The following is a 144,179-nucleotide window of genomic DNA, read 5'->3' on the forward strand; positions in this document are numbered from 1 at the left end:
CCTCGTATCCATTTCATGCTTTCCTCTTATGCACCTGTGATCTCTGTTGAGAAAGCTTACCATGAGCAGCTCTCTGTACCGGAAATCACAAACTCAGTGTTTGAACCTGCAAGCATGATGGCTAAGTGTGATCCTAGACATGGAAAGTATATGGCCTGTTGCTTGATGTTCCGTGGAGATGTCGTTCCTAAAGATGTCAATGCTGCTGTTGCCACTATCAAAACCAAGCGCACCGTGCAATTTGTTGATTGGTAAGGAACCTAATAGTAGATGTGGCAAAATGGTCGGTTGGGTGGGTTGCATAACAAATCAAAGCGCTTTTTGTCAAATACTTCTTTGTTACTTTTGATAAATTATTAGCCTGTCAAATATGATTGCAAAATTTATATTCTTTCAACAGAACTTTAGGCTTTGAATAAACCAATATGGGAGGCTGTGAGCATAAAATATACAATTGGGTGACTTCCAACCCATTCAACCATTTGACTGGTTTCATATAAACTTTTATTCTGACCCTATGTAGATGCAAATATAATGTGAATCTGCCCAATTAAAACCTAAATGGCCAAATCAGTCAAAAATGGTTCGCTCTAATCTTTAATTAGTCACATCTAGATTATAGTATAAACTTATAAATTTGAGTGACTGGTTTTTTGTTAACAATAATCTTGTTTTGTATGAACGTCAAAACAAACCTATAGTATTAAGAATGAGCAGTTTTAGACGAAGTGTTCACATAAATGCAAAAAGAAACACAGTATTCCATAATTTATGTCCAAAATATAGCAACTCTGGAGAAGAAGATGTTTCTTTTAACAAAGATGATGGTTTGAAAATTTAATCACTTGAAAGAATTTGATTTATGGTGATTTTTTTGGTCTAATAACAGGTGCCCGACTGGTTTCAAGTGCGGTATTAATTATCAAGCACCAACAGTTGTACCGGGGGGAGATCTTGCAAAGGTTCAGCGAGCCGTATGCATGATCAGCAACAACACAGCAGTTGCTGAGGTGTTTTCCCGCATTGACCATAAGTTTGACCTCATGTATTCAAAGAGGGCATTTGTTCATTGGTATGTGGGTGAGGGAATGGAGGAAGGTGAGTTCTCGGAAGCCCGTGAAGATCTTGCAGCTTTGGAAAAAGATTATGAAGAAGTTGGTGCCGAAGGAGTTGAGGATGAAGGCGAGGATGAGGAGTACTGAAGTGGTTATTCGTTTTGAACTATAGAGGTGTTGTTTTGTGAAAATAACGAATTGTTTTCTGTTTATGCTTCTCTTTTCTGATAAACTCTGTGTGCTTATATTCTTCTTTGTTGGGCAAGTGACCTACTGATTTGCAAGAAAGTTTTTCTTTTGGGTAGCAATGCATATATTATCATTGCAATAGTTAGTTTTATGTTTTGAATTCTGATATGCATCGCTCCAAGCGTCCTTTTAATTTACCGCCGTGAATGGTTATGAGTGAGGTAAAAATAAAAAATAAATAAATAAAAAAATTTGAACACTGCAGAATTACGTTACAAGAACACACAGCAAATGTTGTTATTTGCAAAGTAATTTTGCTGGTCTGTCCTGAAATGAGGTTTTAAGTAGGCTGAAAAGGGTATGAATTTTCCTTGGCAACTGGCTCCAATCTTTAACATATAGAACTATTTTTCTATTTTTACTCTAATACCCATGTCTATCTTCGAATGTATGTGTCGAAAGCCATTCATGGAAATCCATATATAATCCATCCAAATCTTTAGTCTACTCAGTTATCATTCACAGTTTCACACCAAGAGGTTCTCGTTTTATCATCTACGTTACAAGTTGGACTTATGGCTTTTCTTAGTCCCCAACTCCCTATTCTTTGAGACATTCCATTTTACATCTGCCCTTCATGATTTAGACATTCACCTTCGTCGACATATTCTAGCATTCTTCAGTCTTCACTACTTTTGTAATATATTTTTTTTAACAGCGAGTTAGTAGTTAATAGTTAGCATTGGAGACACCACAGTAATATCCAATTAGGCAGTATGCGGAATTCGAATCACGTATGTCTGGGATGAAACCCAAGACTCTCGAAAATCCGCTAATAACCCAATCTTGCAACTGTCAAAAGTGAGATTCGAACCCTGTTGGATTTTCCAATGTCATTTGGATTAACCTTATTGTCAAATGTCAAGCAGCAGAACTCTTGCCCTATCAAAATTTTTAATTTGGTTGACCAATCTGTATAAAGTTTGAAAAGTTTGACTACTTATAATTGTATGTATTTCAATTTTGACAATTTCAATAATCTCAAAATATAATTTAGGATGTTCAACGTTTGAGCATGTCGGATGTCGCTTTGCTATTACTTCAATTTCATTACCCATTTGATTGACCATAAAACTTGTACCAAATTATAATCATTAGTATTTTATTCTGATTACTAGTTATTAAAGACATTAAAAAGAAACCAAATGAAAATTCCAGAAGCATATGCTTACCCCATCCTCTTATCAATTGCAATTGTTAATCAGACTATATAAATCATAAGTGGAGATAGACTAAGATCCTGTCAAAAAAATTGATAAGCGGAGAGAATGAAAAATATAAATAAAAAATTTATACCCATAGTGAAACCCTACAGATTTTGCACTCGCAAATATTAGCTTGACCTACTAAGTTGTTTTGCAACTTGAGAGCATTCTAATCTAGTGGAAATTGTATGGAAAGGGTATGAAAATGAGAGGATTTGTGGCTTTCATATGCTTATTTTGTTGGTTTTCTATTAAAATTTTCACAATATAACTTGAAATTTATGGTGGCTATGATGGGTAAACAGAAAGAACGTAGATAATTATTAGAATAATACAAATTAATATCATCAAAGAAAGTCAAAATCATAAACGAGGTTTTGTAATGGAAGAACAAAAACTAGGTCAAAGTGTCAAACATTCACTAACTAGTCAAATCTATCTAGCGAATGTACTTGAGGCAAAACCACAAAACTTATGAAAGCTTACGTCCATATGAATTTAAGAATTTTGTCTCACTCACATTATTTTTAAAAGATTGTAAAAGACAACTAAATTTATTCCCGTATCAAATACACACACGTCTTCTTTGCTTCTTTTGTTTGAATTAGGATCGGGCCGGTCCGTTCATTGGACGGGTAGTCTTAATATATATAAATCTTATAATAATTGTGAAACAAAAGTATATCACCAATATCACAACTTAATGAATACGAAATCTACAAAAAGTAACATATAAAAATTAACTTTATATAAATATAGATTTCATTTTACCTTTTTTTTTTTCAACTTTAGTTAAATAAAAAGAGAAACAAAAAGTGTATGACCAATATCACAACTTAATCAATACGAAAGCTAAAGAAAAACATATGAAAATTAACTCCATATAAATATTGACTTCAGTTACCCCTTTTTTTCAACTTTAGTTTAATAAAAAGAGAAACAAAAAGTGTAGAGTATATAATTTAAAATATACATACATGCACAACACAGAGCCGTAGATCATGTTTAACATGTGTTTGCTTAAGATTTTCAAAATGAATTAATGTGGTCTTATTTTTTGTTATTGAAGAAAAGTCATAATGAACCTATAATGGACAACAAATTAAATTAAAAGAGATAATAATAACAATAACATAAGAATTCAATGTTAAATAATAATAATAACAATAACATAAGAATTCAATGTTAAATAATAATAATAATGATTAAATATGAACAAACTATATAAATTAAAAAACCTTTTCGGTAGTCGATAGTAGCTTTTTTTTTGCCGTAAAGTTTTTCTTATGGTTGAAAATATGTAAGTGTTTTTTCTATGTCGGCCATTTTCTATTTAATAATTATTAAAAAAATAGAGGATTAATAAGGAAGAAGTATTAGGCTAAAGAAAGGGGATTAAGGGTGCCAAATGTACCCCAACCCCCTCTTTTAATTATTATAGATTAGTCTTAATGCCCGTACGATGTACGAATTATATAATCTATGATGATGTTGGTATACATATATGGGGAATTAAGAATATGTGGTTGTTAAATACTTAAGTTTGCATATAGATCCCTTCACATATTATATGAAACTTCATAAATTTTTTAATATATTTGTTTAATTGGATGTTTAAAACCCTAACATATATATTATCATGTAAGATAGTTATATTTCGTATTGATATATTAGTGGTTAACATTATTAATTTTTTATAAATTATATATAGAAACTTAATATAATAATAATTAAATATATAATGATATATATATATATATATAAATATATATAATCTAAATATTAGTATTTAATTACAGTTAGGTAATTATTAATTAGAAATCTTTTTTATATACATATAAAGTGATACATATCGTGCATGGAATGCGCCAAATGTCGATCAAAAACCTTTTTTATATTAAAATTAAAAAGTTGTATTTTATTACAGTTAGGTAGTTATGAATTAGAAATCTTTTTTAATAACACCAAAAGTGACACATGTCGTGCAAAGAATACGTCAAGTATCGATAAAAAAAATATGCAATCCTGTTTTAGTATATTGGTAGATAGGTAAGATAAAACAATTATTAAAGTAAAACATATAAAATTGGGTTTTTTTTCCAATGAAAATCATCGTGCATTATGAAATTCACCATACAAAAATATATATACTTGTGCTTCGTGAATCTTTATGCATCAATTTTATCATGATCAAAGGGTCAATATCTTGTTTTATTTGTTATATTTTAATACTTGTTTTACAATAACCAACCTCTACAAATATAAGTCCACATATAACTTTAATGTTTATAAAAGAAAAGTAAAGTTTATTTTAACAATAACAACTAATATTTAAGATAAATATCAGATGTAATAAATATTAAACAAAAGTTTAAATAGTCAGAGTTGTTCAAGCTTTCTCAATCTATGTTAGGGGTCTTGGGTTTGACTCCATTTTCCTACCACTTTATTTTTTCTTTTTGGACTTTTAAGTTTTACATTTTAATCCCTAAAAGATTTAATTTTGCTCCTTTTTTATAGTATTAGTTTGAAACAATTCACCTTTTTTGCATTTGTATTTTACATTTTGTTATGTTTTTTATTTTTGGTTTTGTTTTATTACAATTTTTTTTTAACTTTTTGATTTATTCTAATTTTAAAGTTCTCTTTTGTAACGTTTTTTTATTTGTATTTTTTGTAATTTTTTTCTTTGTATAAATTTTGTTGTAATATTTTCAGTTTTACTTATGTATTTTTTTAGTACTATTTTTTCTATTTGAAAACTTTGAGAGTAAATATAAACATGATGGTGTGGTTATGGTATTGCCCTTAAAAATGAAAACAGACAACCTCGCTTTCTTTTAATATTGTGTATTACGAAACTATAAATATGAGAGTGACACATTTACGATGTTGTGTTTGTGTAATGTATTTAAAAAAGAAAATGAATAAAAACGATAATTACAGTCCCGCACCGTGGGACATGCGAACTACCTAGTTAATAATATGTTGGAAAATATAGATACTAAGATACAACATATTTGAATAATGATTGTTAGAGATTTTTACTTATAATTAGATTAACAATGACATCATCAATATTGAATTTCAAGAATTGAAGAACTGTGATTGGTCAATAATGATTAGGTCACTTGTCATACTAAATGCATGGTTTGTGTGATTTAAGGGTTTGTCCATCCTTTTATTTTTGACATATTTTATAACACATTAACCTCTGTTATAATAAGTTTATAAAAACATTTAAAAGGATGAAATGCTTAGATTTTAAGTCAAAATAAAAATTCATTTCAATAACAACTATTGAAAAAAAAAAAGAAAATCCTCACCTCTGGAAGGATTATAAGTAGTGAAAACAATTCTATAAAATTTGACATAGCAATGATATATTATAAAATTTTAACATAGGTCTACCGATATCAAAGGTTTCGAATAAGTAAGCATTATTTTTTTTGGAATTGCTAATATAATCTTAAGCATTTAGTTGACAAAGATTTTACACAAATTGGGATGATTAATAAAGAAGATACCCTCTTAATAGAAAGTGACTGAACGTGCTAATCTATATCGTCAACGTGGAAACAACGGCCTTTTATAAATTATATGACGCGTAAGTAAAACCTTCTTTGAATTGTTCAACCTACTTAATTATTACGACTATCAATAAGTTTTTGTTTTTTAAGATACGAATTATTTGTTAATAACTTAATATTGGGTAGCTAGCACATATTGTATTAATCGGGTCGGTGTTAGAGAACTCACTCACCGAATAGACACTTTATTAGAACTCTCCGATGGTAAACTCCTACGAGTATTACTTAGAGATCTGGATGATAAAACTCACTTTGATCCGCGATCGCCCTCTAAACGATCAAAATAAGTGGAAATTAATTATTTGTGGCTACTCCCAGATATACTTAAAGTAAGACTCGAACTTGAGACCTTTTGTGAGAAAACAAACCTTCTTACTACTAAACCATTTGATGTTAGTTACGACTATCAAACTAACAGATAATTATGAGACATTCAGATTTCACTTATAAAATCACGGGTTTAAACATCAGCTAAGATTTCATGTGGTTTTTTAGGATTTTGGAGTTGCATGGTTTATTAGGGCTACCCAACAGTGTCTAAATTCATTGGTGTATGAGGTCGTTTTCGGTCATTGGGTTACTTGAGATAGCTGGATTTTATTAATTTACCATTGAAACATAAAGAAATTAAATTATAATTTGTATTTTATTAAGGACAACTTTCAATATTGTCAATAAAACATCATATACATTAATTTGTATAGAGGCTTTTAAAAAAAAGTTAAAAAAATGATATTTCACTAATAAAATTGTTTTATATAATTTAACAATGTAAAGAAAGTGAGAGAACAAAAGCGAAAAATGATGTGGTAGTGTGTATGAATTGTGCTTTAATAATACGAGTAAAATATCTGAGAAATTTTTAAAAAATGACTGTATTATTGATCACGGTTGTATTGTGGGTAAATACTTCGGGAATTACTTGCCATTATTAAATTATATATATTTGCTTTACTTAATGTTTTTTTTCTGTGTCATACGAGTATTATGTCATAATCATATCTATAATATACTAGTAACTAAAAGAGGAGGTTAGGTTACACTTGACACCCCTAATTCCCATCTTTTAGCCTAATATTCCCTTCTTATTAATTCTCTATTTTTTAATATTTATTTAATAAAAAATGACTGACCTTTAATAAAAAAATCTTTATTATTATTATTATTATCTATATATATACCACCTAGAAAAAACCCTCACATATTCTTAACCCTAAAAAAAACCTACGACAAAAAAAAGCTACAATCGACTACGAAAAAGGTTTTTTTATTTATATACTTTGTTTATATTTAATCATTATTATTGTTTAACATTGAATTTTTATGTTATTGTTATTATTATCTCTTTTAATTTAGTTTGTTGTCCATTATAAGTTCATTATGACTTATTCTTCAACAATAAAAAATAAGACCAGATTAGTTCATCTTGAAGATCTTAAGTCAACACATCTTAACCATTATTTACGACGTGTATGGACTGTTAGTGGAACAACCCAAAGAAAATCAAAACGTTCTACATGGTCTTTGTTGATGAATTGGTATGTAATTTTCAAATTATATACTCTACACTTTTTGTTTATCTTCTTATTTAACTAAAGTTGGAAAAAAAAGATGAACTGGAATTAATATTTATATGGAGTTAATTTTCATATATTTTTTCTTTAGCTTTCTTATTGATTAAGTTGTGATATTGGGCATACACTTTTTGTTTCTCTTTTTATTTAACTAAAGTTAAAAAAAAAAGTAAACTGAAATCAATATTTATATGGAGTTAATTCGCATATGTTTCTTATTTAGCTTTCATATTTAGTAGTTGTTATATTGGTCATACATTTTTTGTTTCATAATTATTATAAGATTTATATATCTTGGACTACCCGTCAAATGGACGGGCCTGAATATAGTCATATTAATATATTAAATCGTAGATATATATTCTACAGTCTATATATAGATACAAATCTAGATATAGTCATATAGATATAGATTATGTAATCAAATACAAAACAAATTTGTTACCAAAGGCATCGTATTGTATGGTTCGTGCGAAGTTTCAACACATTAAATTAAATAAAGCCAATCACTATCACGACACGAATGCATAATGTTGCCCATTTGACTAATAAAAATTCAAACTTAAAGACCATACAGAGCAGCCCACCAATCAATCAATATATTTATATTTATACAGTGTATTCAAACATATCTAATTCATTCCATGATCACCATTGTTTCGTTTCATTTCATTTTGTAGAAAAACAAACACAAAACAAAAAAAAACATTACATTCTTAAAATGGGAATTTGCGTTGGAAAACCTGCCAATGTTGCTCATGCTTCTTCCTCTCAATTTCTTGGTACTTTTTGTTGTTCTGTTTTCTTTTCTTCTTTTGTTTTTAAGTTATTAGTAATTTTCCCTTTTAACGGGACGAGAAATATTAGTTGTTAGTAGTTAATTTTTCCCGATAGTAATTAAACCGGGTGGACCTCTAGAGAGCCAAAGTCTCTCACCTCCCTAGTTATTATTAAATATGTTTTGGCATGATCACAACCAACCTCACCGGCGTTTTTGGTGTGGCATCATTTCTTGGACAGTGTTGTGCCGGTGTGGTTTGTCAAAGTGGAAATAACCACGCTCAGAAAGTGGAGATGTGATTGTTTTATGACATATCAGTATGGTCCATAACTTGTGGTCCAGTTTAGTACCTATACAACAACTTTATCTAGTGTAGTTAGTATGATTGTTACAACCACTATTAGTATTAGCTTTGAATAGATTTTATGTTATTGAATTTAATCATTACGATCTTAAATGCATATATTCAAAATTATATGAGAATTATGTAACTTGAGAGCTAACATTTTGGGAATTGATAAAGATACCAAACCGTTCATTCTAGATTTATATAGTTTGTTATAATTACATTATGGTAATTATGGTAGATATATAAAGAAGTGTGATTCCCTAAAGTATGTTCTTGATCACTTTTAATTTTGTTACTAATAACGTGTACCGTAATTCTTGCAGAGGATATGCTTAATAACAAGCGGAAATTAGATTCAAAAGCCACAAAGAACCAAACAAAAACAGTTAGTTTCAACAAAGTTCCAAAAGCTCAAAAAGATGATCATCAGCCTGTTCCAGCTAACATGAAAGCTTTTAGTTTGACTGATCTCAAGACCGCCACAAAGAACTTCCGCCCAGATAGTCTTCTGGGTGAAGGCGGTTTTGGTCAAGTGTTTAAAGGATGGATTGATGAGACCACCTTTGCTCCAGCCAAACCTGGCACTGGGCTAGTGGTGGCTGTCAAAGTACTTAAGGCCGAAAGCAGCCAAGGTCACAGGGAATGGCTTGTAAGTGACACGGTTTCTTTTTTCTCGTTGACCTTTTGAACCGCCGGATTTGACTTTTAGTTGAGTACCCATTCTCTAAGGCAGCAAACATAAAAAAATAAATTTGCAAGAACGGGCCGATTTTTATCAAATTGGGAGACTTTAGATGGTTTACAAACCATTTTTGCCTTATTTGCAATTTCTCAATAACGATGGCTTGTCTGGTTCAAGTCAGTTTATGCTGATTAATATTAGTCATTTGTTCATGAAAAATTGTCTTTTCATTTGCAGACTGAGCTTGATTTCATGGGGAGGCTTCGTCATAAAAATCTTGTCAAACTGATAGGCTATTGCTCAGAATGTGAAAACCGGGTTCTAGTCTATGAATTCATGCCTAAAGGATGCTTGGAAAATCATTTGTTTAGAAGTGAGTACTACTCTCTACTCAAATACTTTCTACTTACTCGTGTACTCATTCTCATTTTCTGGGCCCAAACGAGATGGTACCCACCAAACGATAAACAAAGAATGCAGAAAACTTTCAAAAATGAGGTTCATTGATAATCTTACAAGGTTTTGTTTGCAGAAGGTGTTCAACCTATGCCATGGGTCATAAGGATGCGTATTGCCATTGATGTAGCGGAGGGGATATCTTTCTTGCATAGTCAAGAACCTAGTATCATCTATCGGGATTTGAAGGCTTCTAATATTCTGCTAGATTCAGTATGTGAACGTTGTTTGAAGGTTGTTGTTATTTAACTATTATCTTTCCAGGTCCCTTATCTTAACAGTGATTTTGTGCTGAATTATATAGGATTATAATGCAAAACTTTCAGACTTTGGTTTAGCAAGGACCGGTCCTGTAGGAGATAACACACACGTTTCAACCAGGGTTGTCGGGACCAATGGCTATGCTGCACCAGAATATGTTGCAACAGGTTGGGCTTTTTGATACATTGAATATGAGTCTCCTCGGAATTACATTTATAAATGATAGTTTATCACTTTCGAATGTTTGGTTAGAGATATTTTAGTTCTAAGTATCTTATAATTACGTCTGCAAACAGTCCCTGTAAATAACCTTCTGTATACTATCCAGGGCACTTGACTCCAAAGAATGACGTGTACAGCTTCGGGGTGGTCTTACTAGAACTCCTATCTGGAAGACGGGCCATAGCCGATGAAAGAGAAGGTGGGGTTGAAGAGACATTAGTAGACTGGGTGAAGCCATTTCTAAGTGATACCAAACGCGTTTTAAGAATCATGGACTCACGGCTTGGTGGTCAGTACCCGAAGAAGGGTGCACAGGCCATGGCTGCACTCGCATCAAAGTGTCTCCATAAAGATCATAGGTTCAGGCCAGTCATGGCTGATGTTCTTGCTACTTTAAAAGAAATCCATAATGCTCCGAGAGACACTTCGAGGATTTCACCCATTCGGGAGCAACAAAAAATAGGGAGATGAGTGTATACAAACTTGAGATTGAATATATAAAATTTTAGTACTCCATTTTACTATGTGATGTACAAACTTCAGATAGAATGTTACAAACTTAAGATAGACTGCAGATATATAATAAGGTCTACTTTGGCTGTATTGTATGTGATTCTTTAATCTTTATGCACAGATGTGCATCTTTGAATAAGTTAACTACAAATGATTGTAGATAGTCATTGTCACATATCACACAAGTTCCTTGGGTTGATCACTGCATATAATGTAAATAGACTCAAGACGCTCTTGAAGGACAGCTAAACATGCATCCGACCCTGCATCCAAATACCAATACGTAAGAGAAAAGTAACGGGTCAAGTCAAGCCATAGACAATGCATACCACCATTGCAATTTCCCTTTGTATCCTCCTATTTATTCCTTTTTTTCAGATCCACTTCAAGAATGCCATGCACACTTCGAATACAAGAAAAGTTGAACTCCATTGAGTCCATATATTGGTATCAAATATTTATTGAAGTTCTATTAACAAGAAATATACACTCAAATGGGTAAACAAAGTAGGTTTTCTATGTTCAAGCTAATCGAGGAGGTCGAGTTATTGACTCAAATGTAGTATCTGACTTGAGTGAACCTTTTGAATCTCTTTTCTAGCCATCGCTAGATGATTCAATTTTTTTTGATAATATAACTCAAATTTGACTTTGGAGAAGAAACAAATCATCTGACAACAAACTAGGTAATCTACCCATACTCAGCTGGGGATCTCGACATGTTAACGAAACTATAACTTCTGTTTGACGATAGTTATGAAAGTGCATCGTTGATTAAACTGCCCACATTATATAATCTAGTGAACAACATCAACTTTAATTTCAAACAAAATTGTATCCTCGCAATGTACAAAAAATTAATGCTACAGTTGAATTGAAAAAAATTATTACTCGTGTTATTTTCTTAAAAGTTATAAGATACAAATTATAATAAATTATAAACTGTTCATTAAATAAAGTAATCTTATACTGAAAAAATTGATAATGCTACATTTGTAATAAATAAATCAAACAAGGTTTACTAAGTGACATAAACATAAACAATAATATATCAAAAGATAAGCAATTAAAAGAAAAATTAAACTACATTTAATGGATTGGCCAACGGTATCTTTTAAAGCCACTATATGGGTCTCGGAGGGAGTTTTCCTAAAGTCTCGGGTTCGAGTTTGGGTTTTTCAATGTTTTAAATATCGGTATATACCGGCCGGTATTACCGGTATTTGAGTCTACTCCGGTATTTTAATCCCGGTATTTTTCCGGTATTAATTTTCACTATTTCATAACGGCCGGTATTTCCGGTATTCCAGTTATTATCATTCCGGTATTTTAATTTTTTTTTTTTGAAATTTTTATAAATATTTTTTTATGATATTTTAATGTTAGTTTTTGATATTTGTGAACTTTAAACCTTATATTTTGTTATGAAATACCTATTTGGTATTATTTTTTAGTAAATTATAATTGTTTTTTTTTACTATTTTCATTAAATTGAAACAAATTTTGTAGAATAATAATAAGATAAACTAAAATAGTCGTACTGGCCGGTATTTCCGATAATACTGGAAATTTTTTTCACACCAGTATGATTAAAATAACGGTTTTTAAAATATTGGTTTTTTATCTCAAAGTATTTTTCATGGGGAAGGAAATGAAGGTCCATCGAATCATTTGTTAAGTTACAACATGTCTACAACTAACTTTAAAAAAAAAAAAAAAAAAAAAAATCCGTTTGTAAAGTTTGTTGGCAGATTTTTCTAAAAAAAGTTGTTGTAAAAGGAAAGGTTAATAAAAAAATAAAAAATTTTAATCGATTTAAATAGGCTCCGCATTGCTGTCTTTGATATACCCGGAAATCCGGTTAATCGAAAAACCCTTGTCTTAAATTCATCTGAAGTGAAAGTGATAAAAACTCTCAATTCATCGATTTCCAAAATACAGACCACCAACTCATCATGGTTAGTTTGGGTTTCTCTTTTTCTCTTCTAATTTTATTTTTATATAATGTTTATAATGCTTTTATCTGTTTGTATTTTTTTTTTTAGTTGGTGAAATTAAGTTAAAAGTAACTCCCTCCTCCACGAGTTTTGGGTCCCAATACCGTCTTCGACGTTCAACGGTGTATGGGGAGGTTGATAGCCTTACCCCTACGGCCCTACCAAAGATAGAGAGACTGCTTCCAGGTTCTACCACAGGTAGAAAAGGACATTCAGCCTTGCTGGGCATGAGGATCGAACCCATGACCTCTGTTTCCAGAGGCATGAGCTCCAACCGCTGATCCAACCCAATTGGTTATAGTTGGTGAAATTAAGTTATGGTTTAATAATCTGTTTGTTGGTATCTAAAAAAGCTTTAGCAAAGTTCAGGACATTTAATTAGATATTACATACATTTGCGATTGAAAGATGTTGTTCATTTGTATATGACAGAAATTAGCTTGTGAAATCGTGTTAGTGATGCAACATTATCTGCTTAATATTAGCTGCATAGTGATTATTGAGACTCATAACACAAGTCACTCGGTAACCCTAATTGTGTGTCGTCACTCTTGTAAGATAAAGTATGTACTGTTACATCCGGTTGATACGATTCTATGGTCATTTTTGGATTTTGGGTTTCAATATGGTAAAAATCACAATCTTTAAGACACGATAGTTAGTTACATAGTCTTTGAAAGGGTAAATTGTATCTGCATTAGAGGATGTTTCACTTGGAAAAATTCAATACAATGTAATAATAGTTGGAAGTGGAAATTACGGGAATACGGTTGATTTCATATTCCAACAATCTATAATTCTGGCTTATTGTGTCTTATTGCTAGAATGACAGAACCGATTCAGGGGCTGTCTAGTAAAGCATCCAAGTTTCAATCAGACAAAGATATAATTAGCAGCATGCCAGAGAATGTGATTACTAATATCATGGATCGGTTGGAGATAGAAGAAGCGGTGAGGACTAGCATTTTGTCGAGAGGCTGGAGGTTAAAGTGGACGTTGCTCACCCGGATCGTATTTAATTCTGATTTCTTTGAGCGTCTATCAGATTCTAATCATGAGACTTATTACGGGAGGATTATAATAAGTAGGCTTCTTCTTCAGCTTAAAGGTGCATTGACTAAGTTTTTCCTCAATGTAACGGAGGAAAGTTACTACGAAGATATTAATAGTTGGGTTATGTTCTTGTCGACAAAAGGAATTGAAGACTTCACTCTTCAAAGTTGGCACGGTATACCACTTAAGTTACCTACCCATTTTTTCTCTTGTCTGAAGTTGAAACGTGTGGAACTTACTAACTGTTGTATCCGTCCCATTCCGGGTTTTAGTGGTTTTCCAAATCTATTGAGCTTAAGTTTGTATTCAGTGACCTTTGAAAGCTACCAATGTGGGGAGTTTCTCACTTGGAGTCCGTTACTTGAAGTTCTGGTAATTTCAGAGGACAGTATTACTGGGGTAGTGCAACATGTTGAGCTTGCAAAACTTGAAAATCTCAAAGTGTTATGTTTGCCATTATGTAAGCTTGACAGTATGGGGATGATCACAAGTTCAAGCATATTTCAACTTATGGGGGATTTCTCTAAACTTCAGGAGCTTACTCTAGTTTTTACGGACTGCAAGGTAGAGTTGAATTCCAAAGTTCGTTTACAATATATCGCACTAAAACTATGAATTCTCAACTATAACAGTGGCTTTCTGTATGCCACTATTTTCTTTCATAGATGTTGGCAGGAATTGAAGCTAGAAACAATGCCCGAACCTTCTTACCGTGTCTTAAGGTTCTTGATTTATGCCACATAGATTTTAGCTCTAGCATTATGGTATCATGCGCTATTGAATTGATTTGTGGATCATCAAAATTGCACACACTTAGGATCACGGTAAGTGGAGAAATTTATGGTATTGTATTGATGAATTGATCATCCATCTTAAAATCCCCTAGTTGGGTAAGTGAACACTTCTACATTTTGCAGGCTGCACAAAAGATGGATGTGGTCCCACCGCCTGCGTTTTGTTCTTCAGAGGTAGACTACAGCAGAATGGGGCAACTACAGCTTCGAGACGTGACATTTTATTACATCGGAGGTTGGAGCAATGAATCATGTCTGATAGAGTCTTTACTTTCATCTTCTCCCTTCCTAAAGAATGTGTGGATTCTTGCAAACAGATCATCCCGCGGGTCCAGTTATAACCATAAGGAGGTGATGTTTGGTATACAGCTGTTGAAGTTCCACCGAGCCTCCCCCTTGGCAGAAGTAGAACTCGAATGGGTTTAGGCCTTTAGGGCCGGCAATACTCCAGGTCCACCAAACTTGAAACCCGACCGAATTGCCAAACTTATTTTCACTTGAATTAGGATTTAGGAAACATGTGATGATTAGGAGATGAGTGTATAGACTACAGATACATAATAAGGTCTACTTTGGTTGTATTATAGTATATGATTCTTTAATCTTTATGCACAGAGGTGCATCTTTTAAGCAGTTGGTGCATCTTTTAAGCAGTTAACTACAAGCAATTGTTGATAGTCATTGTCACAATGACACAAGTTCCTCGGTTAATCACTGCATATAATGTAAATGGACTCGAGACGCTCTTGAAGGACATCTGAAATTCTGAACTACATGCTTCTGACCTTGCATATGTACAGACCCTGTAAAGGAAAGCTAATGGGTCAAGCCATATACAAGCCATATAAATACTCAAATGGGTGGACAAAGTAGGTTTCAATGTTCAAGGTAATCAAGGTGGTCGAGCCTTTAACTCAAATGTAACACCAGACTCACCGTTTTGAATCTCTTTTATGGTCATTGCTAGATGATAAAAATTTTGACGATATAACTCAAATTTGATAACGAACTATCTGACAACAAAGTAGGTAGTCTACCCGCACTCCACTAATAAAAAATGAACATAGTGTAATTAAGTAGACTTCATACAAATTATAAGTTTTGTTTATGATAGTTACAAACGTACATTATTAATGAATACTAGCTAATTAAACCCGGGTTCAACCCGGGTGGGGTTTTTGAAGTTAAATCGGTTCTGACTCAGACATTTTCCGTTCAGATCAATATTAAAAGAAAAAAGTTGAAAAATTCAAAATTTAAAAAAAAAACGTAAAAGGTTTAATGTTAATGTTGATGACTATTCATTTATCATTGTATATATGTTTTAAAAATTATTTATATGAGGATAGACTAATGGATGAAAGTTTAAGATACTAAAGGAAGTAAACATGTTTAAGGTAAAAAAAAAAGCAATAAGAAAATAAAAATACAAAGATTATGATGTCATATCTATTTAAATATTGTATTAGCAAAATATGAGGGTTTGTCATGTTATTCTTTTTCTAAAAATAGTTTTTGAAAACAATTTTGTTTTATTAATATAAGAGATTTACATTAACCATTTACATCAATAATATACACCATTTGACGTCTCATCTACCACCAATAATCGTTCTACCACCACATCGTCGTCACCACAACCACTGCCATATTACGCGGATAACGTGATAGTACATATAAAAAGATTGTACAGATTCTGTTTAAGTAAGACTAATTGTAATTATCAGTACAAAAATGTGGTACTGGTCCCGGTCCCAAATAAGGCGGGATCGGGACGGTACCGGGAATCTCGTAGTTCGCGGGATTTTCTCGGTCCCAATCCCGAAAACCATCAAATTTCAATACCGGTCCCGATCCCACTTGAGACTCGGTACCACTTCCCGTTACCGGGATCAGACGGTACCGGGACGAAACTCGGAACTTAGGATTTTCGGCTCATCCCTAAAAGTCATACAGCTTTATATGGTAACTGGTAAGTCCATACTCCATAGGATATTACTGGCAATATCCGGTAACAGGTCACGAATCATTTCCATATTTTATTGGATGGAAAACGGATAAATCCCGGAAAATTGCTCTTAGGTAAACGCCTTTTGCTTTTTCACCCTTTTCCCTTTTTGTATTGTATTTATACATTAACCCAGTCATTTTAGCTAAAAGTTTTACATCGTACTATATTACAATCGTGTGAGAAAAATTCTTAAATGAAACTTGCAAACCAAATTAAACATATCATTAAATAGCTAATCAACCCGGGTTAACTGATAAACGCTTTACAAATAAACCGAATGATACCCGGATAACTATAAAATATATTGTCATATTAAAAATTATTATGTAAAAAATGAAACTAAACGGAAACAATAATATTGTAGTTGTGGACACACGTTAAAACACATTCGGTTGGCAAAAACAAAAACAAAAACGTTATCTAGAAAGAAAAAAAAAGCACCATAGTTTTTAGTCTATTATAACGAAAAAAATAAGGTGATTAAAACTTAGATAATAATGTGGACATTTAATAAACATCTATATTAATGGTACATATTTAAAAAAAGTATGATGATGTCATTTTTAAAAAATCTTAATCAACCCAGATGCAATCCGGGAAGATGCAAATATATTTCATTATAATAAATACAAAAATAAAATTTGTTGTAAGAGGCAGACATTGATCTTAACATTATCAAATATTGAATTCAATCATGAACAAAATATCGTAACTATAAATTTGTAATTAATAAAAATTGTTATAGGTGTTGATATTAATTAGACTATACAAGCTTTAAAGTATAATAATATTAGCATCATCATCACTATGTAATAATAATATAGCTTACAACCTATAAAAACAAAACATAATTTACGTATTTATAATCATAAACTCAATACACCAGCGAGGTAAACTAATAGACATGTAGTTATGCATTTTAATATCAAAATAAATTGTTACTTGGAGATAGATATATAGAAGATATCCTTAATTTTAATTTATAAATATTTTATCAAGATTTAAGTGGAAATTCTAAACTATGATGACTAAATAAAGAAAATGCTAAATTAGAATAATTATATTTTTGTAATGTGACATCATCTTTAATTATATAAAACTAGTTTATTGTCCCGTGTAATACGCGAGATAACGTAGTTAATTAGTGACAAGTTATCGTTTCACAATATCATACATTGACAACTACAAAAAGAAAATGTTGAAAATAGATTAATTAGTATTATGATGCCAAAGATGTAAATTAATTACTATATTGCTGTAATGAGTTAATATGCATATAAGCAAATTTTCATTGAAAACTATCGCATTTACGATCAAAGTTAATGTATGTTTGTATAAAAAATTAGTAACACTTTAAATTATTGTATCAAGTGATAGTTTGAAATTCAATATAAATAGATTTGTTTAGCGGAATATAAATAAGAGCTCTATATGGATTTGACTTCTCTTTTATTAGTGTAACTATATTAGTCATTTTTTACAATTTTCACGTAGTTTAATGTTTATATAAATACACACATCAATAAAATTTAACAAAACAAAAGTAGTTAGCATTTGAACTACGTATGTATGGGATGAAACCCAATAATATCGAAAACCCTCTTAATTATCCACTCCTACAAATTTCGAAAGTGTAATTTATACTCTGATGGATTTCCCAAAGGTTTAAGATCTTGCCAATTGTTCACCTTTTGAAAGTTTACTTTTTGTGTTTATTGTTAACCTTTTGAATTTTTAAAATTAGTTTTCCATTAATATATTAAGAGTTTCGGATTATGTATTTATAGTTATTTTTAGAATTTTTCAAAGTATTTTTGTAAAATCATGGTTGAATTTTGTTATTAATATTAGTAATATTTGAAACAAATATTGGGTTTATGTAAGAAATTTAAAAAAACTAAAATATTTAGGAAATTAAAATCTTAAACTTTTAATATTTACTTTAATTAACATCACTTATGTAAAAGCAAATTATAATACAATAATCAAGATTTGAAAGTTCATAATATAATCTTATAAGAGACTCTAAATTTCAACATTTAAATTTATTAAGAAAAACATATAATAAATAACTTATTAAAAGGTGTCAAGTAATAAGTTTTTCAATTTGATAGGATTTACAACATAAGCAAATGTTGATTAAGTGAAATAAAATATCTCAATTGGTTAATAGTTATTTAAGAAAATTGTATTTTTGTATATATAAAAGTTAAATATATATTTTTCCGCATATTACGCGAGATAATATAAATACACGAGATAAACATAATAAGTTTTAAGAATAACATAATTATTAATTATAGATAAAACATGTTAAAATACAATTGTATTGTTATTTAAAGTTTTATTTGCATTAAATATGGCTAGTAAGATATATAAATTTTTGTATAATGACAATGTAATGTTAAATACATCTAATACTGGTGAAGATAGTAATATTCAAAATTGCTCTTTAGTGTAGTTGGTTTTATAATATGGTTGTTATATATTTGTATAATGACGATATAAAAGTAAATATAAACAAAACACTTTATTTACTATTATGATTAAATTTCAAACCACCTCATTTAGGCGGGTTGGTCACCATGACATAATTGAGAGTCTGTTATCTTGAGGGACGCATATTCAATTCTTGCCATGGATAAAACTGATAAGTATAGTTAATCATCGATGCAAAAAAACTCAACATTGAGGTTTCGTAGGTACCAATTTGGTACACGGGATCAAAGGGTTCTCAACGATCTACCCTATGTTATATCTATGTTGCCATGTATGATCTTTATCATCAATTTTGATCATAATCATTAATTATAATCCTAATCATTAATATTTAATTTTCCATTTTCTATATAGGTACAAAGATTATATACATGATACTACTTTTTTTTTTATTAATTCACTGATAGTTATCTTTTATCAAATAAGATTGTTTATTATATTATGTTTATTAATTTTTTTGAAAAGTATTTATTATATTATATTTAATAATTATATATCATGAGAAAGATTTTTATGATTTATAAATATTTATGTTTCATTAGTCTTCCTTTTATATATACTTGGCGTATATCATATATTTATAAAATATAATTTAATTGTTTCTATCAGTTGTAATCTGACAGTTCTTTATATTACCATAACTATGAATAATAATGTAACTATCAATTATTGTTTTTATATTTATGTTATCAATTATCTCGTACAACGTACGAGTTTAATCTAGTATCTAATATATATAGTGAATGACATGTTTTTTTTTAATTAATAAATTAATAGTTATCTATATTGGTTAAATAGTAATCAGATAATGTAAAAGACTTTAATGTATATAATATAACTGTAAACAATTTGATAACTTAATAGTACAGTTACAATATGAACTCATACATGCATGAATATATATATATATATATATGTGGGAAAAGTGAGTATGAAGTTGTCCCCATATATATATATATATGTATATATATATATTAGTTTATTATGTTTACACATTACACTGGCCGATCAATCTGTGGTTTCCTACGTATATATATACTTTATTAAATTAAATATACAATATTTAATTATTTAAAATACAAGGACTAATATTATGTTTTCTTAATATTAGTGATTGAATATTAATGGTGGAAAGTGTAAATTAGTGATGGAAAACAAAAAAATGTAAATTATTTAAATTAGATGGACTAATGTTGTGTTTACTTAATATAAAATTTGGTAATAGTATTATTATTTAGATCTAAGGGTTGTAATCAAAAGTTGGAACTCATCTAACAGTCCTTGTTTCTCCATAAAAGAATTTAGGACCTTCTTATATATATATTGGTAGATGTAGGGAAGAATTAGAATATGACACATAAGATTTTTTTTTCTAGAAACAATCTTCCTTTATTAATAATAGAGAAGATACCCACTTTATGTTAATTGGTGGATGAACCTTCCCGTCAATGTCTCATATTCCAGTGAAACGCCAGCATCAACAATCCTATCACGTTACTTTGTTTCGGAAATTCATGTTTGAGTATACATTGCATTATCATTACCTAACTCCTTCCAGTTTTTGGACTAAACTCTTTGCTAACTAAAAAACTTATGATCCGAACCCGAAAACTACAAACTGATTAATATTAGACTATCAAAACTATCAGTCGCAGTAATCAGCACATAGACAAGACAATCATGTAGAGATGCAAGGAACATTAAAAACACTAATGATTTATAGAGAACTAATGTAATGATCTTTTCATTCGAATAAATTGATTCTAACAAAGCAAGCTTAACCAAGTAACCATCTTTCTAATCATCAAATAATTCTTGATACATTTGCATTCCATTAACCACATTAACCTATACTCAGATACCATTAAATTGAACCCGATGGCAGCAGCAATTCATTCGATTGAATTGATTGGTTACCTTATCTTCGATTAAAATAAATATGTTTAGTTAATTTATTTCTCTACAATCATTAATTAATTAATATTATCTATATCTATACTCCCTATATAAACAAACTACCCTCTCTCAAATTAAACACTCTACCTTTAAAATCCCTATTTTACTCTTTTAATTTACACTACCACCAAACTCTTTATTCCTAAATCTATATCTATATCTATACTATATTAATAAACAAACTAACCTTAATTTTCAACACATTTCTAACTCACAAACTAAATTTATCCAATATATTCTTAACATATTTTACACCCATATTTTTCCAAACTATCTATCTCATTTATTAATTAATTTAAATATTTTCACCTAATATCTCTATTATATTTCTAATATATATCTCTTAACCATAAAATAACTATATTATTATTTACATCTATTACTTTAAGATTAATAATCACATCGTTAACACCACCGCCACTAGCACCGCCCGTTGCCGCCACCGCCGCATTGCGCGGATACCCGTCTCGTATTTGTCAAAAGTATATACTATTACTCAATAAAAAGCCAAAAAAAAAAAAAAAAAAAACAAATTAACCGGGTCTTGACTAGTTGGTTTGGGTCTTAATCCATATAAGTTCATTTTTTTTTATAGGAAACGGATCTTTCTTTTCCACCGGTTCTTCAAAGCTCTGAATCCCCACTTTCCCCGATATTGATTCTCCCTCTAGCATCGGTTCCGCATCGCGGATCTAATATTCAGCGCATGATCTAGACTATTAGTATTAACCATGTTCACGCTAGAGAACCCCCGTTCTAGTAGAAGAAAAGCCCCCTAATGGTTCGTCAAAAACTACGATAATATATTAAGGAAAAACCTTGCACTCTAATACCTAAAACAAAGTCTCCCCAAATCTAAATCCTCATAGAGAGACTTCCTTACCGTTAGATGTTAACCCAATTGTATATAAGCTCATAACTAAATACCAAACTTTATAAGTGTGTTGTTTTGTTTATATCCATGTATATACTCATCGGTTTAAAATTATTTTGATATGTATTAAAATTATACTTTATCTATATCTATATTATATAGTACAAGCATTTCACCATCATTCATCTTTTTAAAAATATCATGATCTAGTTAAACTACCTATTTTCTTTATAACTAATTACAACATAACTATATTATCGTTATTTACATCAATGACTTTTACGTTAATAATTACACCACTAACGTCATTGTCGCCGTCACTACCGCCGCAACCACCACCCACACTACCTCCGTCAGGACCGCCACTACCACCCGTCACCGACAACTTATAAAAACTTATCTCTAAAACAACTTATAAGCTCATTAGCTAACCCTTTTTTTTAAAAAGCAAATTAGGCTCCGGTTTCTTGGATTTGAATATACCCGAAAGGGCAAAAACTCGGTTACTGAAAAACCCTTGTATTCAAATTCAACCGGAAAGCCTTAGCTCACACAATGTTATAAACCAACTAACCAAACTTCTCTCCATTAATGTCTCTAAATCACGATTTATGCTTTCATCTAGTTTTATTTGAAGAAAATATCAAAATATAATCACCAATCATATACGTCTCTGAAGTGAAAGTGAAAAAAACTCTCTCATCCATTTTCTTTTTTTCTTCCAGAAAGCAGACCACCAACTCATCAGGGTTAGTTTGGGTGCTTTCTTTCTTTCCTTTATTCCTTTGCTTTTTTTTTTTCTTTTACATTCATATAATGTATTACATTTATGTTATATGGGGCAGTTGCTTTTATCTGAATAGTGATACTCCAAACACAAGTCACTCGATAACCCAAATTGTGTATCGTCACCCTTGTAAGACAAATTCTGAATGCGGTTGAGACGATTCTAGGGTCCTTTTTGGATTTTGGGCAATAATATGGTAGAAATATGATGGTTGCATAACACATGAGAAGGTAAATTGTATTGAAAGGGAAGAACTAAAAATAGGTAGTTGTTTTAGATAATGAGTATTAGTTATATAAAATATTTCCTTACAAAATAGAACACTAAATAAAAATTTTCATGAGACCCTAAAACGCTGCAATTACCTCGCCAGTTCCATTTTTAAGAATCTACATTTGCATTAGAGGATGGAATAATACAATGTAATGATAGATGGAAGTGGAAATTAGAGGAATACTGTTGATTTCATATTCCAACCATTTATAACTCTTGCTTATCACTATCTTGTTGTTAGAATAATGGAAGAACCGATTCGGGGGACGTCTAGTAAAGCATCCAAATTTGCATCAGACAAAGATATAATTAGCAGCATGCCAGAGAATGTGATTACTAATATTATGGATCGGTTGGAGATAGAAGAAGCGGTGAGCACCGGCATTTTGTCGAGAGACTGGAGGTTAAAGTGGACCTTGCTCACCCGGCTCGTATTTGATTCTGATTTCTTTGAGCGTCTATCATATTTTAATGATGAGGCTTGTTACGGGAGGATAATAATAAGTAGGCTTCTTCTTCATCTTAAAGGTTCATTAACTAAGTTTGTCCTTGATGTAAGTGATGAAAGTTACTTTGAAGATATTAGTAGTTGGGTTATGTTCTTGTCGAGAAACGGAATTGAGGAATTCATTCTTGGAAATCTGCACACGATACCACTTAAGTTACCTACCCATTTTTTCTCTTTTATGAAGTTGAAACATTTGGAACTTTATAATTGTTGTATATGTCCCATGCCTGGTTTTAGTGGTTTTCCAAATCTGTTGAGCTTAACTCTGTCTGCTGTTAGCTTTGAAAGCTACCAATGTGGGGAGTTTCTCACTCGGAGTCCGTTACTTGAAGTTCTGATAATTTCTCATGACAGTCTTACTGGGGTAATGCAACATGTTGAGCTTGCAAAACTTGAAAATCTCAAAGTGTTACGTTTTTCATTATGTAAGCTGGAAAGTATGGGGACGATCACAAGATCAAACATAGTTCACCTTGTGGGGGAGTTCTCTAAACTTCAGGAGCTCGCTCTAGATTTTTTGGGCTGCAAGGTAAAGTTGAAATTTATAATTCATTTACAAAATATCTCAGTACGGCTATGAATTCGCAACTATAACTGTGGCTTTGTGTTTACTTATAGTTATTTTTTATAGTTATTGGCAGGAACTGAAGCTAGAAAGAATGTCCAAACCACCCTGCCCTGCCTTAAGGCTCTTAACTTATGGAACATAGATTTTAGCTCTGGTATTATGGTATCATGCGCTATCGAATTGATTTGTGGCTCCTCAAAGTTGTATACACTTGAGATCTCGGTAAGTGGAAGGAATGTATGGTATTCTATTGATTAATTGATCATCCATCTTAAAGTCCCATAGTTGTGCATATGAATACTACTGCATTTTGCAGGCCGCACGCAAGAAGGCTGTGGTCCCACCGCCTGCATTTTGTTCCTCGGAGGTAGACTACAGCACAATGGGGCAACTACAGCTTCGAGAAGTGACGTTAGAATATATTGGATGTTTGGAGAATGAAGCATGTTTGATAAAGTCTTTGCTTTCATCTTCTCCCTTCTTAAAGGATATGTGGATTCATGCCAAGAGATTATCCCATGGGCCCAGTTATAACCATGAGGAGATGATGTTTGGTATAGAGCTGTTGAAGTCCCCCCGAGCCTCCCCCTTGGCCGAAATAGACCTCACTTGGTTACAGTAGGGTCGGCAATACTCTACCCAACCCGATACCCGACTGAATTGCCCAAACTTATTTTCATTTGAATAAGGACGCCTGTGGTGATTTGGATCATTAATTTTCCATTTTGAACTTAAAACATTTATTCCTAATACTCTCTGTAAGTATTTATTTATTAATTTGTCATTTTGAACTTCAAACTTTTATGCCTAAAACTCTCTCCAAGTGCTCAGTTTTCCATCTTGGGATGTCATGTTAACGTCACCATTTTTCCTGTTAGTTGTTTAAATGAGCCGAAAAGAAGACACAAAAGGACCCGAATACACTACAACCGAAATGAGATTAAACCTTAAATGATACCAGTGAATATAAACATCTTGAAGCGAAAATGTCGACAATTGGATAAACATACTCTAAATAAATGAGAGTTTTTTTATTATAGAAATAAAAATGTATATATACATATAAGAAAAAATTAATGGGAGTTTTTTTTATATACTTAACCAATATATGAACTGTAAAGGAAAAGTAACAACTACTAACAAATCCATGCGACCAAATTGCAAGCAATTGTTAAAAGATGGCATCAACTCATCAAGAAAAAGAAAAAAAAAAAGAGTATATAGGAAAAAAATAAAGGAGAGTAAAAGATAAAATCATAAAAGAGTTAACTTCATGGATTGTCCATGTGGTTTAGCCAAAAAAAAGACGTTTCACTTTCAACTTTATGGTATAATATCGACATGGGGTGATCTTTTATAGGATGAGAAGGTTCTTTTTATGTCTTTTATTTTAGCGGTCGTCAAATGATCTCCGTATTCTCCCTCACGTGACCATCATTTGATGGCCTTTAAAACAAATAACTGAGTTAAAACCTTATCCTCATATAAAAGATTACCCATGTCAATATCAAACTATAAAAACAATACGTGATTGATTAGATTTACTACGCAATCTGTGAAATTAACTCATCATAAAATGAGACATTATTTGGGATGGAAAATCTACTCTAGTACATATGTGGGAGCCATTAAATTCACTTGTTTAAGTGGTGATTAGCATTGGGATGGAAAAACTACTCTACTACATATGTGGGAGCCATTAAATTCACTTGTTTAAGTGGTGATTAACATTTCTTACGCAATATTAGTAAGTAGTAAGGATCAATGTTTTAAAAACCGGTTTTTTAATCATACCGGTGTGGAAAAAATTTCCGGTATTATCGGATTTACCGGAAATACGGGTCGGTACGGTGATTTTAGCTTATTTTATTATTATTCTACAAAATTTGTTACAATTTAACAAAGATAGTCAAAAAATAATTATAATTCACTCAAAAATAAAGATATTTTATAACAAAACATAAGGTTTAAAGTTCACAAATAACAAAAACTAACATTAAAGTATCATAAAAAATATTTTAAAAAAAAACTAAATTAAAATACCGGAAATACCGGAAAATACTGGGAGTACCGGAAATACCAGCCGGTATGAAATAGTTAAAATACCCGAAAAATACCGGGATTAAAATACCGGAGCACCCTCAAATGCCGGTAATACCGGCCGGTATATACCGGTATTTAAAACATTGGTAAGGATCGCTTGACTATTATGATAATATTTTTTTAGAACTTTATATTTGAACATGAACCCTCATATTTGACAATTATGTTAATTTTTCCTTCATCAAAATCTAATTACATCGATAACTTACACTATTTGCAGCCGCGACCATCACCTTCAATCACCACGACTATGACCGTTGTTGTCACCACCACCAATTGCCGCTGCCACCATCGCTGCCGCTACTGTTGTGCGCTCGCATGACTCGCCACCAACACTGCCGCCATTACATCGCCGCCACCACCACCAACCGTCATCATCGTCGTACGCCGTCACCGCTACTATCGTGGTACCGCCACATCGTGCGAGTACCCTTCTAGTATATTATACAACAAATATTAATACATTGATTTGTGAGGGTTCTATCCATAAACTTAGTTATCAAACAACTTTATATTAGTTAGTTTAAATAAATATTAGATGTTAAATATCTTTTTCTACAAAAATGGTAATATATATTAAAAGATGATAACTTGATGGTATCATCATCTAAGTTAGATGATGTTTCACTGACAAATCATAAAATTGAGGGTGAGTTTTTTGATATATGTAAAAAGTTACGTTATGTTAACATTATGTAGCATTTTCTTGTATTAAAATAATGTTTAATGTAGAATAATTTTTTATATTTGTTAGTTTGATTTAATATTAAATATTGTTTTTTATAAAAATGGTAATTCGTTTTTTGTGTGCAAAAGTTTATTCAAGATTAAAGATAAAACTCTTTCCAGTTATAAAAGTTTCCAAAAATGAACTTTTTTAGTTTCTACTTAAAAAACAAAAAATCTTTTTTTGAGACGACGTGGCAAAGTTATGACTGTGTGGCTCCAAAGTGTTTGAACTTGACAGAATGTTCAACTAAAACACACACACACACACACAAAAAGGCGTATGAATGGCAAACAGCAGTCCTTCCACACTGGGCTTTCCCAAACTCTATTCCCAAACAAGATTTACCAAAAAGATTCCAACTTTACAATTGGGTCTTCCAAGAAAAACATGGGTTCCTTTTAATGTTTCAAAAAAACAAAGCATAATAACAAGAAGAAATATAAAATTATCAATTTCATCATGTTTGGTTGATAGTACTTCTAGAAGTGTTGAAGCAGTTAGCCCCAAAGTTAAGGTGGAAACATGGTATTGTCTTATTTCATTTCTTAAAGTTTTGTTGGTACTATTGATGATTATATATTGTAAGTTTAATTTGTTATGTGTCTCTAAGCAGTATGTTTAGACCGTCTATATCTCGCCTCCCCATACCGTGTCTACTACGGGATTGGACATTGTTGTTGTTGTCATAGTTTCCTATGTGTTTGTATCAATGAATTTGATATTGTTTGGTCAAATTTGAAATGTTTAGAAGTGAGTGTTTGTGGTGATGTTTTTTTTTTTTATAAAAAAAATACTAATTTAGGTCTCAAATACATAATATTTCAGAAGTTGAGCTTAATTAGAAGTTTCTATAAGATAAGCCAATTTTTGAGGGGGAAAAAGGGTTAAAAGAGTATGGCACACAAACATTTCAACTTTACCAAATTTCTCGTTTCGGGTATAGTCAATTTGAGGTATTCTGATGTTTCTTTACAGTAAGAAAGGGACTTGAATAATGTCTTAGATTAACTCGTTTTCCCCTTAATGTGGTTATTCCTTAAAGAAATGATAAGCACATAGTATGGGTCATTTGCTGCAGAACATTACTAAAAGAAGTTGTTCTTGTTTGTGTTGTAGTGTGTGGAACTGGAAAGGCTATTCTATTCGGTATCAGTATGCTGGGAGCAGTGGCCCTGCATTGGTCTTGGTTCATGGTTTCGGAGCAAACAGGTCCACCATCATTCATATTTTGCTTCTCGTCAACTGTATGATATAGGTATTAACTGCATTATAATACAAATCAAATCTTGTGCTAATGGCCTATATATAGTTCACAGTCTTTGTATTTCCACATTTCTTTTCTTGATTATATTGAATGTCAAATCATCAATATTTTAAGTTACTTTTTATAAATGTCCTGATAATAGTTTGTTAACTTCGGTAGTTTGGTATTTATGTATTTTGTCTTCTATGGAATGTTGCATAATGCATCTTTGAGCTGTTTTTTTCTTCAAATACTTTCTAAACTTCAACTTGCTATTTTCACAGTGACCATTGGAGGAAAAACATTCCAGTTCTTGCAGAATCACATAGGGTATACTCAATTGATCTTATTGGTTATGGTTACTCTGATAAACCAAATCCTCGTGAGCTTGGAGATGCTCCTTTCTATACATTTGAGACATGGGGCTCTCAGTTAAATGACTTTTGTACAAACATAGTAAAAGATGAAGCGTTCTTTGTCTGCAATTCAATTGGAGGTAGCCATCATTTGTTAGTATGAAATATATATACATCGTTAATCATAAATTAACATGCCAAGGCCTTATTTAGAGGGTGGTTGGCCTTGCGTCATGAAACTGATTATCCATTTTAACAACTTATGATTATCTGATATTCTGATTACTCCGACTTCTACTCCTATTTAATAAGGTGGTCTAAGATGTTTACAAAATTGTCATTTTATATCAAGAGGGCTTAAACATCTGATTATTACAACTCTATGCAGAAAAATCACACCCAAAAGCTCTTTAATATGGCCTGTCTTATGATAGCTGATTAATATGGGGTTGCATTAATTACAACTTTATCATATGCCAATGGGGTTGGTGGCTCATTGGCAAGGTCTTTGACCTTGGGAAAATTCACCTGGATTCGAGTCCCACTTCTCACATTTGTGAGAGTAGATTATTTGCGGGGTTTTCGGAAGTCCCAGGTTGCATCCTAGGCATTTGTGTAGTGTAGGAGTAGGAATAAAGTAGATTGCCCTTCAAAAAAATAAAATAAAGCATATCATGTGCCATGTGTAGGACTTGTTGGTCTTCAGGCAGCAGTGATGGATCCAAGCATCTGTAAGGGGATAGTACTTTTAAACATCTCTCTCCGTATGCTTCATATAACAAAACAACCATGGTTTGGGAGACCCTTGATCAGATCTTTTCAGAACTTATTGAGGTAAATGTCAAATTAAGTCTTAAACTTTCTAGTTGATTATATTGAAGTTATGAATCTTATGCTCCTTTGTATCAGGAATACCCCTGTGGGAAAATTCTTCTTCCAAACCGTTGCCACACCAGAGTCAGTTAGAAATATTCTTTGCCAGGTAATACTGAATACATACACTAGGCATAATAACTTCCACAAGAACATATGCAATTAAGTGCATAACTTTATGCAGTGTTACCATGACACTTCCCAAGTGACGGAAGAACTAGTTGACTCAATTCTCCGCCCTGGGCTTGAGCCTGGTGCTGCTGATGTGTTTCTTGAGTTTATCTGTTATTCCGATGGACCTCTTCCGGAAGAACTACTGCCTCAAGTAAAGGTTGAATATTTTTTACCCTTATTGTAAAAATGTTTCTCCTGCCCCTACCCACCCCTTGAGGAACTGTGATAGTTTCAGGCCCCTTCTTTGTGATTTAACTTGCTGTGATTTATGGGATTCAAGATTTGTAATTGAAAGGAAAAATTACGGAAGAAAAATGTGGGGAAAAGACTTACAGTTTCATTAAACTATTGAGGCTATAAATAGCCCTTTCAACTTACAACGTGGAATAACTGACAATACTAAAACTGCTACTTTACTCCTAATTACCTGGTCAAACAATGACCACATTAGTCCTACGTGCATAAGCAAAACCATACTAAAATAACTTGCAAATTAACTGCCTAGATAAACTGGAATTTCAAACTAGAGTCATACTAATTAAAATGTCACTTTGACTTGTTGACCCGAAATCAAAATTAACCCAACAAACTGATGATATCTTTGATGTTTGTGCAGTGTCCTGTGCTGGTAGTATGGGGTGACAAAGATCCTTGGGAACCCATTGAACTTGGAAGAGCTTATGGAAATTTTGACTCTGTTGAAGATTTTGTTGCCCTCCCTGATGTTGGTCATTGCCCTCAGGTAACACTCCAACTATTATTTTAAAGGCAGATGGGATAGGGGAGAATAATAGTATTCATGACTAGTCTTAAACTTAGACATGACTGTTCCTTAAAAGTGCGGTTTCATTTTTTTAAAAAGTTCTGCAAACACTAAAAGTTGAAGGCTAAATGAAGTCAAATTTACTGTCTAAGATAGGACATAATTTGCATAAACTGAATAGAATGAAACCAAAGTTCTTAAAATTTCGAAAACCCCTAAAAATAAGAGCTTAAATGATAGAAATTTGGCTCGTCCTGGCCAAAATGTAAGTTTTTTTTAGCCTCATGCCTCACATCAACATATTAATTGTATGGGTCAGTCAGTTGGGCTATCGTCTATTTACTTATATTTTTGGGAATTTCGATAGGAATCATATCAGTTTGTAGTCTTGTTTCTAGCATGTCTTGTACATTAGGTTGACGAAGTGATTTGATCTTTCAGACAATCAAAGAATTTTTTGACTTTTAATTGCATAGAAACCGTTCATCTTAAGATAATGCAAAATGAAGAGAAAAAATTTCCTGGGGGCTCGAGCTGGTCCTTGGTGGAGGTCAATAGGGTTCACAGGGCCACATGGTCTGGTTTCCCGACGACATTAAACTTTTTTGTGTAGAAAACGGCTAATTTGAATGTACAGTTTATCCAATTCATAGCAATTTTTTGGCCCTTATTATGTGAATGATAGTTAGCTTGATATAGAAATCCAAATACTGTTTTTTTTAGTGATAGGACTATAGGAGTGTTGTTGAATAGATGTGACACTTGTCGTTAGTCATGTGAACACAATAACAATCACAATATTCTAATGATCTCTCATTTCCTTGCAGGATGAAGCGCCACATTTGGTGAACCCATTAGTCGAGTCTTTTGTAGCACGTCATGCGACAATGAAAAGCTAACTTTCGGTATATACCACTTAAGTTATATATGCAATGACAACCGAAGAGAAATACATAATTATTGTTTCTCTGAAATGGAGCACAAAATCCTATCATAAAAGACACATTTTGTACCCCCAAAGCGCTACTTTCTGTACTCATCAAACATAATAGAATATTGTAATCGTTGTGAATTGCTTGTCCATAATAGAAGAACATACAGGTGATATTGTCAATAAAGAACCCTTATCGGCTTAGCTTGATCAAAGCATTGCATCAGATATAACAGATCCCAACCAAGACTTTCCACAGGGGTTCCCCTGGCCTCAACAAATGACTACAATGATGTACCAACTTCTGGGAACCTTGGCACTCAGACAACTAGCGCCTCCAGAACCATAGATTCGTTACCACCTGAACACTAACTCACTGGTTCTAAACAGATCCACGGTTCTGATCCCACCAACTCCTGCAATGAACCTCGGATCACAAGAAAAGATCTACGTGGGCCCACAGTTGACGCTGTCAATGCTCCCATGCCCTCGATAGGATTTCATAAATCCGGAGCCAACAAGACCTCAACTTCGACAAATCCCCACCTGAGTCATCAATTATGATTTAACCAGTTGTACGACTGATTCACCTGGTCCATTTTTCATAACCCGTTTATGCGCTATTTGCCGATCTCCATGAGACAAGAAAGAATTAATTTTGTCAAATACTACATTCGAACCGATCCACATTAACCTATGAAAATTACCATAATGTTCTTTGAATTGAAGCACAAAACCTTACCAAAAAATACACTTTAATTTGTTGCATCCTCAAAATAAGTGTGAGTTAATCGTTATGAACTGTTTCCTAAGGTCCAGAATAGATATAGATATAAGAACATATAAGTAGTGATTTATGTAGAATTCTTATACATTGTTGGTTATTGAATATCTGGATCATGTGACGGTACAACGTTATTTTGACCACATATATATTTTGGCTAAGCTATTGCTTAGATGATCACATTTCATATAAACAAGAAAATGCAACTATAAAAGCTGCCGATAAATATGTACTAATCAAGCTCTCTTTCGAAAAACAATAAGTGATGCAAACACGTCATGATGAATCCACATTTTTAGTTGAACAAACACACATAGAAAATGGTGATGTAAATGGCCTAATGGATGTATCAAAATCTAGACTAATATGTCATCATATCAAAAGAAACACCATTCGCCTTTAATACTACCAGTTAACAAACAATAATAGGCATAGACATCCTCAAAACTATATTCCAATCGCAACTTCTTCTTCAAGGACGACATGGATACTGAATCGAAAGATACATGTACTCGCGAAATTTTTTCTTTGAGAAGGATTCAATCAGTTGGATTGAATATATATGTATGCAATGTAAATGCAAGTTATATTTGTTGAAGAAATAAAAGAGGGTGGAAGTTGGGGTTTGTCCCACATTGGCTGTTGAAGGAAAGCAAGGAGAGTGCTGGAGGTTATAAAACCAAAGGAGAGGAGGACATGAAAAGGCACGGAGCCACGCAATGAGCACAAAGCGAACTATTCTTTCGCCTTTTACTAAAGAATACCGTGTGCTCGTTGTTTAAAGTGGCATACGCTTATTTTTGGAGAGCCTTTTCTTTGTTAAAGGCTCCTACCATTTCTCAGTTTTAAGTTTTTTGCTTTGAAAAATTATTTTAAATCTTTTCTTCTTTATTTTGAGAATCTGGCTAATTCCATTTCTTAGTTTTTGAGGTCTATTTTAAATCTTTTGTTTTTTTTTTTTGTAGAATCTTTATATTAAACCTTTAATTTTATTGACAACAGTGACTGTTTGATATTTTGGCTAGGCTACTATCTATATACGACATATTGGACCAATTAATGATTGTATAATCTCATATAGTGGGCTCAAGTACGGCCTGTTAAATATTTTGACTTTTGAGAATTTAAGTCTTCAAGTCTCACTAGTTTTAACCCTTTTTTTCGTGAATTTTCATTCAATTTTGGTTGGTCCAAAATTATTTTATTTTTTACTTCATGTTTTAAGGGTTAAATCTTACAATCAAACTGATGAAAAGAACCAACAGGCTGAGCTATGAAATACATGTTTATATTCGTTAACTAGAGAGTTAAACAAGCAAGGTTGTAACTTGTCGTCTTCAATCGAACCAAGATGCTTTCATAACCAGATTGACCTTCATATGAAGCAATCCAACTCTTGCCATCATTCAAATTGTTTGGGAGCCAAAAAGATTTCATTAGATTTTGATGACCAAAGTTGTAATATAAGATTGTTTAATCAAGTATAAATCAAAAAGACTTGTCTTGTACTCTTATTATGTGATTAATGCATCTAAAGCTAGATTTAATTCTATATAAATAAGCTAAATCGGTTTGTTTAAGGTGTTATCATTCTTGACCATTTCCTTAGAAAAGCAAATGAAGTTTACAATAATTCTAAAGTTCCAAATCCAAGATATTAGTTTAAGATTACAAAGGATTTACTTTATGTCATTAAATAACTGTTAGGACTTGGTAAATGTTAATTTGTAGCCAAAAAACAACACACAGAAAAACAATGACATATGAGTCATGTTGGGCAAAGATTATCTTGAATTGGTCATCAGTCTACTTATGGCAATACAAACCATATAAATAAATTGCACATATAAAGGAAAAAGTAAGAGAGATAAAATGTTGATTCTGGATTAGAGGATCTTCTCATGGTGGATTTTCTTCTAGTAGAGATAATCGGATGAGCTAGTAACGTGTCAATAATCTCAATTTGCCATTAAAATTAGAGTTAAAATGTTGATTCATAAACAGACATTGTCACACACTTTCATATTATATAATAACTACTAGAAGAGAAATGGGTCACAGCAAATATTAGAAACTGTATTTACATGCTCTCTAACACACGGTTTCCAAATGTAAATGAGACCTTCATTTCATATATATAATTTTTAATGATCAGTTGGAACATTGACTTGTCATAGAGTCAACCCATAAGCAAAACATAACCAATTTCCACGAATATATCATGCAAGTCTAATGTAATTACTTGTTTCTTGAAATCTTAGTACAAGTTATCATGTAACCGTTATTGTAACCTATCCTAAGAAGGAACTAACAGCTGGTTTGGGCAAAGTACAACCATACTTGCATATAGTCCAACATGAATTGGCTACTTGTGCAAATCGTGTATGCAATCTACACTTTTAACTTATTAATAAATAATAAGACAAACCCATGTATCAAAAACAAAAAAAAAGACCACAAAAATTGAATCTTTTTCCATCCAATGGTAAAAAAAGAGTATATTCAATAATACTCTTGTAAATTTACAACTTCTTATCAAACTTATAACTTATATCTATACAAAACTATATACATGATATCAACATATGAACATTACAAAGAATGCAAAAAATTACCTATGGTTAATTTACTATGAACACTACTATACAGTAACAAACTAATCTGAAATTTCACCTGATGTAACTAGATTAATCGATCCAGTATTCAAAGGGGACGATTGTGTTCTATAAGGGCGACTGTTTTTTCTATCGAACGACTTTTTGCTTCTTGGAGACAAATTCTCTTGTTCTAACGCCTGTGATTGTAGCTCTGTTGGATAGTCTCTCAAACAACCAATTCGAGGTCCTGCCCCTGTGCTCCATTTGCACGAAAGCTGCCTTCCTAATTGAAAAGACTTTGTTTCTTTATGTGAATCGATTCTTTGAAAGATAGATTCTTTAGAAACTGTTTCTTCCATGTCTGGTTCATGTTCGTCGTCTGAGTAACTATCTTCTGATGAGTGATTTTGGGCCATAAAACTCACAATCAAATCGTTGTTTTTTGGTATTTCAACACTTAACCTTCTGGTAAAACTGTTGGGTAGTCTCGGCTTCTTTTGTTCCTCAATGGTTTTCTCTGAGGTATCTTCTTCTTCGGATGAGTGAGTTCTTACACAAACAAGACTATCTTGTTCGCCAGTATAGTCTTTATCGTCATCATCAATAGAATCCATCTGAGATTATAGCAAGGATGTGAGAATCGAATCTTCATTATTCAAAACAGAACAGAAAGAACTGATTCAGGTATCGGTTTTTACCTTTACATCAGAAGTATCCACATCATTTTCATCAAGGAATGAAATGAAATCTTGAAAATTCTCTTGGGTAGGAAGATAGTGACCGCTGTGAGGCCAGACAGCCTGCGGCAAAAAACAAGACTTATTTACATATCTAATACGTTTTTATAGCAAAATTAAAAAAAAAAAAAAAAAAAAATGATACAAAAAAAAAGAAAAGAAAATATACCTTAAGAACACCTTTCTCAGCAATAATTCTTCCTGCAGCCAAAGTGGCTCCTCCTGACAAAAAACTTGAATGTTGAAATGAACCTTTCTTCTTGACCCCAACATATAAAGTCTTGGTTGTACTTAGAACAAATATCCACTTTGCCCCTTTTGTCTGACCCGTGGTATCGATGAACTCTCCAGTTTGTTTGTACAAAAGCTTCCCATTTTCCATCGCTACTTCATACGCTTTTCTCTCCATCTACATAAGAAAACAGAACACAAATCTTGGTAAGATTTCTTTTTCTGGATTAAATCACAAAAGTACCTTTAAGACAAAAGGAGAAATATGTACCGGGCCAAGATATCTGATGCATTGTTGTTGTAGTTTTGTTCTAGAACACTTTTCAACAAGATTCACTTCTTTGCCTTCTCCTATATCCAACCTGCATTTTCAAATACAAAAGGTTCAGTTTATAAAGATTACAAATATAACCATCTCATAAAGTTCAAGCTTTGTGATATGTTACTTACCAGTAAAAGAAGGGTTCTTTGCTTTCAGAGTGCAGCCATTTCAAGTAATAGAATTGAAGATTGTGGCCATAACGATGTCTTGGATCGATCTGCATCCATAAACGATGAAAAATTAAGAAAAAAAATCCGAATGTGCATAAATTGAGTAAAGAATTAAGAAGAAATGTCTTTTTTTTCACTTACTGCCTCAAGCCAGTGCTGCAAAGCAAGCTTTTGGGCTTTGCAGTTTTTCGACAATCCTTTTCCAACCTGCAAAATTCAAGAAAAACTTCATAAGCAATTTAATTCAACATATTAATTTGTTCATATTGAATTCTTATGGGTATCACTTTTGAATGTACCTTTGCAGCTCTTGTTCTTGCTCTGGCCCAACGTGATATAGCGGATTCATGTTTATTGATATCGAAGAACGATATAGAACTCCTTTTGAGTTCTGCAGACTCTAACACCTTCCACCTAAAATACACATAGAAACTGCATTAGCAAAATTAGAGATAACAGAATTGCTATATTAAAAGTAATTGAACAAGTTTAAGTACTAACCAGCTTTGTTCAATCGAAACTGCACAATCTGCTAGCTTTCTTCGTGTACGAAAACTTTTATACACTTTTTGCAACTTTATGGCGGCCTCATCTTTGGGGCTACCCAAATCAGTAGACAATTCCAATCTTGGAGATTCGGGGTAACTTTCGTTCTTTTTGGTCAAAGATTCTTGAACCAAATTTTCTTGTGGACACACATACTTCATTAAACTTTCGGAATTATCTTGCCTCTTGAAACTAATTGATCTGACCAACTTTTTAGCTTCATTTTCTTGTAGGAAACTAAGAGATGCCAAACTAGTTCCCAAATCTGCACAGTCAGCGAATAGGCACGAAATCGATAAACCCATGCAAGGTTAGAATCAATCTTGATCAATAGCTTATGAATGTTGATCTTCCTGTTACAAAAATCCATTAGTTTAGAATTTTTGATTAGATGAACAACAAAAAACTATAAGATATATCAAAAAGACATCTTTTTTAATTTATTTTATTGTGACAACTAGCTAGTAAGCCAACAAACACATACAATATGGTTTGTTAAAATGAGCTGTGATATGACATTAGAATTTGAACTACCAAAACTCATTTTTCATATACACTTAAAATAAAAGAAATGAGACATACATTCACATAAATCATTAATAACAATATTAAACAATTCCAAGCAAACCCATGTAGCATATAACAAAATAAGGAGAACCCATGAAGCTTTTTAGCAGTTACTAAACATATATGGAAAGAAGAACCTTGCTCACTAGACCATTTCATAGGCATAAACCAAATAGTGTCAAAAACACGTCAACAACAACAATGCTCAATCCCAAGATAAACAGGATTAAAAGGTGGTGAGATGTAAACAGTTAAAAACATAAATAAATTATGAAAGGAAACAAGATAATTAGGAAAATGAGAGAATGTTAACCTTATGAAGAGATATATAGCTAGCTAGGTGGATGTTTGAAGATTGATGAACTTTTGAATTTGAATTTGAATGGTGGTGTGGTTCATCAATAATGCTTTTGTAATGAAATTTAGATGAAATTATGGGATTATATGAAAATAGAGGAATTTGGTGTGGTATGGTGTGGTTGGCTAGTGTGATGGGAGTTACACACATATATAGGAATGAAATATTACGTAGTTTCTTTGTATATATGCGTGTGAAAGGGGGATTGGGGTTGGCACGTGGATGGACTTTTGAAGTATCAATTCTTTTCCTATAATTTGGTTTCATTATGTTCTTTTCTTCTATTTCTCATTTAATTAATCAAATTTCAAATGCTAATATCAATTAAGTAGGCTTTTTACTTGGTACAAATTGTTATAAATTATTGTTTGAACATAAAGTTAAAATATATGAATGAGAAACAAAAAAAATAAAACAAGAGAATTTAACATGGTTATTTCCAGTCATCAGATCGGTTTAATCCATAAACATGAATCAGTAATAATTTTTATTTTTTTTAATGAATATTAATGCCATATCAAAGTATTGGCCAGAGATAACAAATTGTATTTTAGACGAAATACGTTTTGTTAACCATATAAAAAGAAAAAGACGAAGAGGCAATGCAAATATGCAATGCCTATATATGTTGTTGGAAGATGTCAAAGTAAAGGTGAGTCAATATTGTCCAAGTAGTTTGCAAATTAAAGGGGCCACTTAATTAGGTTGACTGGTTCGACTTATCGCCACTGCTTATGTCATTACTGATTTCCATAACCCCCAAGGTGTGTAGTGTGTACTTTTCAATGCCTTTTTTAGCTTAACTCCCAAGCTTAATTTTGGTAGTTATTCAATATCTATACTTTTTAATTATGAAACTATGTAAACTGTCTTTATCGAATTATTAAATTATATACTTAAAATAACTGCAAATCGAGAAAAGGAAAACTTAATGTAAAAAGCTAGGCACAAAGTTTAAAATTTTTGACAAAAATGATGCGTTTATTGATATTGGTATGTAAAATGGTGTATATAAAAATTGTGTTGTCAAAATAGAGAACTTGTATATTGATAAACTAGTTAATCAACCCGGTTTCAACCCGGGTTAACTGATAGACGTTTTGCAAATAAACCGAATGATACCCGGTAGCTTTACAATATGTTGTCGAAAAACAAAAAAAATGGAAACAAAAGTTGTATAGTCGTGGACACACGTTAAAACACATTTGGTTCGCAAAAAAAAAGTTATCGGGAAAAAAAAACATACCATAGTTTCTGCCTATTGTACGAAAAAATAAGGTGATTAAAATCTTAAATAATAATTTGGACATTTAATAAAAATCTATATTAATGATGCATATTTGAAAAAAAAATATATTAAAAAAATATATTTTGAATTTTAAATAGAAAAATATGATGATGTCATAATTAAATTAAGGGGATTTATGGTAATACAAATTTTAAAAAATCTTATGTCATCACAATCTTTCTTTATTAATATAATAGATGCGGAGGATTTTGGAATTTTATCTTGAACCACAATAGGCAAATGTTATTTGGGGGGTCAAATTATGTAATTGGAGGTACAAATAAGGCACTTTGTCAAATGGGATCCAATAAATATGGCATGCGACTATGCGAGTATTTGATAAATTATTAGATTTGATGGGACACGAAACCGCATTTGAAGAATGCGTTTTGGGGTTATCTTCACTAGCATCCAACAAAAGAAAAACGATGTGAAGAAAGAACCTCATATATCAAATGATGTTTGAGCAGATAATCCAAAACAATTTCGAACCGGTTCCTTAGTCTCATACCACATTGAAACTCACTTTCTGCAAACCATTACAAAATCAGTAACATTTTGTCAAATAAATTTCATATGAAGTCACAAATAAAACTTAATTTGGTACAGTGAGTATGGGATTGAGTTTTGAACCCACCACCCTGATGGGTTTGTATTTTATAGTATGTAATAGATAGATTTTAGTGATATTTAAAATACGCATATTGTATTAAATTTTATTTTAACTAATATTATTTGAATTTAATATATCGTTAAAACAATTTAGGTGAATTAAAGTTAATAATTATAAAGATTTTTTAAATAGAAATTCTAATATAAAGTTAATCTAAATTAACAAATTGTAGATAAATTTTATTCATTTGAACGGCAAACTAAACTACTACTTTCAAACTACACGTATGACTAGATAATCCCTAATAATTCAAGGTACCCTATAAATTATAAGAAGTGGGACTTAAACCATCTCATCAAACTCTTTATTTTTATTTTTATTCTAGTTTTTATTGGTTGACGACTATCAAACAAACTTATGTGTCAAATTTTATACCTATGTACACCAAGTCGCCCACATCTTTATCTTTATACGGTACGATAACTCGATAAGCAATGCTAAGTTACAAAATGAATTTTTTTTATCACTTGAAATATGTTTAGAAACTTCATATGCAAATTCTTAATTTTACGTTTATAATCAATTGCCCATTTTAAAATATTTAAGTAAAGGTCAAAGTGTCAGATCTAGACAAAGAAAGTGCATAATATACTAATTACTAAACAAGAGTATCGCATTTTTATTTAAACTAAACCTATACTTGCATAATGCGTCAAATTCGGAGTTTTCTAACATTTTAAGATTAAGAAACTCAGATCTTTATAATAAATAAAAAACAATTGTCTTTTAAAAGTATTTTTAGAAAAAATTATGATATGACAAGTCTTTAATTTTACTTAAAAGTTCTTTATTTTAATTATGATGTCATAAATAATTTACAAAATTTTTAATTAAAAATATCTTACTAAATGCTTATTTAAAGTTCTTAATCTTTTATTGCAAACAAAGAAATTTATTTTATATTGTATAATATCTTTTTATGTTTTGTTAATACAATGCATACTTTAATTTACAAATTATTGTGTTATTCAATTCACTATCTTCAAATTGACTTAAAATATATTAATAAAAAAATTACATGAATATTTTTTTCAATGTATAAAATATAATATTACAAATTTACAACGTAACTACTACACCTTGTGGTTGGGTCCGGTCGGGTAGTGATATAAGTGCTGACGTGCAATTTCTTGTTGACCCCCAATATATGTATTTTTACTGAGCTTATTTTAATATTATTGGTTCTATATTTTATGAAAGCACTATTCCATGTATAATTATTCTTCGTTTAATTCAATTAAATTTAATAGGCAAATGACAGGACTAACTTCTGAGGTGAACACAAAAATGAGAAAGCTAGAAAAATATGATATTTTAATTCAACTTGCAATCATAAAAATTTAAAACGGATGAAATGATAAAAAATTGTTCAAAACATATGAAATGATAAAAAAAAAAAAAATTACCATGCAATCATATTTGGTTAAAACTGATGAAATGTTAAAAATTCGTGTGATACTAAAGTAATGTTTCGAGTCATTTTTTGTTCTCTAACTATATCTTTTGTGTTATATAGGACAAACTTCGTATAACAGACCCATTGACTTGTATGTTACCCGCGTTTCACTTAGATTCTCTTGTAGAGCAAGTTTTGGGCAAACCAGATGTAGGAACTTGTCAAAGAAGTTGTATTTGTAAAGTTTGTTACCTTTTCTCTACTACTCGTACTAGAGAATGATTGAAAGTGATTGAAAGTGATTGAAAGTGATATTATCTTCCTCTCAAATCATTCCATTTATGGGGAGAAATTTTTTTAACCAAAATCAACTAAAAAATCATTCCATTTTTTTTCATTTCATTTCCTTTCCATCCTTAAATTAAACTCAAAAACACAATTGATTTTGTAATCATTTGCTTTCTTTTCTTTTCATTGTATAATAGAACTCAAGAAGACAGTGTAAGTGTGTTCATTGACTTACACATATTTTCAATAATATATATTTATTTGGACTTTGATATAAAGTTGTTACCTTTTGTGACTAAGGATGCTGATGTCAACACGTACTCTTATTCTCTTAATTGATGTTTAAAACTAATATTGATATTAATACTAGTATCATTTTTATAGAAATTGTGTCGAAACTACTATGCTTACATAATTTTTTAAAACTTATGCACCTATACTTATGGGTAGTCATTAACGTGCATGAAATAGTTGTACTTTTATAATAGGTGTAATTTTTTTTAATTAATAAGAAACCTAAACTTTCATACAAATTATTGTATGTGATTTCTCATTTCCGCTTTTGGAATTGCGCCATTACATCAACACTAGTGTTGTTACACCATAAAATCATAACAAGTATCAATATGTTTTTAACAATTCAACATAAATTTAGATTGAATATTTTTTTTTCTTTTAAATTTTACTCGTAATATACTAAAGGGGAACAAGTGTATAGTTCGGAAATGTGAAAACTTTCAATACACCACAATAACATTCAATTGGACAATATTCACCATGCATGCCTGAGATGAAACTCATAATTTCCGCCCCCTAATAATCCACTCCTAGCTACAAATGTAATAAGTGGGATTCGAAAATTGGGGAAAGGTTTAAGACATTATCAATGGGCACCAACCCATTAACTTAAAGATCAAATATTGATCATAACTCATTTGCAAAGCTGAAAGTCTTTTTCAACCTTAACAGAACTGAAAGCTATCTCTTTACTTTAAGATAAAGTAATGTTGCGTTTGAATATGGTGGTGCCATATGACAAAAAATTGTCCCTCCAAAGAATATTTCATTCCCCGTACTCTAGAAATAAAAACACACATAGTTTTAAAATCAAAATCAAAATAGCTAAAAATTTAAAAAATAATAAATCAAAATAGTTTTTATTAAAACTACATCACCAATCAATTTCATTAGTAAACACAACAAATTAGTAATCGCCGAGAACCCATTAATATGAGTCATAGTATTATTACATGTAATATCCTTATCATAAATTTTGAATTATTTATAATAAATACTAGATTGGAGTCCGCGCAATGCAGCGACGATGATGGTGTAGCTATTAATGTACAAGTAATTGTTAACAATTGATATAGAAAAATAGAAGAATTATTATTATTAGATATAAGATAATAAGGTTTTGAATAGCTTTTAAAGAACACATATTGATATAGGACTATATTGTTGTAAATTGGTTGTGTTATTCAAGTTGTGCTTATTACAAACGAACTCGATGTCCTTATTTATACAGGAACGAGCATGGTACCCGCGCAATGTGGCGGTGGTGGGGAAGACAATCTGGTGGTGGCGTTGATAGGGTTTTACTTTGCTAGAGACAAAAATGGTTGAAGGGCATAGTTGGTATATTACGTGAGAGGGTGCTTAGCAAGGAAGATTATTTAAGGGCATTTTTGTCTTATCAGGTTCTTAATTAAGTTAAAGGAGGAATCCAGTTTGCTTTATAAGGTATTATAGATAATGAAAGCTATTTTTGAAATGGTGATTAATTTTGATCTTGACCGTTGATTTTAACTGTTTAAGATGAAGGGTAAAATTAAAGAGGAGGAGGAAACAATTTATTTTATAGGGGAGTATACCAAAAAAATAACTTACTTAGAAAAAGTGAAAAACGAAAAAAAAAATTCTCAAATGAAAAGTGAAAAACTTTGCATAGTTGCATAGCATATTTTCTCACCAAACAATCAAACAAAACAAACCCAAATGCTCGGCCACCGTCACCGCCGCCGTAACTATATTCCGTCTTCTCACTCGTCAGAAGAAGAAAGCAGTGAGCAGGAGGAAGAGGAAGAAGAAGAAGAGGAGGAAATGATGAAATGCGTGTCGTGTAAAGAAGAATACAAGTCAGAAGATGCGGGAACTTGCAGGGAATGTTACGAAGAAGCAAGTGAAACTGAAGAAGAATTGAAACGTGAAATTGAAGAACTTAAATCCAAAGTCAATTTCCTTAGGTTTTGGGGCTCACCTAATCATAATAATTATAATAATAATAGATCTGCACCAGTATTCACCGACGTCGTTTTGGTCGCTGTTGATGCTGATTCCGGTAAACCCGTTGCTAATTCTGTTCCGGTCCCTGCTAATAAGTCTGTTTTGGTCAGTCTTTCTATTTTCTCTATATATGTTTTTATCTGTTTTGGTTATTATGAGGTTGAATGCGATATATAGAATTATAGATACATGTTAGTTACGGTTTGATTGATGGAGCTGATATTACGGCCAATGATTACGTTCTATATGTAGGCGGTAGGCCGCCATGGAGATGTTTAAAATTGCCTAAACCACAGAACCTAGTTAGGGTTTATTTACGTACTGTTTTAGTTTAGTTGGATTATGAGGTTAGTTAGGGTTTGACGGAGCCGATAATATGATAAGGTTCTATATGTTACTACTAGGCCATCGGCTTGGAGATGGTTGAAAATGTGAAAATACCGAAACCTAGAATTGGAGTGACACTCCCGGTTTAGTTATGCTGCTTTTGTTACCGGTTAAAACATAGGATTGGAAGGGTCGTTGTCAGTCGGATTTGATCAGTTTTCACTACTGGTTTATAGTTAATTGCGTTTGTTTTATATAACTATTGAGTGCTTCACTAGCTTAAATAGCATGTGTTTTTTGAATAAGGAGCACTTCTATCGTTGATTCAAATAGTAGTTTCTTCTTTTCGTTTTTAATTAATGCATATTATTCTTTCATCTGCCCTTACGATACAATTGTGGATTCTTTGTTAAGTCCAAAATGTTGTGGATCATGGTTACAATCATTTTTTTCATGCACAACTCTACAAGCTTTTGTTTCTTTCTTATGACTTAATGTCTCCATATCGTAACTATGAGTTTTTCCTCAATTACGTCTCCTCTATTCTTTGTCTAAACTCTCGACTGGAGTTCACTTATGGATGAGTCTGTTTCACAAAGCTGTTAGTTTATAGATGAGTCGGTATCATTCTGAAATGTCAACTTTGCTATCTTTTAAAGTTTTACGCACTTATATTTCTGACACTTGTGTACCAAAATTGTTTTATCCTTTTATATCTAGACACAAGTCTCTCAAATATGTTTTTTCCAAGACGATGTACCTTTTTTCTCTCGTGTCCCTTTCTCTAATAATATACACCATCTACATTCTGTCTTTGGAGATTTCTCTACACCCTCAACATCCAACTCTAACTCCTTGAAGCATTCTGATTTCTGACTGACACCTACTCCATCTAAGTCTGAGCAACCTCCATTGCCAGGTCGCCGCCGCATGCTACTAAAATCTTCATTGGCTTAACTTTCTACACTCAAAAATAGGTTTCTTTGACTACCCCCAGAACAACTGGGTCATGATTTGATGCCTACTTTGCACGTTTCTTCAATTCAACTATCCCTCCCTGGGCTCGATAACAGTCATTTGCGATTAGTGTTTGTGTTATAAGTGGCACCAGTTTTCAGCTACAAAACTTCTCGATAAATTTGCCACATTTACCTTCGGTTGTCGCAGGTTTTGCTGGACCAGTGAAGATTTTTCGCCACTTATCCTTCTCTAATTCTATCTCTGCCATTTCGGATTTCAGATGCTCTTTTAGAGATTGGATCCATGCATTGATGTGGTGTTGAAACAACAAGAAATTGTGATGATTTTTTGTTTGTGCAAAATGTTCCATCATTATGGTGACACACTTATTCGTTTCAGATTGCATTTGGCACATTGTATCTGTCAGACCATGACCTTGAGTACGACATTCTGCACCCCTTCTTCCAAATCTGTTGTTGCCATGTACAATTTTTATATGAATCAGGCTGGATTCTCATTGGATTAGATGTTAAACAAAGAAAATCACAGCAATATTTTCTGCAATTCTAGTTGTTGGGATCTCTTAATGGTTGAAGCCTCTAATTAATTTGTTCTTGCATAATATTCTAATTTTAAGACTATGTGAATCGTCTGCTTGACCCAAACTGTCCAACCCTTCCGTTTTTGCCACTACTACTATTTACTTCTGTTATATTGCATCTACTTGTGTTTTTGCACAACTTTCACCATGTTGCTTACAGAAATTTTCTCGTATTTATGTTCGTGTCTTTGACATGCTCTTGCGGCTCTGTTATATGATAGATTGATAGAACTATTTTCAACTCTATGAAGTTACTATCCAGTAGGATATAACAACTCATGGCCATAGCCTAGGCAAATGTTTCTATAGTCTACTTATTGTTCTATCCTGTTACTCAAAGGTGGTAATGTCAACCCATATACTTATGAATAAGGGAGTTTTGGAATATGTTTACCCCCTTTTGGCTCAAATAAACGTGAAAACCATAGAATAACATTAGGCTGTTATTAAACAATCAAACATAACAAACCAAAATGCTCGGACACCACCCCGCCCCCGTTCCGGCGTTATCTGACTCATCCGAAGAAAGCAGTGAGGAGGAGGAGGAGGAAGAAGAAGAAGAAGAGGAGGAGGAAATGATGAAATGCGTGTTGTGTAAAGAAGAATATGAGACAGAAGATGCTGGAACTTGCAGGGAATGTTATGAAGAAGCAAGTGAACTGAAGAAGAATTGAAACGTGAAATTGAAGAACTTAAATCTAAAGTCAATTTCCTTAGGTTTTGGGACCCACCTAATCATAATAATTATAATAATAATAATAGATCTTCCCCTGTATTCACCAACGTCGTTTTGGTCGCTATTGATGTTGATTCCGGTAAACCCGTCACTAATTCTGTTCCGGTCCCTGCTAATAAATTTGTTTTGGTTAGTCTTTCTATTTTCTCTATATAAGTTTTTTTATTTACTTATATTTTAGTTTAGTTGGATTATTATAAGGTTGAATGTGATATATAGAATTATAGATACATGTTAGTTGGGGTTTGATGTAGCCGATAATACGGCTGATGATAACGTTCTGTATGTATGGAGATGGTTGGAAATGCCGAAACCTAGTTAGGGGTTAATTTACGTACTAATTTATGTTAGTTGGATTATGAGGTTAGTTATGTTAGGGTTCGATGGAGACGATAATATGGCCAATGATAAGCTTTTATATGTTACCACTAGGCAACTGGCTTGGAGATGGTTGAAAATGTGAAATTCCTAAACCTAGAATTGGACTGACACTCCCGGTTTAGCTATGCTGCTTTTGTTATCGGTTAAAACATAGGATTGGAAGGGTCGTTGGTTGGATTTGATCAGTTTTCGCTACTGGGTTATAATTAATTTCTTGTAGTTTTATATACAGTATGTATTGAGGCTACTATTGAGTGTTTTCTAGCTTAAAAGTATGTGTTTTTTGAATAAGGGGCACTTTTCTCGTTGATTCAGAGTGGGTGCATGAATCATACATAGCGAATAAGATCATACACTAGTTTCTTCTTTTCATTTTTAATTAATGTATTTTATCTTTTCATCTGCCCTTACGATGCCATCATGGATTCTTTGTCAAGTCTAAAATGTTGTGGATCATGGTACATTCATTTATCTTTCATGCACAGCTCTACAAGCTTTTGTTTCTTTCTTATGACTCAATGTCTCCATATAGTAACTCTGAAGGTTTGTCCTCAATTTAGCTTACGCCTCCTCTATTCTTTGTCTTTAAGTTCACTTATGGACGAGTCTATTTCACAAGTATCATTCCTTGAAATGTTGACTTTACTATCTATTATGCACTTATTTTTCTAAGACTTGTGTGCCAAAGTTGTTTTATCTATTGCTAGAGACAAGTCTCTCTAGTGTCTATCTATTGGGTACTCTTACTTTTAGAAGGATATATATATATATATATACTTATATATATATATTATCCTTTTATACTTGGTTGTTTTGTTCTCTTCCAATCTGTTTTTTTCCAAGACGATATTATACCTTTTTCTCTAACGTCCCCTTCTCTAATAATATACACCATCCACTTTCTGTCTTGGAGATTTCTTTACACCCTCAACATTCAACTTTAACTTGAAGCATTTTGTTTTCTGATTCTTTGGCACCTACTCCATCTATGTCAGAGTAATCTCCATTGCCAGGTCACCATATGCTATTAAAAATTCATTGGCTTAACTTTCTACACACAAAAAAAAGATTTCTTTGACTACCCTCAGAACAATGGGGTTAAGATTTCAAGCCTACTGTGCATGTTTCTTCCATTCAACTATCTTTCCCTGTGCTCGATAACAGTCATTTGTGATTAGTTTTTTTGTTATGAGTGGCACCAGTTTTCAACTACAAAGCTTCTCGATTTGCCACCTTTATCTTTGGTTGTCGCTGGTTTTGCTGGACCAATGATGACTTTTTGCCACTTATTCCTTTCTAATCTTATCCCTGCCATTACAGATTTTAGATGCTCTTTTAGAGATTGGATCCATGCATTGATGTGCTGTTGAACCAACAAAAGTTGCGATGCTTCTTCTTTGCAAAATGTTCCATTATTACGGTGACACAATTATTTCATTTCATATTGCATTTCACACTGCATTTGTCAGACATTGACCTTGTGTATGACATTCTGCACTCCTTCCAAATCTGTTGTTACCATGTACAATTTTTGTATGAAACAGAGCTGGATTCTGATTGGATTATTTGTCAAACAAAGAAATCACAACGATATATACTGCAATTCGAGTAGTTGGGATCTCTTAATGATCGAACCTCTATTTTAATTGGTCCTTCATAAAATCCTAATTTTAAGACTAGTTGATTTGTCTGCTTCACCCAACCTGCCTAACCCTTCCGTTTCTGCCACTTATACTTGTCACTTCTGTTATATTCGATCTACATGTCCTTAACATGCTCCTGCGGCTATGTTACATGATAAATTGATAGAAGTCTAGAACTATATTTAAATCTATGAAGTTACTATGCAGTAGGATATAACAACTCAAGGCAGAGCCTGGGCAAATGTTTATATAATCTAGCTATTGTTCTACCCTGTTACTCAAAGGTGGTTATCCCAAACCATTTACTTATGATGAGCAATTTTTGGAGTATCTTTAGCTCTTGTTTGGCTCAAATAAACGTGAAAGTTAAAAATGAAATCGGCCATACAGGTTAAAGAAAATGCACAACCTCCTCACTTTGTTTAAAAAATTTAGAAGTTGGACAAAAGATAATTAGTATTTTATAGTATTTGCGATCATATTCCACACAAAAAAGTGGTTGCTCAACTTGACCTGTCCCGTTGCAACTCATCAAACAACTCTGACCAAATGTGTAACCTCAAAGTAAATAAACTATGGAAGTCGGTGAATCTTTCACAGTTGTAAGTGCTTTGCCAGTCCTAAGCATGTTTGTAAACTATGTTTGACTTTTGTTTTTATTACAAGGTCTATGTTTTGCTTCCTATATGAAATTTATCGTATCTGTTTTCTACTTCTATCAAGTGTGTCAGTTCTTGTATGTTTTTTTTAATGAACAGGCAAGCCGTTCACCAGTGTTCAGAGCCATGCTTGAAACTGAAATGGAAGAAAGCCTAAGTGGCACCATCAAACTTAGTGATGTATCATACGATGCCCTTCGTGCCTTTGTCAACTATTTATATACAGCTGAAGCATTTCTTGATGATGAAATGGCTTGCAATCTGTTAATTTTAGCTGATAAATATGAAGTGAGGCATTTAAAGACTTACTGTGAGAAGTTCTTGATTTCAAAGCTCAATTGGGAAAGTTCACTTATAAGCTATTCATTTGCGCATCAGCATAATGCAAAAAGCTTGCTTGATGCTGCATTATCATTAATTTTGGACAATATGGATAAGCTAAGTAAGCGTGAAGAATATCAAGAGCTTGTAGAGAAAGATCCTCGACTTCTTGTGGAAATTTATGAAGCTTACTTGTCTAAACAAGTTAACACTGCCGCTGCTTCTAGCCATGATGTTAAGGTAATTAAAAGCCGAGAATTGAAATCACCATAGCTAATTGTCTTCATCAAGATTGTTAAATATACACAAAAGTAGGGGGTCAAACTGTGAATGGCATGTGTGACTTGAGAATTACTAGAGTCTAGTCTACAATATAGTGGGTCCAAACAGACTTGTTGACTTGCTTCTATGTTATCCGTGTATTACTCAGATCTCTTGTAGAGCAAGTTTTGGGAAAACTAAATGTAGGAACTTGTCAAACAAGTTGTGTTTGTGAATTTTGTTACCTTTTCTTTTCTCTACTACAATATCGTGTGTTCATTGACTTAAGATTGCTCATGTCAACAGGTATTCTTATTTTGATGTTTATTACACAAATCTCACTTTTTATAAATTGTAGAAGCTACTATGTTTATTATATAAACTTTGTAGAAGTTTACTATGTTTGTTATTTAGAGATCAAAGATAAGAAACCTGAATTTCTATAATATTTTGGTAGATTTTCACCACAATAGTGGAAGCAAATCAAGAAAATGAAAGTATTGGGCTGGAAAAGTATTACCTTTATATCAACGTGCCAATGTGTGACAATAGACCATCAACAATAGTATAACTTGTCTAAGCAAAAGAATGCATCATCACTGAATATTCATGATCACAAAAGAGTCGTGTATATTATGCCCTATGGCAGCAAACCGCAAAAAATTAGAATTGAAAAAAAAAAGTGGTAATTGATATCATAAAAATGTGTTGAAGTGAAAAAAATTTTGTAATTCGATATCATGAAAATATGTTGAAGGGGGAATAGAAGTGTGTTATTCGCAAATGTGAAAGCTTCGGAGATGCAAATTATTTTCAAAAAAAATAAAATTAGGTGGTTTAAAAATCAAAATGGGACGAGGTATGAAGGAATGAAGCCATGGAGGGCATCTTCATTAGTTCATTATACATATATCTACCCCACACCTGGACCACTGGACGGTATGGTCTGTGCGGTCACTTAGTGAGACACCACACCGGGTGACATATCAAGACCAGTGTGGTGGTATTTGTGAAATGATTAACGTTCCAGTTTGTGTGTTCGTATAACATTTGTATAATCATTGGCTTAACTTTCTACACACAAAACTAGATTTCTTTGACTAGCCCCAGAACAACGGGGTCATGGTTTGATGCCTACTGTGGATGTTTCTTCCATTCAACTATCCCTCCCTGGGCTCGATAACAGTCATTTGCAATTAGTGTTTGTGTTATGAGTGGCACCAGTTTTCAGCTACAAAACTTCTAGATAAATTTGCTACATTTACCTTCGGTTGTCGCAGGTTTTGCTAGACCAGTGAAGACTTTTTGCCCCTTATCCTTCTTAATTCTATCTCTGCCATTGCGGATTTCAGATGCTCTTTTAGAGATTGGATCCATCATTCATGCATTGATGTGGTATTGAAACAAGAAATCGCGAAGCTTTTTTTGGCAAAATGTTCCATCATTATGGTGACACACTTATCTGTTTCAGATTGCATTTGGCACATTGTATCGGTCAGACCATGACCTTCAGTATGACATTCTGCACCCCTTCTTCCAAATCTGTTGTTGCCATGTATAATTCTTATATGAATCAGGGCTGGATTCTTAAAGGATTAGATGTTAAACAAAGAAAGTCACAACAAATTTCCTGCAATTCTAGTAGTTGGGATTTCTTAATGGTTGAAACTTCTAAATTAATTTGTCCTTGCATAAAATCCTAATTTTAAGACTATGTGATTTGTCTACTTCACCCAAACTGTCCAACCCTTCCGTTTTTGCCACTTCTACTGGTCACTTCTATTATATTGCATCTACCTGTGTTTTTGCACAACTTTCACCATGTTGCTTTCAGAAAGTTATCGTATTTATCTTCGTGTCTTTGACATGCTCTGTTACATGATAGATTGATAGAACTATTTTCAACTCTATGAAGTTACTATCCAGTAGGATATAACAACTCATGGCCGTAGCCTAGGCAAATGTTTCTATAGTCTACTTATTGTTGTATCCTGTTACTCAAAGATGGTAATGTCAACCCATATAAATAAGGGAGTTTTGGAGTATGTTTAGCCCTTTTTTTGGCTCAAATAAACGTGAAAATTACAAATGAAATTGGTCATACAGGTTGAGAGTTGCCTGAAGTGAAATTATCAAATCTGTTTTCTACTTCTATCGAGTGTGTCAGCTCTTATGTATACATATCTGTTTTAATGAACAGGAGAGCCGGTCCACCAGTGTTCAGAGCCATGCTAGAAACTGAAATGGAAGAAAGCCTAGGTGGCACCATTAAACTTAGTGATGTATCATACAATGCCCTTCGTGCCTTTGTCAACTATCTATACACAGCTGAGGCATTTCTTGATGATGAAATGGCTTGCAATATGTTGAGTTTAGCTGATAAATATGAAGTGAGGCATCAAAAGACTTACTGTGAGAAGTTCTTGATTTCAAAGCTCAATTGGGAAAGTTCACTTATAAGCTACTCATTTGCACATCAGCATAATGCAAAAAGCTTGCTTGATGCTGCATATCATTTTTAACTTTGGACAATATTGATAAGCTAAGTAAGCGTGAAGAATATCAAGAGCTTGTAGAGAAAGATCCTCGACTTCTTGTGGGAATTTATGAAGCTTACTTGTCTAAACAAGTCAACACTGCTGCTGCTGCTGCTGCTGCTGCTGCTAAGGTAATAAAAAGCTGAGAATTAAAATCACCATAGCTAATTGTCTCCATCAAGATTGTTAAATATACACTAATACACAAAGTAGGGGATCAAACTGTGAATGGCATGTGTGACTCGAGAATTATTAGAGTCTAGCCTAGTCTACAATATAGTGGGTCCAAACAAACCTGTTGACTTGCTTCTATGTTACCTGTGTATTATCTCTTGTAGAGCAAGTTTTGGGAAAACTAAATGTAGGAACTTTTCAAACTTGTGTTTGTGAATTTTGTTACCTTTCTTTTCTCTACTACATATCTTTGAGTGTGTTCATTGACTTACACATATCTAAATATTACTCGTATATATTTATTTTATTTTGACTTAAATATAAATTTGTAACATATGAAATTACCCAATATAAATTGTAACTTTTGAATACCTGAATCTTCCTTTCGTGACTTAGGATTGCTCATGTCAACGCGTATTCTTATTTTGATATTTAATACACACATCTCACTTTTTATGAACTGTGTACAGGCTACTATGTTTATTTTTTAGAGAACAAAGATAAGAAACCTGAAATTTCATAAATCTTTGTTGGATTTACACAATTACACACCACAAGATTGGAAGCAAATCAAGAAAATGAATTTGTTGGGTTGAAACCTTTATATATCAACGTGCTGATGCGTGACAAAATAGACCAACAACAATATTGTCTAAGCAAACAATGCAAGACACCGAATGTTCATGAGAACATTAATTACCACACCGTTTTTAACATAAATTGCATGCCACTTTGTTTCAACATGAGTACATGACTGTAAATCCAGATTGAAAAAAAGAAAAAATTGTAATTTGATATCTTGATTTCATATAAATATACTGAAGGGAACACAAGTGTGTTGTTCATAAACGTGAAAGTTTCGGAGTTGCAATTTTTTTTGAATACATTAGGTGGGTTTAGAATCAAAATGGGCTGAGGACCCGAGGTACGAAGGAATCCCTAATCATGGATGAAGCCATGGAGGCAATCTTCATTATACATATATCCACCCACACCTGAATGGTATGGTCTGTGTGGTCTCTTAGTGAGACGCCACACCTGGTGACATATCAAGACCAGTCACCAATGTCGTGGTATTGGCGAATTGATAAACGTTCCACCTAGAAAAAATATGTTTGTTTGGTTTATAGAATTATAGTATACAACTGACATTACCATGCTGCCTAATACAGAGGCATATCTTAGGCACATAGGGTTTATAATTATGACTTGATGCATGCTTGCATAGTTGCATTCATAGAGTATATAGAAGAATAAAAATTCCAAAATGAAATTGATTTCATGGTCAACAATTCTAACTGAGGCAGTGAGGCGTATGGGTTTAAGTTCTCCAGACGGTTCATCTCAGATCATTGCTAACTGTATGCAAGGTTTGTGTATAGGACACTGACCTAAAGATTATTACATGACAATATGAAAGCAAGATAGAGAACTCCACAAACCTAGACTTGACGCCGCAGACCACGATATTACATAAATTTTATTCAATGTGCAGGTTTAGTGTGTTTATATACACGCGTATTGACATAGATACATGTACATGTTACATTGAATCATCAGACTCGTCAGTATCACTTCTCTCGGGCTCTGCAGCATTTGTTCCAGCCTCTGAAACACCAGGTTTTGCAGCGGGTGCTGGTGCTGGTGCTGAATTTGTCTTGTCATTGCGAGCACTCTCATCACCACCTTCCTCTTGCCCAGCCATTTCCTTATGTAAAACTTTATGTCAAGGAATATAGGAGGATCCAACAGTATAGAATTTGAAGCGCCATTAATATATAAAACTGGGAATCTAAGAGAACAATTAGTCATTCTAGTTTGTGAAAATACCGTTCATAACGTGAATCAATGATCAACACAAACAGACAACTCTTATTTCTCAAACAAACTATCGTGAATGAAAAGTGGGAAGTTTCGAGATTACGGTTACAGGAATTCTTAAGTCCTGTTTCTACTTGATTCATCATGTCAGGACTCAAAACAAGGTATCTGTCAAGCACTCAAGCCTTTTTGGAACTTTACCAATAAGGCTTTGGCCTAAGCCATACACCTGTACCAAGGGTCCTCGGCCGAAGGTTGCGGGCTCAAGTCCCATGAGGGACATAGGTAAATACTGAATAGGTAGTAGACATTCTTATGCTAGTGTTCTCCTATCAAGGAAAAATCTTTAACTCGAGAAAAACTGATTACAGAATGTGATTGACCAGCTATTTAACACTCTTTTTTCTTGAACAAAAAAGTCCTAATCTATTACACACCAAATATTCTAAACTACTCATAAGCCTAGGATTGAGCCTCCACTCTAAGAGCATAAGCCTCTACCACTCTTAAAGTTAGGATCGAACCAAGCTATTTGACACACTCTTAAACTTGAGGACGAATTTCTGGCATTGTTCTGAACGAAACAAAACGGCAGTGGGATCGTTTTAGACGAGTTTGGGACCGGTAGTACCCGGTACTGGTATAAATGTGGTACTACTGACCTAATACAGAAAATGGTTTCATCAACACATTCTCTCTCTGGTTTCACCAACACGTTATCTTTCTAATGGTTGCCTTATAAACATAGAAATAAATACTCCTTTTAACTTGACAATATATAGTAAGGTGGCGGCAGCCAACTACTTAACGCTGGATAGTTAAAAGGACCAAGGCCGCCACAGATCTAACACAACTGACAAATTTCCCAGATCGAGTGCATCAAAACACACGTAGAAAAGCTTCAGATGTGGTGTTGGCTATACTATATTTGAGGAAAAGCTTCTAGTTAAGTAAACCGCAGTTTAATTCCTAACAAAGACCAAGAGATGTTTCACTAAAACGCATTTTAGCAGCTTGCAACATGTGGAAAATTAACTAAACTTGCCAGCAGGGAAGGATATCAAAATTTTCAGCTGTTCGGCCATTCATGATGTTCAGCAGATCTTTCTCAACTCGCCGGACAAGTTCAGGCTGCATAGGATATCAATATTACTATCAGTTAGCTATCCTCTTTCGACATAAAACCAATCACAAAATGGGAACGCACAACACGTCAACATGTAGAAAATTTAGAGGTAGCAAAATGGGTCGGGCGAGATACAGGTCAAAGGGGTTCCTGTAAAAACAGGCATAAAGTTTATGAGTTGAAATGGGTCAGGTTGAGTTGACCTGAGATGCTTTTTGTACAAAGTTTTAACCTTCATTTTTTTGATACATAGTGTGTCAAAGACGATGACAAAACTTAGAGTATATTTCAACTTAAAATTTTTTTACGATGACTTAAATTGTTTTAATTTTTTGCAACTCGTTTGAGCGGTCACTTTTCGCTTTACCCATTTAAACCTTCAAAGATGTGACAGAACCCAAATCAATGGTTCAGATCGACGCCTCTAGATCGAACTCAAACAAAAAACAGTTATGGATGAAGGGAAATCATACATTTAGATCAGGTTCCCTCCTAAATCTTCGTCTCCGAGCATCTCTCATTGGTGGGGTAAGACCATGGCGATAATCCACCACATCTGGAGCAGGATCACCCTCATCTCTGACCATAATCATCTGTCACAATATACTTGTGTTACTGGACTGAAATAAACCAACCATGTTTGCTTGAAACAAGCATAAGAAACACAGCCTACTTGGCCAACGTCTGCAGTTTTGATCAGAACACTGTCATCATAAGTCTTATAAGATTCCACGATGCAAGGAAGGTCCAAGAGAGACGCAGAAAAATGGTCATCACCTATTGCGAATGTGCCACTCCTCCCATCATCTGCATTAGCGAAAACAAATAGCAGAATTTATGTTCAAAGCACTTAACAGAGAAACATTCAGCAATGAAATGTGAAAAAAAAAAAAAAAAAAAAAGCCATAACTCAAAATTTTATGATTATATAAACAAGCGATTCTTCTCTCACGTACCTCATATTAACTGAATGTAAGTGGTTAGTTAACAACTCAAAGATAAAAGACTAACTTCAAAATCTTTTACTTCGACATGATGTATCTGATTATGTGAGTGGTGAGATCACTCACATATATCTATTGAGTAGATGAAGGAACAACACAATGAGAGATAAACACATGTTGATCTCACCACTCACATATATCTATTGTATCGCAGATACAAATAATTGACACTGAAATGAGCAAAACAAGATTAAAATGAACTCAGGAATAAAATTACAACAAAGCATAAGTTATACTTATATCTTACCAGAGAAAGACAAATCAAGTGACTTGTCGTCCGATGTGCTCTCATCTAAAAGACGATTTATACGCTCTGCGACAGACGGTGGCACTCTCAGTATGAACTGTTCCTCCATTTTTTTCGACAACTGTCACGAAAGATTTGTACACTTAACAACGTAAACTTTTTCTCAAGTAAATAAAGCGAAACCCCGGTCTTTCTTATTGCAGAGTACTATTTATAATGACGAAATGATTTATATAGCGTTAAGTGCATCAAAATGTATCAAACTAATCACAATATGCTATTATATGTATCCGACTTTCAAAACAATTTTTCAAATTTTTGCAAATTTTTTTATTATATTTTACAAGTTATATGAGGTAACAAAATACATACAATAAAATAGCAAGCTGAATACTTTATGTGTGGTGACTTGATAAAAGGAATATATTTGAATTCAAATAGAAGGTTATGTGAAATTAAGTGAAAATTAACAGAAAATAATAATGATAATAATAAGGATATTACCTAGTTTGATGATGAATTGATGATCGTGGTGAGTATACAAAGTAGATTAAATTTTCGAGAATTTATGGAACCCTGACCTGCAATTGTGTAAGGAATTTTGGGGGATGTTTGAAATAGACAGGATCCGATATAACCCGGACCGACATTCGTGGATATTCTTTATTTTCCAAAAACGACAACTTTGTCAACTATCCGACCTTCCATTCTTCCAAGTATATGAACTTTGACTAGCGATTTAAAAAAAAAAAAAAATGAAGCCAAAAGATATGTTAACTCTAATGATAAAAATGTTTAGTTGTTGGATGTCCAAAGTCTCGTGAACTTTCATTACTTGAGATTGAAATATGTTACGGAAGTGATGTCTGTACCACAAATTTTGATATATCTACAGCAAGTATGCATTATTGACTTATACAGTCGGTTATAAAATTTGTATATTGTGATAGATGAATCAAAAATAATGGTATAATTATCACTTCCCAATATATTATGGCCATGATTATACATTGATAATACTATTATCTAGGTTAGGGGTAAAATAAAACAACTATTAACATAAAACAAGTAAGACAAAGTGTGAGATTAACATGTGTCCCTTAATTATTTTTACTAATTAATAGTAAAAACTATAACAAAAAGGGTAATATCATATTTCACTTAAAATATTTCTTTGACATAAATTAAGCCATCTTTTTCTCAATAAGAGTTATGCTCTCTTTATCCCATCTCAGATCTTTTCTATCCATTCTTCATTTCTCATCTACGAAGTCTTTTTTTTTTCTTTCTTTCTCAGATTATAAACTCTTATTATCAATAATTATAAATAATATTGGATACATGTGAGGAAGAAGATGGCTGAAATCAAAGCCATTCCAGCCGGACACCACCGTGGCAACTTTTCCCCTCATGGGGAACCGCCACCGTAACACCTACCCCGTCTACGCACCACCAATTACCACCACTCTTAAACACACACGCACAAACACTCTCTCTCTCTCTCTGTCCACCTGTACGTGGCACCACCAGTCCACCACCCTCTTCCGCTGTCACCGGCTCGTCGGAGTATCACCCAAAAAAGACACACTGTTGTTATAGTTTTGTTTTTTTTATTGTTATTGATGAATGGAAAGGTGAACCATTTGATATTCTGTTTGATAATTAGTCACAGTGCATTAGATTGTTTGTGATTTGCTTTGTATGAAGACGCAAAATATATATGATCGAATTTAGATTTGGAAGATGGTAATCAAAGTTAATCATGGTGCATCAGTTTTTGTTGCTAATATGTCATCAATATTGTGCATCAATGGTTGTGTATCATCAAAGTTAATCAACGTGTATCAGTGTGCATCAATGGTTGTGTATCAACTGTGCATCAAAGATTTTGTTACTTTATGGTTGTGCATCATCACTTTTCTTAATTTACAATTGTTCAGTTTTTTGTTCATTCACTATCTGTATCTTTTTTAACTTTTAGCGGGCTGTATTTTTATATAAAGAGAGATGGGACACAAATGACAGATGTGTCCTTATTGATTAATATTTTAACTTAAAATTAATTAATTATGTTAAATCTTAATCTTTTGATCTAATGGCTGAAATGTTATCTTATTTGTTTTATGATAATAGTTGTTTTATAATACCTAACCTCCTATTATCTAATTTCAATTCTTTTAGTTTTTCTTTTTGCAAGCTAATGAGAAACAAGTGACTTGTTTGTGAAAACGGCGAGTCACTAAGCGTAAGTTCTATATAGTGTGTTATTTGGGTATCAAGACAATATATGGAATCAAATGGTTTCCACCCATTTACTTTTTCTTTATAGTTTTATGTTACAAGTTTAGATCAACACTACGCGACCACTTTTATCAATTCAATAAACATTAGACTAAGACAACATTCATTAAGAAATTACTAAGCCCGTGCATCACATATATGCTAATTTAATATAATTGATAATTTAGTAATTAAAAGCGTAAAAAAAAAAAAAAAAAAAAAAACAAGTGACTTGAAAAACCGACAAACTAAACTGAACAAAAATCAAATTCAACAGTTATTGGTTAATGCTTTGGTTGGGGTTTTGGTTTTGGGCCAAAACACACCCAAACCGGCCCTTACCTTGTTCTCCATGAGAGTCATAAATCTATAATGCCACTTTCGTATATTATTGATTTAGATTAGATAGTGTTTGTAAATATAAAAAATATTGAAATAATTTTTAAAAACAAAGTAATAAAATTTTTAAGAAAAATACTAAATACAACTTTAAGGGTTAATATACATAAAAACTGCACCTTTTATCTATATGCATACTTATACTATATACTACTTATATAAAACAAACTACTATCCTCACTTTAAGTAATTAAGACTTTGAAATGACCATATCGCCCCTCTTTTTTATTCACTAATTTAAACATGTTCACCTATATACATATAATACATTTAATAAAATAACTTACAACATAAATTCTCCAACTCTTAAATAACCATATTAACCATCTTACATCAATTAATTTACATTCACTACCACGCCACCACTGCCGTCGTCGCCATTCCGTCGTCGCTACCACTATCGCGCGGGCATCCGTCGAGTTAAAAAGACCGTCTTTAAAATTTTGTAGGGAAATGATATTCGTACCACTATCTTTGATTAATGTACCACAATGCACATATTGTATAGTTGACAATACAAGTCGTTAATACACAACATCCATCAAAATAATTGGTACAAATATCACTTCCTAATTTTTTATGTACAATTTTTTAATACACACGATTTGCTTAACAAACCCAAATATATACTCCTCTGTAAAGCATATTGTTTTTTTTATTTTTAGAAATTAAGCACTTTTTTCAAGTATTTCTATAATACATTTTATACCCCACTTAACATAAAACTCTTATATACCCACTTTCACTCATTCTCTCTAATTATTACACGCTCTCATCGATTTTCAATCCCGCTGCCCTCCTGTCTCCCTGCCTCCTTTGATCTCCAACACCAACTCACTTTTATATTATCCTCACCTTCTAGTCGCCGCAACACTAGGACATAATGCTCGGTTTAAAATTAAGTAAACAAAAACACTGGAACACACGCGTCACACGTGACTAAGAAAGAAAACGAAAATTCCAAATCGCCCATGTTATAAATCCCCCAATTCCCTTGGCTGAGCCCTAGTTTTTTTTTTATCACTCATCATCTACCTCCCTCCTCAAAATTTTCAGGTACTCTTTTAATTTCCCTCAAATTAATAATAATTTCCCGAATTTTACCTATATTGATTTTACTTTAATATCGATTAAATCGATCTTTCTGTAAATATTCCCTTCCTTTCACTTTAATTCCAACAATGCATCATTAATTATTATTATTATTTTTTTACCAAAATTTCATAAGTACACGCATCTGAGTTTGTATAATTGTATGTATATTTGTTCCGTTATCTGGATCTATAATTATTAGGGTTTTTGACCAGTCTTTAATTAGGTGAATTGTATTCTTTCGACTTGTAAACCGATAATCTGGTGCCGGTTTCGATGTCGTGGATACGGCTCTCACGGCAGCTAAGATATGCACAAGTGTTCACCTTAGATATGAAATAGCAATAAATTAAAATTTTGATACACATTATATAATGTAACTAGTTGGATATAATTGAAAACACTTATTCCGTGCTAGCTATGTTTGAACGTATAGCGATAAATTAAATTAATTTGACTGTTTTAACGGTATGTAGTTATATACTTGATTTAAAGAAAGATTTGTGCTTTTTGTTTAATGTGTTTATATTCACAAGATTTTTAAATTATTCACTTGATGGAATCTTTTTTGATGGTTATGGGTTTATTGCTGCTGTTTGGGTGATGTCGCCTGTCGGGATTGCATTTCTAAAGTAATCTGCATATGTCATAGATTTCGTTAAAAATCCAACCTTTGGCTGTTGCCTGGGGATTTTTTTTTTATCCGAATGAGTGTGTTTGAATGTTTGGTTGCTATAAGGTTTTGCCTGTGTTTTATGAATGCTTGTAGTTAGAGGAAGAACGGTAAACATACATTTTTTGGTTGTTATGAATTTCGAAACTTAAACTTTGTATGTATTTAGAATCATTATAACTAAGTTCATTACCTGTACCTTTGGTTATTTTGTTACTGTTTCTTGATTATTATTTTGAATGTTTTATTTATTTAATGATACAAGTTTTTTTTTTTTTCATTTGTCTAATGTTTTGTTAGACTAATTGGACAGAGCTAAAAGGATGGGTCGAAGAAGCTATTCGCCACCACCTAGAGGTGGTTATGGAAGAAGGCAAAGGAGTCCCAGTCCCAGGGGTCGCTACGGTGGCGGTGGTGGTAGCCGTTATGGTGGTGGGGGTAGCCGTGGCAGAGATGTTGGAAGAGATCTTCCAACAAGTCTTTTGGTTCGTAATCTACGTCTTGATTGCCGGTATGTTCTTGATAAAATTTCTGTTGCTCAAGTTATTTAGCTCTTTTTTTGCGCTTATTAATATATAAACATACTTGTACGGTTATAACATTAAATGTGTATTAGGAGAATATTGATATAGAGAACCCCAAAGTTAAATCTTTAAAATTGTATATGCGTGCTCCTCCAGTTGAAAAGATTTGCCTAAATTGTTTACAGTTTGGTTTGACATCCTTCTTTGTCCGGAAATAACTTTGCAAACTTCTGTTGCATTTTGGTTAGTGCTCATAGAAGTGCATTTGTGGGTTGTTAGTTTTGTGACATAATGGTTTGGATTTTATTGTAGCTGAGCTGTGCAAAGCATGTTTTTTTTTATTTTTTTTATTATGGTTGGTATTTATAAAATGTCTATGTTGTTGTTTTGAAATTGTTCGAACTGTTTATGTTGGTAGATGAAGTGTTTTTGGTCCGTAGTTTATTTATTAGATCTTTTTTCCATTGTTTATGAACTTTTTCTATACACACATATAATATATATATATATATATATAAATATTCAATATCAATACGAAATCTAATATTCTTTGCATGGAATGGTTTCTAAAGTGTTCATTTTATTTTATACAGAGCATGTTTTCTCATTTTGATATACATATGTGATTAGTATTTTTTGGATGTGTTTAGCAATGTTATGTTGTATACAGTTGATTTCTAAAGCTGTTATTTTTCTTACATTGAATATGGATTTACCTCCTGAATCATAGCTGTAATGCGCTCTTCATTGTTAATGGCGTACCAATTTTATCTTATAATGCAGGCCAGAGGATCTTCGGAGGCCATTTGGACAATTTGGTCCCTTAAAGGACATCTACTTGCCAAGGGATTATTATAGCGGGTGAGCTGGTGTAGCCTTCATTTTGTCACATTAGTTTTATGTCCAGTTTTACAGGAGGTTTGTTTAGTAGTACAGTCATTAACTTTTGAAATGAAAAGACACTTATTTTATGATATGAATCAATATCTATCCAACATTGTCTATGGTTTCCCCAATTTGCGAGCTTGTATAACCCTGGTTCTCTTTTATTAAGGGTGCTCTTTTGATTAGGTTGTTTTAGTGTTTTACAGCTGTGATAATGTCATGCTTTCTCAGACAAAACCCATACACTTTCCTTAGTCTGGTGCTGGTTTTTTGATCATTTATTTATATTTACTAGGTTTTTAACAATCTGATCTTATTGGGCACTCCATTAAAGTTTTTGACGTTTAACAGTGAGGTGAAGTAAAAGTTGTGAAGAGATCAATCAAGTTTAAAAGTTTCTGTTGATATATTGAACTAGTAAGAGTTCCTTTGACACCAATCAACTAGTAAGAGTTCTGTTCAAGGTGGTGTATATTATAGTGAAGAATGGAAGTAAAATGAGTTTGGTAACATTTGGAAGATTTCAAGATTCCAAGTCTTGAAGAATTTCAAGTCATATTTGTATTGACACTTGCAAGGTCAGCAGCTATGTGCTTGCTTTATCTGCTTATGTTGGCCTCCCATTGTGCCAAAAATACTGTCTGCTTTTTATTTACTTTTAGTTTTTTGTTTTTTTTTACAAATTTTGTGCATATCTAGACTTAATTCACACAATGTTCTCTACTGGGACTTGAAAATACAATCTCCTGGTGTCATTTATTTATTTAAGGAGTGTTTGAAAATTCATGTAGAAGCAAACTTTGTTTGTACACTACAGCACCACTTAAATCAGCATAACACAACTGCATTCTTGGTTCTGAATTGCGAGTTGTACACGGAGCTGTAAGGAAAAGGTTAACGTGATTTGCTTTTAGCATTTTCAGTTAATTAATATTTTGTTTGATATGCAGGGAGCCTAGGGGTTTTGGATTTGTTCAGTTTGTAGATCCTGCTGATGCTGCAGAAGCAAAATACCAGATGGATGGTCAGGTTTTTCAATCTCGAGAGTTGACAGTTGTTTTTGCAGAGGAGAATCGAAAAAAACCAGCTGATATGAGAGTTAGGGAACGACGGTAAGCTTATGTGAATTGTTGATTTAGAAAGTGCTATGAAATTTAGCTACTCGATTATTATTTATTCATGCATTGTGCATACACCTGAGGCTTTGGTTTTAATAATTTGTTTATGTGATTAATGTAATCGCAGAAGTGGCAGCAGATATAATGATCGCAGGCGATCACCGCCACGTCATTACTCTCGATCTCCACCTCCCCGCCATGCTAGATCACGGTCCCACAGCCGGGACTACTCTCCTGCTCCCAAAAGAAAGCATCACTCTAGGTTTGTGTTTGATTCTTCTATTTGCCTTTTTTGTTTCCATGAAATATGCTGTACGAATTAACATCGAGAAATTTAAGACCCGTTCAGTTGTAGAAAGTTATTCATGTTTTCCAGAAATTTATCATGGAAGTTCCAGGAAAAAAACTGGTGCTGAAGTAGGCTTTTTTTACAGAAAAAGTTTACATTGAAATTAAAAACACTGTTATTCATGTTTTCCAGAAAATTTTTTTTCAAGTAATTTCTATTGTAGAAAAGTGAACGTATCCGAATTTTAAAAGAAATACAACTAATTGCCCTTTCTTATCTTTTAGTAGTTCTCTTGAGATAAAAAAAAACCTTATTAGTTTTTTAGAAAATGGAATTTATAAATATGTTTTGGTAACTAAACACCGCTCTTAACAGCCATAATTTGATTAATTTCCTTATATGTACTTTATGAAATCAGTTGACCTATCAGAGTTGCAACGTATCTTAAAGTCATGATCTTAAGAAGGCTGTTTTGTTGTATCCATGGTAGCAGGTCTATTTCACCTAGAGGAAAGAGGTATAGTCGAGGAAGGTCCTACTCTTCCTCTCCAGTGAAAGAGCGTTCTCCACCTTACGACGGTGCCTCTAGGAGTCGCAGTCGAAGTCCCATCAGGGATAGGTCTCCTCCACCCTATGATGGTTCTAGGAGCCCGACCCGAAGTCCTGAAAGAGAGGAACTCCCGCCTAGGGATCCTAGCCGAAGCATGAGTAGAAGCCGGAGCAGAAGCCGCAGTAGAAGTCCCGATGACCGTGACTTCTCGAGAAACAAATCAAACAGGGATGCTTCTGTTAGCCCGAGTCCTTAGTGATTTAGGTGATGAAAGGGTTGTGTTGTGTTTCTAGAACTTAAAAACATCTTTCTATTTTGTTTAGGTCTGGTGTTTGAAAGAATGCTACTATCAATCTTCCTGAACTTGAATTGGCATATGTAATATGTTTGTTTGAACTTTATCTTGATCTTTGAGTTGGCGTGTGTTGTTTGAAGTTTGTTTTATGGTTTGAGATCAGACAATGAGTAAAGGGAGTAGGTTTTCTCTTCAGGCCATCTAAAGCGGGCAAGTCAGATGTGTTACCCTTAATCAGGGTATTCGTGTGACCGTTTTGGAACCCCTTTCCTCGTCACTCCAATGCTCAGAAAGGTTAGAACCTGACATTAGGAGTATCCTGACCATCTGACCATAAGGCTACCTGAACACATATAGTAAGGAAATAGGCATTAGAATCACTCGACACAATTTCTTTTTCTTGGATTAAAGTCTGTCAACAAGAAACAGAATCAACACAGATGTTAGTGATCACTATGTATGTGAAACAAAGCCAAAGTTCTATTAAAAAAAAATAGAACATGAAGCAATGAAGGTTACCTACCCCAACAGCTCCATCTACTTTAGATTCCATATTCTCAATCCAGACAACCATTAATGATTTCTTTAGATTACAAAAAAGCATTAAATTTGTTAACTTTTTTTTTTTTTTTAGTGTTCTTATAAATCATTAACAAAAGTCAGATGTGATTAAGGACAATCTTGAGTGCACAAGTATATATATTACTACCTTTTGTCTTGCCCATTTAGGACAGACAAAAGCAATAATTACATATATACTTATATTATTACTTAATCATGCAATTTGAGTGGTGGGGATTGTAATTATTATTGAATGAATAAATGAAAAGGGGATTGTCAATTTGTATTGATTACTATTATGGAATATGGATAGAGGGTTCTAAAAGGACATTCTTTTATGAGGATGAAAGTTGTCAGCTTTATCTTTAAATGGTTTGTAAAACAGTTTTGCTGCTGCTTTTTTTTTTTTTAAATTACATTCCAGGTACTTACTTCTTTCTCTATTTCTGTTCTTTATGGGTTGACAGAAAAATGATGAAGATTTGGGGTAAAGAAAGCTGATTTTGAAGTTTCCAGCTTGAGAAAGAATGAGGTTTAAACTGTTGCTTGGATATCTATTGCTTATATTTGCCTGTTTGTCTTATATTGCCGCAGGTAATTTCATTTCTCTAGTTATCACAAAAATATATACGTAGACTTTTAAGGTCAAACTTGCTACTTTCTATTCGAACTCATGTTGGTTCATTCATAAAGCCATTAACTTTTTTTTTTTACACTTACAGTTGATTAAGGAGGTGTTTGCTTTAAGAGTGATTGTCTAATTATTGCGTTTTTTAAGCTCATATTAGCTACTGTTAATGGTTGGTAATGTAAAATTGATTCTGATCATCTAGAGTCAAACAATTTGTTTCCAATAATTAGTTTAGGAGAAGTCATTACATTATATATTGTTTGGTTATCGCAACGTAGAATAGCAGAATAAGTATATATCCAAACACTATCTCATGTAACCCATTTTGATGCAGCTGATTATCTACTTCATATTATTAAAATCACTTTCAAAAAAGCAATGCCCGCCACACACGCCTTATCCACCTTTTGAAGTTTAATGTGGTGAAATGTACTTGTTTCCCAGTTTAAGTATATGTTATATTTTCTCGAATTTGCAGATGCCTTTCTAGGAATAAACATTGGTCCAGATCGTTTAAACCTACCATCGGTGGAGCAGGTGGTGGCAATCCTTAGAGATCATAAAATAACACATGTTCGGATTTTTGATTCTGATTCTCATTTTCTTAGCGAACTTGCAAACACTGGGATTGAAGTTATGATTAGTGTGACTAATGAGGAAGTCTCAGAGTTAGGAAAATCACCATCAGCTGCAGCCTCATGGGTTAACACACACGTTTCAGCTTTCAAACCAGCCACTAATATCACTGCCATTGCTGTTGGTAGTGAAGTTCCTTCTTCGGTTCCAGATGTTTCTCCTTTTCTTGTTTCTGCCATGGATAATATCTATAAAGCTTTAGTAGCTTCAAATCTAAATGACAAGGTTAAAGTTTCGACCCCTTTATCAATGAATATAATTCCTAAACCATTTCCGCCATCCACTGCCACTTTTAACGCTTCATTGAATTCCACTATTCATGAAATTCTTGGATTCTTGAAGAAAACCAACTCCTTTTTCATGTTAAATGCTTATCCTTACAATACTTATGTACAAAGCAATGGAGTTTTTCCAATTGAGTATGTTCTCTTTCAGCCAATCCCGGTTGTCAAACAGATCGTTGACCCGAACACACTTTTCCATTATGAAAGCATGCTTGATGCTATGGTGGATGCTGCCTATTACTCCATAGCTGCTTATAATACTTCAGTGATTCCAATTATCGTTAGTGAAACGGGGTGGCCATGGTCTAGTGGTGGAACCGAAAGTGACGCCACTGTGGAACATGCAGAGACCTTTAGTAATAACTTGGTTCAGCGAGTTTTGAGTGGGTCGGGCCCACCAAGTCAACCCTCCATTCTAATGAATTCGTACATTTACACGATGTTTATTGATGACAAGAGGCCAAACTATGGTGTGTTTTTTCGTAATGGGAGTATGGTTTATAATCTTGATCTTGATAATGGGAATTCTTCAAGCAGATTTTGTGTTGCTAGAAAAGGGGCAGACCCTGCTAGCTTGCAAGACGGTTTGAATTGGGCATGCGGGCAAGGGCAGGCGAACTGCACTGCCATTCAGTCAGGGAAGCCATGTTACTTGCCCAATACCTTACAAAACCATGCTTCCTATGCTTACAATGATTATTACCAAAGAAGGCGTGACACTGGTGGAACCTGTGACTTTGGTGGCACGGCTATAACAACCAATGTTGACCCGAGTACGTTTCCTTAACTCTTCCCGCAATTCTTTTATATTCTAGTAGACATCACTAGATGTCAAGGTTGAGTTGCGTTCCAAACGATTTTGATTTGGGAAATGGTCCAAACACACATTTTGATCTTTCCAATTTTGGTTCAAATGTTTTGATTGCTGGGTGAAGATAAAACACAACCTAAATATTCCAGTATACAACAAAATGGCCACTATTTCCGGTTTGCCACATTCGGAATGGAGAGTAATTATACAGACAAATATCAGTATATCAACCCATTGTTTTGTGATCAATAAGGATTGCATTGTCTTTTTCTTGCAGGTTATGGATCCTGCATATTTACAGAAAGGTGAGCAAACATGAACCTTCATTTTATTTCATCAAAGTATGAGCATTGAATTTGATATTATTGCCTAAATGCTAACACGTAAGCTGTGCGTTTCAGCGGTTCAAACTCGAGTGCTGGCAGGTATAGTCCTCCAGCATTTGGGCTGGCGGGTCCCACAGGGAGTGCATCCCCGTCAAAATGGATTCCTGAGATCGGGTATTTGATGTTGGCAACGGTTTTTACATGGTTATTACTGAATGTGCAGATATGTAGATCTTAATTTATGTAGGCTTGTATAGTTGGTTCTTTTTGGCTGATAGCCATGATAAGACACTAAAAACAATTCAATTGTTTGTTTCTTATTTTAGACCACAATGATGGGTTAGAACATATTTTTTTGAACTGTGAAAAAACGAATGTCTCAAATATTTTTAGATTTAGCATGTATCTATGATTATATTAATTGTTCGTTTTTAGGCAAAATTTTTTGAGGGAAATAGATTCCATTTAGTATAAATGGAATTTTGATCCAACTGAATATCGAATCATAGCTTTTAACCACCAATTTCAATGTGATTTCATATCCAACTCCATTAATTAGAATCAATTTAATGAACCAAATGTGAAATGCCTATCACTCTATAAGCATGTTGCAACGAAGACTTTATGCGTAAGCAGTAGAATGATAATTACACATCCAAAGAAACAAAAAATATTTACGCGCTTTCCCAAAATTATTTGAAAGTGACAAAAATAGAAATAAAATACTGCATCAAAAAAAACCAATTTCTGGTGCCTTGATGAAAAGCTTATCCACTAAAAAACTTATAAAAATTATTTAATTTAATTGATACAATACATAGTAAAGTCTTGGTCTTCCAAATTTCCATCCTTCATTCTCTCTTCAAAGTTCAAACCAATTATCAAAATCCAGAGAAAAAGAAACCAATCTTGAAATCATTTTCAAAAATATAAATATGGCTGAAGTCCTTGTTAGTGCTGTCATGACTGTGCTGGTTGATAAGCTATTCTCTGGTGCCTTGATGAATTTTGCTCGATCTCAAGGAATCGATTCTCAGCTGAAAAAATGGAAGGCAACTTTGCCCATGATCCAAGCTGTGCTTGCTGATGCAGCCCAGAAGCAAATTACACAAAAACCTGTTGAATTGTGGCTGCTGGAGCTCCAGGAATTGGCTTATGACATTGAAGATGTACTCGATGATATGGCCACTGAAGTTATGAAGCGAAACTTGCAAGAATGTAAAGCAAGCACACGCAGTAGTAGTAAGTTATTGATGATCATCCCATCTTGTTGTACTAATTTCACTCCAGATAACATGATGTATCGTCGTAAGATTAGTTATAAGTTAGATGAGATTACCACTAGATTGCATGATCTTGTTGACCAGAAAAATAATTTAGGTTTGGATGTGAAAGTGGAAGTTCACAGATCAAATAAAACAGATGTAAGATCCCAGCAAACTTCATCTGTTAATGAGTCCAAAGTTTTGGGCCGGCAAGAAGATAAAGAGGCATTGATTGGGCAATTGTTGGGGAATGAAGCATCATGCAGTAATAATCGAAATGTGATCAGCGTTGTGTCAATAGTTGGTATGGGTGGACTTGGAAAAACAACTCTCGCCCAACTTTTGTACAACGATCAGAGAGTGAAGGATCGCTTTGAACTCATGGCATGGGTTTGTGTTTCCCATGACTTTGATGTGTTCAGTATTAGCAAGCAAATTAATCAAGCTGTAGGAGGGGAAAACAAAGAATTTGCTAATCTGGATCTGCTTCATGTTGCCCTTAAAGAAAAGCTTTCAAAGAAAAGGTTCCTGGTTGTTTTAGATGATGTTTGGAACGAAGGACCCAAGAAATGGGATCTTTTAACAAGTGCTTTTAATGTAGGGGCACATGGAAGTAAATTTCTTGTCACCACGCGGAAGAAGAAGGTTGCATTAGCGATGGACTCTTTGCAACCTTATATGCTAGAGGTTTTATCAGATGAGATAGCTCTATCTTTATTTGCTCAATCCGCATTAGATGAACAAAACTTTGACCATAATCCATCACGTAAACTCATTGCTCAAGGTATTATTAAGAAATGTAAGGGTTTGCCCTTGGCTTTGGTAACCCTCGGGAAGGTCTTGAAAAGAAAAGGAAGCGATGATGAATGGGAGCAATTTTTGAACAGCGAGATATGGAATTTAGAGGATGAAAGTGGCATTCTTCCGGCTCTCAAGTTAAGCTACTATGACCTCCCTTCACATCTAAAGCAATTGTTTGCATATTGCTCCTTATTTCCGAAAGACTATGAGTTTAAAAAGAAGAAACTAGTCCTATTATGGATGGCACAGGGGTTTCTATCCAAAACTAAGGGCAAAAACCAACCAATAGAGAGTTTGGGTGGTATGTATTTTGAAGAGCTACTGTCAAGGTCCTTTTTTCAGCCTTTAGGGAATAATGAATCACGATATATAATGCATGACTTGATGAATGACTTAGCTACAAGTGTTGCAGGAGCATTTTTCTTTAGGTTGGATGAGAAAATGGATCTAAAAGATGACAACCAAACTTATGGAAAGTTCCGCCACTTTTCATTCGTAGGTCAACAACGAGTTGCAGAATATAAAAACTTCAAGGAATTACACAAAGCTAGATGCTTGCGAACGTTCTTACCTATGTCAGTTGGTTGGAGAAGATTTAATACATTGGACAATGTTACTTTAAAGTTACTTCCCCAATTACACCTCTTGAGGGTGCTAAGCTTAACTAATTGGTCAATCACAGAGGTACCACAATCCATTGGTAATCTCAAGCATTTAAGGTACCTTAATTTTTCAGAAACTAGCATCAGACAAATACCTGAAGAGGTTAGTGAACTTTATAATCTACAAAGTTTGTTGGTTCGTGGGTGTGATGAGTTATCTAGGTTGCCAGTTAGTTTTGCCAATTTGATAAACTTACGACATCTTGACATGACGACTACTCTGTCATTAAAGAAGTTGCCTTTGGGGATTGGTGGGCTCACGAGTTTGCAAACATTATCCAAGGTTGTTATCCAAGATAATAATGGGTTTAAGATATCTGATCTCAAGGGCCTAAAGGATCTTCAAGGTGAACTTTCCATCGAGGGGTTGGAGAAAGTGATGGATCCAACTGAAGCAAAGGATGCCAATTTAGAGGAGAAGAAGGGCCTTGATGATTTGGAATTGGTATGGGGTGATGCTACAACTAGTGAAGATGATGTAATTGAAAAGCTAAGGCCTCACTCTAAGTTGAAAACACTGAGTATTAATGGGTACGGGGGGATGAAATTTCCTAGTTGGCTTGAGGATCCTTCATTTGATCAGCTAACAGAGCTTGTGTTAAATGAATGCAATAATTGTACAAAATTAGCGACACTTGGGCATCTAACGTCACTTCAGAAGTTGGAAATATATAACTGCCCAAACTTGGTATCAATTAACGGAGAGAAAGAGGTGGTTAGTGTGGGTAGTTGCATGATGAGATCTCTTAGACAAGTGATACTTAGTGATTGTGATTCACTAGAGAGTTACTGTTATCCAAATTGTGTTGAGAGTTTGTATATAAGAAATTGTTCATCAATGAGATCATTGAAATTCTCTAAGTTGCAGGAAAACCTCCCGTCGTCATCATCATCCTCTAATTTGAAGTTTCTTTGTATCAATAGTTGCAATAAGTTACTGTCAATATCTCAAGAGCATTTTCCAAGTCTCACATCTTTGGAAATTATGATTCTAGTTGATTGTCCAAGTATGGATGATTCATTCCCATCATATGGATTGTGGCCTCCTAAGTTAAAGAGATTAAGAATAGGCGAATTAAAGAAGTCAATGTCAGAGTGGGGGCTTCAAAAATACCCACCTTCACTTGTTGAACTATGCTTATATGGAAATAATTCAGGAGTGGTTTCATTTGGAATCATGGATGAAGAAGATCATAATAATACGACTAGTTCAGCATGTTTTCTTCTTCCACTATCTCTAACTTCTCTAAGAATCGTTGGTTTTAAGGAAGTTGAATCAGTTTCAGAGGTCTTACAACACCTCCCTCACCTTCAACGTCTTTTTGTCGAGTCATGCCCGAAGCTTAGAGATGTGCCAGAGACAACTTCATCTTTGGAAGTAAATGTGTGCGAGTAGATTCGGAAGGCCTTGGAGGTGTATTAGGATATTCCTCATCATTAACATCATGGTATGTAAATAAGCTCTCTTTTACACTTATATACCACTTTTCTTTTTTGAAGTTAAAATCAAAGTCCATGTGATTTGTGTTCTTATTATGTTAGCACGTTCTTAATTATGTTTAATTAGAAGTTCTGCATGTTGGAGCGTGGTAGTTGCCTATTTATAGTTGTTTTCATTTGGTTTTAGAAAAACAAAAAAAAATATTTGAAGTCAGTATCTTCTCATTCACATATACATACGAGTCTAAGTAAGCATAAATCACTTTGTCTACGCCTCATTAATTGTATCTGTATTCATATGTTTACATAATCTGTCTCTCATATAAGCCCTTCAGCTGTTTGATGCAAACTCCTCAAAGAAAGAAACAAGGTTTCCTGGAACTCACTTAATAACTGCCGCTTGTTTATGTGCATTCTTTAATTCTGTTTTTATTTTTTATAAATATATGTTGGGAAAACTTATGATATGTTAGTGATCTAGCAATCTTGGTCTCAGAACAACTAATCCTATAAATGCAAGTTACCCAATTTATCGGTTCAATTTTGTGCAGGGAGCCAAGACGTTTTGGGTATTTTTTTGTTTGTAAATCTTTCTGCCATAAGCAAAATTACAAGGTTTGTCAATCTCGAGAGTTGATGGTTGTTTTCGGAGAGGAGAATAAGAAGAATCCGTGTGCTATGAGAATAGAAGAACGGAGGTAAGCTTATATGACATGTTGATTATTAAGCAGATTTTAAAATTTCCAGCTTGAGAGAGAATGAGGTTTAAAATTTTGCTTGGACATCTCTTGCTTATGTTTGTCTGTTTGTCTAATATTGCAGTTGGTAATTTCATTTTTCTAGTTACCACAAAAATATATACGTTGATTTTGAAGTCAAACTTCCGACGTTTTATTAAAAATCATGTTTGCGCAGTCATTAGGCCAATAACTTTTTCAGGTTTAAAGTTGATTTAGGAGGTGTCTGGCATCATGCTTTGAACACGATTGTCTAATAATAAGCTCATATCAGCTACTTATAAGTTATAATGGTTGGTCTAGTGAGATTAATTCTAATTAATAGAGTCAAACAATTTGTCAAACAGATTGTTGACCCGAACACCCTTTTACATTATTCTGTAGCTGCCTATAATACTTCGGTCATTCCGATTATTGTGACCGAAACGGGAGGCCATGGTCAGGAGGTGGAAATGAAAGTGACGTCACTGTGGAACACGCAGAGACCTTTGATGATAACTTAGTTCTGCGAGTTTTGAGTGGGTCGGGACCACCAAGTCAACCCTCCATTCTAATGAATTCGTTCATTTACCAGATGATTATCTCTGACAAGAGGCCAAGCTATGGTGTGTTTTTTAGTAATGGGAGTACGGTTTATAATCTTGATTTTGGTGATTCTAAGGGGAATTCTTCGAGCAGATTTTGTGTTACTAGAAAAGGGGCGGACCCTGCTAGCTTGCAAGATGGTTTGAATTGGGCATGCGGGCAAGGGCAGGCGTACTGCAGTGCCTTTCAGTCTCAGAACCCATGTTACCTTCCCAATACAGTAGAAGGCCATGCTTCCTATGCTTATAACGATTATTACCAAAGAAGACTTGACATTGGCGGACACTCTAACTTTGGTGGCACGCCTATAACAACCATTGTTGACCCGAGTATCTTTATCTAACTCAGCTCAACATTCTTTTATATTTTAGTAGAGGTTACTGTACTGCAAATAGTAGATACAAAAGTAACTAATGTAAAAGAGAGAACATTTTTTAGGAGTTAAGGAATACATGATGTAAATTAATAGGGCTATTATAGCAGTTATAGGTATATGGATGAGAGGTATTTTAGGTGGGTTAAATCATCTTTTGAGAAATGTGGGAAGAGAGAATTGCTTTATATAGTCCTAGCAAGGGACCCAGCAGCAGTATTCGGAATTGTTAAATGAACTACTAGATACATAAAGAAAATAAAGAATACCCTTTGCAAATAAACGAGAACGGTACTCGCGCGTTGCGGCGGTGGTGGTGGCGGTGATGTAATGGCGGCGGCAGTGGTGACGGTGACGGTGACGGTAGTGGCGGCGGTGAACGACGGTAGCAGCGGAGATTGGTGGTGGTGGTGGCGCCGGTAAGTAGTAGAAGTTATTGATGTAATGTAACTGTGAGTTACGGTACTTAAAATTTTAAGTTTTAATGTTCAAAAATGTTCAAAAATCAATATTGAAATTTTAAGTTTAATGTTCAAAAATGAATTTTAAGTTATTGATTTAGAACTTAAAATCAATATTGAAATTTTAAGTTTAATGTTCAAAAATGAATTTGCTTTATAATATACTTTAGTATAGATAGAGAAACTAATACCCTTTGCCATTTCTTTTGTTGTTTCACAGTAGTTGCCTTCAATAGCTGGGATGAACATTCCCTAAGAAATCACAGGAAGTCAAGAACAACAGTTAGTCAACAACAATGATAGGAAAGTTGCCCTCTAACAAACCTTTAAAAGCAGTACGGTTTTCATTAAAAATATAGATCCATCAACATGAATATGACTTGGAATTTGGAAATGATGAGCATACCAAAAAATGAAGATCAGTGTAAGCACTGAGCTGGTTCATATCAACGAAACTTATGAATCTTGCAATGAAGATCAGTGTAGGCCAAATTATGTCAATAAATATTTTAGGAGGTTTTACACATCAAATATATACCTTGGTTAACTTTCAAGTTTCAAGTTTCAGCCATTCATATTTATCTCTTTTACCTGTAGGAAAAGATAGAACTAAAAAATGCTAAAGGTGGGCATGTATTTTTGGACAACTATGTTGTAAATTACTCGTATCCGGAAATATCAATGGATTTCTGATCGAATTGAATTGTCAAATCATAGCTTTTGACACACAAATACAACGTAACTTCATACTCAACTTCATTAGAATCACTCATGACTCAACGAAACGTGAGACACCCATCACTCTAGCTAATTAGGAATAAATCATCTACATGACTACATATGACTTCTAGAAATTAGTAACAAACAATATTTAGTCCTTAGTCAAAACTATATTATTTAAAAATGATAAAAGTAAAATATATTACTGCGTCAAATTTGTTGGCTAAGAAGCAAGTGAACACATCTATATGTGAAAGAATATGAAAGATTGGATATGTGATGTAATTAACAAGCAAAACTAATTAAATAATTACTGGTAGATACATAGAGAGGTATCAAAAAGTCTTGCATCATGGATTATTTAAAAAAGAGAGTGGTTGGCTAAACGCGTTTGTGTAATCTAATAATGTGTATAAATATGGAAGTACAAACATTTGAAAACATAACAAAGAAACAAACAGTTTTACCATCTTTTTTCCAATTAAAATCCAATGGCTGAACTCCTTGTTGGAGCTGCTGTCACCGTTCTGATTGAGAAGCTACTCGCTGGTGACTTTATGAAGTTCGCTCGATCTCAAGGAATTGACTCTCAGCTGAAAAAATGGAAGGAAACTTTGCCCATGATCCAAGCCGTGCTTGCTGATGCAGCCCAGAAGCAAATTACGCAAAAACTTGTTGAACTGTGGCTGGTCGAGCTTCAGGATTTGGTTTACGACATTGAAGATGTTCTTGATGATATCACCACTGAAGCTGTTACGCGAAACTTGCAAGAATCTAGTAATGGAAGCACAGGCATTAGCAGTAAGCTGCTGATGATGATCCCAACTCCTCATAACATTATGTACGGTCGTAAGATGAGCTCCAATCTAGATGAGATTACCACTAGATTGGCACATCTTTACGAGCAGAGAAAGGGTCTGGGTTTAAAGGTGATTAATGGTGAAACATCAACCAGAACAAATACACGATTAGAGGAAACTTCACTGCTGCCTAATGTATCTGAAATATTGGGCCGGGATGGGGACAAAGAGGCGTTACTGGGGAAGTTGTTGGAGGATGAAGGAACATCTAGAATCAGCATTGTGTCAATAGTTGGTATGGGTGGGATTGGAAAAACAACTCTTGCAAGACTCTTGTACAACGACCAGAAGGTGAAGGATCACTTTAAACTCAGGGCATGGGTTTGTGTTTCCAACGAGTTCGATGTATTCAGTATTAGCAAGCAAATTTATCAAGCTGTAGTTGGGGAGGACAAAACATTTACCAGTCTAGATCTACTTCATGTAGCTCTGAAAGAAGAACTATCAGATAAAAGGTTCCTACTCGTTCTGGATGATGTCTGGAACGAAGACCACAAGAAGTGGGAAGCCCTCAAACAGCTGCTTGTAGGGGCACGCGAAAGTAAAGTTATTGTGACAACCCGGAACACCGTGGTTGCATCAGTGATGGACTCGGTTCAACCTCACAATCTGGGAGTGTTGCCATATGAGATAGCTTTGTCTTTGTTTGCTGAGTATGCACTTGAAGAAAAAAACTTAGAAAAACATCCATCTCTTTCTACGATTGCTCAAGGTATCGTTAAGAAGTGTGGTGGTTTGCCTCTAGCTTTGGTAACAATTGGGAGGGTCTTGAAGACAAAGGGAAATGATGTTGTTGAATGGGAGGAGGTGCTCAACAGTGAGATATGGAGTTCAAAGGACAAAAGTGGTATTCTTCCTGCACTGAAGCTGAGCTACTATCATCTCCCTTCATATCTAAAGCAATTGTTTGCATATTGCTCCTTGTATCCAAAGGACCACCAGTTTGACAAAAACACACTTGTCCTAAAGTGGATGGCACAGGGGTTTCTGTCCCAAACAAGGGCCGGCAAATCAATGGAGATGTTGGGTCATGGGTATTTCGAAGAATTGCGGTTAAGATGTTTTTTCCAGCCTTCAACAGATGAGAACTCACGATACACTATGCATGACTTGATGCATGACTTGGCCATAAGCGTTGGAGGAAAGTTTTTCTTTATGTTGGATGATAAGGCTGATACAAATGGCCGGAGCGAAGATTTTGAGAAGTTTCGTCACTTTTCATTCATAGGTGAACGATATGCGGAATATAGAAAGTTAAAGGAATTACATAGAGCTAGATGCATGAGAACATTTTTAGCTGTTGGTTATTGGGCAAGATTATATACATTGGGCGATCTTGAAAAATTACTTACTCGGTTACAGTTCCTAAGGGTGTTGAGCTTAACAGATTACTCAATCACAGAGGTACCACGATCCATTGGTAATCTCAAGCAATTAAGGTACCTTAGTTTTTCTAAAACCCACATCCCAGAAATACCAGAAGAAGTCGGTAAACTTTATAATCTCCAAAGTTTGGTGGTTCGTGATTGTGATGAATTATCTAGCTTGCCAAAAAGTTTAGTAAACCTAAAAAACCTACGACATCTTGACATGGCTGGTACTCCATTGTTGGAGAAGACGCCCTTAGTGATTGGTGGCTTGACGAGTCTCCAAGCATTACCTATGGTTTGTATCGAAAAAGGTAACGGCTTTAAATTATCTCATCTCAAGGGCTTGTCAAATCTCCAAGGTACACTTTCCATTAAGGAGTTGCACAATGTCATAGATCCAACTGAAGCAAACGAAGCAAATGAAGCAAATTTACAACAAAAAAAGGGTCTTGATGATTTGCGTATGGAATGGAGTGATTTCTCTTATACTTTCCGGGATCCAGTTATCGAATATGTAGTACTTGAAAGGCTAAGGCCTCCACCTAAGTTGAAAAAACTGAGCATTTCTTTCTATGGGGGAGTGGACTTTCCTAGTTGGCTTGGCAATCCCACATCATTTGATGGTTTATCAAACCTTACGTTAAGAGGGTGTGAAAACTGTAAAGATTTACCAACACTTGGGCATCTGAGTTCACTTGAATCTTTGGAAATTGATAATATGAAATGTCTTGAGACATGGATGACCGGCGGTAGTGACAATGTCGAGACTTTCCAATCGTTTCCTAGTCTTCGTTCAGTTTCAATTAAAGACTGTTGGAAACTTGGTAAGATATCATTTGGATTGATGCCATCACTTGAATCTTTGGAAGTTGAGAATCTGCTATGTTTGGAGAGATGGTCGACCATTGGTGGTGACGATGCCGAGGCTCCTCAATCATTTCCTAGTCTTCGTAAAATTTCAATTGAACGGTGTTGGAAACTTGGTAAGGTATCGTTTGGATTGCTACCGTCACTTAAGGATTTAGCTCTAACAAGATGCCCTGAAGCGGTGTTGAGAGACTTAGTTGGTGTATCTTCATCAATCCGTAAAATAGAGCTGCATGGAATTGTCGGGCTGACTCATTTGGACAGAGAAGTCTTAAAAAATCTTGGGACACTCGAAGAACTATGGATATGGGGATGTGATGAATTGATATACCCGTGGGAATCAGAATTGGAAGCATGCATGTTTCTTAGGAGTTTACAAAAGTTTTATGTACATTACTGTCCAAAGATGCAATCAATCAATGTTGGGAGCGGATCTCTTAGAGTAATGACTATTGGTAATTGTCATTCACTGAAGAGTTATTGCTGTCCCAATAGTGTTGAGAAGTTGGATATAAGTTCTTGTGATTCAGTGACATCACTGAGCTTCTCTAAAATTCAGGAGGTTGACCTCCCATCATCCTCTCAATTGAAGACTCTTCAGATCTTCAATTGCAAGAATATAAAGTCAATATCTCAAGACCATTTGCAAAGTCTCGCATCGTTGGAAGAAATGGACATACGTATATGTCCAAGTTTGGAGGACTCATTTCCATCACGTGGGTGGTTGTGGCCTCCTAATCTAAGGAAGTTGTCAATAGGAGAATTACAGAAACCACTGTCAGAGTGGGGGTTTCAAAGTTACCCGCCCTCACTTGTTCAACTATCCTTACATGGAAGGAATTCAGGAGTGGTTTCATTTAGAATTTCTTTTATGGAAGAAGCACAAGATAATAACAATATTTATGATAATAATAATACGATTAGCTCATCATGTTTTCTTCTTCCACCATCTCTAACTTTTCTGCAAATATGGGATTTTGCTGATGTGGAATCAGTTTCAGAGGTCTTCCAAAACCTCCCTCACCTTCAAGATTTTTACAAATGGGGATGCCCAAAGCTTAGAGATAATTTGCCAGAGACAACTTCAACATCATAGGTAAGCCATCTCAATCTCTTTATGAAAATAGTTAAGAGTATATATTATTTACATATAAATAAATACATACATTACTATTAAATATGCCCTTCATCTGTTTGTTGAAATTCCTCAAAGACACATGTTTTTTTCAATTGTTTTGTGCAGGGAGCCAAAAGCTTTTGGGTTTGTTCTATGCAGAAGCAAACTTACCAGGTTTGTCAATCGCGAGACCTGATACTTGTTTTTGAAGAGGAGAATCAGAAGGGATTGTCGGCTACGAGAATAAGAAGAAAGATGTTTGACGACACTCGTTAAAAAAACATAGTTTAGGATGTTTTAGGTAATAATTATCCACTGAATTTTGGTGCCGATTTGCTTGCGTTATTTATCTACTTTGCAAAGTCAGCTATAGGAGTCCTGAATAAGTATGTTCTTTCTGTATCTAATTAGATTGTTGTTCGAAACCATGTCATATATAGAGATAATGAAGATTTCGAGGAATGTATCTCTTTGATTTTATGATTTCTGTACTAATTGTAACTACTTTCAAGCTCAGTGCTCTAATCTTGTAAAGGTTGAAAGTATAACTTAAATCTTACCCGCAATCTTGAACATTTGGAAAAACACACAAAAAAAGAAAAAAAAAATACCAAATGTGAAACAAATTAGTTCTAACTCATATAAAACACTGAAGTGGTAGCTTTGTTATTGCTTGATATGAACTAAATAAAATCGATGAACTAAATGTGAAACAAATTAGTTCTAACTAATATCGATTATCAAACTAGCTCTTCTAAGTTTGTGAAATGCATAAAACTTGATTGTGCCCTGCACTTGTGGGAAGTTAGCAAGTGCTAAATTATTGGAAGGATATTTGTAACTGCTAGAAGACAATATCTCTTAGTATGAACTTGTAGACTAAAATTAGGGAGTTTCATATGCTTTTTTAGTTTTGTAGCAACATTGACATATAACTTCAGAAGTGTCTTACTTTTTCTTTCTATATATATCAAAATAATATTCTCCTTGACAATATCTTTTAGTGAGATTATTTCTTCTTCAGCTTATTTGTTTGAAAATTGACAGATAGTGATGAACTTTAGGGGTAAAGAAAGCTGAATTTGAAGTTTCCAGCTTGAGAGAGTGAGGTTTAACTGTTGCTTGGACATCTCTTTCTTAAATTTGTCTGTTTGTCTAATATTGCAGCAGGTAATTTTCTCTAGTTAACACAAAAATATATGCGTTGACTTTTGAGGTCAAACTTGTTACTTCCTATTCGAATTCATGTTTGTGCATTCATGAAACCATCAACTTTATTAGGTTTGAAGTTGGTTAAGGAGGTGCTTGACATCATGCTTGAAACCAAACTGGTTGTATATGATCCTGTCAAACAACTATCAAATAAAAGATTCCTAGTTAATCTAGACGTCTAACGGGATCTCGTTAGAAGCCCTTTCATTGTCGGGGCACATGGAAGTGAAGTTATTATCACAACCAGGAACACCAAGGTTTGGTCAAATGAAACAGTTCTGTCTTTGAGGAACAAAAGTTTGACAAGCACCCAACCTTGAACTACTTTATCTTGAGTCATGCCCGAGATCTGCCAGAGACAACGTCATCAATTTGTGGAAGTCAAAGTATATTGGTAACCCTCCTCAATTGTTATTCGTAACGGTCTTAAAACACCCTTTTCGGTCCACTTTTGGTTCACATGTTTTGTTAGCCCAGTGAAGACAAATCACAGCCTTAATCGTCCACTTTAGCAAAATGGGCCACTATTTCCGGTTTGCCACAATCGAAATGGAGAGAAATTATATACAAAAATATGACCCCATTATATTCTTTCATGACCAACAAGGATTACACCGTCTTTTCCTTGCAGGTTATGGATCTTGCATATTTAAATGAAGGTGAGCAAACATGAACTTTCATTTTATATCATTACAACGAGCATTTAGTTTGTTATGATTGTGTAAATGACAACATATAAAATGTGTGTTTCAGCAGTTCAAAATCGGTTGCTGGTAGGTTTAGTCCTTCAGCAGTTCAGCATTTGGACTGACTGGTTCCACAGGGAGTGCGTCCCCGCCACAATAGATTCCTGAGATCGGGTATTTGATGTTGGCGACAGTCTTTACATGGTAATTACTAGATGTGCAGATCTGTAGATCATTATGTAGGCTAGTATAGTTGATTCTTTTGGCTGCAATAATGATTAGTTATCATGTATTAAGTAACCAAGGTTAACATTTATTTTTAAAATTGTGGAAAAATAATGTCACAAATATGTTTAAATTTAAACTTGTACAAATAAACAAACAATATAATTGTCCTTTTCCAAAATTATTAAAAAAAATGATAGAAAAAAAATAAAATACTGCATCAAATCTACTTGTTTTATATGCAAATGGACACATCTGTGTGTAGTAGAATATGACTAGATTTCTGATGTAACAAACAAAAAAAACTAGTTAAATAATTACATAAAAAGCCAGAAAGGAATCAAAAAGTCTTGCATCATGGATTATTTAAGAAGAGAGTGGTTGGCTAAATGCGTTTTGTGTAGCTTATATAACTTACAACTTTGCCGCAATCTTGATCATTTGGAAAAAGGGAAACATGAAAAGAAAAAAAAGAAAGTTACAATAGTCTGTCTTCTGTAGCTCTGTCGAATACTTGATGGTACAAATTTGAAACATATTAGTTCTAACAAATTAAGATTGATGATTAAGTTTAAACTAGTTGATATTACAGTACGTATTGAATGTTGGATATTGATAGGATTTGAGAAGTTTCTTCTCTGAGTATGTACAGGAAGGTGAGCAAAAGGCAAAAATGGTAATTCTTAAACCTCTTTTCTTTTATTGAAGGAAATTATTAACTCGCTGTTAAAAAAAAAAACATGAAACGCCTAATTAACACTGCATATTGTAACGAAGACGGTATACGCAAGTACAATGATAATTACACATCCAAGCTAAATACATTTCACATGTACAAAGAAACAAACAATATTTAAGTCCTTATCCAAAAAAAATTTTAACAAAATGAAATTAATAAAATGCTGCATCAAACCTGTTGGTTTATATATAGACAGCTGATAGAAATTGATTAAATTTATTTATGATCTAACAAACAAACAAAAACAAACTTTTAACTTACATAGAAAGACATCAAAAATCTTGCATTATGGATTATTTAAAAGAGAGTGGCCGGAGACCAAACTCATTTTAGTCGATCCTTCTCACAAGTTATTAGAAAATGACGAAAATATTGCATCTATCAGACTTCTTGTTTTATATAAGTGGACCAACTTCTGTGTGTGAAAGAATATGATTAGATTAATGATGTAACAAACAAACAAAAACTAAATTACAAGTTGATACGTAATGTATCAAAAAAGGTCTTGCATCAGGGATTATTTTATAAAGAGAGTGGTTGGCTTAACACGTAAATTTGCGCAATTTATATATCCAAGTTGCATGTGAACACGTTATATGCTTCAAACTAATTATTATCTTATTTTTTATGAACTCTATTATAATGTGTATAAATATGCAAGTATAAACATTTGAAACATAACATCTACCAAAACAAAACAAAACAAACAGTTTTTTACCATCTTTTTTTCCAATTGAAATCCAATGGCTGAACTGGTTGTTGGAGCCATTGTCACTGTTCTGATTGAGAAACTCACTGATGAGTTGATCAAATTCGCTCGATCTCAAGGAATCGATTCTCATCAGCTTGAAAAGTTGAAGACAACTTTGCCCATGATCCAAGCTTTGCTCGCTGATGCAGCCCAGAAGCAGATAACCCAAAAACCAGTTGAACTGTGGCTGGTCGAGCTACAGGATTTGGCATATGACATTGAAGATGCACTTGATGATATCGCCACTGAAGCTATGATGCGAAACTTGCAAGAACCTAAGGTACTGAAGTATGTCCCAACTCCTCATAAGATCAAGTATGGTTGTAAGATGAGCTCCAAGCTAGCTGAGATCACCACTAGATTGACACATCTTTTTGAGCTGAGAGTGAGTCTGGGTCTAAATGTGATTGGTGAAACATCAACTAGAACAAATAAAGAAGTAGTACAGGAAACTACTTCACTGCCGCCGCCTGATGTGTCTAAAATATTGGGCCGGGAAGGGGACAAAGCGGCATTGCTGCTGAAGTTGTTGGGGGATGAAGGAGCACCCGGTAATCAAAATGTGAGCGTTGTGTCAATAGTTGGTATGGGTGGGATTGGAAAAACAACTCTTGCCCAACTCTTGTACAACGACCAGAAGGTGACGAATCAATTTGAACTCAGGGCATGGGTTTGTGTTTCTCATGACTTCGATGTATTCAATGTTAGCAAGGCTATTCACCAAGCTGCATGTAAGAAAAACGAAGAATTTGCTAATCTAGATCTGCTTCATACAGATCTGGCAAAAGAACTATCAGAGAAAAGGTTCCTACTAGTTCTAGATGATGTCTGGAACGAAGACCACGAGAAATGGGAAGCCCTCAAAAAGCCACTTGTAGGGAAACCCGGAAGTAAAGTTATTGTGACAACCCGAAATACCACGGTTGCATCTGTGATGAACTCGGATCAACCTCACAATCTGGACCATTTGTCAGATGAGACCGCTTTGTCTTTGTTTGCTCAGTATGCACTTGATGAACAAAACTTTGACAAACATCCATCGCTTTATACGATTGCTCGAGATATCGTTGAGAAGTGTGGTGGTTTGCCTTTGGCTTTGGTAACACTTGGGAGGGTCTTGAAGACGAAAGGAATTGATGTTGCTAAATGGGAGGCGTTGCTCAACAGTAAGATATGGAGTTCACAGAATAGAAGCAGTATTCTTCCGGCACTCAAGCTGAGCTACTATCATCTCCCTTCACATTTAAAGCAACTATTTGCGTATTGCTCCTTGTATCCAAAGGACCACCAGTTTGATAAGAACAAACTTGTCCTAAAGTGGATGGCACAGGGGTTTTTGCCCCAATCAACGGGCGGCCAATCAATGGAGAATTTGGGTCATGGGTATTTTGAAGAGCTTCAGTTAAGGTGTTTTTTTCAACCTTCAACAATTCGCAACGCACGGTACACAATGCATGACTTGATGAATGACTTGGCCATAAGCGTAGCAGAAAAGTTTTTTTGTAAGGTTGATAAAAATGGTCAGGTTGAAGATTTTGAAAAGTTACGACACTTTTCATTCACAGGTGAAAAAGATGCAGAATATATAAATTTCAAGAAACTGCATAAAGCTAGATGCCTGCGAACATTTTTACCTGTTGGTTATCGGGCAGGATATAATAGATTGGACATTGCTCTTGTCAAATTACTTACTCGATTGCAGTTCCTAAGGGTGTTGAGCTTAACTGATCACTCAATCACAGAGGTACCGATATCCATTGGTAATCTCAGGCATTTAAAGTACCTTAATTTTTCTGAAACCTGTATCCGAGAAATACCAAAAGAAGTCGGTAAACTTTATAATCTGCAAAGTTTGTTGGTTCGTGATTGTCATTACCTATCTAGCTTGCCAAGAAGTTTAGTGAAGCTGAAAAACCTACTACATCTTGACTTGGTTGGTACTCCATTGATGAAGAACACGCCCTTGGTGATCGCTCACTTGACAAGTCTCCACGCATTACCTGGTGGGGTTTGTATCCGAAGAGGTAACGGGTTTAAAATATCACAGATTAAGGGCCTGTCAAATCTCCAAGGTGCACTTTCCATCAAGGGGTTGCACAATGTGATAGATCCAACAGAAGCAAAAGATGCAAAGTTACAAGAAAAGAAAGGTCTTGATGCTTTACATATGGAATGGAGTGATGACTTCGATGATTCTCGGGATCCAATTGTGGAATATGACGTGGTTGAAAAGTTGAGGCCTCCCTCCAAGTTGAAAAAATTGAGCATTTCTTTCTACGGGGGGATAAAATCTCCTAGTTGGCTTCGGGATTCAACATCACTTGATTATTTATGGAAACTTACTTTAAAAGGTTGTGAAAACTGCACAGATTTAATGCTTGGGCATTTAGGTTCACTTCGGAAGTTGTGTTTGAGTAGCATGAAAGCGCTGCAGATCGTGAGTTGTATGTACTTACCCTCTCTTGAATCCTTGAAAGTTGATGATATGGAAAGTCTAAAGATATGGTCCACCAGAGCCGGTGATGATGACGAGACTCCTCGATCGTTTCCTAAGCTTCGTGTAATTTCATTTAGAAGGTGTCCCAAACTTGGTATAATATCATTTGGATCGATGCCGTCACTTGAATCTTTGGAAGTTCAAGATATGGGAAGTCTGGAGATATGGTCAATCGGCGCGGGTAAAGATGACGAGACTCCTCAACCGTTACCTAGTCGTTGTGTAATTTCATTTAGAAGGTGTCCGAAACTTGGTAAGGTATCATTTGGATCGATGCCATCACTTGAATCCTTGGAAGTTGAAGATATGGAAAGTCTAGAAATATGGTCGATCGGTGCTCGTGAAGATGACGAGACTCCTCAACCGTTACCTAGTCTTTGTGTAATTTCATTTAGAAGGTGTTGGAAACTTGGTAAGGTGTCATTTGGCTTCATGCCGTCACTTAAGGGTTTAACTATAGAAGAATGTCCTGAAGCAGTGTTCAGAGGCTTGACTGCTGTATCTTCATCAATCTCTACGTTGAGGTTGGAAAAAGTTACAGGGCTGACTCAACTGGACAGTGAAGTCTTGAAACATCTTGGGGCAGTTGAAGATATAAGCATCAATGGTTGTCAGGAATTGAGATACATTTGGGAAGCATGCAGGTTTCTTGGGGGTTTACAAAAGTTGGAAATATGGTACTGTTCAAACTTGTTCTCAATTAATAAGGGGGAGAAAGAGGCGGGGAGTGGCATCATGAAGGGATCTCTTAGAGACGTCAAGCTTTGGGGTTGTGATGCACTGGAGAGTTACTGCTGTCCAACGAGTGTCGAGAGGCTGGAGATAAATGGTTGTAATTCAATGACATCATTGAGCTTTTCTATGTTGCAGGAGGACCTCCCATCATCCTCCTCCTCTCTGAAGTTTATTAAGGTCAAAGATTGCGAGAATATAAAGTCAATAGCTCATAAGCATTTGCAAAGTTTCCCATCCTTGGAAGAGTTGCGGATATTTAACTGTCCAAACATGGAGTATTCATTTCCATCACGTGGGATGTTGTGGCCTCCTAATTTAAAGATATTATCATTAGGATTTTTAAAGAAACCAATGTCAAAGTGGGGGATTCAAAATTACCCACCCTCGCTTGTTCAGTTATTGTTATGTGGAGGTGGTGCAGTGGATTCATTTGGAATAATAAGGGAAGGTCACAATGATACGATTAGCTCATCATGTTTTCTTCTTCCACCGTCTCTAACTTATCTAGAGATATGGGGATTTCCGCAAGTGGAATCAATTTCAGAGGTCTTACAACACCATCCTCACCTTCAACAAGTGGTTGTTTTTAACTGCCCGAAACTTACAGATAATCCGCCAGAGATAACTTCATGGTATGTCATTTCACTCTCTTACATATATACATGGTTGTATATTACTTTTACTAATAAAATTAAACATATATTCTGAATCTGAAACCCTTCACTCGTACACTTCATACTGGTATTATTTTATTATTATATTATACTTTACAATAATCAAATAAATAAGCCCTCCAGCTGTTCGTTGAAATTCCTCAAAAAGACTAGGTTTCTTGCAACTCACTCATTAATTTTCGCCTTTCATGTTTGTGTGTTTTCTTCGTTTTCGTTTTTGGTTTGTTTTATATATATATATATATACGGAAAAATACAATATGTTAGTAATCTAGCAATCTTGGTCTGAGAACCACTAATCCTATATATACAAATTATCTAAATTACTTGTTTAATTTCTTTGTGCAGGGTGGCAAATGATTTTGGGTTTGTCCGATACTAAAGCAAAATTTCCAGGTTTGTCAATCTCGAGAGCTGACAGTTGTCTTTGAAGAGGAGAATCAGAAGAAACCGAACCGTCTGCTATGAGAATAACAAGAAAAATGTTTGTTGAAACTCATCAAAGAAACACAGTTTATGATGTTTTAGGTAATAAATTGTCAACTGAATTTAAGTGCCGATTTGCTTGCGTTATTTATCTACTTCTTTTAGGGAGATTATAATGTCGCAAAGTCAACTGTAGGAGTCCTGAATAAGTATGTTCTTCCTGTATTTAATTAGATTGTTGTTCAAAACAATGTAATGTAATGAAGATTTCAAGGAATAAATCTTAGCCGAATCACCGGGTTTTTCAAGCTGTTACGTATTGTTGTTGGTTGTTTTACTAGCCCCTCCCGCGCATTTTTTGATGTAATTCATCAAAGAAAAATAGTTTATGATATATTATGGGGAAGATTCTAATGGATGAATCCCTTTGATTTAATGATTCTGTGTACTGATTGTAAGCACTTTTAAGCTTAGTGTACTAAGCCCGTGAAGATTGTGGAATATAACTCGAAACTAGCCCCAATCTTGATCATTTGAGAAAAAAAAAACGAAAAGAAATAGAAAGTTACAATAGTCTGTCTTTCTGTAGCTCTGTTGAATAGTTGATATCAATGGTACAAATTTGAAACAAATTTAGTTCTGACAATGATTGATGATAGTTAAATTAGTTCTTATAAGCATATGAATCTTAGGCTAACAACATTGTTGATAACCCTCCTTAAAGTATGTTCAAGCGCCAGAGATAACTCCATCTTTTTAAATCAAAATATATTCGTAACCCTCCTCAATTATTAATACTTGACAGTCTTAAAACACCACGTTAAATCCACTTTTTGTTTAACTGTTTTGTAAGCCAGTGAAGACAACTCACAACCTAGATCGCCCGATTTATAGCAAAATGGGCCATTATCACCCCTGCCGGTTTGCCACAACCGAAATGGAGAGTAATTATATAGACAAATAGCAGCCTCATTTTCGTGATTAATAAGAATTACAGATATTTGTCTTTTTCTTGCTGGTTAGGGATCCTGCATATTTACAAGATGGTGAGCAAACATGAGGTTTCATTGTATTTCATCACAACGAGCATTTAATTTGTTATTATTCCTTTAAATGCCAACATATAAAATGTGTGTCGGCGTGTCAGCAGTTCAAACTCGATTGCTGGTAGGTTTAGTCCTCTCCAGCATTTGGACTGGCAGGTCCCACTGGAAGTGCACCCCCGCAACAATAGACTCCTGGAATCGAGTATTTGATGTTGGCGATGGTTTTTACATGGTAATTACTAGATGTGCAGATCTGGAGATCATTATGTAGGCTAGTATAGTTGATTCTTTTGGCTACAATAATGATTAGTATCATGTATAAAGTAACCAAGGTTAGAACATTTATTTTTTAAAATTGTGGAAAACTGATGTCACAGATATGTTTGTATTGAACCTTAATGAACAAACAATATAATTGTCCTTTTCCAAAATTATTTTAAAAATGATAGAAATAAAATAATATACTGCATCAAAACTACTTGTTTTATATGCAAATGGACACATCTGTACGTGTGTAGTAGAATATGATTATATTTCTGATGTAACACAACCTTAAACCACTTTATCTTGAGTCATGCCCGAAGTTTAAAGATCCGCCAAAGACTACCCCATCTTTTAAAGTCAAAGTATATTGGTAACCTTACCCTCCTCAATTGTCCATTTGTGTCTTAATTAAAGGTTCAAATGTTTTGTTAGCCCAGTGAAGACAAATCAGAACCTGAATCATCAAATATATAGCACAATGGGCCACTATTGCCGATTTGCAGTAATGAAAATGGGGAGTAATTATATATATAGACAAATATCACCCCATTCTTTCGTGATCAATAAGGATTACACTGATTTTTCTTGCAGGTTACGGATACCTGCATATTTACATGAAGGTGCACAAACATGAACTTTCATTTTATTTCATCACATTCACAACGAGCATTTAATTTGTTATTATTGTCTGAAACGCCAACATATAAAATGTGTGTTTCAGCAGTTCATACTCGAGTAGCAGTAGGTTTAATTCTCCAGCATTTGGACCGATGGGTTCCAGGGGGACCGCCACAATGGATTCCTGAAATTGGTTAGATGTGCAGATGTGTAGATCTCAATTTTTGTAGGCTTATATAGTTAATTACTCGTAATTGTTTATTTCATATTTCAGACCATAACGATTACTTATCATTTATTAAGTAACCAAGCTTAGAACTTTTATATTTTTAATTCGTGGCAAAGTAATGTCACAAATTTTTGAAGGAAATTAGATCCCATAAATACCAATGGAGGTAATTCTGATCGATCGAACTGAATTTTTCAAAACATAGTTTTTGACACTCAAATACAACGTAACTTCATACTCAACTCCAATAGAATCACTGAACCAAACGTGAAATACTTACCACTCTACATTTCACTTGTACAAAGAGGCAAACAAGTCCTTTTCCAAAATTATTAGAAGATGATAAAAATAAAATAAAATACTGCATCAAACTTCTAGTTTTATATGCAAATGGTCACATCTGGGTGTGATAGAATATTATTAGAACTAACTTACAAGTGAACATGACGTTAAATGCGTCAAAATTACTAATCAAAGTCTTGCATCAAACTTAATAAATGATAAAAGATAAAACAAAATACAGCATCAAACTTGTTTTAAAGTCTTGCATAAAGGATTATTTAAATAGAGAGTGGTTGGCTAAACGCATTTTGTGTAATTTATATATCCAAGTTGCATGTGAACACGTTATATGCTTCAAAACTAATTAAATTTTTAGTTTTTATAAACTCCATAACAATGTGTATAAATATGCAAGTATACAAACATCTGAAAACATAACACCCACCAAAACAGAACAAAACAAACAAAGAAACATTTTTACCATCTTTTTTGCAGTTAAAATCCAATAATGGCTGAACTCGTTGTTGGCGCTGTCGTGACTGTGCTGATTGAGAAGTTACTCGCTGGTGACTTTATGAAGTTTGTTCAATCTCAAGGAATTGATTCTCAATTGAAAAAATGGAATAGAACTTTGCCCATGATCCAAGCTGTCCTTGCTGATGCAGCCCAGAAGCAAATTACACAAAAACTAGTTGAACTTTGGATGGTTGAGCTCCAGGATTTAGTTTACGACATTGAAGATGTGCTTGATGACATCGCCACTGAAGCTATCAAGCGAAATTTGAAAGAGTCGGATGGAAGCACAATTAGCAGTAAGGCACGGAAGATGATCCCAACTTGTTGTACCAGCTACACTCCTTGTAACATCATGTATGGTCGTAAGATGAGCTCCAAGCTAGATGAGCTTACCACTAGATTGCAAGATCTTTTTGAGCTGAGTGTGAGTCTGGGTTTAAATAAGAATGGTGAAACATCATCTAGAACAAAGAAACGATTAGAGGAAACTTCACTGCTGCCTCATTTGTCGGATCCATTGGGTCGGCAAGGGGACAAAAAGGCATTGCTGGGAAAGTTGTTGGGGGGTGAAGGAGGAGCATCCGGTAATCAAAATGTGACGAGCATTGTGTCAATAGTTGGTATGGGTGGGATTGGAAAAACAACTCTTGCAAGACTTTTGTATAATGACCAGGAGGTGAAGGATCACTTTGAACTCAGAGCATGGGTTTGTATTTCTGATGATTTTGATGTATTCAGTATTAGCAAGCAAATTTATCAAGCTCTATTCGGGGTGGACAAAACATTTACTAATCTAGATCTACTTCATACAGATCTGGCAAAAGAACTATCAGAGAAAAGGTTCCTACTAGTTCTAGATGATGTCTGGAACGAAGACCACGAGAAGTGGGAAGCCCTCAAAAAGCCACTTGTAGGGAAACCCGGAAGTAAAGTTATTGTGACAACCCGAAATACCACGGTTGCATCCGTGATGAACTCGGTTCAACCTCACAATCTGGAGGTTTTGTCAGATGAGACCGCTTTGTCTTTGTTTGCTCAGTATGCACTTGAAGAACATAACTTTGACAAACATCCATCGCTTTCAATGATTGCTCAAGCTATCGTTGAGAAGTGTGGCGGTTTGCCTTTGGCTTTGGTAACAATTGGGAGGGTCTTGAAGACAATGGGAAATGATAAGGTTGAATGGGAGGCGCTGTTGAACAGCGAGATATGGAGTTCAGAGGATGAAAGTGGTATTCTTCCGGCACTAAAGTTGAGCTACTATCATCTCCCTTCACATCTAAAGCAACTCTTTGCATATTGCTCCTTGTATCCAAAGGACCACCTTTTTGATAAGAACGAACTTATCCTAAAGTGGATGGCACAAGGGTTTCTGTCCCAACCAAGGCACAAGAATCAACCATTGGAGTGTTTGGGTCGTAAGTATTTTCAAGAGCTGTTGTCAAGGTCTTTTTTTCAGCCTTCAACTGTTGACAAATCAAGATACACAATGCATGACTTGATGAATGACTTGGCCATAAGCGTTGCAGGAAAGTTTTACTATATGTTGGATGAAAAGGTTGATACAAATGGTCAGAACGAAGATTTTGAGAAATTTCGTCACTTTTCATTCACAGGATATACAAAGATGGAGGAACTACATACAACTAGAGGCCTGAGAACATTGTTATATGTTGGTCATGACACAAGACTTTATGATTTGGGCCATTATGCTTTCAAATTACTTACTCGATTTCGGTTCCTAAGGGTGTTGAGCTTAACTGATGACTCAACCATAGAGATACCGAAATCCATAGGTAATCTCAAGCATTTAAGGTTCCTTAATATTTCTAAAACCCGCATCCGAGAAATACCAAAACAAGTCGGCAAACTTTATAATCTTCAAAGTTTGTTGGTTCGTGATTGTCATTATCTATCTAGCTTGCCAAGAAGTTTAGTAATGCTGGAAAGCATACTACACCTTGACATAGCTGGTACTCCATTGATGAAGAACATGCCCTTAGTGATCGCTCGCTTGACGAGTCTCCACGCATTACCTGGCGGGGTTTGTATCCAAAGAGGTAATGAGTTTAAAATATCACAGCTTAAGGGCTTGTCAAATCTCCAAGGTGAACTTTCCATCAAGGGGTTACACAATGTGACAAATCCAATAGAAGCAAATGATGCAAACTTACAAGGAAAAATAGGTCTTGATGATTTGGATATGGAATGGAGTCATGCCTTTGATGCTTCCCGGAATGCAACTGTTGAATATGAGGTACTTGAAAAGCTAAGCCCTCCCTCCAAGTTGAAAAAATTGAGCATTTCTTTCTATGGGGGAATGAAATATCCTAGTTGGCTTGGGGATCCAACATCATTTGATCATTTATCAGAACTTACTTTAAAAGGCTGGGAAAACTGCACAGATTTAACGCTTGGGCATTTAAGTTCACTTCGGAAGTTGTGTTTGAGTAGCATGAAAGTGATGCAGACCATGTGTTTTATGTTACCATCTCTTGAATCTTTGGAAGTTGATGATATGGAAAGTCTGAAGATATGGTCGGGCAGTGCCGGTGACGATGACCAGACTCCTCGATCGTTTCCCAGGCTTCGTGTAATTTCAATTAAAAGGTGTCCAAAACTTGGTAAGGTATCATTTAGATCGATGTCGGCACTTGCATCTTTGGAAGTTGAAGATATGGAAAGTCTGGAGATATGGTCAATCGGCGTTGGTGAAGATGACGAGACTCCTCAACCGTTATCTAGTCATTGTGTAATCTCATTTAGAAGGTGTCCGAAACTTGGTAAGGTATCATTTGGATCGATGCCATCACTTGAATCATTGTTAGTTGAAGATATGGAAAGTCTGGAGATATGGTCGATCGGCGCTGGTGAAGATGACGAGACTCCTCAACCGTTGCCTAGTCGTTGTGTAATCTCATTTAGAAGGTGTCCGAAACTTGGTAAGGTATCATTTGGCTCCATGCCGTCACTTAAGGATTTAATTGTAGAAGAATGTCCTGAAGCAGCGTTCAGAGGCTTGGCTGGTGTATCTTCATCAATCTGTACGTTGAGGTTGAAAAAAGTTACAGGGCTGACTCAACTGGACAGTGAAGTCTTGAAACATCTTGGGGCAGTTGAAGATATAAGCATCAATGGTTGTCAGGAATTGAGATACATGTCGGAAGCATGCATGTTTCTTGGGAGTTTACAAAAGTTGGAAGTAATGAAGTGTTCAAAGTTGAAATCAATTAATAAAAGTGAGAAAGAGGGGGTTAATGTGGGGAGTGGCATCATGAAGGGATCTCTTAGAGAAGTCAAGCTTTGGGGTTGTGATGCACTGGAGAGTTACTGTTGTCCAACGAGTGTTGAGAGGCTGGAGATAGATGGTTGTAAGTCAATGATATCATTGAGCTTTTCTATATTGCTAGAGGACCTCCCATCATCATCATCATCATCATCCTCCTCTCTGAAGTTTATTAAGGTCAAAGATTGCGAGAATATAAAGTCAATAGCTTATGAGCATTTGCAAGGTTTTACATCTTTGGAAGAGTTGCGGATATTTAACTGTCCAAACATGGAGTATTCATTTCCATCACGTGGGATGTTGTGGCCTCCTAATTTAAAGATATTATCATTAGGATTTTTAAAGAAACCAATGTCAAAGTGGGGGATTCAAAATTACCCACCCTCGCTTGTTCAGTTATTGTTATGTGGAGGTGGTGCAGTGGATTCATTTGGAATAATAAGGGAAGGTCACAATGATACGATTAGCTCATCATGTTTTCTTCTTCCACCGTCTCTAACTTATCTAGAAATATGGGGATTTCCGGAAGTGAAATCACTTTCAGAGGTCTTACAACACCACCCTCACCTTCAGAAAGTGGTTTTTTTTAATTGCCCGACGCTTAGAGATAATCCGCTAGAAATAACTTCATGGTATGTCATCTCACTCTCCTACATAAATGGTTGTATATTACTTTTATAAATTAAGTAAATGAAAAGATATATTCTGAAACCCTTCACTCATACACTTCATACTGGTATTCTTTTATTATTGAGTTAATTGCAAAAATGGTCCCTGTTTTTTACACACTTTAACAATGGGGGTCCCTATTTGAGAATTTTTTGCAAGATTGGTCCCTTTTTAACAAGACCGTTAGTGGGTGTCGTCAAGTCTTAACAGAAGGGACCATCATTGCTAGTAAACTCAATAAGGACCCTCATTGCTAAAATGGAAACCATAGGGACCAATCTTGCAATTAACAACTTGATATCTTTTTTGATTTAATTCAAGATATTGCAACATTCAATTGTCAGTGCGTCAGATACCTAATTATACTTTTTAACTTTTCTATAAAAGAATGAAAATTAATAAATACTTAATTTAAATATAACTATTAACATACTTTAACTTTTCATGATTATTGATAATTAAACTATTAAAAACATATTTATACAAAAATATTCTAAAATTTGTAAATGCTTCAATTGTTGATGATAATCAAAGAGTAGAGATCTAGAGAAAAGGTTCTTAAGGAGAGAAGGAAGAGAAGGTCCGTTTTTTTAGCTTTTTTTTTTTTTTTTACTTTTTTCATTCTTTTTTTAATTAACTCAATCCATAAAAAAAAATTTTAAAAATTAAAAAATAAAAAAAAATATCTAACCCGAGTTATTGAGTTATACATGTAAGTGTACGGTAGGGGTTTCGCCCTTAAGGATATTAATAAAGGGTAGGTGGTGGGAGTGATAGGTCATAGGGGGTGATGGGTGATCTACCTAACGGACTTCGCCCTTAGTCATCATGGCTCCGCCATAAACTGAAAGGCTTCGCCTATAGTTTACGGGCTACGCCCTACAAAAAAAAATTAAATTTTTAAAAATTTTTTTATATGAATTTAGTTAATTAAAGAAGAAATGGAAAATCTGGAAGAAAAAAAAGGAAAAAAGTTCAAAAACAAGCTAAAAAAACAAAAAAAAAAACGAACATTCGCTCCCTTCTCTCCTTAAGGACCCTTCTCATTTAATCTTTATACGATAATCAAATCCACATAATAATTTATATTCACGTCTTAAAATAACAAACTGTGTTACTTGATATATAAAAAAACATATTAAAAAGTTTGTTATGATCTATATTAAAATTAACTATATATTTATTAATTAATATTTATTAATCCACCAACTGCATAAACGTTTAGCATGTTATACAAGGAACTAAAAAACACTATATGTTAATTATATTTTTTGAACAGGGTTACTTTTTGATAATATCAAATTTCAAACATACAACCTCTAATTTCGTAACTATAAATCATAATAAATGTTTATATATCAATTATTTTTTAAAGTAAAAAAATTATACAAGGCACATATTCATTATAAAATTTTTGAGTATACATAAGTTTACTAATTAGGGATCTGACACGCTAACAATTGTATGTTGCAATCTCTTGAGTTAAATCAAAAAAGATATCAATTTGTTAATTGCAAGATCGGTCGCTATGGTTTTTCCATTTAAGCAATAGGAGTCCTTTCTGAGTTTACTAGCAATGATGGTCTCTTCTGTTAAGACCTGACGACATTCACTAACGTTTCTGTTAGAAAGGGACCAATCTTGCAAAAACTTCTCAAAACAGGGACCCCATTGCAACAATACTTAAAAAGGGACCCCCATGGCTAAAGTGTGTAAACCACAAGGACCAATTTTGCAATTAACTCTTTATGATTATATTATACTTCACAATAATCAAATAAATAAGCCCTCCAGCAATTCGTTGGAATTCTTCATAGACAAAAAATATCTAAATTATTTGTTTGATTGTTTTGTACAGGGAGCGAAGGGGAAATGGGTTTGTTCGATGCTAAAGCAAAGTTACCATGTTTGCCGATCTCCAACGCTGACAGTTGTTTTTGAAGAGGAGAATCAGAAGAAACCGAACTGTCTGCTATGATAATAACAAGAAAAATGTTTGTTGAAACTCATCAAAAAAACACAGTTTATGATGTTTTAGGTAATATATTATCAACTAAATTTCGTTGCGGATTTGCTTGCGTTATTTATCTACTTCTTTTAGGGAGATCGCAAAAGTCAACTGTAGGAGTCCTGAATAAGTATGTTCTTCCTGTATTTAATTAGATTGTTGTTGAAAACCATGTAATGTAATGTAATGAAGATTTCAAGGAATGAATCCCTTTGATTGTATAATTTGTGTACTAACTATAACTACTTTCAAGCTCAGTGTTCTATTCTTGTGAAGGTTGAAGAGTATGACTTAAATCTTAGCCGCAATGTTGAACATTTGGAAAAACACGGAAAAAAAAATTACCAAATGTGAAACAAATTAGTTCTAACTCATTCAAAAGACTGAAGTGGTAGCTTTGTTGATTGCTTGATATGAAGTAAATAATATCGATGAACTAAATGTGAAACAAATTAGTTCTAACTAAGATTGATGATTATTAAACTAGCTCTTCTAAGTTTGTGAAATGCATAAAACTTGATTGTGCCCTCCACTTGTGGGAAGTTAGCAAGTGCAGATTTATTGAAAGAATATCTCACCATAGGTAAAGTATTCTGCTTGCTAGACAATATCTCTTAGTGTGAACTTGTAGACTAAAGTTGAAAGTTTCATATGGGTTTTTAGTTTTGTAGCAAACATTGACATATATAATTTCAAAAGTGTCTTACTTTTTCTTTCTATATAGATCAAAATAGTATTCCACTAGACAATATCTTTTAGTGCGATTATATCTTCTTCAGCTAGCTTTATTTGTTCGAAAATTGACAGATAGTGATGAAGTTTAGAGGTAAAGAAAGCTGAATTTGATGTTTCCAGCTTGAAAGAGTGTTAGAGTGAGGTTTAAAATGTTGCTTTTGCAGCAGCCAGCAGGTAATATAATCAATTAATCATTACTCTAGTTACCACACAAATATTTACGTTGACTTTTGAAGTCAAACTTCCTACTTCCTATTCGAATTCATGGTTGTGCATTTATGAAACCATTACTTTTTTAGGTTTAAAGTTGGTTAAGAAAGTCCTTGGCATCATGCTTGAAAACGATTGTCTAATGCTCCTTCTCATAGGAACCCACTTCTTCCACTATTCATCAGTTTTTCTTTCTCCTAGACATCTCAAGAACACCCTCTCTCTATAACCTCCACTTCTTCCACTATTTATCCATTATTTTATTTTATCATTTTTATTTTTCACAAAATTAGAAAGACACATTTTATTATAATTAAAACACATTACATTACTTAAAAATAAAAGACAAACACAAAATTAAAAAAGGCAGTACTTGATAAGAACACGAAATACATAATAATGATACGATTACTCTTCTTTTTCATCATCTTTTATTGACATTTTTCCTATGGCACAGTAAGCGCTTTCATCGAGCCACCACTTGTCATGTTGCGGGCATTTGACTTCCCACGTAGTGTTGTCTTCCCCGCAATTGTCGTGGTACGATTCAACCCAAGTGCAATGGTCACCCAACATGTGACCGGCCTCAAAAACATTATCGACCACCCTCTTGACCCTCTTGATCTCATCCTGCGGAAACAAAGAATATGTCTCTTCGTGTTTCGAGACCTTGCGGCCTAGTGCTTGTATTGCCTCAACCTCTTGCTCGCATTGTCGCCTTTTCTCTCGTAGGTAACCCATGATCCAGAGAGGTCAGTTTGAAGGAGGGTGTCCTCTTTGATATCAGCCATGATTCGTTTTTTCATCTCATCTTCGGTCAGACAAGGTCGGTGAACATTCTTTTTTGATGATGGGGACACCATTTGGTTCGAAAGAGTGAGTGAGTTTGTAGAAGAATGAAAATTGGAATGGTGATGAAACTGAATTGTGCCTAGGTTGGTATTTATAGAGTCCTCTTTAATAGCAGCCATGATTCGTGTTTTCATCTCATATTCGGTCAGACAAGGTCGGTGAACATTCTTTTCTGATGATGAGGACGTCATTTGGTTAGAAAGAGTGAGTGATTTGGTAGAAGAATGAAAATTGAAATGGTGATGAAACTGAATTGTGCTCTAAGTTGGTATTTATATTGTGACAATCCAACTAGCCGTTCAGGGACTGGAAGTGTAAATGTTTTTGAATTTTTGATCGTTTAAGGGACTTAAAGTGTAAATATTTTGAATTCAAACGTTTGAGGGACTGAAAGTATAAATATTTTGATTTTTGAACGTTGGAGGAGCGTCTTTTACTTTACCTATAAATACTGAAGCAGTGCTCGTATCTGAAGCCCCTCTCATGCTTCTCCCGATATAACTGATGCTCCATTGCATAATATTGCTCATTAGAGCTGGTCCTCTCCTGTGCATTCAAGTGTAATCAAATTGCCTCAAACTGCTTACATTCCTTCTGAATTTTGGTCCAGTGACCTACTAGTTGATCCTTGCTTCGTAGTCCTTCAGTGGTGTCCCTGTTAAACATTTCAGTAACATCGTGCCAAAAGGATTCGCCGGGATTATTCATTTCACACCTACCGGTAACAGGGTCCGATCTCCTCAACATCCAACACCTTGACAAACAAAGATCTTCTGATTGAGTCCACCCTTTTCGAGACATTGTTCAATGGAATGGTTTATGGAAAATGGTTTATGGAAGATGAAAATGAGTTGAAAGAAATAAGTTGTTATTTGAAATGGTTGTGTTAAGTTGGTTATAAATAGAGGTATGGAAAAAAAACAAAAAAATGAAGGTAATCGTTGCTTTTTGAAATTGGGTGTAAAATACCTTTCTTTTTATTTTAATCCAAAATTTGGGCCCCACACACGCTCTAACCTGCGTTCAAGTTTGGAAGGGACCATCCGAGACGCCGGCCGTGCTACCAGCGTCTTTGGCCGGTTGGGCGTCGGCCGACACGGCTTACATCTTCTATAAGGATAGGCCTAGTTATTGCGTTTTTAAGCTATTTTAGTTTTAATGGTTGTATAGTAAAGTTGGTAGAGTCAAACAATTTGTTTTCTGTAATCAGTTTAGGAGAAGACATAGATGTGGGTTTAGGAATCTTTTTGCTATTGGTTCACGCAATGCAAACGATTATATGATCCGATGATGCAAGTCCTTTTGATTAAGAGTACATTTATTTATTTATTCAAATAAGTGTTTTTTTCCTCCTTTTTTGAAGTTATGTTCAATGATGAGTTATTAATTTAGTCATGTTTTAAAATGGGTTTAAGTCTTTATGTAAACTTAATTCAGGGGAAAGAAAGCTTTTCATTCCTCCATTGGTATATAATTATACTAAAATGGTGTGTTACGTCAGCTATTGATACCATGAGAGGCGGAGCTACGATGGGGGCAACGGGGGCAACCGCCCCCATAAAGTTTCAAAGGCTTAATGTATTTATTTTGGAAAATCTTTTTTGGCCACTAAATAGATATAAGTGAAGATAGAGATAAATAAAATAATACTCACATTTAGCCTAAGGGAATTCCTTCATATTTACTTTTGTTTACACAAAAAAATATAATAGTTTTTATTTTGTTGTTTTCTTTTAAATAAAAAGTATTTTTTTTCTTTCACAAATGTATTCTAATAAAAATACAATAACAAGTTCTATACATTTTAATTGTTTATTTGTTTCCTTTTTATATACAACTATGAATTTGTATTTTAAAATCTCGACATAACACGTCAAGTTCTAGTTTAGATAAATTTAGTTTGACTCGATTATTGGTTAGAAACCTCGCACACTTAAAAATTTTAGTTTGCCCTCATGTAAAAAAATTTCTGGCTCCGTCCCTGGATACCACGGTCATAAAAATAACACAAAAAATTGGACTCCATGATATCCTACATGATACTCGGCCCGTTATAGCTAAAATAATAGATTAAACAAAAAAAATGCAAAACAAATGGAGAAGACCGGCGTGGGTGGAGCCACCTTGGTCTGACTTGGTCCGGTGGTGGACGATGCCGAGAAGACTGGCATGGTTGGGCTCTATGTCGGCCACCACCTTGACCATTACTTATGCTCTTGCTATCGTTTAGCAAACATCACGTCAATTGTGATAATATACATTTGCTTTTAAATTTATGTTTTACAGTACTAATGTTTGATGAAAATTTCATTCTTATTATTGTTGAATAAAAGACTACAAATATTATAATCATCATCTTCATTAATATCATCATCTGCATTAATATTGGAAATCGATTCAACATACACAACAAAATGTTAGAATATGTTTATCATCGATAGCGATCGAATAGTATTTGCTAGCTTAGTTTTCTTTTTCTTGCAATGAACATAACTTTATATTAACAAAAAAAAAATATCCATATGTGTCGATGTGATTTTTTCTTTGTCAACTGCTAGTAAAGAATAGATCTTGGGTTAGCCGATATATGAGCGACTGAGCCCACTCTCGTATTCACTCACCTCCAACTCCCCTCAGTCCCTCACGCTCTCTCACCACAGGGGGCGATATTTGCTCCGGTATCCTTGAAGCAACGAAGCCACCAGTCACCGTGGGGCTCTCTCCGAATTCCTACCTAAGAGAGAATGATGTTAGCTTTTTAATTCCTTATAACAAAATAGTTCAAATCAAATATTTGGTTTTACTAATATCTATAATTTCTGACATGTCAAATATAACCAAACAAACGCAATATTTCAGTTTTATATTCTTTTTCCAATTTCAAATTTTAGTTAGGGTTTAATCACTGGATACACCATGTACTTTCCTTCTTGTACACGGTTGCATAATATCAAATTTTATTAAAATGGAACACTCTTATACTTTCATTTTTTTGTATATGCTTGCATAAGGTGACCGGCTAATCGACTATAGGCCGTAAATTCTATTTTCATTTTTTAAAAAAAACTTACGTATAAATATTTGCACTAGACCCAATTGACTTTTAAGTCAACATAATATGTTTAAAACTAGCAACTTCGAGATCCAATAACTTGTAACCGAAACACGATCCAACCAAACGGCTTTCACACATGTATTCTCTAGACCCCAATCTATATATATCAACTAACTAACAACCTTAAAACTTGCACCATCAACCCTAAAACTAACCCGAAAACCTTACGAGAGCACAAAAACTAACTTTCATGCAAACGATCAAATGGTAACGAAACTTCACCAAACTTTTCACATAACTTAATGAAACATAAACTTTTCACCAAACTTTTCATAATTTCCGATCAAACATTACGTTTGATCAAAAAGGGGCGAACGGGGAGGGAGCTTGACAAACTCTCGCAACTCAACCATTTCCGATCAAACATTCCGCTTCACATCACCAATCACTTACAAATCATCACTAGATCATTCTCTCATAATTTCTAGTTGTGTAGTTGTTTATTTTGTAAGTTACAACGTGACCCAGTTAAACTTTCGTTTCAATTTTAGTTCAAATTTCCGATCGTTATTGCTTAAATTCAGTGTGTTTGTCTTAGTTATTGTTATTAAAGTCATTTGCAAGTTACGATTTGTGTAACATCCCAAACTTTTCAAGTTTGACTATTTGACTAGACTGTTCGTTAGCGTTAGGTTCCGTCAAGTGTATGTGCCTTAATGGAATTATGTGATTAAATGTGTATGTGTGTTAATATGGTATGTTTTTTTATTTATTTATTTAGTTTTGAGGGGGCTAAGTGTGCATTTAGAAAACTGTAGGAAACCTATTGCAATTAGGATTAATAAACCGTAATTCTAAAGGATCTATATATACTTCGGTTTTCTTAGCTTTTGAAGTCGTCGAATTGCCGAAACACAAAAAAAGAAAAATACTCATTGGGTTTGTTGTGTCATGCTAGCCGCCGAAACACATTAATAGATTTGTTCCATTCTTGCATACATATAATAATAATAAAAAGGAGATCTTCTGGTTTTATTTAGCTGCGATCGAATAAACAAGGTACATGTCATGTAACTATTTCGATTATTATTATATCTGAACAAGACGATGTGCTTACTAGTTTGGTGCTCATAATAGATATTATCAGTATGTGAGATTAGCTGCGTAAATTAGCCAGTAAATACATAGATTACTTGTCGTCATATGCTTGTGATACAACTTGACCATATATGTATTATTTTAGGCTGCTTTTATAATAAGCAATGTGCAGTAAAAACCCTGTCTAAGTTATCTATGAGTAATAGTCTTGTAGTTAATGATTTCCTTACGATATGCGAGTCGACATATATGTTAATACAATGAGTGATGTCGATAATAAAAATAAACTATAAATACTCACGAGTGTTTCCGCGTTTGAGGTCATGGCAGAAAGTTACATCGAGTTCATGTTTTTTTATCGCGTTTTTTCGAATGGGTATAAAATATATTTTCATGATCGATAATCCGTAGTCATGGTCTAGACGTACTAAAGCAATACTAAATCTTACGTGTTATGGTTAAATAGCAGATAAGTAGAAGTTTAATATTATGTTTATGGTGTCTTATTTATATGCGAGAAAGACGAAGATGACGTGCAGCATGGTGTAGTCCAAATTGTATTTCATGCTTGTAGTGTATATATAGTAATATATTATGTTCAATCGAAATCTAGAAACCAGGATATACAAATGTGGCATATGACATGTTTAATTATTTGAAGTGCACGCATGATCACTTTGCTAAGAATTTGCATGAAAATCACGTGGACATGAGTACTTTTTAGTCTCGTGGATCATAATTAAATTTACTACAAGTTAATTAGATCTTAAATGTAATTAGTGTTATCATTATCTAGACAATTAGCAGATTAAAGTGTGAAAGTTTAATAATTAATATAGTTGCAAGGTTACATAGATTGATAGTAAATTCCATTGACATTGTACAGTATTGTTAGACTCTTAAAATATGGAGGTTGCTTTATGTAATTTTATTACTATGAAAGTAACTAGTTTTACAAGTAGGAAAAGAACTACGACAGTTTGTACACTTTTAGATGTGTTAATTGTTAAGATCGTCGATGTTGATATTATATTATTTAATGTTATCATAATTTAGGTGTTTGGACGTTTGTGAAGTAAAGCGTAAGGTCTTCGAGGTAAGAGAACATCTTTCGTCACCTGATGGTACAACAAAACATAGTTTTTATAAGTTAAACCCCCAAATAAATATAATTGCATGTTTTTATGATTATGGGATTATATGGGAGGTTCTTATGAGATATGTATGATTACCATTGATGATAAATGGTAAGTTATGTATGCTTTAACGGTATTATGATGATATGCATGTGATATGAAATGATGAGATGCTATGATTATATGAATGTTTGCATGGCTTGTACACCTAGTCACTAGACATATGAATAGGATTGCCATAACACATGCACGATTAAGGGCCCTAAAAGTAAAGATAATTTTATGTGATTAGTTTAGGTGAAAGTTAGCCTAAGCTAATATAATTAAGAAGTCTCGAGCATATGTAAAGTCTTGTGTTAAGCTTAACCCGTGCTAGTTCCTCGGAGCTAGGGCGTACGTGGTCACGTGGTTTGGGAATCATGATACCTCCCGTGGCATAGTTATGTTTGAGTATTCCGGGTGGAGTAACTAACCACCAATGCGTAAAGGTATAAACGGTTTATTCAGTTGGATTGACATTGTCTTTCCTTAACGACGTCGATGGACCACCTTATGGTTTACCCATCATGTCGGGTGTGAGGACTCCATGTATGGTCTATGACCACCTACACACAACCCCACATCCCCATGTAAGTGGCATAAGTCACTTAGCCTATGTCTAGGGAAAGATATAAAGTAATGAAAGAAAGATATGAAAGAAAAGTAGGCACATTAGGTATATGATGATCCTATTGTGTTATATGCTATGTATGTGATATTAACTCTTATGACACGTTTTTGTTAATATATTATGAAATGGCAAATGTTTTCAAATCATGTTATCTTACTTAGCTAATTTATTAGCTAACACTTGTTCTTTTGAAAATGTTGTGCCTTCAGGATAACAAGTTTGAGCTAGGAAAGGATTAGCTCGGTGAGATGGGTATAAGTAATAAAGAAGATTAGCATTAGACATTGAATGCTTAGACTTCACCTTTTAGCCATTGTTTGGCTACTTTAATTACGATTTATGATGCATGTAATAATGATGGCATTTATGTTGGTGCCATGACTTGGATTTTACTTTTATTATTTTGATGATGCACATTAGTAACACCATTTATGAAAGGTACCATCCGTTACGGATGGGGCAGTTTTTAAAGTGATCTTTTCCGCTACATTTTAAACGTTGTTTGGCAAAGTTTTTGAAAATCCAGGTTTTTAAATGACGGGTGTTACAATTTGTGATTTGGTTGAGTATATCTCTCGTTACCATTTTAGTGTTCTTAAACTTTAGATATGTGTTGCGCAAAAGTTACACGTTAGAATTTCGTTCTGAAAGTTTCTATGAGTTTGTTTACGTTGCATTAAGTTATGTGTAAAGTTTGGTGAAGTTTCGTTACCATCTGATCGTTCACATGAAAGTTAGTTGTTGTGCTCTCGTAAGGTTTTCGGGTTGATTGTGCAAGTTTTAAGGTTGTTACTTAGTTGATATATATAGATTGGGGTCTAGAGAATATATGTGTGAAAGTCGTTTGGTTGGATCATGTTTTCGTTACAAGTTATTCGATCTCGAAGTTGCTAGTTTGAAATATTTATACGTAAGTTTTTTTTTTTTAAATGAAAATAGAATTTACAGCCTATAGCCGGTCACCTTATGCAACCATGTACATAAAATGAAAGTATAAGGGTCTTCTATTACGCAACCGTGTACAAGAAGGAAAGTACATGGTGTATCGAGTGATTAAGAAGATTTAAATGGAATCAAACATGAGTCTATCTTTTTTTTTTCTTTTAAACAGTCAGTCGGTATTCGACATCAGGGGGACACCTCACCCTATAATGGTGAAACCTTGCACGCAAAAAATATCACTCAAGAGAGTCGAACCCATGACTTAAGATAAAACCAGAGATAACTCCAGCCAATTGATCTAACCTTCATTGTCAACGTGATCTATTGCCTCCAAGACAACGATAACTAATAACGACTTTAATATCCATAAAAGAGAGAAAAAGAGGGGGCATGCTCAAAGAGCCCAAACTTTAATATATATATATATATATATAGGGTGAAGTTATTTTGAGAACCTTTTTTTTGCGAGAACCTTTGAGAACGTTTCAAATCAAGTCCAACCGATGATGTTCTTTACATGAAAATTGTTTTTTGATTGTTTTCTAAATAACTTATGTGTAATTTTGAAGTTTATAATTGTGTGGAGGCATTAATTATCATCCGTTATACAATTATGTGGAGATTTGGATACTTGATCATATGTGCACGAATATTGCTATGATCACATGTATGCAAGTCGATCACATGTAATCATAGCAATATTCGTGCACATGTGATCAAGAATCCAAATCTCCACATAATTGTATAACGGATGATAATCCATGCCTCCACACAATTATAAACTTTAAAATTATACATAAGTTATTCAGAAAATAATTAAAAAACAATTTTCATGTAAAGAATAATCATCGATTGGGCTTGATTTAAAAAGTTCTCAAAGGTTCTCGCAAAAAAAATGTTCTCAAAATAAATTTTCAATAAATATATATATATATATATATATTTACATTAGCTTCCACCTAAATTAAACCCCTAAGCCCACAACCAATCAACCATAAGCCACAACCTATCTACACAATTCTACTGTGAACAAACGGGAATGTCCATCATTGACATCTTCCTTGCATTATGAAGCAACATCAATAGTTTTTCCTCTCCAAACTCCAACAAATAGCTAAACTTGTACCACATGAAATCATGAATATATAACCTTAAGTTACAGTAAAACCTTTATAAATTATTAATGTTGGTACTAAGATATTTTATTAACTTAGAGAGATATTATTATATCGATAAATTAATAAATTATTAATTTAAAGAGGTTCATGTATTCCCTTCAAAAATTTCATGTCTAGTGTAATATGAGAACTCTTCATATTGTACAACATTGTTATTTACATGATTAAATTTAGAGTTAATGACATAAATCGTCCCTGTGGTTTATCTAAATACTCACCTTTCGTCCTTTAAAATAAAAAACCTCAATGACAGTCCTTTATAGGAGGATAAGGTTCATGTTTGGTCATTTGACTATTTGACCGTCAACTTCTCTCCGTTAAACCCCTCACGTGCCTCCTACGTGAGGGATATTCTAGTCATTTTCACTCTAAAGGACGATACGTGACTATTTAGGTAAATCACAAGTACGATTTATGTCATTAACTCTTTACAAAAATGAAAAGTTGTAATTAATTTTTTTAATAATAACAAAAAAAAATCATCCTCTTCTTTTCCAGGATCTCTTTAAATCTTTATAACACATCTTCTTATACATATACATGGATATATCTATACATCTGCATCTATCTTTTTCTAAGAAAACCACTTGCCATATAAGACCCACACTACCGCCACCGCTAATCACCACACCACCAAAAACTGTCGGCACCTCATAGTTCACCGCTGTCAGCCCTGGTCATCACCAACTCCATCAGACCCATTCATCACCACCACCAACGTCACCCCCCATTCGACCTTCCACACCACATCTGGCAGCCGAAAACGGAGACCCACATGTTGTTGTGCTCACATATCCGTCGGGCACCACACCGCCGTCCTGTATATAAATCGATAATATATGTTGTCACCATTTATATCTGGATCCATATATATCTAATCCGACGACCGCACCCCACCTCCGATCGATATTTATATCTAGATCTATACCTATATCAATAAAATCCGATCACCATAACGACGACCTCCCCGTCTCCGTCGTCACTATATATATATATATATAGCAGATGGCCTGAAAGATTTGACGGTCTGATGGCCTAAAAAAGTCCAGCGGTAGTTGGCAGGAAAGTGGTGGTATCCCTATCTTCATTCATTCTTTTTTTGTTGTGTTCTCTGCCTTTGATTAATGACAACCATTTCATTTGAATGGATGAATGAAATTGGGTAGATTGATCTTCAAATATAGATATGTATTATTGTGTTTATGTTTGTGTATAAATGTATTTAATTTGAAAATATCTAGGCTTTAAGTAAGTGAAACAAAAAGATGAAAAAGTATCAGATTTTTGTAAAGAGTTAATGACATAAATCGTCCATATGGATTACATAAATAGTCACATATCGTCCTTTAGAGTGGAAATGACTAGAATACCTCTCAAGTGGGAGGCACGTGAGGGGTTTAACGGAGAGAAGTTGACGGTCAAATAGACAAAGGACCAAACGTGAACATTATCTTCCTATAAAGGACTGTCCTTGAAGTTTTTAATTTAAAAGACAAAAGCTGACTATTTAGGTAAACCACAGGATGTATGTCATTAACTCTTAAATTTAATAACTGGTCTTTAAGTACAGTATGACAGAACTTTATTAAAAAGTTCCGAAAAGGTATCGGGCTCTTCAGCTTCATTTGTTCAAATGGGACTCTAAAAAGTATTGAGATTAAATGATACCAAAAACTTTTTTGTCACATTAACAAATATTGAACACTATTTTATCCAGACACATTAACATTCCATAGCGTGTATATTAACACGATGGAATGGATTTTTCAAAGATCCTAATGGGCCGTTTGAATTTCGAATATGTAGAGAAATTTGATGGTGTAATTCAATTTATTTTTTTGTCACATTAAGTTAACATAAATTATTTTTAAATTTTATTCTATCAAATTCACAAACATTTTAAAAACCAAATGCCCCTAAAAATATGATGGATCTGACAGGGTGGTACTACACCAAAATTTCCGTGTGGTAAGTTAATGCGGTTGGAAACAATAACATCTTAGAGGATTCACAGTGTCTGACACTCATCCTCCAAGTACTAGTCCTTGTCAGCACCACATCAGTCCAAAGACTAATCAATGACTCATCCTTCAAAACACCCACAATGTCAGAACTAGTCTAGGACCCACCATTTATTTCACTTTACACTTCTATCTAACCATTTATTACACTTTACACCATTTATTTCATTAGTCCTTGGGGGAATGAGTAAGACAAGAACTAGTCAAAGACTAGTCACACCTAGTGGTGTGCACTAGTCCTCCAACAAAGAACGAGCCATAAACGAGCTAAAACGAGCCCACTGTGATATTTTTTGTCTGTGAAAAAGTGAGCATAACAATAACAATATATCACACCAAAATTATGTGGCACATTAACAACCAAACCATACACACCATATTAGTAAGAATAACAAAAAAATTTTGACTATCCATATTATATATACATTATAAAACTAAAATATGACATATTAACATATAAAGTAAGAACTTTATATATATATATATAAAAGAAAAGTACAATGATTAAAATTTTGTATAATTTGTTAAACGCAACTAAGGGCAGGGACGGTTTATAATGTGGGTAGTGTGGGCAACTTTCATTCTAAGATTGGTACAATGTAACTTTTTTGAGGTATTTTTACAATTTTGTTCCTTGAAAATACAAACAAATGATGCATACAAACGTCACCGTCGTTGTCATAAGTCTCTTATTTGGAAGTACGTTACTTATATGTTGGAAACGTTAGTTTTGAGATAAATCCTCTATTGGTAGAGTAAAAATCTTTATTTGGATAAATGTAGAAAGTTCTTTATTTATTTGGGTCATGTATTATATATTGATAGATAGTATAGTTGTATGTGAAAATGTTATTTTCCTTTCAAGTTATTATATAATAGTAATCACAATAGTCATGTAGAAAATAAATGTACATGTTGTTAGGTACCCTATTGTTGTATGGATCGTAATAAGACATGATTTGTTATGTCAAGAGTTGAGAATCCTCTTGAGATAACTAGATTGCTATTGCCTTTTGTCAATTAATGAGTAATTAATCAACCTAAGGACGTGCACGAGCTATCAGTTCGTGTGAGAGATCACACGAGCAACAATTTAGCTTAATTCGTAAATTCGTTAAACAATCGTGTTGAGTCCCAATGCTATTTGTAAATTTAGTGATGACAAATCTGATGTATAAACACTTAGTAATCTTTTAGTTCTTGTAATCTGATCAAGGTCAGACTAAGCTGACACAGTTTGCGATCTGTAACTGACCCAGATCATGCTTCATATATTGTAATTGTTTATCTTATGGAAGCAAGTGTTGTTCAAGCTGCATCAATTGGTCATAGCATTCAATCCAAGTCAAAGAGAAGGATTGAAGATAGAAGACCAAGCTGATAGTGGATGTCAGCTTGGGATTAGGAGTCTGCTTGAAAACACTTAGATAGATTTGCTCCTGACAAACGAGCAATCTATGTCTGACAATCAAATGAAGACTGACAACCTGGATTTGTTGATAAGGACAAATGACGTGACTAGGAAGGTTCCTAGAATCTGGGTTGGTGACAGATATACATATGTGTGTCCATATTCTTATTGGAAGATCAAAATATCGTGCTGCAGGTTTTGGGGACCACAAGTACGATGAAGGCACAATCAAATATTCCTTTGATCATCCAACAGAAGAAGAATATGTGGCTTAATTGGATACCAAGAGAAGAATGGTTTTCGCCTTTAAAAGCCACATTCCTTGTATGCATATGCGTGGCATTTCCTTAGAATCATTCTTTGTATAAGTTCTCTCTGCTCTTACACACAGCTTAGCCTGTGAGAAGTCAGCTTGGACTGCTTCTCTTAAGCAAGAACTTCTTGATTGTTGTTTGTCATTTCAGGGGTTGTTTAGATATTGTAGGTTATTTTCTTTCCGCAACAACCCTGTAATTCTTTGTATAGATTATATCTTAATAAAGGATTACATTTGAAAACCACAATCTGTGTTCAAGAATGATTGTTTTCTGCTTTACTGTTTTATTGATTCTGGTCACTTAAAATTTATATTTTGCAATCTGAGTCTTTAAAACTTCATTTCAAAAGTTAGTTAAGAATTAAGGAAAAGTTGTATTCACCCCCCTCTACAACTATTTGTGTTCATTATACTTTGGTATATTGATACACTTCTGGGACATAATAAATCGATTAAGATCAATACCTAATTTCGTGAATTAGGTTTGTATTTATACTAGTAGGGTTATGATTCATGTGGACATGGGCTTCACACGAAGTAAATCGAGCCCGATCCGTCAAAACGACCTCGCCCTCGTGCTGACGTTAGCATTGGATGTTTTATTTCGCCCGTACATAACGTTCAACCACCGTTTAAGTATTCTAATACACTTATAACTTTGGCTATACGTTCGTGTATCTGCAAAACAATAATATAACACACAAACACAATAATAACCATAAACAGATATCTTATTGAAGTTCAAACGTAATCTTTAAATACAAACGTAAGTCCAAACGACTTATTATTGAAACGATTACAAACATATTCCTAAAATAAAAACGTTAATCAAATTTGTGTTGCTATTGTCACACAAATCTGCATCTACAGACTCCCCCTTGACATTAGCGACTAGATTTCTTTAAGTCGTTCTGTAACTTTAAACTTCAAAGTCATCAATTAAACAAAAGTCTTGTGCTATTCGCATGGATTCTCTCTTGTAAGCAATGTGCGAGAATATTGCGATAACGCCTTTCTTCAACTTTCCAAAATCTCACAGCTGAACAAGGTGTATCTAAGAGTCTTCTCTGATCACCTCTTGACAAATTGACTACTTGCATTGGATCATACATGCGTAGCAACATTTGTTCCTTTGAATTATCAACAAACATCTGTGCTTCGCCTGACTTGATAGCTATCTACCAATATGTCATTGTTGTCAGCATATCTTGATCCCATTTGATAGCAGGAACTTCTTCAACACATTTATTCTTTCTCTGGACAAACCGAAATGTGCCATCTAGATTCTTAATCTTCTTCTTTGGCGTAGATTTAATCAACCTATCTTCAGGCTTCAAACCTCTATCACTGAAATTCCAAATTCTTTCTTTTTGAAATCTCTGCCAATAGAAATCTGCAGTTCCATTTCTTTGAAGATTAACAAACCATCTTCTTCCCAAATCTATCATATCAGAATCACTAAGAAAGTGAAAATGTCTTTGACTGATTGACATGTACTGGCATCCTTCTTTTCTCTTGATAATGAACAAATTGATTCTATGATCGTAAAACCAACTTTGTATCACTGAGAAGTACATTGGTGCATCCTTGTCTGAGATGAACTCCCAAAACATCGATGGCTTATACATATCACGTATCACCAAACCAGTATGTCCTCTATAATATTATGTCTTCTTTTGGTAAGACTTGATCTTTATGCGTTGCACACTGATTTTCAAACTGCAAAATCTCTGTATCCTTGTGACAATTAACAAATCCAATACTCAGATTGTAATTCTCCCCCTGAACAATAACATCCAAATTAAGCTCCAAGCAATATTATCATGCCAAACATCATCACTTCAAAGTAATACAGACATCATTGCCTCCTCATGCAATTCGGATATCATCACTCCAAATATTATGCAAAATAACATCGCTCAATCTATTTTGATCTTCAAGCTTAACCGACATATGATAAAGAAGTTGAATCTCCAACAATCAGCATCGATTTTAATCGGCTCTTACAACGATAAGAAATTTTGTAACTTGAATTTCAGATATGCAGCACTCACAAGATCTATGTCTTCAACCAATAGTGTCTAACTTTGTCTTATCTTCATGAATCTACCAATCACCTGAAGTCTTTCATATCAACTCTCCCCCTCAAGGTAAGCATCTCCAAAATACATAGAGAATCACTTAATCTGCAACCTCTTCACTAGTCACCGGATTAATCATCTCTACATCATTGGCATTAAATAAAGGTTTGATTTTCAATTACTCGGCTACAAATGATTAACTTTATCACAAAAGCTTTTCGACAAAATCTCAAACACATGTTAAGCAAAGATCATGAACAGTTTACTCGGATTTTCAATCACGGTCTTCAATATTCATCTGGTTCATTTGAATCACCTAATCTTAAATCAGGCGCCTTTGATCCAAAAACTAGGTCGGACACATGTCACACAGATTCAAAACCAAAAAGATACCATGACTAAACCCTGTCGAAACACCATGATCTTCATTGCTACGAACACCCAAGAATTTTGCATAGAAAACATGGAAGCTTTGAATTTTTTTCCCCCCTTTTTCTCTACAAAATTCTTAAAACAGCCTATATGTTTGTTTTTGGTTTCAACACATCTCCCAATCTCATCTTCATCCCACGGTTGTTCACATATGCAATCCAGAGATAACACAATAGCTCATTGCCATAACAACATGGTGGCACAATTGTTCACATATAAAATCAAGAGATAACCCAGTAGCTCCTTGTTAGAACAACTTTTTTGGCCTGATCTTGAATTCCTTCTAAGATTTCTCAGAATCTTCTATAAAGGATAGAACTCTAGCTACCATTGATTCGAGTTGTCTAAATTTAGAACCTAAAGTTGATTAAGTTTTCAAGTCTAATGCTTTATTACATAAATTGAACCAAAACTCAAAGAGTTTACAAGTTCAATATTCCAACAAGCTTAGGCCAAAACTAAATCAAGATTACAAGTTCTTGACAATTCGAAAAGTGATTAATTAGAATCCAAAGTTGATCAAGTTTACAAGTCCAAAACTCGATTAACAGATATCAAACTTAAACTCAAAAGAGTTTACAAGTTCAATATTCAGACAAGTTTAGAACCTAAACATAATCAAGATTTCAAATTCTAAAACGTATTTTACTCGAACAAAAGATGCGTATCTATATAGTGCACGAACCTTCAAACACAAAATATCAGAAGGTTGGTCGAGCTAGTAGGAGGTCGAGGTCAAGTGATGTTCCCATAACCATTGGAAAGTAGACTCATTTACGAATTCGTGGCCGCTTGAATCGTCAAAAACGGAGTTACGGTTTGAAAGTTATTGCCAAAACAAAATCAACACATTTTTCAACAGTCGAGCTCTCGTTGGTCGGGGTTGAGCTTCAAATGAGGTCGAGGTCGAGCTAGGGTGAGGTCGAGCTCGACCTGGTCGAGCTTGGCTTGTTCTTAGTCGAGCTTGGCTTGCTTGGTCGAGCTTAGAATGTATGGACGAGCTTGAATGAAGCATTTGATGCTTATCTTCACCGAAAACCTTCGAACACCTAAAATCAGAAGATGGGACGAACTAACATAGGGTCAAGGTCGAGCTCGGGCTAGGATGAGGTCGAGCTAGGAATGTCGAGCTCGAGCCAGGAGCGTGGTCGAGGTCGAGGTCGAGCTAGGAGGAGGTCGAGCTCGACCTGGTCGAGCTTGGCTTGACTTGTTCGATCTTCTATGAAACGGATGTAGCTTGATTGCACCAAAAACCAAATGAAACTTTCTTAATCGTGGTTGAAACCTTAATCCCGAACCAATAGAATACCTCCGTTGGCTCTGATACCAATTGAAAGTCCCTTTGCCACCGGATCATACGAGATTAAGTAACTAATGTATAAGTGCGGAAAATCTTATACAAAAGCAATCAACAACACGAACACGAATATGATTAAACTGGAACCGTATATTACTTCGGTAATTGCAATTACAAGTAACACACCAGGTTCGGAATACGAAAATATGAAAAAAAAAACGACTGGAAGATCAACCTTAAACATAAGGTTTAATCTCTATTTATACTAATACTTAATGGACTTGACGGACCTCGAATTTCATGGACCGAGCCCAACTCGACCTTGACTAGGTCGAGCTCGACCAAGTCAACGTGTTGACCAATTCGAGCTTGACCAGGTCGAGCTCGACCAAGTCAACGTGTTGACCAATTCGAGGTTGACTTTATTATACACGAAAACTTAACGTTTATTACAAGTACATATTCAATAGACTCAAGACAAAACTTCTATAATGATGTTGTCACCCAGAAATGCACCAACAATCAACCTTCCAACCTATATTCACAACATATTCATGTTCTTCAAATGTTAAGTTTGCATATACCCTGAACATTAACTTTGCAGTATTCCTTGGATCATCTGGACTATGTCTAATTGGATTAAGTCTGAGATGTTGTTCTACAGCGACTGGTTCAACTTGAATGTCTTTTTCATCACTAAAGACACGATCAAAGTCATAAGGTACATTAAGTAACCTTTTTCAGTCAGCTTCAGAAACAAATTCTCCTTCTTCCAGATCTTCATCATTGATACTATCTAAATCATCATCAACAGCATCAATACCGTCCAATGCGCCTATTTGGATCTTATCTACAATTTAATAGTTCAAATATACAAAGACAAAGAATATAAAATATATAAGTCAATACATAAATAAGAAACAAGTATAAATACATAAAAAAAACAAAGTATTTAAAATAAATAATATTATACTATAAATATAATGTAATAATTACATTAATATTTATCTTATAATCTTCATCTACTTTAAATAACAAAAATAATATTATATCATAAATATAATGTAACTACTTAATAAATTAATATTTATCTTATAAATTATCTTAAGTACAAAAATCATTAACATTAAGATATATAATCTGAATCTTCAGGATCATCAGAACTAGAGTCAGAGCCAGACGACATGTTATTCAAAATCCTTAGTCGTCTTCTCTTTCTCCAATGACGATCTGAATCTGACCATTGATCACTATCAAGGTCTATATTCACTTGATTAACCTCTATGCTAAGATTTTCCCATACTTTAGATTCTTCATCAACAAGATTATGAGGATCATTCGAGAACTTTCCTTGAATCTCCCTTTCTATTCTACCCTGTTCTGATCTCACTCTCCGTGGATTGTGATAATCAGGATTTTTACTAAAATTGGAGTTACTTGAATTGGAATTTTCCTCATCTTCCGTTGACTCTGTACCATCATCAGGATCTGCATCTGGAGCAACCACCAAAGCTTTTCTTTTATCTTTCTGAGTCCCAGATGTACTAGCACCAGCTATACCAGCAATCTCTGACTCTCTCTGTCTTGGCGACTCCCCCTGAATGTCTGCAGTCTTTGAAGTAATCACAGCATCTTGACCTTCATTCTCTGGCTCACCATCTCTTCCGATTATCCTAGGTTTAGTCTGATCAGGATCTTGAGCAGCTGGATCTTGATCTTCATGATTATCATCTCTACGCTTCTTAGCAAGCTCATCATCCTTACAAGTACTCTTATCTCCCCTTGAGCCAAGAATTGGTCAAGTCTTTCACCAAGTGAATGAACAAGAGCTGTCATTAAATCCAACTCTTCTTGGTGTTTCTCAGCTTGGCGTTTCAACTGTCTTTCCAAGGCTGTAACTTGCATCTCTAACAATTTGTTCTCGGAAAGCACTTTACTCAGCTGAACTTGAATAGGCAAAGCTGAACCAGAAGTAGAAGCAATGTTAGATGTAGAGGCAGGCGGTGGCATCGTAACTTCAAATGAAGGCATACGAGAAGTCCCTGATGGAGGCATCTGAGGTCTTTGCAGAGGCAACAGCAGATGTCTCATAGCTGTAGAAACAGGAACTATCGCCTGAACTGGAGTAGAAGAAGGCCTAGGAGCTTGAACTGTCAGCTCTGGCTCTTGGCGAATTGACGACTCTAGAATCGTAACAGTTGTAGCCTCAAAAACTCTAGCATGAGAACCATCTAAACAAATCTTAAACTTGGTTCTCGGCCTCTTCTCACCAACAGAAGTAGCAAACGAAGTATCAACAAAAGTAGTAAACACCGAAATCGGAACATCAGTAACAGAAGCTCGTAGAGCAGCAACTAATGGAGTATCACCCGAAGTAGGTGCATGAGATATCTCCATAGCAGCTTGATAGTCATCAAAATCTCTATCAACTTCAGACTGAGATCGTTGTAAATGCTCCACATCATCAATCCATTTTCCTTGTCCACGTCTTCTCTTCAGTATTCGAACTTGATCATCAGTTTCCGTTTCTGAATCATTAGCAGCATCAAGAGTAACAACATGTGATACAGACGGACCAACAACATCACCAACTGGTGCAGAAGTAGAAGTAGCAACTCTAGAAGTTGGTGGCACAAGATTTGTCGGATCATCAACATCCTGCATAAGAGCATCCATATATGGATCATCCTCCAGATTCCCAGCATAAAGAGGAACTTCATTCAATCCCTCAAACTGATCAGCCTGTTCTTCTCAAGGATCTTCTTGATCTTGACCATCATCATCAGCAGCAGCAACAACAGGCGCTTCATCTTCCCAACCTTGTTTAGGTGCAACATAGTCAGGATTAATCAAATGTCTGAATAAAGGTGGATTATCAACATTATCCGGAACATCATCACCTGATGCGTGTTTCAAACGGCCTAAATTAAATGTAGAACCGTCAAACTGTAAATCAGCTGCAAAGTGCCGAATGATTATCATCACAAATCTTGGAAACAAAAAGAACTTCTTGTCGCTCCCAAATGATCTCAACTGCTTAACAAAATTATCATATATGTACTGATAAAAGTTGTAAGGCTTGTCAGCACTAGAGCTACCATCTGTGAAGCAGTGTAGATGTTCATCTGATCATGACCTGCACTCCGATAACTGATGGACCTCAACAAGTAATAGGCAAGCAACTTCCATTTGCCTCTAAGACGATTCTTGCGATAAGGATGTGTAAAATCACCAACATAACCCATACGCCTAAAAGCACCGTCACAAAACGATTCCTCAAAATTAGTAGGACCTTGCTCCATGTCGTCATTTCCTAAGTGCAAAATGTCCGTAAGTCTCCAGCTGAGAACGAGAAAGTACAACCTTCAACTGTTGTGCGAATGACAGTATGATCACCTATCTGCATTGGTCTAGCCGAGTTTTAAAACTGTCGAATGAGACTTATAACTAACGGAGGGTTCTCGGTCAATGAAAAGCGAATGCGAGAACGTGCGAGATACTCAAGGACACCATGAAACTCTGGTGTGCATCCCGGCTGTGTAATACTGAGATCAATAGCAGCATTATGTTCCTTGACGAACACACGAGCACCTGCACCTTGTCCTACCATACCTACACAAAAACAAACGAAAAAATGACAAGATAATAGAACAAAAATTAAAAAAATATCCAAAATTCACGATCTACTTTGTGATGACGTCAGCACGAGGCAAAGCCTCTCCGTGATGACGTCAGCATGAGTTGGTCTCTCGCGAACCCAGAAAACGTCTGCATTTGATGTTAAAATCGATCAAAATCAATTAAAAACATCAACTTAGACTTAGTGATGTGTAAAATCTAGTTAAAAAATTTAAAACAAGAAATATCGATTAACTGACTACTACACACTCGGGCAGTGGACCCTTTCGTATGTAATATAGTTTAAAAGTAAGTCCAGGTTGAATCCACAGAGACTAATTAAGAGTAAGCGAGTGTTTCACATCGGAAAAGAACTTTTTCCTTCGTTGATGTGTCCAACCCTTTGGAAGTATTCCTGCAACAAGATAATTAACCGAATCTGCATACCATAGAACATTAATATCATCAATACTCATCAAATACTCATCCGGGAAGGCATCATCTATATCCTCTTCCCTCAATTCCTCACGGTGAAGATCCTCAAATCTACTTAAGTGGTCGGCCGCTAAATTTTCAGCCCCCTTCTTATCCTTTATCTCAATGTCAAACTCTTGCAAAAGCAAGATCCAACGGATGAGACGAGGTTTAGCATCTTGTTTAGCAAACAAGTACTTAAGGGCTTAATGGTCGGTAAACACTACGGTCTTGCTAAGCACTAAGTAGGATCTAAACTTGTCAAAAGCATATACAACAACAAGCAATTCTTTTTTAGTGGTAGTATAATTCTGTTGAGCATGATTAAGAGTCTTGCTAGCAAAATAAATCGGACGAAAATGATTACCTTCTCTTTGTCCTAAAACTGCTCCAACTGCAAAATCACTCGCATCACACATTAGTTCAAAAGGTTGAGACCAATCGGGAGAAACCATGATAGGTGAATGAGTCAAACGGTCTTTGAGAAGTTCAAATGTCGTTAAACAATCCGAGTTGAACTCGAAAGGCACATCTTTCTCAAGCAAATGGGTCATAGGTCGGGTTATCTTTGAAAAATCCTTAATAAACCTACGGTAGAACCCGGCATGACCTAAGAAACTCCTAACAGCTTTTACATTAGTAGGTGGAGGTAATTTAGCAATAACATCAATTTTAGATTTGTCTACCTCAATCCCCAAACTAGACACCTTATGCCCCAAAACAATGTCCTCTCTAACCATAAAATGACATTTTTCCCAATTAAGAACAAGGTGTGCCCGCTCACATCGCTCAAGCATCTTATCCAAGTTGTAAAGACACTTGTCAAAAGAATCACCAAAGACCAAGAAGTCATCCATGAAAACCTCCATAGATGTCTCCAACATGTCTTGGAATATCACGATCATGCACCTTTGGAAGGTGGCGGGAGCATTACACAATCCAAATGGCATCCTACGATAAGCATATGTGCCAAAGGGACATGTAAAGGTCGTCTTTTCTTGATCATTGGTGTCAATGGGTATTTGAAAGTACCCGGAGAAACCATCAGAAAAGCAAAAATATTCGTTTCTGGCTAACCGTTCGAGCATTTGGTCAATGAAGGGTAAAGGGAAGTGGTCTTTACGGGTTGCATCACTCAATTTCCTATAGTCAATACACACCCGCCACTCGGTAACCGTCCTAGTAGGTACAAGTTCATTATGTTCATTAGTGACAACGGTCATTCCCCCCTTCTTCAGTACACAATGGACTGGACTTACCCATGGACTGTCAGAGATAGGATAAATAATTCCAGCATCTAAAAGTTTAATTCGGATTTAGCCTCCTTTGTCTTTGAACACTTGGTTTAAAATTTTCATGAAAATTAATCTTATGTTTGCAAAATTCGGGGCTAATTCCGGGTATGTCAGTTGTACGCCAAGCAAAGGCTCTTTTATGAGCCTTCAAAACAGTCATTAACTTACATTTCTCATCATCCGAAAGTGATGATGAAATGACAACGGGAAGAAGTGACTTACCTTCGAGGAATGCATATTCCAAGTGCTCGGGAAGTGGCTTGAGCTCCAAATCGGTTGGTGGATTGTCCACCGAAGTTTCAATCTTCAAACCATCCCTCTCAATCTCCTCAAAAGTCTCATCCTCCGGTGGTGACTCATCGGTGCTTAACTCCATGATCTCTCTCACCATATCCGCAACCATCTCTTGCTCCTCTTCACTACACGCAAGCAAAGCTTCTCCTTCATTCGTGTCCAAGAAGTTCATCAATTCCATTTCCAAAGCTTCATCATCGTCGATCACATCAATCCTGAAACATGAATCATTAGTAGAATAGAAATAGGAGGAGAAATAGGAGAATTAACTACCTTACCGGACCGAGTAACAATGGCATTTACATGCTCATTCCTAACATTCGGGTGTTGATACTTATTACCTCCATCATTTGAACCGGAAGGCTTATGATTTTGTTGGGTATTACTAGGCAATGAACCTTGTTGACGATTTGAATTACCCAACCTATCAAGCCTTACACCTAAATCCTTAATTGTTGCTTGTTGATTATTGATATTCTGATTCATCTTATCATTCAAAGCGATGATATCGGTGCGATAGTTTTCATTCTTCTTATCTTGATCAACCATGAACTTCTTCACAAGATCCCTAAGCTCGGCATTAGGATCAACAATTTCAACCGGTTGAACCGAAGAACCTCCTTGATTGCCTCCTTGCCATGAAGCTCCCAATGTAGACCTGTAATTTCCTGTACCATTAGAATTAAAATTAGAGTTAGAATTACCTTGGTACCAGTTTTGATAAGCTCCATTCCTTTGAAAAAGTCCTCGGTTTGCAAACGGTGGTTGGTATTGGTTTTGAACATAATCAACTTCTTCCTTTCTTGGCGCTTTATCACAATCTTCTGTGTAATGCCTATCACCACAAATGTCACAACCCGCAACCGTCGTCTTCAAATCCTTCTCAATCAAACCAAACCTACCATCCATACTCGCAAATTGCTTATCCATGTGACTTGCCAAAGCCTTAATTTTAGCCACAACATCATTACTTCCACCACTATCAACCCGAGCAACACTTCTTCTTCCCGCTTTGACAAGATCCGGTTTAGTCCTACCCGCTTCTCAAATCACACTCGTCCTAACCATATCTTCCATAACCTTATAGGTTTCATTGTAAGTAACATTATTAATGTTACCTTCACAAGCCCAATCCAATTCCCTTTAAGTGCGGCTATCTAAACCCCGAAAGAAAATAAAAATGTGTTCATTTAATTGAATACCATGCCCGGGACAATTCCTCATCAATTCCTTCAATCTTTTCCAAGCATCTACCAAATCCTCACCACTATGTTGCTTAAACGCCCGGATTTCCAACTTCATTGTTTCAACCAATTGAGCCGGAAAGAATCGCTCAATGAATCCTTCCCTCAACTCTTCCGATGTCTCAAATATGTTTTCATCGAGATTCTTATACCAAGTCGCCGTCTCTCCCGTGAGAGACAACGAAAACAATTCAAGCTTAACATGTGTCATTTGAGTCTCCCCATACTTGAACAATCGACAAACCTTTTCAAACTTCTCCACATGATCATACGGATCCCACTTAACAACCCCGTCAAACTGATTTTCCTCAACCTGAGACAAATGATTACCCTTGACATTGAAATTCGGAGCGGTGGTTGGAGGACGAATAGCCGAGCCTCTATTAGGTGCAATGACTCGAGTACTCTCCCCAATAGTCCTATCAAACGGATGAACCATGTCTTCGGCCATGTTTCTAGGTGTAGTAGGAGGCGTAGAGGGTGGAGTGGAATTTGGTGTTGAATGTGGTGAATTTTTGGGTGAAGTTTTCGGTGGAGTTGGTTGTTTATTTTCCGGTGGTGTGGAATGGGTGGAACTTTCAGCTTCAACGTTTAAGTTTAAGGAATCTATTTTCCTAGGTGAAAGGTTAACGGATTTAGACGGTTTCTTCCCACGTCTCTTCGTCTTTCCCGGATTAGATTGAGGACTTACTAGTGGTACACCAGCAGCCCTTGTGGTAATTAACTAGGAGACAACCTGAAAACACAAACAAAGAAAAACCGTCAAACGCACCAGGTTACACAAACAAAACAAAACAGAAAATTAAGACTAAAAATCGAAAACTAACCTAAGAAAACAAGTAACTCTCTTGCACGTGAGTACAAGAAAGGATCAACTACGAAATCTCAAACTAAAACTCTTAAATTAGTCCCCGGCAGCGGCGCCAAAAACTTGATGTGTAAAATCTAGTTAAAAAATTTAAAACAAGAAATACCGATTAACTGACTACTACACACTCTCGGGCAGTGGACCCGTTCGTATGTAATATAGTTTAAAAGTAAGTCCAGGTCGAATCCACAGAGACTAATTAAGAGTAAGCGAGTTTTAAGTAGTTTTAGAAAGATTTTTGGATTTTAAAGACTCCCGTCATATTGGTTTTGAAAACAGCTAGTTAATGTGAAAAAGTTAGTAATTCCGTAAAATTAATTGAAAAAAGTTTTTGTGAAACAATAATATTAAAAAGCACACCCACTTGGAATAGCTCGCATGTCAAATTATCACAATGTCACTTTTTATGCTGAACTACTTAATATGTAATTAAGATGAACTCTCGTTATACTCAAATCTTTAATTGTCAAAAGTATAGTTATCGCTCCCGCGAATAATTTTTACCCTGACAATCAAGCATTAAGTCCTAATTTGGTTTTACAATTTAATCTAAAAGCTTTCTCTCGAACTGCCTCTTAATCGTCTAATTAGATCTCTCTATCATAAACGACTAATACATTCATCCAAATTCGATTGTTTTAATCTCTATCACTAGTTTCTCTCGAACTCCAATGACTTTGAATTAATTAAAGACCGATTAATTCTTTCATAAACCAATTAGCAATCCTATAGATTTCTCTCGAACTTCTATATTTAATTACTAACTAATCTATATAAGAAATCAAAACAATATATAAACTTAGATAAACATGGATCTTCGACTAAACGTAAAAACCGTGTTCAACAATTATAAGTAACAAAGTGACAACTCTATGACAGGCTCACTTTATCCAAGTGGGTGTAAAGAAAATTAGCTACTCATGACAAGATAAATAGAACTAACAATCATCAAATAAATATAATCCATAATAATAATTGTATAGTAATTAAAATCTTGCAATTAAGTAACTAAAGATAATAATAAAAAAAGTTTAAGAGTCGAACGAAAATAGGCTGTGGACTTTGGTGATGAACAAAATTTGCTGCTCACGAACCTTTCAACTTTTCTTCTTTGCGGCTCTCCTCAATCGACCAATTCCCCTCACGTGCGAATTGTAAAACTAACCCACCTCCTACTTAATTAATTCTTGTATGAATTAATTATGATATCCCCTACGTACTCCTTACGAATTAAAATTCCAAAATCCCTAAAAGTAATCCAATAGATATGATGTTACGTGATATCCCTTCTCTAATAATAAAGGATGTATATATAGTATGTTTTGACTTGGAATTCACGTATCTCTTCCGCCGACTCACGAAACAAAACAATTACCAAAAGTGAAGCTGCTCTCTTTTTTTTTTTACTTCTAGTCCAGCCCAACCTTCTTCTCTTCTTGGTATTGGGCCGAGCCCATTTCACTTTCGTTCTGGTTCAAAGCCGTGAAAGTCCAGAGCACGACAATTCGGTTTCAAGTTGGGAAATTTGATTTGTTGACTTTTATTTGACCGACCACATGCCACATATCTACGTGAAACCACCACTCTTCAATGTATTATTTGGTCCATGTTTTCACTACCATGTCATCTAGCTGGATCCAATGTGTGACATTTTTGTCCTAAGTCTTCAAGTAATATTTATGCACGTAAAACTAATGTGTCACATTCTTCAGCTCCAATCTTTATATCTTCATAATTAATCTTTATTTAGCCCATTCTTGTCACATTTTATCTCATAGACCTATCCTCCAATAAAATCACATATTAAGTATAAAAGTCTATAAAAATGACAATAATACAAACATATATTAAATAAAAGAAACGATATCGCGTAAAATAAATATGTATAAAACAGGCGATATCAGTTAGTGTTTCGTTTGATGGTTTGAGTTGCAATAAAAACTCTTCATCTCACACTGGGTAGAAATCTACACCTTGTGCCATCAAAATGTATACTCTATTTGTGTTTTTCAAAAAAATGAACTTTGTCATCTGTAACCTGCACACTTAACAAATTTCATCAATGCATCAAAATCAACAAAAATAACATAAGCATGCAAAAACAATCAAAAACTTAACCTAGCAATCAAAAATCTAAGGCAAGTCCAATCTTTGTCAAACATACTTATTAACCAAAAATAATTGAAATCTCAAACATATATTGAAACGTACTCAAAAATATTTTGACTTTTCAATTTTCAAGTTCATTTCATTTTCTAAATTAAACAACTTATGTATTAATTAGAATATTCATCTTTTAAACACATATGTCATAAGCAACAAAACTCATATAATTCACTAAGAATCATACATCTTCCTATGGAATCATCAGATGCTTATCAAATCTCTCGTGCAATAAGAACTAGTTTGACACTACAAACAGACACTTACTGTACAAAAGCAAAAATAAAATAAAATAAAATAAAATCTAAACTACTTTATTTATTTACAAGAAATTTTAAGTTTCTGCAAATTAGATCAAATTAGCAATTACATAAGCCTGCAAGTGAGAAATAGTTCTCTTATTACTTCCAGTTTCCTTTGGTTTGTGACACTTTCGTATTACTTGAGCCAAGGACAGTCACCATATAACCTAATAAGTTACTCATGCCACATTTTAGTTTGCGAACTTATATGACCCATACTCAGATATACTCCCATAATCAACACAAGCACTAAGATAACAAAAATTCAACATATATTAAAAAACATCCTTAAACAAATCATGAGACACTTTTTTAGATAAGAACATTTAATTATTTTGTGATCTAACTTTATTTGCTTTTGCATTCATTATTTATAAGGAACCCGTGATTATTTATGAGACCCATGTAGCGAACTTTCTGACAACCTATCCCAAGTTGGAAGCTTTAGGTAGGCTAGGTATACAAAGACACCCCAAGGACATACTTGTCCGAATCTCAAAGACCACATTAGCCCCTTAATTACATTCATTTCATAATATCACATTTAACTTTCATGCTCATGATTTGTAGAGGTTTTTGCCTTTACATTGAACAAATCCTATAATAATGCTAGATCTTTCACAGAATTTAAGGACTAAATCAATTCATTTCTGAAAAGCAAGCATTCTCAGCTATATATCTGAATATGTTTCCCACAAGAACATTGTATAAATTAAGTTCAGATTAAAGAAACCTTGCTACTTTGTGCCTACCAATATATCCCAAATTGTAATCACTAAACTAAGCAGTTATATTACGATTAATCAAACTTAAAAGCTAAGTATCCTCACTTCTAATCATCTGAATGCATCAACTTAAATCTCTATCTTATTTCTTTTGGTTTTCTGATTTTTCACATTTTTATGATTTTTATGACACTAAGAACTCTTTTTGTATTTTTATGACTCTAGCTATTTACATACAAAATTAGTTCTTTGAGAGATCTAATATGAATCAGCATTCTTCATACCATTTAGAAGAATCAGCTTCTCAAAGCGAGTCTTATCAAATGTTTTGGTATACAAATCAGCTAAATTATCATCAGTTATAACCTTTTCCAAATGAATTAACTTCTTTTGGGCACAATCACACAAGAAAAGATGTCTAATATCAATATGCTTGGTGACCTTATGCATGACAGGATTATTTGTAATATCTATAGCTGACTTATTGTCTATTCTGATAGGAGTATCAAGAAAATCCATACCGTAGTCACAAAGTTGTTGCTGAATCCACAATACCTGGGAACAACAGCTACCAACAGCCATATACTCTGCCTCACATGAAGACTGAGCAACACATGTCTGCTTCTTCCACTGCCACGATACTAATCTTCCACCTAAGAACTGACAACCTCCAGTAGTAGACTTCCTGTCGTTGTTACAACCGCCAAAGTCCAAATAAGTATATGCAACAAAGTCAAACGTTCCTCCCATAGGATATCATAGACCAAGCCCTTGGTTACCCTTTAAATAACATAGGATACATTTTGTTGCAGCTAAATGTGACTCTTTCAGACTAGAATGAAATCTAGCACAAAGACAGACAACAAACATAATGTCTAGACGCGAAGCAGTCAGATACATCAATGAGCCAATGATAGCACGATAATAAGTAGCATCAACAGGTATATCTTTAGGATCCATCACTCCTAATCCATGATTAATCTGAATTGGAGTACCATATGTCTTGGATTCTAACATTTGAAACATCTCCAAGATGTCATCGACATACTTAGATTGGTGAATGAAAAATCCATCTTTCCTTTGATCAACTTGCAGTCCGAGAAAGAATTGTAATTCTTCCATAGCACTCATTTCAAACTGCTTTTTCATGCTCATTTCAAATTCTTTGCACATCTTCACATTAGATGAACGAAAGATGATATCATCTACGTAAACTTGTACAATCAAATAATCACGCTTCCGCCATTTAATAAACAATGTGTTGTCTATCGAACCTCTTGTAAAACCATTTGTCAACAGATGCGTCAAAAACTTGTAAGACCTCTTGCACTCACTTCAAACTGCTTTTTCATGCTCATGCCACACTCTGGGTGCTTGATGCAATCCATAAAGAGTCTTATCAAGTCGATATGCTTTTTGGATAGTTAGCATCTTCAACTTCTCCATACAAGAAGGCACTCTTAACGTCTAATTGATACACCTTTATACCTTTAAAGCTTGTATAGGCTAAACATAACCTTATAGCTTCAATACGGGCAACTGGCGCAAAAGTTTCGTTATAGTCATATCCTTCTCGTTGTGCAAACCCCTGAACAACTAAACATACCTTATTCCTCGTAACGATCCCTTTGTCATCTCGTTTTCATTTGAATACCCAACGAGTTCCAATCAGTTCTTTACCTCTAGGTACATCTACTAACTCCCATACTCCAAGTTTTTCGAATTGAGCTAATTCTTCTTGCATAGCTTTAACCCAACAAGGATCTTGTAGAGCCACCTTAACATTTTTAGGTTCTACTTGTGAAATGAAACTAGAATACAAACACTCAGTTATCAAACCTGAATCCTTCACTTCAAAAATAAACTAGTCATCTCCTTATTTAATTGATTTCTAGTCCGAACTGGCTCTGTTGCATCACCAAGTAAATTTTCAACTGGATGATCCTTATTTACTCTATACTGAGGAACTTGATCAACATTTAGATTATCTCTTAAGTTTGTTTGAGTCTAAAACTCTGGAGAACTAAAATCATCTTCCGATTCTTCAGAAATAGGATCATCATCTGGTAATGGAACCTTTGAAGGAGTAGTTGGAGTAGTGTTCTCGGGTTTAGTATCATCTGAATCTGTCATCTTATTCTTGTTCTTACTACCTTCACCAACAAAAGTAGAAGATTAAACTTTAGTTGGTATAGTATCAACATTTTGAACAAGAGAAGATGTGAGGATAGGAGTATAATCCACATGATCTCTTAAAATGATCACATCGTCCACTGCTTCAAGATCTGAATAAGAAGCAGGACCGTGTAATGACCTAAATACACTATCATAATCGAAATTCTTGCCAGTTCCGTAATGGACAGCCGGTTTATGACTGACAATCTTGACATTAGTACCCAAGTCAACTTTGCCTGTCAGTTTGTTGTAAACCCTTCGAATTGGAGTCCCTGGTTTATAACCCATGAAAAATCCCTCTTCAACCTTTGAATCAAACTTTGACTAAGGTAGATATTTCAAGAAAGTACATGGTACACCAAATGGTACAACATTCTGTAAATTCGGTTTCTTCTTATGTAGAAGCTCATAGCATGTCTTATTATGACGCCTAACTACAGAAACCCTATTCAAAATATGACAAATTGTATTCACTGCCTCCCCCCAAAACATAGTAGGGAGCCCTGAATCAGCAAGCATTGTTCTGGCTGTTTCGATTAGAGTCCTATTCTTTTTTTCAACAACTCCATTCTGTTGTGGTTCATACGGTGCATTGAATTGATGTTGGATTCCTTTGGACAAACAAAAGACTTCCAATGTTTTATTCTTGAATTCAATTCCATTGTCACTCCTGATTCTCTTAATACGTACTCCATATACATTTTCAGTTTCGACGGAATTTTATCAAAACCTGTGGAGTTTCATCTTTCGATTGAAGAAAGAATACCCATGAGAATCTCGAGTAATCATCAGTAACCACCAAACAGAAATACATCCCACCGATACTTCTTACACTCACTAGACCAAACAAATCCATGTGAATTAGCTTAAATGTGTTAGCAATAGAATTTTCTTGTTTTGGTTTATGAGAAGATTTCTGCCGCTTACCTTTCAAACAAGGTACACAATTATCTTCCATTTCAAACATTTTCATTGGAACACCTTCAATCAAACCATGTTTGACAATATCATTCATCTTTCGAAAATGAATATGTCCCATTCTTCTATGCCATAACAAAGATTCATATTCACTTGCTTTAGATAGCAAATAAACTGGCTCCTTCGAATTGTCAACACCTAATATAAGGCCATAGATGTCTTTCTTCCCAGGAGCTTTCAATAGAATCCAGTCTTCGGGAATAACATATCCCAGCTTCAAAATAAGTGTTTCTTTCTCAGTAAAATGGACATGATTACCCTTGTCACAAATTTGATAAACACTCATAAGATTATGAGATAACTGTTCCACATAATTGACCTTCTCCAATATGATTTTCCCATTGACAACATCACCTTGGCCTGAGATATTGTCGCCCTTGGGACCTGCGAAACTAACATAAGATCCATTTATATCTTCATAGTTGGACAACAATTTCTTGTCCCCTGTCATGTGCCGAGAGCATCCACTGTCAACATACCAAAGACTGATAGGCTTCCTTGGTTCTCCCTACACATAGAACACAAATTAAGTTAGTTTCTGAAAGGTACCCAAACCTTCTAAGGTTTAGGTTTACCGAACTCATCTCTCATGATTGATTCGGTCTAATATCTATTGCTCTCTGTTGGAGCCTTGGATGTAGATGGTGTCACAGACTGTTTCCTTTTTGGTAAGGTAAAATGAGCCTTAGGAGGAGAACTCTTAGGCGAATGAGAACCAAACCTAGATTGACTCCCTAATCGATCCTAAAGTTTAGAAGAACTTTCATTTCTAGGAGGGGGTGATCGATTCTTATGAGCATTCTTATACCTAGGTGAATTACTCTTCTGAGGTGTATGCGATCGAGTCGGACTTCCACTACTAGTAGTAGCATTCTGTGGATTTCCCTGTCGCTTGGGGGTCTTAGTTCGATTATTATGAGAAGCAATGTCAGAATCACTAGATGTTGTAGATGACATTCCCTTATCTGGACAATGTCTCTTCCTATTAGGACAATAACTATATACATGACCTACTTCATAACAATAGAAACATGATCTATTTGCCCTCAATTTTCTAGCCTTAGGATCAGAATCTTCAGAAGTCACACCTAAACACTCTTTAAGTTCAATTGTGGCTGACTCTTCTTTTGACAAACCATTTGACTCATTATAATTTGAAAATTTAACCTTCTTTTGAATCCTTGGTTGCGTTGAATATGGCATTAGAGTGATTCCACTAGATGTAGATTCATCCTTATTCTAAACTTTATCAATCTTGTCATGATCTATTTTCTCAAAATCAATTTCAGTAGATGTAAAAACAGTATCACATCCTTTCATTGTAAAACATTTTATGACTTTTTCATCATGACACACAGGACTCACACCAGTTGATCCTACCAAGACATTTGCGTCATAAACTGCATTTTTAGGATCTGCTGGTTTGACAAAAGAATTGTATTTCTTGTTTAAAAACTTTATTTTATCTATTGAACTTTTAGAAGATTTGTGATCTTCAGTTTGTTCTTTTAACTGAGATGGTAAGGATTGACCAGTGAAAATCTCTTCTTTCTCGGTCATTTGAGTTAAAGATTCAGTATAATTTTCATTAAAAGGACCTCTAACTTCTTTATAATCCAGTCCCAAACCACCTTTATTCTTTGAATCTCGAGCTACAGGAGTTTGTAACTGCATAGATCCTATAAGTTCTGATCCCCTAATCTGTTGTAATCTAGTATTAAGCTTAACAATCTCAAGTCTTGCATCAACTAACTCTTTCTCCTTTTTAGAAAAATCCTCAGTTAGTTTAGCATATTGATCATTTCCTACCTTTTCCATTAGCACTGACTCTCTTAATTTTTCTTTTAATGCAAGCACGTCTTTATCCAAAGGTCGAATCTTATCTTTATAAAGACTTTCTTGCTTGGCTAATCCAGAACTTTTTGCAAAGTATGAGTCATTTTCCTTCTTAAAGGTAGAGTTCTGACTTGTTAAGTTTAATACAGTCTTATTAAGAATAAACACCTCAAGTTTCATTTCAGACACCATTTTGCAAACATTAACAATTGAAAGTAAAGAACAAGATACCTTCTGATCTGCAGCCTTGCAATCTGCCATATATGCAACGAAATCTTCAGTTGTCATACCATCAGGTATCACAAATTCCTTCATCTGATCTTCAATGCTCTTCTAAGAAATGTCATCAACTGGCTTAGATGACTCAACCTTTTCTTTTGATGTTTTAACGCAGTCACAGATTCACTCTCAGATCTAACAATCTCAGCAACTTTCCGAACATTCTGCTTAACAATCTCAAATGCATTCTCTTCACTTGAGTACACAGCATAGTCAATAGTCTCAGCTACCTCATCATAAACCTCAACCATGTAAGCATGATTTGAAGTATCTTCAAACTGTGTATCCCATTGATAAGTACCATCTGGATTTTGTACAACAACAGCCTTTGACTCCATAAACTGAGGAGTGTTTGTCTGTTGTGGAGGAGTAAGTAATGTAATCATTGCTTGAGTCTTTTGATTATTTATAGGAGTAATACCGCCTTGATTGTAGTTTTGTCTACCAGCAACGGTATTATCATTTCTTATAGGTCGTTGACACTCTCTAGCAAAGTGACCAAATCCATCGCAATTATAACATTTCACCTTGGATTTGTCAAAGCCTTTGGTGCCATTTCCTACAAACCTCCCAGTTCTCTGAGTGAACCTTCTGACCTTGATTGTTAGCATAGCCAGCTGCCATTGTAGATCCATTTATTCTAAGTCATCAGGATCTATCTAATTGTAATCCTCATCAATCAATGTAGGATCAGTAACCTTTCCTCCAATAAATGCTTCATGAGCTGTACAAAATGTTGAATAGACACTCATTCTACCTTCTGCTGAACTCATACTCATTGGCATAGAATGGAAAGATTGAGTATTGCTCTTGACATTAGTATTTGCACTGTCATAAGCAACATATCCTACAAGACCTTCTGCATCAACTATTAGTGTAGCTTCAGCACCACTTAGAAATGCATTAGTTCCTGAGCTAGTACTTGCTAAATGAACAGGATTAGCATGATACAATGATGGATCTTGAGTAAAATCCGAGTGAGACATTCTCTTCATTTCTCTATTTTTTAATTTGGAAACTACCGTCTCAAAGTCCCATGAACTGTAATCCTTATCATCTTGAAGGTGATGAACATATTCAGTTCATACTTTTGGTAGTGCGTCCAAAAATTTGTCTACCAACTCATTTTAAGGGTATGCAACACCAAAATATGATAATTCAGTAGTTAAATGAATGAATCGAGTAATTATCTCATCAAGAGATTCTCCTTTCAGTCCATTAAAGTCCATTAAAGGATTCATACTGACGCTTAAGAAGTTTAATGTGATTTCTCTTCAAAGTAGCATCGCCCTCACAGTATTTTTCTAGGGCATCCCATAACTCCTTTGAAGTAGTGTATTTTTTGAACAGATGTACACTATCTTGAGGTAAGGCCATAATAAGAGTTGAGAGTGCCTTTCCTTCAACTACATACTTCTTTTTTTCAGCATCTGGCATATCAGTATAAGTGTACGTACCAATTACACCATTTTTCTCAAATGTCGGCCAGTCAAAACCTTGAGTTATCATTACCCACATATCAATGTCATTCAGACGAATGTAGTCTTCGAATCTTCTTTTCCACATCCAATAGTTTTCCATACGGAAAAGCTTCGGAGGTGTATTACCACGACCAACCTCTTGGTCATGCATGATCATTTGACTGATAAGCAGGGCATTAGGAGAGTTTACGGCAGCTGGTACAGTAGTCATTTCGAATCTTTTTTGTCGAAAATTAGACGAAATACTATATTGTATGACACGAGGTCGTGCTGAGGTGGCACAATCTAGACAGACGAAGAGCACACAAAACAGGTTCGTGCTGGCGTGGCACAAAGTGGACACGAAGTCTCAGTCGTGCTGACGTAAGCGCTTAACGAAGTTTACTTCATGCTGACGTAAGCACGAGGTTGCGCAAAGACAAACATGAACTTGTAGAAAATAACGAATTTCGAATTGATTTTGCAATCAATGGCGAATCAAACAATCTTACACCTTTTGGTAATCAACCTTAGGGCTCTGATACCACTTGTAAGGTACCCTATTGTTGTATGGATCGTAATAAGACGTGATTCGTTATGTCAAGAGTGCAGAATCCTCTTGAGATAACTAGATTGCTATTGTCTTTTGTCAATTAATGAGTAATTAATCAACCTAAGGACATGCACGAGCTATCAGTTCGTGTGAGAGATCACACGAGCAACAATTTAGCTTAATTCATAAATTCGTTAAACAATCGATTAAGATCAATACCTAATTTCGTGAATTAGGTTTGTATTTATGCTAGTAGGGTTATGATTCGTGTGGATATGGGCTTCACACGAAGTGAATCGAGCCCGATCCATCAAAACGACCTCGCCCTCGTGCTGAAGTCAGCACGAAGACAATATAACGTGTTGATTACGTCAGCACGAGGTGCGTCTTCTTGGATGTTTTATTTCGCCCGTACATAACGTTCAACCACCGTTTAAGTATTCTAAGACACTTATAACCTTGGCTCTACGTTCGTGTACCTGCAAAACAATAATATAACACACAAACACAATAATAACCATAAACAGATATCTTATTGAAGTTCAAACGTAATCTTTAAATACAAACGTAAGTCCAAACGACTTATTATTTAAACGATTATAAACATATTCCTAAAACAAAAACGTTAATCAAATCTGTGTTGCTATTGTCACATAAATCTGCATCTACACATGTTAATACTAATTTCGGTGAACTTATTTTATGTTGTTTGATATAACGTAACTTCTCCGTCACCACATGCTCCAAAATTGCAAAAATCAAAGTTCATGTTAAAGATAGATGTTCCCATGGGCGGCACCCACCAATCATTGGTAATCTGGCTAAACCCGGCGTTAAAGAAACCCTTTTAGGGGTTCATTTTTCTAACCTCGAGTGAAGGCCCATTTTTTACAGAATTTTTTTCTTAGAGATGGATCTAACAAATATAATAAGCTATTCTTAAAATCTTAATTATATCTCTAAAGTTAGAAATAATTTAACTTAAAAAAAAAAAACTTATAGGGTATATTCCAAAAGAGAAAAAAAATACTTATAGGCCGGGTAACCTCATATGACATGTATATATGCCATGCATATCCAAATGTCACAAATTTTAACACAAGATATTAATGTTTTTTTACGAGTCATGAGTGTTCAATGACATCGTGTCCATTTAAGGTAAATGGAATTAGTTACAAGCATGGGTATCATGTTTTAGATAATAGATATCTCGAGTGATGTATCTTTGTTTAAAGATATGCATATGCACAGTGTATCTTTAATGATCAATGTTTGTTAATTAAAAGATTTTGTGTATATCTTGAATGATTAATGTTTGTTAAAAAATTTGTTTATCCATAGAGATGTTAAATGGTTCTACAATAAACGATGCCAACGAGCTTTTTTGCACCCAATAGTATTTTTTTTAACGACATTCTATCCTACTCTTACCCTTAAATTATACGTATATCTGGAAAACAGGACTATCGAAACCCCCCCCCCCCCCCCTCCACCCCAAAATGTGAAAGTGAAACTCGAACTCAGGTAAATTCTCACAAGGTAAAAAACCTTACCAACCAGCCTTTTTTGCACCCAATAGTCATTATCACATATCGCAAAAGGGTGATGATTTTTACACTGAAGATTTTTATTAATCCAAGGAAAATAAATAAATAGACAATTTTACCCTCATGTAAACCAGGCCGAAAACATATATATATATATATATATATATATATATATATTACTGTCACGGTAACACTTACATTCTTACGTTCATAGGCTCATGGCTGTGGCTTCAGAGTTGTCACATAGATTTGTACATCCCTTTCATCAACAACAATTTTGGTGCAATATACATAATATAAACCCTCTTTTAATCATCTTTATACATGCCCACCGAGTAACAATTATATACCCCAAATTTGCACCCATATATACTGGCAACCCCACTATCGTACTTTTACGGGACACCTGATTATACAGTAGTTGAAAACAATGCTATTCTATCACCATTAACAATCTGATATGGGTTTACTATTCATCATAAACATAAATAGGGCTGATTTGAGATAGAGGCAAATTGGGATTCAGTCAGGACTCAAGAGGGTACAAAGTACAATTTTGGGGGAAGTGGTGTGGATTCGGATATGGTGATGGAGATAATATAAAGATGACAATTTATCATTCTTGAAATTTTGGGGTTGATGGGAGGATTATGTTGTCGATGTTTGGTTTAAAGTCCAAAGATGAAAATGATGATGATGACAATTTTTCCTTTTTTTTTTAGACTTAATCAAATTAGAATGAAAGTAGGGGTTTATGATGTTGAAAACAGATTAAGATACTGGAAATTAGAATGGTGAATTATTATCCAATGTTCTGTTTGTTCTTTTCCAAGTGTGACAGATGATAAACCCAAGTAAAGATATATCAAGGTAAAAAATGAGGCAAAATATGTCTATCTATTAATATATCCATGGATGAATAAAATATTTCAATGTAAAAATCAACACCCATCGCAAAAACCTTGCACTAGCATGGAAATAAAGTGAAATAAGAAACATAATCTATGAATTTATCAAATTGCACAATAAGATAAAACGTGATTAGAATCGTGTGATCAAGAACTTCATTAATTGAAAACGATATTTTACCGTTTCAACCCCAAACTAAATGTCAATAACTCTTTATATCAATCGTGTTCAAAATTTACAATCATATGAAATGTGTCACAATTTTTGTTGCATATATGTTGTAACATATTGCTAAATTTAAATAAATAAAAAAAAAAAAAGACAACAAAAATAAAAGCAGCAAAAACAGTTGTATATTATAATTTACATGTTAGTCTTATCTAAATTAAATCCCTTGTCCCTTTTAATGGATTGTCAAATTAGATAGAAGGATACTTTCGTAATTTGGAACCTCTACCAATACCCTAAATGGTTCCTTATATAAAGCACACATTCGCCTCACTTTGCTGCATATACTCATTTAGGTTTGGCTAGGAACAATAGCCGTCATGTAGGTAATCACTTTGAGTAGTTTTCCTTATGCACCACCATATGAAATTATGGATGACTTAATATAAGTCAGGTTCTTTTTTCTTACTATTTTATTCCAAAATTTTGTTCCTTTTTATTCAATTTTTTTCCTCCACAAACAGTACTTTAGTTGGATCTGGTAATTTTTTAGGTGGGTTTGATATGGACTTGTTGGTTTCAAAGGTTCTGGTGGATGACATCTTGAAGATGGTTTGGTTGTTTGATGTTTTTCGACCTTGCTTTCCCCGTTTAAATTAATTCGTGTAACTCGTTTATGATTTGGTTGGACAACATACCTGCCGGTGAGGGTAAGGTAGAAGAAGCATAGCTTAATATGCTTTGCGGTTAAGGTAAGGTGGAAGAAACATGGGTGTTGTCAAATTCATAGTAGACGAATTTACACATGTCCTGGCAAAGAAGGTAAGGTAGACGATAATAGATGTCTACTTCTTTGCAAGGAAGGTAAGATAGATAGTATATACTTTCATTTTTCAATCATGCAAGACCCTCTTCGCAGAAGCAGAGAGTGTTATCATCATTATATAATGATAATTTTAGAGGTTTATAGTATAAGAAATAAACACATTTATATACATATTTTTAGTGTATGTCTTTTAATTCGGTGTTGTCAAATTCATATTTTATTGTGTGGTTTTTGTAATTATATGTTGTGAATTGTTTTTGGATTTTCTTTTCCAAAATATCATAATGATCTTTTGTTTTCGTTTGTTCGATCCATTATATTGTACAAGACTATTGTTAAAAGTTTGGAAATCTATATTTAAGATAATCATTTAAGCCATTGTCCATTTATCAAGAATTAGATAAACCTCAGCCATTAAAAATTTTAGTGTGAAAAAAAAAACTAGCCTTTCGGGAAGTGATATTTTTACCATTGTTTTTTATTAATGTATTATAATGTATAAGTTTTATAGTTGATCGTACAAACCAATATTACACATGTGTGATACATCAATCAAAACGAATGGTACGCATATCATTTTCATTTTATGGTCACGTGCTATTATTTATTCTAGTATATTCGTTATTATAAAAACATTTATCTATTTTGTTATTTTTTTTAAGTTTTTACTCTCTTCGTCCCATTTTAGGTATACACTGTTGACTTTTAAAGTCTTTTTGTTTCAACTTTGACTGTAAAATTTGTTTGTATTATATAATATTTGATTAATGCTATATCATCGAAAAGTTTGTTTAAAATCAAATTTGTTTATAAACAAAAACATTTGCGGTCAAAATTGAAACAAAAAGACTTTAAAATTCAAATGGAACGAAAGGAGTATTAATTATTGTTTTATAACGGTTCCATATATCCAAATAGTATGACCACATTAAAATTTAGATTAACAGGAACTTTTATAATGCATGATACATATCTATATTCATACTTTTATATAAAAATAAGGGTTTTGCTAAACGAAATTTTAAGGGCTTTCGTTAAAGTACATTAATTAGTTGTACACTTAATATAAAATTTAGGGGGCTTTTAATATGGAAATATACAATTTTTTTATGGTGAAGCCCTAAGGGCTTTGTTTAGCATTTTCCTAAAAATAATAGCCCTTTTTAATTCTAGTAATGTTGAAAATATGTAATATTTTCACTTAGCACCCCTTAAAATAATTTCAAATACACTATCTCTTAGCATTAATGATTAAATTACACTATTAATTTTTTATCTTTTAAAATATGTCTATTAAACCTTTACATCAATTATATACACAACTCAACGCTGCTTCACAAACAACAGTCACCAACCATTACACCGTCGCCGTCAAAACCACCACCGCATCACGTGACTACCGTGTTAGTTACACGTAATAAAGGTCATATTTGTAAAGTCATACACTCATACGTGAGAAGTGGTTAATATTCATGGAATCACGGTTATTGAAAAGTCATAAAAATATCTAAACAAGTCATATATATCTTTAAAAAAAGAAAATTTCAAATTTGAAAATTCATAGATTTTTCTAATGGCAACATACATATAAAATAAGATCGACTAGAAATATAATAGCAACCTAGGAATTCGATACGCAAGTTGTGTCATTAGTTTTCATATTTTAATATTTTTGAAAAAAAAAACATTCCTTCAAGAAACAAACATGTTACACTTTTTACTTTCACAACCCCTAATTTTTAATTCCAGTCTAGCTCCGGCTACTTCTGAAAAAAAAAACTCTATATATATATATATATTTCATGAACAATTGGGTATTGATATAGCTCTATTTTGTCGTTGATCTGTTTTTTATTTTATCATTTTACAACTAAGAATTAAGTATTAAATATTAAATGTACTCATGCCCCTCATGGATTTTACATTTTTAACAGTAAATATTAAATTTGAACTTAAAACCTCACCTTCAAAAGTTCTACCATATACATGCTCATCTATTAATGATTATATCAAAATGCAAAAAGGTGTTATAACTTATAAGATACATCACATATTGTTAATTTTGGAAATACTGAACGAAGGCTAATGTATCATGTTTTCTTAAAGGTAATACATCAAAGTTAAAATAAGATACATCACATGTATAACTAATCAAACTAGTGATTATATCAGGGTGAGTTATTTTGAGAACTCCAAAAAAAAAAAAAATTCAAGAATTATTCTGGACTACACATTCTTTTATTCTTTCTCTCTCTTTAATTAAATAATAAAATTCACTCAAATCATTCAAAATGTTCTAACTCACAAACCGTAAATCGTTAGACAAAACAAAAAGCATGGGTAGTCTTAAAATTTCGTCATCTTTCATTAGAGATCCAATTCGATATACTTTTGACGACTTTTTAATTTTTGTTTTCTTTTTGGTAGTTATACATAACTTACACATGTGTAGGTTAAACAAAAAATATGATTCGGAACGGGCTTCGCCCTTAAAGATATTCATAAACCAAAGCTAGTGTGGGTGATTGGTCATAGAGGGTGATAGGTCATAGGGGGTGACCAGTGAGAAGTGATCTACCTAACGGGCTCCGCCCTTAGCCGCTATTCCTCCGCCATGGACTGACGGGCTCCGTCCTTGGCTACCATGGCTCTGCAATGGATTGACGGGCTCCGCCCTTGACCTTCATTGTTGTGTACACATGTTCATTTACTAATTTACATGTGAAAGCAATGATCTTACACATGTGTAGGATGAACGCGATGGGAAAAAAAACGAAAATTAAAAAGTCGTCAAAATTATATCGAATTGGATCTCTAATAAAAAAGGACGAAATTTTAAGACTACCCATGCTTTTTGTTTCGTCTAACGATTTACGGTTTGTGAGATAAAACATTTTAAATGATTTGGGTGAATTTTCTTATTTAATGGAAGAGAGAAAAAATATAAGAAAATGAGTGGTCCAGAATTGCTCGCATTCTTTTTTATTTGTGAGTTCTCAAATAACCCTTCTTCTATATTTACTAATCCAATTTGATGACCCGTCGACCTCTCCCACGGGCGTATCACGAATGTGTCACGTGGTGATACCATTAGGAGGGACGTGTCACTAAGTCACTAACATGTCACCACTTTTTGTGTTGCCATTTACTGTAAAATACAAGGAGATATGTGTGTCACCAAGAAAACAATCCCTACATTATATAAATCTCACTTTAAAATTTGTTAGTTATTGTCTATGTGGCATGCTTAAAAATGCAAGAAAGCCCAAAAATCATTACAATATTGTTCCTTAGAAGGTCTACGGATTAGTTACTTTTATAAGAAGTTCAAATGATCGAAGACGGATTAGTTATGCTTTCAAGAAGTTCAAATTTTCAAAAATTTGAATATGTTACCGTTCGTGTATTGCTTGTGGCGGTTACTTCCTTGCATGTCTATGTCTATATAAGGCCACTTCCATTCAGTATTAAGGCATTTCAAAACGTAAACACATAACAGATCAATTTTAGCATGGCTTCACTAAACCATGTTTCAATTAGAAATTTGCGTCCAAATAATAAGCCATGTACGATAACGGTTAGAATTTGCGTCTATGGAAGCAACCTCTATATGGAGATGTTAATAACATAGGTAGTATTGAGATGATCCTGATGGACGAATATGTAAGTATTCATTATTTGTGAATTTTTCTTTTTTGATTAGATTACTTTTTAACATAACTTTCTTTCGAATTTATGACTAGCTTTTTAACATTCTAATGTATAAACATTTTCATTTTGACAGTTTGATAAAGTGGTTGTTGTTGCAACAATCGGTTGTATTCCAACCGACCAGTTATGGTATTCAATGGAATGTGTGAACTGTTCTCAAGAAGTTAAGTTGACCGATCTCTACATGGATGCAGTCGACATTATTGATGCTTTAAGGGAAAACAAAATGTGGATTTGTTGTTCATGTAACAAGGAAGGAGTTCTTATCAATCCTAGGTATATATTTATATTTCATATTAAAACTCTATAATCATTAAGTTGTGTGGTAAAATTGTATTTCTGTTTTTTTTTGGTAGGTGTGCAAGTTAGGATTGTAGATGCCACTGGTGCTATTGGAGTTAAAATGAATGATCAACAAATTTCAAATCTTATACAAAGAACAACCTATCAAATTTGTGATGAAAATTATGAGGTATATTTGGTTTATTTTAGTGCTAAATAAGACTTTTCTATGCATTTTAAGTCATTAACTTTTTTTAAAATGGTCATTAGTTGTAATAGGAGTACATTTATTTCGCTACATGCATACTTGAACTGGTGTTAAAGAAATTATTTAAGGTTATAGCGCATCCACGTGGGTCTATATATCAAAGTGGGGGAAAATTCATAATACTTATCACATCCAGGTAACAAACATAATCCTTCTTATATGCGCCTACTATGGCAATCCATTTTATAATTTATCTCCGGCGTGCAATGTACGCGTTTTAAGCCCTCGTGTATCATCAATAAATCCCACGGTATATCTAGCATTTTCTTCTTTAAATTAATCAACTCATAAAAATATTTTTATTATGTCCAACTCAGTTATATTTATTCATTGATACAATCTTAAAATAAAATTTAAGAAAAATTATTTAGAGTTGTCCGTGCATCGCACAGGGTCTAAGCACTAGTTACTCTACATATCATATTTAGTTTTTTTTTTTTTTTATCAAGCACTGCTATATTAACTGTCAAAGTTATTTACATTTTCCATGCGAAAATGTATCCAAAATATGGTCGTTATATAAAGGCTTAACATGTGTGACAATTTTTTCATTAGTCATTCTCTATTATATTGAATGATTAATATTATTTTTTTCAACTAATATACCATTACAAATACATATATGAAAAATCTTTATATATACTAAACAAAAAAAATTAATCTAACAACTTATTGACTAATCATAATTTTCCGATAAAATTGAAAATTGATGCTATCATTATTAATTTAAATATAATATATTATTAAAAATTAAAAATCCTAATAATTATTATTTAAATATTATTTATATTAGTATTTATAGAAAAAGTCTCAATAATTTATATTTTATTTTGTATTCATCAATAACTTATACTTGTTAGCTTCACTAATTACTTAATTTTATAATATACTATTAAAAGTTAAAAATTTTAATAATCATTATAGAAAAAATCTCACTAATTTATACATACTTGTTCTCATCAATAACTTACACTTTTTAACCTCACTAGAACTTAATTTAATATTATTATATTTTGTAGTCACCAATTTAACAAAACTTTTTTAATTTAAAAAACTTGTTTTTCTCGAGTGTATATGTGATTGTAATGACTTCCGTTTTGAGTTTTGAACATGAATCAACATAGAAATTTCGTAACCCAATGAAGGTAGTGTTGTAGAATAAAGTTGAAGAAATTTCGGAATCCAATATTTGTATCCACAAATCGGATAATCACGCCTTCCGATATCAAAATCTATTATTTGAGTTCTGATGATCGTCATAATCCTAACCTACAAAAATACACTGGATATTTATTATATGTTCAAAATAACATGAATTTAGTTATGTAAGTTTAAATGTAAAAAATATAGGTAAAATCAAATTTAAAGAATATAATTTTAAAACATAAAAGTCATATTATGTATTTCATATTATGTAATACTTTTTTGACAATATTAATTTGTTTATAGTTTTTGATATGGAATTTGTTGTTTATAAAATATTAACTATTTTGATATTGAGTTAAATTGTAAATCGGTGATAAAAATAAAAAAATAAAAAAAGTGTAAATTAATTTTAAAATGTGATAATTTAACTAACTTAAATAAATTAAGAGTTGTGGTTGGTCATTAGCTATTAAGTCAGTTGTCTTTTAGTATATATAAAAATTAAAATAAGATTAAGATAGATTAAAATTAAGATTAAGATTCATTAAAAAATTGATTTTTTTCTTATATCTATCTAACCCAACAAAAATCAATTTTGACACTTTTATTAACCAAACAAATTTTTTAATAAATAAATGTGTTTTACGATTAATATTTATTAACTTAGAATATTTTTTTTAAAAAGGTAGAAGTACTTTTTTTATATCTAAAACATAAGTTATTTTATCATAAAAGATAAAAAAAATATATATATAATTAAAATTAAAATATATTTCACATTCATGTAAAAGACAAACTATACACAACACGAAATTCAGTAAATACAAACAAACTTGAAGATGTGTTGTTATGCTTAGATGTTAGCCACATCCAAATTTCTCTGCCACAAACAAAAATGGGTGAAGTATCAAAAATCGGTTAACCTAACCGACCCTATAAATAAAATAACCGGTTAACTTAACCGACCCTATAAATAACCGGTTAGGAACCGATACCGTACAAAACGGTTATAGGTTACCGTTAACCGTAGGTTAAGAACCGATCATTACTTTCAAAACAAAAATCGGTTATTAACCGGTTAACCTATATATTTATTATCTATTTATATTATTTTATTTATTACATACCCTAAAATATTGTCTATTTTCTACTATGTCAGTTAATAAAAACCGAAACTGGTTAACCTATATCGGTTAACCGGTTTTTATTAACCTAAACCGGTTACACCGGTTAAGGTTTTTAAGTGTACAAACCGGTTATTAACCGGTATCGGTTAACCTTAACCATTTTTTTTATTAAAAAAAAATCAGTTTCGATAAAAAAAACCGGTTTCGATTACTAAAAAAATAACGGAAACCGGTTAATCTATAACCACTTGTGAAACCACTAGGTTGCCATCCATTTTATTTAATGTCTTTTCTATTTTATGACTAACCGACGGCTCAAAATTTACACCGATGGCAATGAAAAGAGCCTTATCTAAACCAATATCATAATTGAACTTCAAACCGTCCAAAGAAATTAAATAAAGTTAATCAGATAAAAAATTGTTGCGACAAACTAAAAAGACTAAAAATTACAAAACAACTTAACTATGTCAAACACTTCATAATTTGGTTCAATGCGTAATGACCACCTGCTAATGTTAACAGGTCGAGTCAAGTGACGGGTTGAACGGGCAGGCCAAGTATGATTGACCCGCTAGCCTTTTTGTCATACTTTTAACATTACTAGACTTGTGCCCGCGCGATGCGGCGGGGCATAAGAAAAAAACGCTGGAAATAGCGATACCATGTTATTACTCGAATGTATGATTCAACTCAAGTGTTTCTTAGTCTAATTGAAAATGCAAACCGTCGTTGTTGTTTTAGAATGAGTGTTTTTTATGTTGATTAAACACCCGAACTTTTGTGTAAGAGGTCACAGGTTCGATACTATCGGCCTGTGATTGTCCACCAGGATTTTGTCTTGGCTTTCGTGGAGCTTTTACCGGTAGGTCCACGGTATCCAGTCCGGATACTTGTGATCCGGCTCTTGCTATTCTAAAAAAAAAAAATCAATAACGCATGTATAGTTTTTTGGTATACTATGTGAGCAACTTCAGGGAAAGAAGGGACACGCGTAAGGTTTTTCTCTTAAGGGTATTTTTGGAATTTTAATGATAAAGTGTTTAATGGTAGTATAGATTAAAAGGATAAATTAAAGATTTTAAAGGTAGAGTGTTAAACTTTTTAAAGAGTAATTTGTTTATATAGATATTATAAATTATGAGTAAAGTAATATCGTATCGTTATATAATGTAGCTTTTAAACCAAAGTGTAGAGAATGTCACTTGCTTTTAAAATTATATTTTGAATGATTTTTTACTTGTTTGACCCATTCTAATATTCTATTATCTATACTACATTAATAAATAAATTATCCATCCTTTTTTAACTTTTTACCATGAAAATACTTAAAATATATTTAATTTTCAACACTATTATCAATATGTACTGACATCTTTTATTATACAAAAACATAGTTGCTCTAATAACTTATTGACCAATCACAACTCTTGATTTTTTAATATTGACTTTTGTTTTCAGTTTTGACTTTAATTTACATTTTTTTGTGTTCTATCACAAATTTACATTTTTTACCCAAAACTTTTAATGTAATAAATATATAATAGTAATAGTTAATATATATCCAATAATATGTTCTATCATATATGTATAATTAATTAGTTAAAAATAAATTATATCTAATGTAAATATATTAAGATTTTAATAGTAGTATTATTTTAATTCTATATCTAATCTCTATCTCTATATATACTAAAAGACAATTGAACTTTTATTTAATTAATAAAAAACAAATAACTAAAATAATCATTTTTACAATGTTATTAAAATTGGTTTCTATCTACAAAGTTCGGTTTTCACACACAAATTATACATTGCAGTATCTCGATTTAAGTCTATAAAGGGCTTAAGGTGTTAATTTGTAACAAAGATGAGAAGACAGAAAACACTAAAACAAATTTCTTCTATAAAGAAGTCTTTCAAATAATGAAGAAGAACATATGTTTCCAATGTTCTTTTATTACATTAGTTTTTTTTTTCTATTAGCTTAACGTTCTTGTCATTTGAATTGAATACTTAGTATCTACTTATATTTTCAACTTTGAATTTATAACCTTTTATGAGTTACATGTGTTAATATTTAATATAATAATGTCGTAAGTCTCATGTCCAGTATTAGATACGGGTCTAAAATCTAGTACCACTCTAAAGTCTTGATATACTCGTGTTGTACATATACTCGTGTTGTACATATTGGATACGGGTCTAAAATCTAGTACCACTCTAAGTCTCTTGTCGTTGACAGAAACAATAAAATTGACATGAAACACATGACACCATGACAGTCTTCGTTGCAAATATATGAAAACATGTTGCAAAATTAAATTTGTCATTGCCCACAAATTGTGACGGAAACAATAAAAGTGACATGAAACACATAACAGTCTTCGTTGTAAATAAATGAAAACATGTTGCAAAATTAAATATATCTGAGAAAAAATATTATAAAAAATCACTTTTATGTTTTCGTATTCATCTTAATTATTGTAATTTAAATTTTAGTCTTGTCTAATGAATTAATGTTCGTTATATGTAGTAAATTCCCTGTCGA

At 34.0% G+C, this 144,179-nt stretch overlaps 15 protein-coding genes, 1 long non-coding RNA gene, 1 other non-coding gene and 1 pseudogene across 21 annotated transcripts in view; 16 read left to right on the forward strand and 2 right to left on the reverse strand.

The window, feature by feature from the left end:
• Window positions 1-1,359, forward strand: part of LOC122581072 (tubulin alpha-5 chain-like) — a 3,663-nt gene extending 2,304 nt beyond the window's left edge. Inside the window, exons 4-5 of the mRNA XM_043753215.1 lie at window positions 1-251; window positions 890-1,359. The exon at window positions 1-251 is cut by the window's left edge and continues 258 nt beyond it. Coding sequence (XP_043609150.1) covers window positions 1-251; window positions 890-1,202 — 564 coding nt within the window. The 3' untranslated portion in view covers window positions 1,203-1,359. The remainder of the gene's footprint in view (window positions 252-889) is intronic.
• A 6,935-nt stretch (window positions 1,360-8,294) lies between these two features.
• LOC122581080 (probable serine/threonine-protein kinase PBL3) lies at window positions 8,295-11,037 on the forward strand. 3 transcript variants are annotated; one of them, XM_043753227.1, is made up of 6 exons: window positions 8,295-8,455; window positions 9,127-9,452; window positions 9,723-9,858; window positions 10,018-10,154; window positions 10,246-10,369; window positions 10,531-11,037. In XM_043753227.1, the coding sequence occupies exons 1-6, from the start codon at window positions 8,395-8,397 to the stop codon at window positions 10,893-10,895; spliced, it is 1,149 nt and encodes a 382-aa protein (XP_043609162.1). In that variant the 5' UTR covers window positions 8,295-8,394; the 3' UTR covers window positions 10,896-11,037. The 3 variants fall into 3 exon arrangements, with proteins under 3 accessions (XP_043609162.1, XP_043609159.1, XP_043609160.1); XM_043753224.1 differs by having other exon boundaries at window positions 8,296-8,455; window positions 10,021-10,154; XM_043753225.1 differs by lacking the exon at window positions 8,295-8,455 and adding an exon at window positions 9,011-9,028.
• A 2,503-nt stretch (window positions 11,038-13,540) lies between these two features.
• On the forward strand, window positions 13,541-15,479 carry LOC122581079 (F-box/FBD/LRR-repeat protein At1g13570-like). Its single transcript, XM_043753223.1, has 3 exons — window positions 13,541-14,551; window positions 14,653-14,811; window positions 14,905-15,479. The coding sequence occupies exons 1-3, from the start codon at window positions 13,760-13,762 to the stop codon at window positions 15,205-15,207; spliced, it is 1,254 nt and encodes a 417-aa protein (XP_043609158.1). The 5' UTR covers window positions 13,541-13,759; the 3' UTR covers window positions 15,208-15,479.
• A 7,947-nt stretch (window positions 15,480-23,426) lies between these two features.
• On the forward strand, window positions 23,427-24,399 carry LOC122583527 (F-box/FBD/LRR-repeat protein At1g13570-like). Its single transcript, XM_043755922.1, has 2 exons — window positions 23,427-24,218; window positions 24,331-24,399. Exons 1-2 carry the CDS (start codon window positions 23,427-23,429, stop codon window positions 24,397-24,399), a joined length of 861 nt encoding a protein of 286 aa, XP_043611857.1.
• A 2,937-nt stretch (window positions 24,400-27,336) lies between these two features.
• On the forward strand, window positions 27,337-31,617 carry LOC122581887 (uncharacterized hydrolase YugF). Its single transcript, XM_043754203.1, has 8 exons — window positions 27,337-27,615; window positions 28,207-28,299; window positions 28,618-28,829; window positions 29,379-29,523; window positions 29,599-29,671; window positions 29,747-29,893; window positions 30,353-30,478; window positions 31,327-31,617. Exons 1-8 carry the CDS (start codon window positions 27,374-27,376, stop codon window positions 31,396-31,398), a joined length of 1,110 nt encoding a protein of 369 aa, XP_043610138.1. The 5' UTR covers window positions 27,337-27,373; the 3' UTR covers window positions 31,399-31,617.
• Window positions 31,618-32,924: 1,307 nt separating this feature from the next.
• LOC122584054 lies at window positions 32,925-33,042 on the forward strand. Its single transcript, XR_006321406.1, has one exon. It is a non-coding gene; the product is annotated as a U5 spliceosomal RNA (small nuclear RNA).
• Window positions 33,043-34,756: 1,714 nt separating this feature from the next.
• On the reverse strand, window positions 34,757-37,848 carry LOC122582555 (IQ domain-containing protein IQM2-like). Its single transcript, XM_043754961.1, has 9 exons — window positions 37,698-37,848; window positions 36,773-37,170; window positions 36,571-36,685; window positions 36,413-36,478; window positions 36,230-36,318; window positions 36,051-36,141; window positions 35,718-35,957; window positions 35,510-35,611; window positions 34,757-35,425 (listed from the first exon to the last, which is right to left on the reverse strand). The coding sequence occupies exons 2-9, from the start codon at window positions 37,120-37,122 to the stop codon at window positions 34,871-34,873; spliced, it is 1,608 nt and encodes a 535-aa protein (XP_043610896.1). The 5' UTR covers window positions 37,123-37,170; window positions 37,698-37,848; the 3' UTR covers window positions 34,757-34,870.
• Window positions 37,849-43,308: 5,460 nt separating this feature from the next.
• Window positions 43,309-49,825, forward strand: LOC122581894 (BTB/POZ domain-containing protein At4g08455-like). Its single transcript, XM_043754211.1, has 2 exons — window positions 43,309-43,778; window positions 49,080-49,825. The coding sequence occupies exons 1-2, from the start codon at window positions 43,386-43,388 to the stop codon at window positions 49,572-49,574; spliced, it is 888 nt and encodes a 295-aa protein (XP_043610146.1). The 5' UTR covers window positions 43,309-43,385; the 3' UTR covers window positions 49,575-49,825.
• Window positions 49,826-50,411: 586 nt separating this feature from the next.
• On the forward strand, window positions 50,412-52,354 carry LOC122583528 (annotated as a pseudogene).
• Window positions 52,355-53,721: 1,367 nt separating this feature from the next.
• On the reverse strand, window positions 53,722-57,191 carry LOC122581735 (transcription initiation factor TFIID subunit 7-like). The gene is made up of 6 exons (XM_043754003.1): window positions 56,976-57,191; window positions 56,472-56,592; window positions 55,894-56,027; window positions 55,694-55,813; window positions 55,156-55,225; window positions 53,722-53,986 (listed from the first exon to the last, which is right to left on the reverse strand). Exons 2-6 carry the CDS (start codon window positions 56,578-56,580, stop codon window positions 53,817-53,819), a joined length of 603 nt encoding a protein of 200 aa, XP_043609938.1. The 5' UTR covers window positions 56,581-56,592; window positions 56,976-57,191; the 3' UTR covers window positions 53,722-53,816.
• Window positions 57,192-60,126: 2,935 nt separating this feature from the next.
• LOC122582370 (serine/arginine-rich SC35-like splicing factor SCL30A) lies at window positions 60,127-64,682 on the forward strand. Of its 3 annotated transcripts, none has more exons than XM_043754755.1 (6): window positions 60,127-60,206; window positions 61,229-61,426; window positions 62,223-62,300; window positions 63,275-63,436; window positions 63,570-63,704; window positions 64,222-64,682. In XM_043754755.1, exons 2-6 carry the CDS (start codon window positions 61,239-61,241, stop codon window positions 64,535-64,537), a joined length of 879 nt encoding a protein of 292 aa, XP_043610690.1. In that variant the 5' UTR covers window positions 60,127-60,206; window positions 61,229-61,238; the 3' UTR covers window positions 64,538-64,682. The 3 variants fall into 3 exon arrangements, with proteins under 3 accessions (XP_043610690.1, XP_043610689.1, XP_043610691.1); XM_043754754.1 differs by having other exon boundaries at window positions 60,159-60,206; window positions 61,216-61,426; XM_043754756.1 differs by having other exon boundaries at window positions 60,159-60,206; window positions 61,216-61,426; window positions 64,225-64,682.
• A 755-nt stretch (window positions 64,683-65,437) lies between these two features.
• On the forward strand, window positions 65,438-68,219 carry LOC122582697 (glucan endo-1,3-beta-glucosidase 4-like). The gene is made up of 5 exons (XM_043755121.1): window positions 65,438-65,509; window positions 65,605-65,731; window positions 66,247-67,461; window positions 67,777-67,804; window positions 67,901-68,219. The coding sequence occupies exons 2-5, from the start codon at window positions 65,665-65,667 to the stop codon at window positions 68,061-68,063; spliced, it is 1,473 nt and encodes a 490-aa protein (XP_043611056.1). The 5' UTR covers window positions 65,438-65,509; window positions 65,605-65,664; the 3' UTR covers window positions 68,064-68,219.
• Window positions 68,220-68,760: 541 nt separating this feature from the next.
• On the forward strand, window positions 68,761-71,996 carry LOC122583529 (putative disease resistance RPP13-like protein 1). Its single transcript, XM_043755923.1, has one exon. The coding sequence runs from the start codon at window positions 68,761-68,763 to the stop codon at window positions 71,947-71,949; it is 3,189 nt and encodes a 1,062-aa protein (XP_043611858.1). The 3' UTR covers window positions 71,950-71,996.
• A 3,364-nt stretch (window positions 71,997-75,360) lies between these two features.
• On the forward strand, window positions 75,361-79,062 carry LOC122583530 (putative disease resistance RPP13-like protein 1). Its single transcript, XM_043755924.1, has one exon. It carries the CDS (start codon window positions 75,361-75,363, stop codon window positions 79,060-79,062), a length of 3,702 nt encoding a protein of 1,233 aa, XP_043611859.1.
• A 3,626-nt stretch (window positions 79,063-82,688) lies between these two features.
• On the forward strand, window positions 82,689-86,104 carry LOC122583531 (putative disease resistance RPP13-like protein 1). Its single transcript, XM_043755925.1, has 2 exons — window positions 82,689-86,022; window positions 86,064-86,104. The coding sequence occupies exons 1-2, from the start codon at window positions 82,689-82,691 to the stop codon at window positions 86,102-86,104; spliced, it is 3,375 nt and encodes a 1,124-aa protein (XP_043611860.1).
• Window positions 86,105-86,182: 78 nt separating this feature from the next.
• LOC122584043 lies at window positions 86,183-87,322 on the forward strand. The gene is made up of 2 exons (XM_043756400.1): window positions 86,183-86,560; window positions 86,951-87,322. Exons 1-2 carry the CDS (start codon window positions 86,199-86,201, stop codon window positions 86,982-86,984), a joined length of 396 nt encoding a protein of 131 aa, XP_043612335.1. The 5' UTR covers window positions 86,183-86,198; the 3' UTR covers window positions 86,985-87,322.
• Window positions 87,323-89,975: 2,653 nt separating this feature from the next.
• Window positions 89,976-95,916, forward strand: LOC122583533 (putative disease resistance RPP13-like protein 1). Its single transcript, XM_043755926.1, has 2 exons — window positions 89,976-93,815; window positions 95,797-95,916. Exons 1-2 carry the CDS (start codon window positions 89,976-89,978, stop codon window positions 95,914-95,916), a joined length of 3,960 nt encoding a protein of 1,319 aa, XP_043611861.1.
• A 38,714-nt stretch (window positions 95,917-134,630) lies between these two features.
• On the forward strand, window positions 134,631-135,303 carry LOC122582678. Its single transcript, XR_006321223.1, has 2 exons — window positions 134,631-134,722; window positions 134,822-135,303. It is a non-coding gene; the product is annotated as an uncharacterized LOC122582678 (long non-coding RNA).
• The last annotated feature ends 8,876 nt before the right edge of the window (window positions 135,304-144,179 follow it).

Source organism: Erigeron canadensis, chromosome 9 (assembly GCF_010389155.1).
Source record: "Erigeron canadensis isolate Cc75 chromosome 9, C_canadensis_v1, whole genome shotgun sequence".
Lineage (NCBI taxonomy): Eukaryota > Viridiplantae > Streptophyta > Magnoliopsida > Asterales > Asteraceae > Erigeron > Erigeron canadensis.

Excerpts from the sequence above, each read along its gene's own strand:
- LOC122581887 (XM_043754203.1), top strand. The coding sequence starts at position 27,374 with ATGGCAAACAGCAGTCCTTCCACACTGGGCTTTCCCAAACTCTATTCC. Across the intron at positions 27,616-28,206 it reads AAAGTTAAGGTGGAAACATG|TGTGTGGAACTGGAAAGGCT; the intron begins GTATTGTCTTAT and ends TTTGTGTTGTAG. Across the intron at positions 29,524-29,598 it reads TCTTTTCAGAACTTATTGAG|GAATACCCCTGTGGGAAAAT; the intron begins GTAAATGTCAAA and ends CCTTTGTATCAG.
- LOC122581894 (XM_043754211.1), top strand. The coding sequence starts at position 43,386 with ATGCTCGGCCACCGTCACCGCCGCCGTAACTATATTCCGTCTTCTCAC. Across the intron at positions 43,779-49,079 it reads CTGCTAATAAGTCTGTTTTG|GCAAGCCGTTCACCAGTGTT; the intron begins GTCAGTCTTTCT and ends TTTAATGAACAG.
- LOC122584043 (XM_043756400.1), top strand. The coding sequence starts at position 86,199 with ATGGAGTATTCATTTCCATCACGTGGGATGTTGTGGCCTCCTAATTTA. Across the intron at positions 86,561-86,950 it reads CCGCCAGAGATAACTTCATG|GGTGGCAAATGATTTTGGGT; the intron begins GTATGTCATTTC and ends TTCTTTGTGCAG.
- LOC122582370 (XM_043754755.1), top strand. The coding sequence starts at position 61,239 with ATGGGTCGAAGAAGCTATTCGCCACCACCTAGAGGTGGTTATGGAAGA. Across the intron at positions 63,437-63,569 it reads ATGAGAGTTAGGGAACGACG|AAGTGGCAGCAGATATAATG; the intron begins GTAAGCTTATGT and ends ATGTAATCGCAG. Across the intron at positions 63,705-64,221 it reads AAAAGAAAGCATCACTCTAG|CAGGTCTATTTCACCTAGAG; the intron begins GTTTGTGTTTGA and ends TATCCATGGTAG.
- LOC122581735 (XM_043754003.1), bottom strand. The coding sequence starts at position 56,580 with ATGGAGGAACAGTTCATACTGAGAGTGCCACCGTCTGTCGCAGAGCGT. Across the intron at positions 56,028-56,471 it reads ACTTGATTTGTCTTTCTCTG|ATGATGGGAGGAGTGGCACA; the intron begins GTAAGATATAAG and ends TCGCTAATGCAG. Across the intron at positions 55,814-55,893 it reads AAACTGCAGACGTTGGCCAA|ATGATTATGGTCAGAGATGA; the intron begins GTAGGCTGTGTT and ends ATATTGTGACAG.
- LOC122583530 (XM_043755924.1), top strand. The coding sequence starts at position 75,361 with ATGGCTGAACTCCTTGTTGGAGCTGCTGTCACCGTTCTGATTGAGAAG.
- LOC122581079 (XM_043753223.1), top strand. The coding sequence starts at position 13,760 with ATGACAGAACCGATTCAGGGGCTGTCTAGTAAAGCATCCAAGTTTCAA. Across the intron at positions 14,552-14,652 it reads TAGTTTTTACGGACTGCAAG|ATGTTGGCAGGAATTGAAGC; the intron begins GTAGAGTTGAAT and ends TTTCTTTCATAG. Across the intron at positions 14,812-14,904 it reads TGCACACACTTAGGATCACG|GCTGCACAAAAGATGGATGT; the intron begins GTAAGTGGAGAA and ends TACATTTTGCAG.
- LOC122582697 (XM_043755121.1), top strand. The coding sequence starts at position 65,665 with ATGAGGTTTAAACTGTTGCTTGGATATCTATTGCTTATATTTGCCTGT. Across the intron at positions 65,732-66,246 it reads TTTGTCTTATATTGCCGCAG|ATGCCTTTCTAGGAATAAAC; the intron begins GTAATTTCATTT and ends TCGAATTTGCAG. Across the intron at positions 67,805-67,900 it reads TCCTGCATATTTACAGAAAG|CGGTTCAAACTCGAGTGCTG; the intron begins GTGAGCAAACAT and ends TGTGCGTTTCAG.
- LOC122583529 (XM_043755923.1), top strand. The coding sequence starts at position 68,761 with ATGGCTGAAGTCCTTGTTAGTGCTGTCATGACTGTGCTGGTTGATAAG.
- LOC122583531 (XM_043755925.1), top strand. The coding sequence starts at position 82,689 with ATGGCTGAACTGGTTGTTGGAGCCATTGTCACTGTTCTGATTGAGAAA. Across the intron at positions 86,023-86,063 it reads CGAGAGGCTGGAGATAAATG|GAGGACCTCCCATCATCCTC; the intron begins GTTGTAATTCAA and ends TCTATGTTGCAG.
- LOC122581080 (XM_043753227.1), top strand. The coding sequence starts at position 8,395 with ATGGGAATTTGCGTTGGAAAACCTGCCAATGTTGCTCATGCTTCTTCC. Across the intron at positions 8,456-9,126 it reads TTCTTCCTCTCAATTTCTTG|AGGATATGCTTAATAACAAG; the intron begins GTACTTTTTGTT and ends TAATTCTTGCAG. Across the intron at positions 10,155-10,245 it reads CTAATATTCTGCTAGATTCA|GATTATAATGCAAAACTTTC; the intron begins GTATGTGAACGT and ends TGAATTATATAG.
- LOC122582555 (XM_043754961.1), bottom strand. The coding sequence starts at position 37,122 with ATGGGTTTATCGATTTCGTGCCTATTCGCTGACTGTGCAGATTTGGGA. Across the intron at positions 36,479-36,570 it reads CAAGAACAAGAGCTGCAAAG|GTTGGAAAAGGATTGTCGAA; the intron begins GTACATTCAAAA and ends TGAATTTTGCAG. Across the intron at positions 36,319-36,412 it reads TGCAGCACTGGCTTGAGGCA|ATCGATCCAAGACATCGTTA; the intron begins GTAAGTGAAAAA and ends TTATGGATGCAG.
- LOC122583533 (XM_043755926.1), top strand. The coding sequence starts at position 89,976 with ATGGCTGAACTCGTTGTTGGCGCTGTCGTGACTGTGCTGATTGAGAAG. Across the intron at positions 93,816-95,796 it reads AAGTGAAATCACTTTCAGAG|GGAGCGAAGGGGAAATGGGT; the intron begins GTCTTACAACAC and ends TGTTTTGTACAG.
- LOC122583527 (XM_043755922.1), top strand. The coding sequence starts at position 23,427 with ATGGAAGAACCGATTCGGGGGACGTCTAGTAAAGCATCCAAATTTGCA. Across the intron at positions 24,219-24,330 it reads TAGATTTTTTGGGCTGCAAG|GAACTGAAGCTAGAAAGAAT; the intron begins GTAAAGTTGAAA and ends AGTTATTGGCAG.